The sequence below is a fragment of the Calonectris borealis genome, chromosome 6, assembly GCF_964195595.1.
Source record: "Calonectris borealis chromosome 6, bCalBor7.hap1.2, whole genome shotgun sequence".
Taxonomy (NCBI): domain Eukaryota; kingdom Metazoa; phylum Chordata; class Aves; order Procellariiformes; family Procellariidae; genus Calonectris; species Calonectris borealis.
In genome coordinates, this window is record NC_134317.1 from 42,529,990 (window position 1) to 42,664,591 (window position 134,602).

Below are 134,602 nucleotides of genomic sequence, written 5' to 3' on the forward strand. Positions count from 1 at the left end.
TCTATCTTCCTTACAGTCTCTTCTCTGTTCTTGGCACAATGGAAAACGTTTTCATATCTATGTGAATTTCCATTTCTTAATAATACAAGTGCTTGCTGTGTTTTGATCCCTGCATAGATAATGATACTGGTGGTCTCAATACTGATCCTGAGGATGAGGGCTCTTACTTCATTGATCATAGAAACATAGCTCTTTGGCCAGGATCCATAGTAACGCCTTTTCTGTTGTTCATAAATATTCACTTCTCTTTAGTCCAAAACTGGAGTATATTCTTTCTGTGAATAAGGAAAGACAGCAAATTCTGTGCAGATTCTGTGCAATTCTGGCAAATTCTCACCGAAGTCTCTCTGGTGGAGACAGACCTGATTTTGCTTGAATACAGTAAATAGTAATGTATTTGCTATCACTTGGTATAATTACTGTAGGTTTGGAATATTTACATCTGTATTCTCAGACCAAGAATGCAGGAATGCTGGGAAGTGTGAATTATTGCCAATGGAGGAGCTCTTGTCTATGGAAAACATTGTTCATCTTTGCCCAGGTAGATTAAAAACTTCCTGACACATTCAGAGAGCATCTCTGATTTATGCTTGGGGTGCCCACTCTCTTACTTGAGCTACGGGGGGATTTGCTACACTTGAGAACCATAAAGTGGCCCCCAAAATCTCTCTGCTCTCTGGGTTTGCTATGCGTAATAGGACCAGGCAGAAAGGTTTGTTCCCCAACACTGCAGCTACTTTTTTAAAGGGATGATTGAGCTCCCCATTTATGTACTCATTAGTTTCTCTTCTTCAGAGTTACCAGCCAGACTGTTTTCACAGGTCAGTGACTAAGGGACTTACTGCAGGTATAAACCACAATAAAGATTCATGTTCAGTACTTCAGTAATGTTGATGCACAATCATATTGCTACTGTCTGCCCCTGAAAACTCTGTTCTTGTGAAATATGATGACAGAAAATGTACAGAAGCGATTTAGCTCCTTCTCAGGGTTAGCTGCAAGTCTTTGATATGTTTCTGTACGTTTCTTAGGAGTAGTGGATCACTTGGATGAGTTATGTCTTTGGGCTGAACGCACATGTGGTAGAGGCGGGCAGGATAGTGGTCCCTCCTCACTTAAATAAAAGGTCCCTGGTGTATGCTGTTCTAGGAAGTTTCTTTCATGGATGGTGAGCCCGCATCCTACATTGTTGGGTCTGGGTTGAGTGAGGAAATGAAATAAAACTTTTTGTTTCAGTTTAGCAGTGCACAGCAAATAAAATGCAAACTGCAATAGCCTCCGATGGTTTAAACTCTTAACTGCTTTTTACTATCAGCTTAAGGTAGGCTTCATGTGATAATAGCTCTGACGTGACAAGGGAAGTGGAGAAGCATGTGTATGAAATTACTGGCATTATGGTTTTAGTTAAGACTTAGTTTTGTGTGGTTATTTTGTGATCCTAGTAACATTTAATGTCTAAGGTTCTCCTGTCTATTTGCTACTTATTTTATAGTTGAACCAACCGCATAACCCGGCCAAGAAGGAAAGAAAATGGAGCAATGAAGTGTATGGCAGCTGCCTGTTCGTAAGTCATTAATTGCTAGTGTGCGGTATATATTGTAGGGCAGACACAGAGCCATTAAATCACTAACTGAAAACTCCTGCAAATGCAGATGTGTATATGCCAAGGTAATGTGAGGTTTAAGGTAAATAAAGCCATCTCCATCTCGGAAGGAAAAGATTGCTCTGAGGCCAGGCTGCAGGCTGGAAAAGTCCAGCCCCATTCTCTTTTCTGCCAATGCCTCTTGGCAGAATGACTTGGCCGAGTTGGTTAGCCTCTTCGTGCCGCAGGTCCTTGCAGAGTAGCAGTACCTGCCTCACCACGACTGGGGAGAAAAGTGCATCTGAAACTTCTCACTCCTGCTCTTGCAAAAGCTACAGAAGTACTTTTGCTGAGCTTTTTTGGTAGTTAACCAGTTACATGTCCTAGCCCACTGACTGCATGCTGGGAACAGATTCCTATGTGCATCATTCCCTCCATTTGGTTTCCAAGGGGAGAAAAGCCTGGAGCTGGGTGCGTGGAGGGAGCCTAGTGCATGGCAGCAGGTTCTTCAGTTTGGATGCTCTGGGATCACGCTTCAGAATGCACTTGCACGGTTTAGAGACACCCCTGATTACCAGGAAACAGCACTGTGAGCTTTTGATCATCAACACAAACCCACAACACCTCAGCTTGTTTTTAATGGTTGTGTTTTCAACAGCAGATCTTTAATTACAACACATACTTGTTTCGTCTTGGGTCTTTTGAACAGTATGGCCTTTGTTCTTTCCCTCTGCTGCTCTGGGATTGCTTATGGATTAGAAGCTTCTGCCCTCCAGAGCTGGATGCATTTTCTCATTGTATGCTCATCCACTGCAATGCAAAGTAAAATAGGATTGTGGGGGAGTGCTTGAGCTGGTGGGGTGCCGACATCTGTCCAAAGCGGGTGATTAAAAGGATGTGGAAGCTTCTCCAGCAGCACACTGGATAGCTCTGCTTTCTGCCTGGAGAGAGGACTGGGAACAATCCGGCTCTCCAAGGAGTCACTGTGAATATCACAGCAATAGAAACAACTCTTAGCAAAGTGAATCGCTTTAAGTTGAAGGCAGAAGGAAACCAGATTACTTTACACCAATGAGTGAGTGTCACACAAAAACTTAAGGAATTGAGAGCAAGTCTTCTGCTGGGTGAAAATACCAGCTGTTGTAAAATCCTCTGTGGTACTCACCAGTGTTTCAACGACCTTGTAGTAAATTAGATTAATAGGTGTTGATTTTAGAACTGTGTTTCATTATCTTTTGATACATTAAAATCTAATTATTTATTCTCACAAACATTTTCTTATACTTCTGGCTTTTTAATAGTGCTGTTGATTGCACAAATGTAGCTGCGGTACTGTTATCAGTTTCTGCAGTACATTGGCAGCAGGTGGGACAGAAGCATTGCTGTTCTCTGCCAAATAAGTTGCAACTGTTATTTCCAGTGCCCTGCTGCAATTATGCCTGCCTTCATTACTAATTGGTGAATAATCCTGCCGTCGCTTGCTCCTGTGCATTATCTCTTCCTCCGTGCCCTCCCTTAAAAGGGAAGCGTGACACAGATTAAAAAAGGCGGGGCTTTGCAAGCTGAAGTATATCAAAACCTTCCTCTTTGAGTAATGATTTCAGTAGGATTCCTGGGGCATATTCTGGAGACTTTGGTAAGTGCTCCACACTGGTACGTAACTAGGCGGTGTTTTTTCTCTACTTAGAAGTATATACTTTTAATACGCTGAAATTGAGGTAGCTGTGCATCTGAAGTTTGGCAACATCTTTTTCTTTTGGGAAGCTTTCACATAAAGCCAGTTGCTAGAATTATGTTAATGCAAATAGTGATTAGATTTATCGGAAACCTTTCTGAGAACGGAAGCTGGTCTTGCTTTTTCAGTTGCAGAGAAGTTTTTAAAAGCCTATTTATTAAAGTCTCTTTAGAACTAGTTATTTTTTGTCACTTTTCGTTTTTTATTAGTCACTTACAGGCTGAAGATTTCCTTGGAATATGCTCCTTCAAGTGGTGTGGAAGCCGTAGTAATAGTTTTATATTTAGAAGATTATTCTGGTGTTTATCTAATGGTTATTACTCTCAAAATGTGTTAGTTTAAGAAGGTTATGCTTTAATGCACTAGTCTGTGCTTTAAAAATGTCTTCCTATATATTTAATGGGTTGGAAATGCAATAGAAAATGAACTGCGTTTCCCTGTTATGTAGACTGCAGCTGTGTCACATCTTTTAAAGTATGTACGATTGCTGTGTTGTTTCTAACATTCATGGAGTTAATAAGCTTAGCTCACAAATATCAGCTAAACACTGTGGTATCAATGCAGCTCTTCAAAACTTAAATTTACAAATAAGTCCAAGATTTTCAGGGTTGCTTTCCACTCTCGCTAACTTTTTTCGGTTTGCAGCACGTTCATTCTTATCAATTATTTACAAATGCAGTGAGACAAACTTGAAATCCTTTAGTGTTTTGAATGAATAATTTAATGCCCTTGCTTCCTTTTAGTCTTCTCTCTGTACAGTTACGTCCATAGTGACTTTTCTGATGTTAACTTATTAAACAAATCAACAAGTAAAGTAAAACTCTGCCAATAAGCATGTTGCATAGATCCAGACCAAAATGTATGCCTCCCCATGGAACTTTTATCTTGAATTACAGCTTTAAAAACATCTTTACACCAAACATCAATCGTATGAAATGATAAGAATTGCATACTGGGTTATTAGGAAATGTGTCCCAATGCACAGTTGCCGTTCTTACTCAGTTTAAGTGATGTGGTGAGGGGTGTGTGTGTTTGCTTTGTTTTAAACACTTTGTTTAGTGTTTTTAGGGACAATACTCTCTCAGCCATCATTGTCTTGGTTGTTACCAAAGTTAGCACTTCATAAGGGCAGGATGATTGCTTTGTGGCTGTAGCCTCTAAATTCCTCTGGCAGCCTGTCTTTGTAGAAGAGGAACTGCTAGAGCTTTGATAGCTGCTTCTCTGCTTCTAGCTCATGCCTGGAAACCATCCTTGCACTAGGTAAAATGTGCAAAGCTTGTGTGCTGCCTGGGGAGGGAAGGAGGAATCCTAAAATGTTCGGGGTGCTGAATGAAACCTGTCATAACCCCAACACCAGGGTCAGCTGTCTTCTTGTATCTTGCCCTGTTTGGAAACGCAATGTGAGAGCTACCAGTCTCTTGTTGGTGGACTTCTTGTTTACCAGGCCCTTCTTGATCTGTTCTGAAGTTAGGGTCATGCAGGGAAGGGGGCCGTTACCTGCAGGACCCTGGGCTTGTTTGGTGTTTAGAGGGCTTGTGAAAAGCCAGGCAGGCCTATAGATGGACAACAGATGGTCCCATACTTAGGGAAGGTAAACCAGACTGTGTTTGACCAGACTGTATAGCCAGACTATAAAGCCAGAACCACTATGTTTGGTCTTGCATCTGTCAGTAAATGAGTGATGCTAGCCAAGTCCCTAAATGATTCACAGGTGGTTCCTTGGACCTCACTTCATGGGTGCCCAGCACGAGGTTCCACTGGCCCTGAAATGGTCTCGGGAAAGTAATGAGCAGAAATGGTAGTTTAACTGCTCTTGGCAAGCTTCTAGTGCTTCGTATTCCTTTAATGGAGCCCTTCCCGTTGGGCCAGTGGAGACAGGAGGTCACTAGTGCAGGCACTGACACTCTCGGGGTTCACAGGCACACACGTACTTGCGGATCCCTTGAGCACCGGCACAGCTCCTCTGTCTGCCCAGCACCCCTGCCTGGAGAGTTAAGAAATAATTTCTTAAGAAAATAGGAGAGACTGCAGGGATCAGGTGCAGAGCTCAGCCAGACAAGCCCACCACCAGCCCCGTTTCACATGCAAAGGGCCCCTTTTATACCCCTTTCTGCCTACTCCTCCTCTGTTCCTCCCCGTCCGCCTTCCCCTTATCAGCTGGCAGGGTTCCACCGGCCCCCCTCCAACATCCTTGACCCTCAGCTTTGCATCTTTACCAGCTGCAAAGTCCCAGTTCCCACACAGTTTCTTGATAGAACTATCAACTAGCATGATCGACAAGGTGTGGGGTTTTTTATTGCCTTTGTCTCCATTACATTTGCCTGCCAGGTTTGAGCCTCTGTATATTTTGTGAATGGCCTCCCCCTTTTCCTTAGTATCCCACTTGACAAGCCACCCCATCAGATAACCTCTCTGGAATAAACACTCCACATACCCTTACCAGTTAGTGTGGTTGACTAGGTTTGGGTCTCATCACTCCCTCCCTTACTGTCTGTCAGTCAGGTTTTCCTCTCTATTTGTTCTTGTTTATGGCTTCCTCCTTTTCTTATCCTTTTTTGCATGGCGGAGGCCCTTGAGCAGGTACCCTTAAAGGAACAGATGCTCTCGCCTTCTGCAGACCCTTACAGTTCCTGGGCGAATAAACCCATGCTTCTCATTTGGAGATCTGAAGCAGGGCATGGCCAAACCAGTGGCCTCTTTGGAGGTCAGTTTGTTCTAGTGTTTTGTTGTTATGAGCTGTTTTAGTGAGTTTGCTACAAAGTCTTTTCCTGAATTTGCCGCAAAGCTTGCCAGATATCTACCCTTGCTCTGAAGATGGGAAGTGCTAGAGTTATTAATGCAAGGGAGATTACCAATTTCAAAGCAGGAGCATGCTCTATTTTAACACCTTTCTGCAGTGCTGAAAGAGGGAATAAGTTGGTCTGAGGCAGGATCCACTGTCGGAAACAGTGAACAAGTGTGCGTAGCCTGACATTTATCCGCAGTTGAAAAAAGTTCCCATGTAGAAGGCTTAGGCCAACACAACTGTAGCTCTCAATGGCACATGTTTTGAGAAGTCATTTTTGGATCAGTATTTCGAAGTTGAAATTTCAGGGAAAGATTATGATGAGAGATGGAGAGATGTGAAGAGATTATACACCATTGGGTTTCGAAGGAAAGGGGTGGGTTTTTTTGTTGTTCCTCTGGGCTGAGAATCCCAAATCCCCATGATGGAGGTCTGTGGAAGGTGGTATGGTGCTTAGCAGCTCAGGTGCCTGTAGAGTCCACATGAAATGTAACCAAACTGCTAGACGATGTACCAGGTTTTCAGGTTTGTGCCTGAATTGCGGTATTACATGATTCTCATGTGGCATGTAAGATAGCTCAGTGTTGTCTTGGGAGGCCTGAGATGAGATTGTTTTAACTGTTTGATTTTGTTTTGCAGAGGGTATATAGCCTTCCTTTCTTCTTTTTCTGGAGGCATCCATGCATTTGGAATAGGGTCTTCCCTCTGGAACGATAATGCCAGCCCTGTTTGAAGCACCGTGCTCTCAGCTATTCTTGGAGAGATGGGCATTGCTGTTCCCTCGTTACACCTGTGTGTTCCTCGGAGGTTTTGGTGAACACTGGCTTTCCATAAGTGCTGGTTCTAAGTGGTCAAATTAAAACCTGTGCCTGAATTGACTATGGGTACCTTTTTAGGCATCTTACTTTCATAAAACACTAAATCAGTGCAGAATAAATGAGACTTAACTTCAAAAGTTGGGGACAACTGCTCTATGCCAATTACTCAGGTTGCAATATGATGAAACGCACTTTCCAGCCTTTTGCCTTTTCTTGTGTTTAGATCGTTCCTATTACATGCAGAAGGCGGGAAGGAGGAAGAGGGCTTTTTCTGTGCTCTTCCATCACCTAACAGTGAAAGAGTGATTGAGATCCTAGGCATTGCCGAAGAATTTGCAGGAAGCAGGTCTGGACTTCTACAATGCAGAGTAAACAACACAGTCAATCATGCTCCCCCTCAACACGGAATGTTTTTCAAAATATTTTTAAAATAACTGTGAAGTATAAGTATACATGTTTTTGTGGAAACTTGCCTTTTCTTTCCTGCTTTTGGGGTTGCTCACATCACGCTCCGTCGTTCTATTTACAACTACAGCTTCCCGCTGCCAGTACCATTCCTATTTTCTCTCAAATGCACGGAGTAAATTGTTTTTCACACTTGCTAGTTTTCGGTCCTCAGAATTTATGTTCTTACACAGGAACGCTTCTTCAGAGCTTGAGAATGCATGTTCCCGTATCTGTGAGGGATGCTTTTCGCCATACAGCGGCAGCATCACCTGAGAGGCAAGCTCAGTGGACACAGTGAGAGGAACAGGCAGGAGAGAAAATAGTGTTGAAAAGAGAAGTGGAATTTGAGCTCACCACATTAGCTGGCTGCCAGCCTTCCTTTCAGAAGAACTTTTCCAATATTATCTTGCAAAGTGGGAATTGAAGTATTTGCTGTTAGCATAAATAAAATTTTGTTCTGTGCTTTGGTGCAAATAAGTGATGCTCCTTCAGAGACAGTGAGGTCAATACAGGTATCTGCTCTAGAGGGCAACTGAAGTGTGTTTGCTTCCAAGGGTGACTTGTTAACTTTTGGATCCAATAAACTTTAAATCCACTTACTCTTCAGATTGCACATGTTGACTATCCCGGTTGCAGGAGTGTCGGAGACCTGAGGGATCGGTGTGCAGGTGCTGCATCTACTCTAAGCTCCCGGTGTACTGCCAAACCAACTTCTTTTTACGCTCCAGTTTGTTTTCTCTGTGATTGAAATGTTTCTTCTTAACATTCCGCTTAATTTGTAAATACACTGGATTAGGGACTGCTCATTGTATAGAAACACTGAATAGCTTAACTTCCTCAGTGCGCCCATCAGAGTTGGGAAGGGAAAGAGTTAAGATATGGCAATGAATTGAATGGGATGACATATAAGGGGTGTTCCTTTCTCAAAGCATGTTGACTTAGAGTTCTTTTTGGAGTGGGGAAAGAGTGAAGAAAGTCTTTGTGGTATGAAATAAGAGAAAATATTTTCTCTGAATGTTAGTTTCATATTTTAGGAATCAATACACTTCCTAATTCTTTATGCTGGATTCGAATAACCTCTCCCTTGCCTTCCAAGGGCACTAAGTGTCCTTGCTGTTTTTTATCTACTGAAAGAAATGACAATTGCTCCTTCATTTCCCCCTTCGCCATACTCTTTCAGGTTTCTATGGGCACCATGCGACACCGAAGAAATGGCAATTTTGAGAGTTCCAGACTCCTCTATTCCAGCATGTCTCGCAGCATAGATGTGTCCTGCAGTGATGCCGTGAGTATCCGGTACATCCTTGATAAGCTTGGGTGTTGTCTTGGGTGTGGGCCCCAGGGGTTATGAATTAGGTCGGGTCAGGAGAAGGATGATTGACTTTTCAGTTTTCCCTTTATGGAGAAGTTTTCCTAGGCAGTGACCCTTCGAGCAGTAGCGGTGCTTTGTTGACATGGTGAAAGTCTAAGGATGTATTGTGTTCCTTTTGATCCCTATAACTCTTTATTGTACATTCTTAGTCACTTCTGTTTTTAAACCCTTTTTCACATTTCAGATAGAGACAAATCCTCTGTCTCTATAAAGAAGAACGCCAACCTCTTCATCCAACTTGACGGCAAAGGCAGACAACATATAATTATGTTAAACAACTCTTGAAAAGCCTCAATCACTTGCTGATCACAGGGACTGTCTGGCAGATTTCTTGCTTCTGATGGGCTTGCAAGAGGCCTAATGACTAGCTTTTAGGTCCTTAGCAAGTGGTTCCCCCTCCCTTTTATTTTTTTGGTCTTGCATCATTGTGGCTTTTACTGGCTAATTATGTTCTCTCCCATTTTCTTTCTTCTGGATATTATAGTCCTTTTCAAAGAATGCTTTTCCACTTGGAATAACTTCCTTTAACTGCTGTTTAATTACAAGTGTTCTGTCAAAATGTTAAACTTAACTATTGCTGTATGTCTTCCCTTTTCATCCCAAGCTAAATCTTGGCTTGCAAATCCAAGCTGTGCTTAAACAAAAAACCCAACTCTCTAAACCTTTATCAGCAAGTGAGAAACTTTTTTTGCTTTCCCAGCTTGCAGAGGCAGATTAGGAATGGATTTGCATTTCCCAAGTTTGAAATCTTCCCCTGCACTTGTGGAGTTTCAAGGTTAATATGAGAGTTAATGGTTAAACAAACTGGAGAGACTTTGCATTCCACTGAGCTCACATAAAGCATGACTTTAGTTATTCAGATCTCCTGCTGGGGTCTTTTTGTGTTGAATTAAAATAGCCCCTACCCAAGAAGACGTTAATGTCTTTTTTTTTTTTTTCCTCTTGGGAAGAAGCAGTGTTTGCCATAGTCTTTTAAGCAGTATCTAGACCAGAGTTAATCACTGTTTGAAAAATATTGTCAGTGCTGCAAGTTATTTGGAAACATGGCAACGCATGCAAATAGAAATGCTCTATAGTCTACAGCTAATCATATTATGCCACTGAATTCAAGTAAGATGTTTTCTATGTGGGTCTTTTGGATTAAAAGCTGAAATTAAAATAGGCTCTCCAGCAACTCTTAAGATATCAAATCTGTTTTGTGTTCAAGATTTTTTTTTAGAGGGGGAAGCCATGCCTTTGCCTCTTTAATATATATTGTGCTTGATAGATATAAAAATATTGATGTCACATGTTTTTTGGAATGCCTGCTTGTGATTTTCAGTAGTGATTTGTGTCCTGTCGACTCCCATCAGTACTTTCTAGCTGCCTCCCACCATCCACTTTGAGAAAGGAGACTTACGAATTTGCACCAGTTTTACTTTGTGTTTAAACTGGCTATGCTGTTTCTAAGCTTTCTTCTGTTTTATGAGTTATCAGAAGTGATTTTTTTTTCTTTTCCAAGGATTTGGTCAACTTCATTCAAGAAAACTTTAAGAAGAGAGAATGTGTTTTTTTTACAAAAGACACCAAGTCAATGTAAGCAGACATTTTTCTCCGGTTTTACAGGCGTTGGGGGCTGGGAGCTGAGGGTATTTCTGCCTACTAAGCCAGGGGTTGGGCGGGGAGCGAACTTTTTGGTTTTTTGTTAAGAGTTTGAATCTAGCAGTGCAACCTCACCTCAGTCTCGCTTGTGCAACTCCTTTCGTTGGCGCTGTTTGTTTGGCTTGTTTGCATATGCCTGGGGTATTCTGCAGTCATGGTCAAAAAAGCTGAAGGTCTGATGGTCCGACAGGGCACCCTGGCGTGCTTTTCTCAGCTCTAGACCGGTGCTCTCTGAACTATTTTGATTGCACACCCCATCAGTAAAAAAATTTTGAGCGTACCCCCTAATATATGTTTATTTATAAACTATGTACATCTACTACTGTACTATTATGTACATTATAAAACATACACAAAAATAGCAATTAAAAAAGGATGAGATAAAAATGAAATAAACACTATTTTAAATTTTTTTTTAAAGTTTACTTAATGCGCCCCCCACTTTGGAGATCACTGCTCTAGACTGTCAGGAGTTCGTGTAAAAACTGGAAATATATCAGTTTGAGTTACTCCACAACTAACTTAATGCAAAACTCGGGGCCTGACCCTGTCAGCATGCCTTCCAGCAGCTCTGTTAAAGGGCTTTAATATCAAATTCCCTATTTGAAGCATAATTGTGGCAATATATAAGTGCTTTTAGGGATGCAGTACCAGCACTGGTATTGGTGTATAACAATGTATGGATGTATCAGAGCTTTGTATAATTTAAATTTTCCTTTTAAACCCAAATCACAAATTCCATGAGCAAGCCTTTACAGCAGAGATACAGCCGCTAGGTTTTGCTCTGGCTGATGTTCTCTTAAGATAGGATATTATACTTGCTCCGTATTCAGACACAAGTACTTATGCAATGTAAGTTTGAAGACCATAACATTGCTTCTGGTTTTTTGGGGTTTTTTGTAATCTAGGAGAAAAGTGATCAAACTAATGCAGCTGCAGAAGTCCTAATATAGAGCTCAGTAACTCCGTTCTCCTCTGAAGCTGTGAGGAAAAATGCCTTGGAGAGAGAGAGAGAAGGAGGGAGGGAAATTAGTCTCACTTCAGAAAGTCTTACTTAGGGTCCTCTTCTGCCATCTAAAATGGGATGTCTGGCAAAGGACCAACAAAGGATGGAGAGCTGGTTCTTACCAGCTTCCTACAAGCCCACTGGGAAAGGACTGCAAGTCATACTTTAAACCTGCTGGGTTTTTTTGTCTATCTATTTTTAAGCTAAGCTGGTTTTATTTGCAAGCTACAGCGGAGTAGAAGAAACCGTGTAAGTGTTTTCTCCTTCAGAGAGGCAAGGCATGCTGTGACTTACCTTTACAGCAATATTCACAGGAGAGCATTACTCAATCTCATGTTTGCAGTCTGCAAGCTAACTATAAAGATCACTGTAAGCGCAAATTAATGTCCTCATCTTTAATCCTTTTGGGCCGATGCTTCCTCCCCTCCCCTCCCCCCGTATATTGCCAAATTGCACAGTACTGTTAATAGCATTGTTCCTCTTGCTTTGTCTCCCCATCTACTTTTTTTTGCGCTGTTAACAAAATTAACATTGTGCAGGTGTTTACCTGATGTTACTTGTTAACTTGGACTGTAAGGGCCACACTTGCTCCCTCCTGTTGCTGTTGACAATGCTTACTGTACTTGGCTGACTGCAGTTGTCAGTCAACCCTGTCTTTTCATAAGCAAGGACCCTTTCTCCATGCCCTCTGAGGAAGCAGGGATATAGGCTATGCAGAAGATTTCATGGTCTGTGCTGCAGCTTTTCCTAGGAAAAGAGTTCTCCTAGCCTTCCCAACTAGTCCTGCACAACCAAAGTGCAGATTCTTCCTCCCCTTGATGCAATTTCAGTGTTGGTGAGGAGGGCATTGGCAGCACAAAAAGGGAAAGAAACCATTTGTACATATCAGGTTAGCAGCAGATGAGGTTACTTCTGGTGGTGTCTTATGTCGAGTTCTGGTTCATTTTTTCATTTCTGTGCACAGTTGTAGGGTTTCAAATTAAGCTGCTGATGATCTAACTTGGTATGTGATAATGAAAGAGGTCACACAGGTAAGGCCCATGGAGAAGAGTCAGCTCATCTCTCTCCATTGCCCAGTGCTAGACAGAAGCAGATTATAGGAGCAGGAAGCATGATTAGATGCTGTTCTCAGCTGAGAGTTGGTTCCTCTTAGCTGTTAATTTGCGACATAGCAAATCCAAGTAGAGTCCCATGCACAACTGATTCCGTAGCTCCACCTGCTGCTTGGCTTGTTGTCTTTGTACAACCCTGCTCCCAGACTTTGCACTTGATGTGACTGCTACGGCAGGCACCCTGTGTTCTCCTGGCTCCGGGTTTGCTGCAGAATAACACTTCTTGGAAATGTCCTGACTGAGCAGAAGTTTTGCAGGTGGTTTCAGCTGTGAAAAATTCCTGTCTTTTGTTAATAAACATATCAGAGCTTACTTTTCCGTGCTCAGGATGATAACCATGGGGTTTCGTACCTATTCACTCTTCTTTCAGGGGCAACTTATGTAAATGTGGATACCTTGAAAATCAACACATAGAGGGCACTCAGATTAATACCAATGAAAAATGGAATTATAAGAAGCACACTAAGGAACTTCCTACGGATGCCTTTGGGGACATTCAGTTTGAAAACCTGGGAAAAAGAGGAAAGGTAAGTGATTGTATTAAGGGTATGTGTCAGGCCCCTGTTGGGTGAGCCGTATTCAGAGTCCTGAATCCAACGCCAGTGGAAGCCCCTGCAAAGTAGGGAAGGTGACGCTATAGTCGATTTTATTCTAATGGGAATGGAAGGAGTTAGGCTACAAAGGAGACAAGCTGATTTCTCAAGCCCTGATAATAGGTAACAAAGAATAATTTTTTCTGTGTTGTTTGTTTGGGAGTGAAAAGAGGTTATCTGTTTCCAGGCATGGCAGAAGAATGGGTGAATGAGGATGATGCTCAATTATTTTTCTTTTTTCATGTAGCTAGTTTTATTGTAATTGCCCTGTAATACAGTTCTGAAGGACTTGGGCTAGAAGGAAATCATTTTAAACTAGATCTGTGATGTCTTCTACTGGGAGCCTGTACCCTGACTATATCAGTGTGCAGTTCCCGTGGCCGTTTTCCTGTCTATACTGAACGTCCTGGTGTTGAGGAGCAACTTAGTACTCTTTTACCCATCTTTAGTGGGTAAAGATAAGCTTTAAGATAAGCTTAAGTGCCTGAATGATCAAGCTCCTGATAAAGATGCTTTGTTCCTGACTGTCTGACTTTAACACCAAGACAAGGCTGTTTTTTGGAACACTGCACCTTTCTAGTGTGGACTAATTTATGCGTTAGAAAGAAAATGCCGTGAGGGTGCGCACCAGTGCAACTCATGGGACAGGAGCATGTGTAACATGCTTTGCCTTTGAAGGTGCAGCAGGATCCATGAGGTGATAACCATAGGGATTTCATATCTGTAGGGATGCAAGACCTTTCTTTGGAGGATCTGTACTCTTCAGTGCAGAAGCTCCACATACCTGCTTGCTACTCCATAAAATCATCATTCGTGCTTCGTAATGGCTTTAACATTGCACAGCATGTCATCCAGTGCCTGCCTACAGAGCTTGCTGACCTATATTCCCTTCCTCCCTAGCTGTTCTATGTGCAGATCATTGCAGTCTGCGGATGTACAGTGCTCCTTTCCATACAGTCATATCTTATGCTTTGGACTGGACACTCTGAAGGATGTTGTGGGATGCTGGAATGGGGCTGGTGTGCCCCACGGCCCCATAGAGTAGTTTTGTTTGGAAGGGGTCTCCAGAGTTTTCTAGCCAAAACGCTTGCTCAAAGCATATCCACATAGACCAGCTTGCTCGGGCCCATAACCAATTGAATATTGAGTATTTCCCAGGGTGGAGATCCTACAATGACGGTAAATTCAATGGAGATGTAAGATATCAGTGGAACTTTAGAGGTTTTATTCTGTTTGGTTCCCCCCCCCCCGCCATGTTTTTCCTTGGTGTGGGGACAGTGGAGGGGTGGAAAGAAGAAAATAGCTGGTGTTGCTGTTTCTGATGATTTATACTGATACCGTGTGAGGAGTCACATGTGGCTGAGCTCATCTGCCTCTTCTAAATGACTGATATTTACTGCCAGTGCAGCTTGCTTGAGACAATCAAAATAAATGAGGAAAATCAGAGCATGTTATGTAAATTAATTGGGTTTGTTTTATGCAAAGTAGCAGAAAAAAGAGTCATTTGGGTGGGAAGTAAGACTGAAGGTTTTGACTCATGCTTAAACAGATCCAAGTACTTCACATATTTGTTGATATCCATATTTTAGCTTCATACTACTGTGTTGTAAGCTGCTGTGTACTTTAATGAAATAAGAAATTATTTGCTCTCTTGCAAAATTTCTGAGTTCTCAAAGCTTAAATGTTCTTCCCCCATGTTGTGTCCCGCTTCCCACCCTGGAAATTGGTTTGTGCGCCCAGAGTTGTTTCATGAGGACTCTCAAGGCCACTGTGCATGTTTCAGAGCATACTTTGTTCAAAAGCTGTAAGTCTGCTAATCCATCCCATCAGTTGGCTGGTGTTATGTCTCTATTCCATGTTCTCATTCCCTATATTGCAAGGCACCTGCTGGTCTTAAACATTGCAAAATGTTTTCTCTTGATCATGTGCACAGTGGGGAGAACTTTAAACCCAAGGTAACCTAAGCGCTGCAGACTATTATCAATGAGGGATGGGAAGTTTTATATCCCACATTGTATTTTTTAGGATGGATGAATGAGCAGAAATATTAGATGTGAACAGACCAATAAAATCTCCACATTTAGTAAGTCCTGCTTGCACTCTTACTTTTGCAGTGTTGCTTAGTTCCTGTAACATCCAAGGACATTGCAGTTGCTGTATTTTATGGTCTGGTAGCCCTCAATGTTCAAAAATGCTTCTCTTGAATACCTTTCTCAGTTCAGCTACTGAAACACTTGACATCGCCTGTGTTTGAGGGTTGGATCGGTGATGGTTGGGATGCACCAGCCGGCTGTACCAGGAGATGGCACCGTTGTACCTCGGAGAAAGAAAGTGGCTGAACCGAGGGGTTCACCTGCTTGAGTAGAGCCTGCAAAGGACTCTGGAGGTGGCAAGAGTCCTTTGTTGTATAGTTGCTGGAACCTTGAATGAAACTTAGGTGTAACTGAAGTGTGTTTGCAATTATACACCATGATGATGTATGAGAGAACAAGATAAGCTGTACGGGCAACTCAGCTTCGGTATCTTTTATTTGGTACTTGCTTTATATAGATGAAAATGACTTGTATAGATGAAAACAAGTCATTCAGCTGGAAACCTTAACTGTTGATGGAACAAAGGTAGCATACAGATACAAGGTACTTTGTGTTATCAGTAGGGTTTAGGAGAAATGCCTTCTAATTACAGAGCTAACAAGATTTGCTGTGGGGATGGCTTACTGGCTCTGTGGAGCAGTTAATGTTTCTGGCCGGCGACCCTCTCCCGAAAAACACCCAAGGCTGCATGTGGCTGATGCTTCTGAGAGCAGAAGCTGTGGGAGACCCTTCTCACTGAAGCCTGCTAGGCTTCCTCTGTGATGTGCTGGCCTGAGCCAGATGCAATAACTATTCCTGGGAACCCGTCCTGGAACAGATGAATATGTTCTTTAGTTCAAGTTAAATGCCTCTCAAGAGAGGACATTTCTTCCTCAAACTAACCCCTTGGTTTTGCTCTCCTGCAAATACTGGGCAATCTATACAAAATCCCCTGTGATTCAGATCAAAGTTACTCCTTTTCTTCCCCTGGTATGGGTTGTATAGCCATGACCGTCTTCAAAAGCCCGTCACACTAAACTACTAACAGTGATGAAATTGCAAAGGGGCTCTTAAATAGCATAGCAAAAAAGCCAGAAAGCCTTTTACATAAATGGAGAGATGGTAGGCCCATCTGAAACCAGTTTATCTGTCTGGTGTACTTTATGGCATCCTTGTACAGTGTTAAAGCTTTACTACAAGTTTGATAAAGTTGTGATGTGTTAACTTAAAATGCTCTTATGGGTATATGTTATGATAGGGACACCATGCACATGGAGCCTGGAATTTGTGGCTAGTCAAATTAAGGCTTTAATAGTGTAATCAAAATAAGACTGTAATTATTAGTAGTTCACTTAGAATAATCCACTAATCCATAATCCAAGCTATAAATAGCTTTGTTACAGTTCAAATTGTTATACTGTAAAATTCCTCGGTGTTGTATTCATCCTTCCAATGTTCCTCTGAATCCCAAGGTCAGTGCTCTTGCCTTCCTCTAGTGGAAGGAGGGTTTAGAGGCTTTATGCTAACTCCTGAGGTCTCTGAAGGGACGACTTCAGTACTGATCATGGGGATCCCATCCTCCTTGGTCCCGGTGTGCTTAGAGTCCTTCCTATAGATTTGTCTCAAGACAGTCTGCTTATGCTCTTTCTTTTCTGAATTATACAGTTCTTTTGGTTGTATTTGTTATTTCTAAAAATAGTTTTAACTGACTCACAAGGTTGCACTCAAATAGTGACCATCATTGGCCATTGTGATTTGTTTTTACAGACTGGGACCTCTGTCATTTGGTGTCTGCATTCCATGCCACCTTTTATTCTGGTCGTAAATTGTTCAATCCCCACAGAATAACTATTTGTTACTGTTATAACCTAAAGCAAATCAAATGTAGACAAGAGTTATTACACTGCTAGGCAACTACTGTCACAACTATACTCAGCTCAGGCCAAAGAGATCCTGAGAATCTGCACTCTCAGTTCAGTACAAAGCCTGTGGACTTTGACTAGTAATAGCAAAAATCATATTTCTGGGGCTACACCATTTAGCTTCTGCCAAATTAAAGATGTACGTGGCAGAACGTGGTAGTGCGACCTGAGCACTGACCAGGGTGCTGGAGGTGCAGGTTGCAGTTTTGGGCTGAATCTGGAAATGGTGGAGCTGGGAGATGTTAGGGCCAGCAGTTATCTTCTTCACTATGCTGCTGGTCTGACACTAGCACTTTTGTTCTGCTCGCAGTAAAACTGTGCCTTATCTCCAGACCTGAGCACTGATCAAGAGAGGAGATCACCTTGCAAGTCCTAGTTATGGGTGTCTGGTTGTAGGCGGAGGATAAAGAAAGACACAAAGACTTAAGCTCTGATTCATCATCACTTTACCCTTTGTCTACCGGTTGTTGGAATAAGAATGTATATTAGAGAAGAAAATGCAAGTCCTGGTCTGTTCCCAGCTATCACTATTTATCTCTTGCTTATTTGTTTCTCCTCTTTTCTTTCACCCAAGTACATCCGTTTGTCATGCGACACAGACTCCAAAACACTCTATGATCTCATGACCCAGCACTGGCACCTGAAAACCCCTAACCTTGTCATCTCTGTCACCGGGGGTGCAAAGAACTTTGCACTCAAGCCCCGAATGCGCAAGATATTCAGCAGGCTGATCTACATTGCCCAGTCCAAAGGTAAAGACCTGCATATGTGTCTGTATTAATTTATTGCTGCATAATACTGTTGGAGAGGTAGTGGCTCAGAGAGTCAGCAGGGAAGCAGAGCATTCGTTTGTTTCTGCTCGGGTGGTGCACGTGTGACCTAACAGTTTGGAAGTTACAGGGTTGAGAGCTAGTCATCGGGATGCCCGTGATAACATAAGGTAAGTTGTGTAGCATATCGTTTGTTTTTAATTGAAGAATAAATGCCTCTTTTGAGGTAAGGTCTTGAGAGGGGATTGGGTTGTTGTATCTTAAAAGAAATGCTTTAGGAGGGTGGGTATTCCACTACATTCTCCCAGGTTATTGCATGTTGTCCCCAGGGGCCTGGATTTTCACAGGAGGCACGCATTACGGGCTGATGAAGTACATTGGGGAAGTGGTCAGAGACAACACCATCAGTCGGAGCTCAGAGGAGAACGTGGTAGCCATTGGCATAGCCGCCTGGGGCATGATTTCCAACCGAGAAAGTCTGATTCGCAGTGGTGATAATGACGTAAGAAATGCGTACGGGTTGGTTGGGAAACAAAGAGGAGGCTTGGCTGTCAGTTATACAGATTATGTCCCTGACTGACCGCTGCTCTCAGCAATAACAGTATCTGTGCTAGGCTGTTGCTATCAGCCATGTGGTGACTGACTTGAGCGGTCAGTCAAGCTCTGCTTGTACATTCTGGTAAAGCAGAGCTCAGCAGAATGCTTTCCAGTGCAATGTTAACGTAGAAGCTTAGCCTTATCCACTGTGTCCTAAACAATTCAACCTGGGACCAGCTTTTCCTCAATGTACGTAGCAGTGAGACAAAACATCAGGCGCTCTTCCCAGAACAGGAGGAAACTAAAGTCTTCTCATGTTCGAGGTGGTCGCACATGTCAGGCCTGGCGGGGGGGCCAGCATGTGTTTTCAGCTGTGGGCTTAGCATGTCTGTGTGGAAGTTCAGCTGTGCTGATTTCATATCTGGCAGAGAATTAGGGAATAACCTCTTCTATGGTTATTCTAGCTGCTGAGAAATCCCTACACAGTAGCCTGTAGTGGGGATTCCCATGAGCTAAGATATGTTGTACCTGCTGCTGCTGTTACGGATCTTGCTCATCGATACTGTTGCCCCATCTGGCAGACACCCTTGTCTTTTGTCCACTAGATGTTATAGAACATGTCTAAAAACCATCCTGCCAGATAAAGAAAAGCAGTTTAGTTTACTGAGGACTCTAACAAGGTTTGAGGGTTGAACTAGATGATTGCAAGAGGTCCCTTCCTAAAAAATTCTGTGATTCTGTGAGGTGTTGAAAGCAAGTTTGCCGCAAATTTAATGTTTCTGGTAGCTGAAGGAAGCATGCACTGCTTAACAGGATCTCTGAAAGGACTAAACTATTGCAAATAACTTCCACTGTTCCATTGGCCAAAGTGAAGTTCTGAGAGGATCATCGCAAATCAGGCCGCTCTTGTAAATAAAAATTTGCTCTGCAAATATTTATGCTGTGCTCTTGTATGGGGTTTCTCTCACTGGCATCTGCTGCTGTTGGGACTGCCAGTGAACAGTGTCTTGAGTCAGGAAATCCAGACTCCTAACTAACGAGGAAGAGTTGGTGGCTAGGGGTTCAGCTGTCACTGGCTTGTCCTTGAAGGCTTGTGCATGCTCTGCCCTGGGATCTCTGTTAAACGCTGTGCTTGTGCTTCTAGGGGTACTACTTGGCCCACTACATAATGGATGATCTCAAGAAAGACCCCCTCTATTGCCTGGATAATAATCACACCCATCTCTTACTGGTTGATAATGGCACCCATGGACACCCCACGATAGAGGCAAAAGTACGAACTCAGTTAGAAAAGTACATTTCGGAGCAGGTTATCCCAGGTAGGTGTGGGCGTCAGGTTGCAGACCTCCTTCTCCTTAGTCCTTGCATGCTTTGGGGCTGATGCACAGTGATTTTCTGGGAACAGAAGAGTAGTGGTAGCATCCCTTGGATGCTTGAGCTGGAAGGGACGTGTTAACTGCGTTGCACCTTGAGCACTTTCAGGAACAACCAGGCTTCTTCAGAGCTATACCCCTTCCCTCATCTTCCTTTCCGAATGTGCCAATAGTCCTTTGTGGGACACAGCAAATGATCCGTTTCAGCAATACAGTCCTTCCCTCTCTTCCTGCTGGGCTATCTGTTGGAAGTTGACCCTTCTACGTATTTCCCACCTGGCACTGAATTCCAGGTAGCTGAAGCACAACTGCACAGGAGCTGAAATTAGACTTTTCCCAAAACATTCATTTGTGAGTGTGATTGATCCATCTGCAAGCTGGTCCTAGATAATTTCTTTCAGCCCCTTCTTTGCCAAAATAGAAAAAAAATCAAAAGCCTTGTCAGGAAATTCTGTAAAGCTAAAGTTTGGTGTTTTTTTGTTTTGTTTTTTTTTTTTTTTTTAAACTGTGTATCTCAGCTGAAGCATACTTGTTCTTAGTCACGACGAAGCACCCAGAATCATTATGAAACTTGGTATGTCTCTTGAACACTAGCTCCTAGAGTTATGGAATTCTTAGCTTTCCTTTACAATTGCAAACGTGAAGTCAGAGGTTCTGAATCTTCAGCTTGTGTTAAGAACCTTGCACCTAGACTCAAAATGGTCAAAGCAGTAGGCAAATACAATAAAATCACATGTTTTGGGGACTTTGGAGCTAGTAAAAATGATGATTGTTAGGAGGAAAAAAGTATCTGTTGGAGAAGGGTGTTTGAAGCCAGCTATGCAGAATGTTAGCCAAAACTGAGTTTTCATTAAAAATGGGAAGAGCTGTTAATAGATTTGGCCAAATCAACAGTAAACTATTATTGGAGTGTCTGCATGAACTGCTTGGAAATTCTTCACTGAACTCAGGAAAAATGAGTTGTTCAAACTGCATTAATGGGTTGAATCTTCTTCCCTTTTTCTTTTGGCATGTTTCACAGAATCTAATTATGGTGGGAAGATTCCAATCGTGTGTTTTGCCCAAGGTGGAGGGAAAGAGACTTTGAAAGTAAGTTTATTTCTTTTACGTATTTCCAGGAGCGACAGTAGGGACATTGCTCTAATATTTAAGACGGATTACTCCACAAGCAACATGATAAAGTAGACAGTTCCTGTTATTTACTGAAGCTTGCCCAGCACTTGCTATAGAAAGACCTTGCTTGCAATTGCATTTAAGCTTACGAAGTTTGTTTCAGTTAAAATTTTCTGTGCAAAATTTCTACCTCAGGCTGACATCCTGGAAAGCTTTTGGCTGGGACAAGTTCAGTTGTCTCAGTTTTTCCATAACAAATCCAGCACAAAAATGTTTGTTTCTTGTGTTTATTTGAGTAGCAATCAGAAGAGCCTTTGTCAGCCGTGTAGCTCTTGATCCTTTTTATACAAATTTGCTTCAACTTTGGTTTGGGAAAACTTGGCTTGCCCATGCTCGGTGGAGATCCGTGCTTTCTTGTAATACACAGGGAAGATCAGCTTGTGCTGGAGATACTGCAGCCCAGAGCTTGCTTGAACTGACTTGCCACGGCTGCCCCTGAGAACTGTTTTTTTAAATCTAGACAGCTGAGCAAGGCAGGAGGGCTCTGCTGACTCTGACCCCTCGAAGGGGAGGGAGCAGGCATCCTCTTCAGATAGTTGACAGGTAGGAAGAGGATGAGCAGAGGAGGCAGAAAGAAATTTCTTGAAACAGGATGTCTAAGAAACACGTAGGGAAGGGGGAAAAAGAGAAGACTTCTAGATCTGTCTCAGTGTTAAATAAGGGAATCTTATTTAATACTTCCCCCTTCACCTTGCAAGAGTGACGATGAGTGGCCTGAGCAAGGAGGGTGGGACTGAGGGAGCAAGGGGACCTGGCAGCGGGGAATTCAAAGTGAGGGGCTGTGCGATCAGGCTGCGTGGGAAGGGGACAGCAACAGTGAGGACGAGATGGCTCTACCAGCAAGAAGAACAACTCATGTAGCCTGGGCTGAAGGAGCTGGGAAAGGGGCTGGGTTTTGCAGGAGGGTAGGATACAATGAAGGGGGTATGTCAGTGTTTGAGTCAGCAAAATTGAAGCAGGGTGATATTTATAAATATCTCTCTTGAAGAGGTGATCGTGGTACTACTACCTGTTCTGACCAGAGCTATGCTGTTAATATGGAGGCTAATCAAACTGTCAGGATGACAAACAGTGTGAATTCAAAGCACAGTCTCTGTTACCACTTCACTGCTAACATTAATCAATTAGTCTGAACCACTCCGTGAAATTTCAGATCGTTATCCCAGCCTCCCTGTATGTTTCCTGGGTGTTTTGGTTCCATTCACATGATTAATTTTAGCTTTACCCACAGGTAGATTGTAGATGAATACAGATGCAGAGCTCAGTATGTTAATCAGAGGTCCTAAGATGAAACTAAAGCATCCATTCAAGTTTTAGAGCAAAGCTTTGCTGAAGGTGACATGTTGAATATTCCCGTCTCTCCTTTTAGTTCCAAATTACCAATGTTTAAGAGAGGATTTGGCCATCACTGAAGGAGCTGTTCCTATATGCCATGCAGTGTAGTTACTTAGGCAGCCTTGTGATTACAGGTACATTACGGAGACCTCAAACCCACTGTTCAGAAATGATACATAACACAGACTTACTAGCTATCTAATCAGGATGGATAAAAACCTTGTTAAATCAAATGCATAATTCCTGGGAAGAGGTTCCTCTGAAAAGTAACTGGATGATAGTTCAGTTAAGGGTTCATGCCAGTCTCTTGGCTATTTATTGGTGTTACTAGTACATGGAGACATTCGTGTCTGCCTTCTCGCTCATTTGTAGGTGAAGACATCTTCTCAAGGAGTAAATAGAATCTCTGATCAGCCCAAAGTGACACAGCAGGTTCCATGCTGTCGATGTCTGTTCTTGCCATGCCTTGATCTTAGTGGTGCTGGCCAGGAAAGACTCCCTCTTTCTCAGCTTCTGTGACTTGTGCATGGTGACAGGAATCAGCTTTAGCAGAGGAGAAGTAAAACTTTTTCAAGCTTCTGTTTTAAACTCCCTGTGAGGTAAAACATGCACTTTAGCTGGACCCTTCTTAAGAAAACCACTTTGATCTAGTTGGTGAGAAAAAATACCTTGTTTTTTCACAGACCCGCTATCCAATTGACAGCAGTAACGTGCTCACAGTTTCGATGACTCCAGGTTGATTTTTTTTTTTTTGTTCTCACAAAACTGTCTCTTCAGATAGCTAATAGATGTTATGTCTTTCCAGTGGTTGATGATAACTCGCATTGACTCCTTTTGTACAATTTGCTGGCAGACAGCTTATATTCTGGTGACTGTGTTCTCAATGGTAGTGATGCAAATGAAATAAATGTCTCCTGTTGTGGTCTTTGCAACAGGAGGGCTAATGGTCCTTCCATCATTATTTCAACACTTTTTTTTTTCTTGCTGATAAGCAGTGTACAACATTGCTGTGTGAGAAATCACATAAATAGCTACTTGGAGACATTCAGTATCATTGGAGTTCGATGTTCTCGTGATGCTACAAAGTGATCTCTGTTTAAAAGACTGCTGTTTGCATCTCCAGCAAATAAAGCCCTTGTGCTCAGCTGTGGTGTTACCTGAACAATGCTGTGCCATAAAACAGCAGTGACTGTAGCTAGGCAGTGTTGTAATGTGTCTGAATGCCATTTCCACTTGGCAATTTTCCTGATCTATTAATCAACTCTAAAATTTGGCAGATGGTGATTTCTGTCCCTCAGTTTCTGTGGGGCTCTTCACAGCCCTCTGTCATTAGATGAATGCTGTTTTAAAGAGGTGTCACTGGTAAGGTGTCAGGGGGTAGTGATAAAACCATGGACCATGGTTTTCTGTTTTTTTTCGCCTAAGTCAAACCTACAATCTCTAGGCTTTCTTACTGAATAATAGGCTCTAATAACACAGTCATGCTTCAACTGATCACCTCTCCCTCTTTGGCTTCCTAGTCTATCAATGTGGCCATCAAGAGTAAGATTCCCTGTGTTGTGGTGGAAGGCTCTGGCCGGATTGCTGATGTTATCGCTAGCTTGATGGAGGCAGAAGGCACTCTTGCTTCTTCATGTGTCAAGGAGAGTTTGCTCAGGTATCTGCCTCGCACCATTTCAAGGCTCTCGGAAGAGGAGACTGAAAGCTGGATCAAATGGGTAAGTGTGTGCTACTGCAGGGAGCTAGCGAGGCTGAAAGTGGGAGAAGGGCAGAGGAAACAGGAGGTCAGGAGCAGCCAGAGACTTCCACATCAGGGATGTTGCTGTCTGGTGATACCTATAGGATGTGCGGGCCTCCTTGCCATGACATATCCCTGAGGTGTGCGTTTAACAGGATTTAAAAAAGAAAAATTGCAAACTCTTCTCTTTTATAGGGATTGGAACAAAAGGGGCAGGGAATCACATTATTTTGGAAAGGCAGCGCATGTCTGGGTTTAGGTCTGGACACAGGAGAGCTAAGGCCAGATGTTTTGTAACGGTCTGCTCCCTGGATGCTTGCAATTCCTGCTGGATGTGTCTCTTGGCTGATGTGCTGGTTGGTGTAGCAATTCCCTTGCATGCTTTTTGAAGGTGGAGAAATTAGATATTTGCTGAATCGGGCCTTGCGCTGCTAAATCCTGCTGTATTGCTCAGAGACAAAGGGTTATCACTGCTACCCCATGGACTTTCAAATTTTAGCGAATCTACTTCAGGATTCTCTCATTTGTTCCAAAGTTTTTGCCTGTCTTCCTGCATCCCTTAAGATATCAGGCAGGACAGACTGGGAGCGGGGCCTTTAGGAGTAGGCAGCCTATTGACTATTGCTTAGTCAATATTTCATCACAGCAGCATCCCTACCCCATCTCCATTGGGACACTGTTGCTAAATAAAGCGTTGACTTTCTAGTACTGTGTACATGGGATGCAGTTGAAGGTACAACACTGTACATACACCAGCATCTTCTTTTGCTTTTCTTTGCCTCTTTGACCAGAGATAGAGCCTTCAGGATGTAATCACCATTGTGATCCCATATGTAACTTTATTTCGAGAGTGTTTCCTGGAGACTGGAGAACTAAGGAGAGCATCTGCTATCTCGGGTTGCTTGGGCCAGTCTCAGGAAACTGCTGTAACTCTCTGGTTACCTGAACTTCAGATGGACCTGGTTTTAGATATACTTCTGCTCTCCTTAATAGGAACAGAAGGAAATGGAGCTCCAAAAAAATCTCAATGTTCTGTTATTTTTCCGAAGTCTTAGTTCCAACAACTCCAACTCACTGAACAATCCATTAACTTGAGCTAATTGACTTTCTCAATTAACTGCCCAATGCTTTATCCTGGGGTCTGATTCCGTTTTCCTCTCTTGGTTAATTATCTCCTACCCGCGCTCACAGTGGGGAGCAGGGAGTGGGGAGTGATTGCATATTCAAACCTCAGTCAAAGTTCATAATGGCGGATGGAAAATGTTATATTGCTTCCTGTACACTTAAGGCCCCTTCTCTCAGCTTTCTGCCCCGCCTTTAACATTTTTTTTTAAATTTTTTTTATGAATGTACCATTGCAAGTTGTTTGCAGGCCCTGGAGAGGAATTCAGACACTCAAACTCCTGTGTGTATTTTCTTTGATATAAACCTAAGAAAGCTTCTGCTTCTGCTATTGAAGTTTAAGGAGCTATTGTTTCTGGTAAGGCCTGAGTCAAAACTCTTGGTCAGAGCTTGGCAGAGTGAGTCCATGGAACAACCTGCAAGTTCCACTGGGCAACCTGCGCCACTTGACCCTGTTTTGAGCAGTGGGATCTCCAGAGGTATCTTATAACCTCAACAATTTTCTGCTTCTTTATTAAGAAGCTTACATGAAAAAGGGCAGGAATAGGGCATGGCCTTTTGCAGAGACAGTCCTGCAGAAACCGAGTCTGAACTCACACTTCGAGCCTGGAGGCTGTGGTGTCCAAACCTGAAGAGGAGGAACTGCCCTCTGAGCCTCTGGTTTCCAGAAGGAGCTCTGCACTGCGGAATGCGGAGCTGCTGAAGGCAGTTTTCCCTGTTTGGGAAACAAGGCCACAATCTTCACAACTTCTGCTGAGCTGCCTTGGAGTGTACCTCTTCCTGCAGTCAAGAATGGCTAAGATTTGTTTTCTATGTCCTAGAACGAAAGTAACTTTGTAAGGCTTGGTTATGTGAGAAATGATCTGTTTTTGACAAAGCACAAGGAGGTAGAAACTGTTCTTTAATAAACTGCTAGACATTTGTTGAAACTTGCACTGTCACAATCTTTTTTCTTTTCTTTATGAGTAGTTTCTAATTACTGAGATTATATCTTTTTGGTTATGGTGTTCTGCATAGAGGGAATCACAGTTATTTGCTGTATGTTCAGAGGATAATTAATCTTGTACTTTGGTGACTTTAAAATAAATCTCATTTTCTACTTCTATCTGGACTTGATTAAATTTTAACTGTATGTAGAAATAGGACTGATGAGAAGCAGCTTTGCTGCAATGTGAGGAGAAATTTCCTTTAAAGATGCTCTAGGAGATCAACTACTAAACAGCCTAGATTGCTTTGAAATGAAACTTTTCCTTTTTGTAGATCAAAGAAGTCCTTGAGAACCCTCATTTACTGACAGTTATCAAAATAGAAGAAGCTGGAGATGAAATTGTGAGCAATGCCATTTCTTTTGCTCTGTACAAAGGCAAGTAATTGTTTTTCTTGGGTTTCTTTTTTTGGTTGTTGGTTTTGTTTTGGTGGGTGTGTGGTTTTTTTTTTGTTTTTTTTTTTTTGTTAAAATACATAGAAAAAGATGGCTGTTTATTTTCTAGAACAGACTTCCCTAGAGCAGTGCCATCTCTCTAGAGTTAAGCTCCTGCCACAGTGCGGAGCTTGTCTTCATCTGAAGTGGTGCAGACAGCCTACAGCAGCATTATGAGATCTGTTAGTGTGGGTGAGATCAAAACCCAGTCCAGATAATCGGGAAGGCATTCAGCAGAGCTTTGGGGCTGCTGGGATAGCATCTCTGAGAGTAGCACACAAGTATCCAACACAACAGGGAGTCGGGAAGCCAAGCAAAGGATCTTTTCTGGTTATACTGCAGAAGTGGATTACTCAGCATCCTGCAAAGTAAAATCAAGTATCTTTGGTATATGTGGATTGAAGAGGTTTGACTGGCATTCAGCAGGGAGAGAAGTATCCAATTAATTAACAGTCAATGTGCAGGGCTGCTTCCTAACTCTTTCAAATCCCAGTGACTTGCTACTGTGAGTAATTCAGACCTGGGCTCTCTACTACTCCAGCAGAGCACAACTGGTACTCAGGGAAGGTTGCTGGGCTGACCTCATTTTCCTATCTGTGCACGAAGAAAGCCTATGAACATTGCAGCTTCTTATGACGCTTCTTGTGGAGGGCCCCACTGGGAATCCTGCAGAATTTCTTTTGTGTAGTTGATGCAGGACACTGAGGAGCCTGAAGGAAATGTTGTGCTGATTTTCGTTGATGAGGTGCTCCTAGCAGCTCGTTTGTGGCCTATGTTGGACCATAAATAATGTCTCTAAGCCTCCAGCATCCTCTAAAACCCCATCAGGAAGATGCGCATGAGTCTGGGGAGAGACACTTGATAGGGGTCTTGTCAGGTAGAGTGTGAAAAGCAGAGACAAATAAGTATGCCAAGAAGCTCTTCTGTCTCTGGTCTTTTACCTAGAGGATTGTTCCTCCTCTGCAGCTTTCAGCACCAATGAACATGACAGAGATAACTGGAACGGGCAGCTGAAGCTGCTGCTGGAATGGAACCAGTTGGACCTGGCCAGTGATGAGATCTTCACCAATGACCGAAACTGGGAGGTACAGACCACTTCTGTCTGAGTACAGTGACATGGGGCGGGGGAGCAGTGGGAAGAGAGACACCAAGAGGCAGCCACTATCTCAGCACCCCGACCGCTGTGATAGTAAGAGTGTCTATTCCTCCTTGCACTGACATCACTGATGGCAAAGGTTATCCGCCCATGCCAGAAGTACTCTAGGCCATCCAACGAAGGCAACTGCATGCAGAAAAAAACTGATTCTGATGAAAATGTGGCAGCATGAAGGAAAATGTGTCAGTTAGCCACATGTGTCAGGCCCTTAAGTAAGCTTTACATGTCTCGCATGCTCCCTAATATTTGCTTTTCCATTTCTTCCTAGTCTGCTGACCTACAGGATGTCATGTTCACAGCCCTAGTGAAAGACAGGCCCAAATTTGTCCGTCTCTTCCTGGAAAATGGCTTGAATCTGAGGAAGTTCCTTACCACAGAGGTCCTTAGAGAGCTTTATACGAACAACTTCAGCAGCCTGGTGTTCAAGAACCTGCAGATCGCAAAGAACTCCTATAATGATGCACTCCTCACATTTGCGTGGAAGATGGTTGAAGACTTCCGAAAAGGTCTCAAAAGAGATGACAAAAATAGCAAGGATGAGATGGAGATACATCTTTCAGTAAGTGATGAACAGTTTGATTCCACTGAGCATCCCCTGAAAGGAAAAAAAAAAAACAAAAATTATGTTTTGCTTCTGGTATAGCAGGATTTGCTTTAACGGTCTCAGCCTTGTTTTACATGTAACATACTGCCCCATTTCATAAATGCATGTAAGGGTCATTTAACTACAAGAAAAATGAGTGAGTTTGTTTGGGTGTTGAGTTAAAATATTTTCTATTAGAGCAATCGATGCTCTAGTTATGCTTGTAATTTATACCAATATAAATTCAGAGTCTGGTACAGAAGTGCCAACTGGGTGTGAGGAATTTGGGCTCTTATATTTTGGTACAGACTCTTGTATCTTTAACCTTGCTTGTTGCAAGGGTGTCAAGCACCTTCTGGACTTTATTTCATTGTCGGGTAGAACCAGACTTCTTAGTTATCACAGCACAGTAGGTCCAAACATCAGATCCAAATCTGAGTTTCAAAACTGGAGCTCAGGCATCAGATAGGAAACTTTTGAAATCAATTGTTGACTTCAGAGATGTAATACAACACATATGACATGCGGGGGAAGCTTGGTTTGAAAATGCTGGTTAGGTTTGAGAGTTTCCACCAAAGCTTGTGGTTCTTAAAAGTTTTGTTGCTCAGGAGTCATTTTGTGATGGCTTTGCCATCTCCAGGTGCTAATTGCTCTAATGCAAAGAAGATGACGGTATAGAAATTCCTCTCTGTTTAAGTTTTTGTGAAGTTCAGCGTCCTGCTTAAACACAAAAGGCATATTGGTATAAAGTTAGTATTCCTTTTAGAGGATGTTAATCTGTGTTCTCTAAACACAAGTCAAGCTGTGAATGAGGCTATCTGAACTGCATGGGTTAAAGCACAAAAAAGACTTTGACCCAAATGTCCTTTAATGCCAACTTTAGGAAAAACAGGGAGGCTGATTCTTCCACATCAAATAGGAAAATATAAGGCTTTATATATATATAAATATAAAATATAACCAAACTTACATTAGTGCCAGGCAGCCGACAGAGAGGATCGGTGGGCTGGCTGTCAAAGGAATAAAATATGAAAACAGGAGAGTGGCAGGCTAGGATTTGTTCCAGTTGAAAACAGTTTGGTGAGTTTAGGTCTGAGGAGTTGTTGCTCTTTCTTTCAGGATGAGTGTCCTATCACAAGGCACCCGTTGCAAGCTCTGTTTATTTGGTCAGTTCTTCAGAACAAGAAAGAGTTGTCTAAAGTAATTTGGGAGCAAGTAAGTTGAATTCTCCTTTATTCGTCTTTGCAAACAGTACAGTGGTGTTCTTTGTCCTTGGTTTGTAGGCCTTTGAGCCCTCTTTGAGGGCTCTGGATCCATCTTCAAAGACAAAACCACAAGAGATAATTGCTAGATGACTCTGTATGTAGGTTTAATATTACCCATTTTGTGTTTGGGTGTGGATTTCATACTTTCTTTTCCTAACGTCATGTGTGAGTCAGCAGTCCAAGCTAGCGTTTACCTATGGTTGTATGTTCTCATCTGTGTTCAAGCTTGGATGCTGAGTTCCCACCCTTTCAACAATATGGATGTGTTCTGATCCCAGGTATTTGATTGAAATCCATTTCTAATTTTGATTAGACAGTATATTTAGTGATGATTGTATCAAATACATAATTCGCAGGCTGTACATGTGAGGTTAATGCAAGCAAAGCTAATGGATGCTCCTGCTCACATTGGTCTTTGTGTCTGAAAAAGAGTGCTTCTTCCCTGTACGTGTGGATGCACATTAGTCTGCGTGTCCAAAACAGAGTGCTGCTTCCCTGCATGTATAGATGTTTTGAATGGAGCAGACTAACGTAGTCTGGGCAGTTCTGGGTACACCCAACTGGTCCAGACTGGTGGACGGTGAAAATGGTAGTGTACCTCGTGACAGAGCAGACCCTCTTTTGTGAATCTTCAGCCAGAGATGCAAAGCTGATATTTAACTATTAAACACAAGACCTTTTCAGACTGGTCACAAAGTTGTTATCAAACCAGTACACTGATGGTTACCATTCGTTTTGTGGAACTGGATCTTCATTTGACAGTCTTGACTGGGAACTGAGGAGCTGCAAAAAAAGGGGTATAATTTTTAAAGAATATATCTAATTCCCTTCACAGAGGGCTTTGCATCACTTAACTCTCTCTCCATAGACCAGAGGTTGCACTTTGGCAGCCCTCGGGGCCAGTAAGCTCCTGAAAAGCATGGCGAAGGTGAAGAATGATATAAATGCTGCTGGTGAGTCTGAGGAACTCGCTAATGAGTATGAGACAAGAGCAGTAGGTAAGTGCCTTCTTTAAGTCCTTTAGAAATTTAATAGGAGGGGTCAGAGATCAGGAAATTGTTTCCTTTCTTGGAACATTACTTGTTTTAATGATCTCCAGGTCTGGTGTGTACCAATGATTGCATAGTGATGTTTTTATTTTGTGCAAAGCAAAACTGATAACCCTGCTGGTTTTGTTCAGCAAAATGCAAGGCAAGATAATTCATTCAATTTGCCTGAAATGCAGAAAGCACAGAAATCCAGCCTGAATTTTAAAGAAGATACATGACATCTCAAAAGGAAGTGGAAAGAAAACTTTATTTAGAAAACTAGATATCCAGCATTAAATGCTTCCCTTTAATGTCAAAATGTGTTTTTACTGCTTGGAAATCTCTTCCACACCATCTGTTCCCAGTAGAAGCTGTGTGTCCTGTCTGAACAGCTTGCCTCCAAAAGTGGGTGTTGTGGGGTTTTTTGGGGTAAAGAATCCCTTTCATTGGGAAGAAAAGCTACCTAGCTCTAATGGCAAGGCTGAAGAAGGGTGCCCAGAAATAGGAAGGAGAGCATAGAATACGAGAAGCTTTCTGCATGAGTGCTGGTAATATTCAGGTTGAGAAAAGCCACCCTTCGAATTTGCAGGAGTTCTTTTGGGATGTGAGAATAAATTGCAGGTAAAAAGTGGATTGAATTCCTAAATTCTGAACTGCATAATCATACACCTTCCTTAATCTAGGATGACAAGCAATACTGTCACTTACAGAGAATGCAGATCTAGCTCAGTTATTTTTCTTCCTTTGTATGACCTTCAGTTTCTCCTATTGCAAGGACTGTGAATAATCCAGAATTGAGCGCTGCATCTCATGGGCTGAAGTGACCAATAGTTTCTTGTTTAATGAGGGTAATGGGTGACAGGAGAGTAGAGGGATGTTGTTCTTTTTTAGGACTTCCATTTCCTGAGCAATAATGCTGATGTTTCCTCAGTGTCTAGTTATCCTGCAAATTATTCAGAGAAACATGCAAATGAAAGCCAGCACAGCTGGCAGATACCAGGGCAGGGATTAATTTGTAGCACCCACAACTTACAAATTCCAGCTTACCTGTGGAGCACCCTGTGGAGCAGGACCTCGGTTCCTAGACTTAGAAGGAAATACAATAGTGTTGCCTCTGGGGCCTTATTGCAGGTTATAGCCTTGTTCTCTTGCCTGATGCAGAAAACAGTGGATCTGTAACTGCATTGCTGCCCAGCAATCTGCTGTCATCACCGCAAGTCAGATTAGGTGACAATTAAAATGCAATAGCCCTGCAGGTTGAATAGGGAAACCATAGAAACATTGATGGAAAGGCTTCTGGAGCCTCTAGTCCAATCTTCTCGTTGAGGTGGTGTTACCACCAGGACTAAATCAGTTCAGTCATGGTTTCATTTAGCCAAATCTTGAAAATCTCCACAGATGGATATTGTTTTATTCTCCTAAAAGCAGACCATGTTTGTTCCTTTTCTGGGGCTCATGGAGGCTAGATTGACCTGTGGAACTTCTAGCTTTATTTTTATTTGTGTATATAGCAGAATGAATACAAAGCTATTTCACTATCTACTAAGGAGCGGCACAAAGCCACACTGAAAATATCTTGCTTGTTACCAGAAAGTATCTCCTACTTCACGAGGCGAAAACTGTTTAAACAGACTTTCTTAAAAGTATCTGCATCCCTCAGGCCTGATTATTTAGCACGACATTTAGAAGTGAACAGGTCCCATTGGAGTCTGTCTATCAAGATCTATCTGCATATTGCAGTGTATGCGGCAATACCAGCCAAAAGTGTCGCTGTATTTGTGCATCCTCGCAGTCATGGTGACACAGCCGTTTGTGAAACGCCTGGGAAAATGCACTGTTGGAGAGATGTGAATCTAGTGAAGGCTGGTGTGTTTTCTAAGAGGCTGCATCGTTCTTCAGGGCAGTTGTGCTCTGCCATGGATACACCAACAGAACTGCCTTCGAGTGGGAAATGTCCAGAGCTGGAAAGAGAAATAATTTTTCACTCTATGTCCATTGTTAGGGGCAAAAATCTATGGGCAGAGTAAGATGCTTGTGACTCTTCTAGAAAACAACTATGTTTGCAATGTGTTTCCCAGTGAAAAAGCATCAGATTCTGCCCTTGTTTTGCAACCCTACTGTTGCACTGAGACTGACTATAACTCATTAGATCAGTGCTAAATGAATGAAAAGAAGATGAAACCAGCGGATATACTGAGTCATTTGAGTAGGAGAAGTTCATCTTTTTTTTACCCAATTTTTTGGTGGCAGAACTCAACTTAATGCTATCTCTGTGTGAGCTGATTTAGTATTACAGTTTTCCATCCAGACACGAATTCTGTATGAAAGCTTAATACATGCAAGTGGGGTTGTAAAGCAATGCACACGTCGTTTTACCGTGCTGAAAATGTGGAAAGAGTTCTTGTATCTGCATGCTTTAATATTATAAATGTTATACTTTGGAAGTCACTGAAGACAATTGCATCCAAGTTGGTGGGAAATTGAGCCTGAAGTTGGAGCTCAGTGTGGGGCTGCCTCTTTCCTCCAGAGCTGTTCACCGAGTGTTACAGCAATGATGAAGATCTAGCTGAGCAGCTGCTGACCTACTCCTGTGAAGCCTGGGGAGGGAGCAATTGTCTGGAACTAGCAGTGGAAGCTAAAGACCAGCAGTTCATTGCACAGCCAGGGGTGCAGGTAACGTCAGTGAAAAGAAGGTGCTCAGATTACTGTAATTCTTCCGATCTGGGTAGTTTTAAAAAAAGTGAATATTCTTGCTATGAAAATGCTACGTCCACGTGAACAGTCTGTGAAAGGCCAATGCTCAGACACTGTCCTCGTGGAAGTGAGAGCCTGCGGACAAGGTTTCCCAGCCCTGTGAACACTGAGCTTTGCATGGCGGCAGCGTAGCCGTGTCCCGCAGCATGCTCACGGAACCAGCATCTGCAGTGCTGTGAAATGCATCCCAGAGACCACTGACTGTGGCTAGTGGGGGACAGGGCGTGTGGCTCCTCTTCTTCAAATAGGAGGTGGCTGATTTGCTCACAAATGCCAAGTCAGGAGGGGAAGCCTTGATTTAGAGCTGTAAATCATAATGAGCTAGATGATAAAGACTGCCTGAAGTAACTTCTCCTTGGCACAACTCGCATATATGCACAGTGTGGATACCAGCGTAAAGTGCCTTATAAATCAGGTCAAGTCCTGCTCAGCCTCACTTTGAACTCCTTGTCAGGTAGATTGGAAGATGGCTGGACTAAGGAACCAGCACACTGTTACTGATGCAGAAAGTTTTCTGTACTGTTGAAACAGGAATCCCAGTTATTTTGATTGAAATATCAAAGTTCTTTTTTTCTAAATCAAATGTTCTCTAATAGCATTCCTAGGTTATTTTGTTGCTGCTAGAACAAATGAGGATATGTTTTTCTTCTCTGCAGAATTTCCTTTCCAAGCAGTGGTATGGAGAGATTTCAAGAGATACTAAGAATTGGAAGATTATACTGTGTCTGTTCTTTTTCCCTTTAATAGGCTGTGGTTTCATCTCGTTCAGGTAATCAACTGGCTTCTCATTAGCAGAAGTATGGCAAGTCCATTCAGGTTGGAAGGCACCTCTGGAGATCATCCAGTCCAACCCCCTGCTCTCATAGCAGGGTCAGTTAGAGCAGATTGCCCAGGACTGTTCAGTTGGGTTTTGAGTATCTCCAAGGATGGAGGCTCCACAGCCACTCTGCGAACCTGTTCCAGTGTTCAGTGACTGTCAAATAAAAATATTTAATGGCTGAATGAGCTTTTGACAGATCCCATCCTCACTCCGATCTGGAGTTAAGATGTGCCAATTTACTTGTGTGCCTGAAGTCAGTGGATGCAGAAGGGCATTACCTTTAAAGTGATGTCCTGTGCTAGACTTTGTACCTTTCTAATTTTCTCTTTGACAAATAGCACAAATGTTTCCAGGCATAAAATCTATGCTTTGAGACCTTTTCCCTCTCTTAATTCCTCAGGAAAAAGCCTGTGGAGAAGAGTAAGAAACTCTTCTTGTATTATGTGTCTTTCTTCACCTCCCCCTTTGTGGTCTTCTCCTGGAATGTCATCTTCTACATCGCTTTCCTGTTGCTCTTCGCCTACGTGTTGCTTATGGATTTCCAGAAGGAACCTACCGTCCTGGAGATCATCCTTTACGTGCTGGTCTTCATTCTGCTTTGTGATGAAGTGAGACAAGTAGGCAGCGCTTGCAAACCAAAAATGTTTAGTGCTAGATTAAAAGCCTTGTGGTTTTTCCCCTCCCTGTAGCGTGAGGCAGTACAGGCTGCTTCTAAGTTACAGGAGAACCACATCTTGGTAGATACATTCAGGCAACTGAAGGCACAATGGATATTTTTTAATTTTTCCCCCCTGATGTTTAATTCCTACTTATATCCCAATAGCTGCAGTGTCCATGCACCAACAGGAATGCGTATTGACTTCAAGGCTGTGTGGATAAGCTGATGCCAGTGGAGATATTTCTCCAGAATACTTGGCTTGGATTTCCAAAGCAGTTGAGAATAGGAGGTTAGATTTAACACATTTATCTGGATATATATGTCTAGATATATACGTCAAATGATTCCTGTCTCTCTTCACCATATCCCACCTTTTTTTTTTTTCCCCAGTGAGCAACATATCGTTATGTATTTCTGTTTATCTTTTAATCATAAATACAGTTTTTGCTAGTTTCCCGTAGTCCCAAGGACCAGCGTTGGACTGCCTGCATTGCTTGTGCTGGTGTGGTGTGGGAACAGCATGCGGGACTGCCTTTACAGCCAGCCACATAGTTGATATCCTTCTCACTTCATATGTAAGGGGACATATGAAATATGTTGGTTTTCAGGCAAGCTGGTCTCTACCAGTCAGCGTTCAGAATAGTGGGAAGATGCTGGGGAAATTGGAAGAGAAATGGGCGTGTGGTTTCAGTGCAGTGCTGCTTTCTGTTTGTCCTGTAGGGCATTAGTCTCCACATGAGTGTTTGTGGGTGATCTGCTGGTTGGGCGGGAGTGTTGATCTGCTGGAGGGTAGGAAGGCTCTGCAGAGGGACCTGGACAGGCTGGATCGATGGGCTGAGGCCAATGTATGGGGTTCAACAAGGCCAAGTGCCGGGTCCTGCACTTCGGCCACAACAACCCCAGGCAACGCTACAGGCTTGGGGAAGAGTGGCTGGAAAGCTGCCCGGAGGAAAAGGACCTGGGGGTGCTGGTCGACAGCCGGCTGAACATGAGCCGGCAGTGTGCCCAGGTGGCCAAGAAGGCCAACGGCATCCTGGCCTGTATCAGAAATGGTGTGGCCAGCAGGAGCAGGGAGGTGATCGTGCCCCTGTACTCGGCACTGGTGAGGCCGCACCTCGAATCCTGTGTTCAGTTTTGGGCCCCTCACGACAAGAAGGACATGGAGGTGCTGGAGCGTGTCCAGAGGAGGGCAACGAAGCTGGTGAAGGGCCTGGAGCACAAGTCTGATGGGGAGCGGCTGAGGGAACTGGGACTGTTTAGCCTGGAGAAGAGGAGGCTGAGGGGAGACCTCATCGCGCTCTACAACTACCTGAAGGGAGGTTGTAGCGAGGTGGGTGTTGGTCTCTTCTCCCAAGTAACTAGCGATAGGACGAGAGGAAATGGCCTCAAGTTGTGCCAGGGGAGGTTTAGACTGGACATTAGGAGAAATTTCTTTACTGAAAGAGTGGTCAGGCCTTGGAACAGGCTGCCCAGGGAAGTGGTGGAGTCACCATCCCTGGAGGTATTTAAAAGGCGTGTAGATGTGGTGCTCAGGGACATGGTTTAGCGGTGGACTTGGCAGTGCTAGGTTAACAGTTGGACTCAATGATCTTAAAGGTCTTTTGCAACCTAAACGATTCTATGATTCTATGATCACGCCACTCTGCAATAACATTTCTTACATGAGCTCAAATGACATTGGGTGTTGATGTTACCGTGCTTAACTTGCTGTGTGGTCTCTTTCCTTTTTAATAGTCAAGGTGGTACCCTGTTTAAAGCAACTTTACTTGCTAAGGAAAATGGGGGAAAAGTAAAATTTCATTGCAATGGAAACACTAATGGAGTGTTTGTTTCTGCTGATTTAGGTTCTGGTGTCTCTGGACCTGTCCTTGCAATTCCCGTGTGTACCCAGCAAAAGTCCTGGGGAAAGCCTTAGGGATAGAAAACTTTTTTTCCTACCAATATCACTATTTCTCACTACCCTAAGCAGGTAGAACAGCTTCAGATCCCAGTAATCCCATTAATAGCTGGTGGCCAGACTGTACCAATTTGATTGTGGGAGTGAAGGGGCAGCTAAAACAGAGACTTCATTGAAGATTTAAAGTTATCTTCAGACAGTGTCCTGGCTTCAAACCTATTTTGCCTAAGCAGCAGAACGCAGAGCAGTGTCCCAATCCTCTAAGCTTCTCAGGAAGCTTTCTCTCTGGCTTCCTCCGAGATAGATTGTGTGTGCATGGGTCTAACTCTGCAGTCAAAATAGCATCTGTGTCCTTAATATTTAAAAAAAAAAGAAGAGGGATGTCTCAGATTTTGTTTTCACATCAAAGGAAAAATAAGAGTAATGTCGCCTGGGGTCCCATTGTAGCTGCTGCAGTCAGATAACCAGTTTTGGGGAGAAATCAGCCCTCTGATTAGAGAGTGGTGTGTCTGTGGAAGTGACAGCTACAGACATTGTTCCAAACTGAAAGCAAGCTGTTTCACCATTCAGGAGAACCGAACTGTTTCTGAACCGTAAGCCACTGGGTCAGCCCTGTTTTCACTTCTGATGGTCCTAGAGATTTTTAACTAGCCGGAGCTACTTTTTCATATCCCGTTTAGAGCTGTCATGGCAATAGTGAAATCGGAGATGCCTTTTTCCTGCTATCTTCTTAGCCACATGGATGTAGCCTCCAGCCAGGTGAGTGGGTATACTTGTGGGGTGTGCAGGAAAGCCCCGTTTTCTCAAACGGAGAAGGAATCTGGCTGAACCTCCTTTAACTCTTAGCAGTGGGAACTGCTTGATATTTGAAGGACTGAACTGCAGTGCAGTCTCGGTTGTTCTTACTTGTTTACACGCATCTGCCTCTGTTTTCTCTCTATTTCTGCTTTAGACCAAAACCTATTTCCTTTCCTCCATCCACAATTGTGCCCTTAAAAGAAGAGGCATCAGGTTTAAGCCTGCTGCATTTAATACAGCTGTACTGCAGTGATATGCTTATTGCTTTGTGAAAGACATTTGGACCATATGTGTCTGTCTGTTCACATAAAGCGCCACTTCACTGTCATGTATAGCAAGACAACTTATGTTTGATTTAGGGAGTTACTAGACAGAGACAACCCAGTGTCATGGGTGTCAGACACGCTGTCCCTACTCAGTGCTCAACCTTTGGTACCTTAACTAGTAAGAAAGGTGTGTGGGGCCCAAGATGCTGAAATAGCGTCTGGTAATATCTTGAGCCTGACACCCTCGTAGCTGCCACAACTGTCCATCTTTAGCAATGCATCCCATCACGTGAAGAAAATGCAACAATTGTGCAACTGGAATAGCACAGTGGGGCTCTCTACTCATAGCTTCTGCTGCATTTAGAAGAAAACTCCCCTCGATCTTTGTTTTCCATAAAAGTACTGAGAGCAGGATTGCCTTCCTTGGATATGCCAGTTATAGAGAGATTCACTGATCAGTACTCTACTAAGCTTGGGTTATTTCAATGAAAATTAAAAAGAATTATGATCAGGGACTCAGTCTATTTCTTCAGGCCTGGCGGAGGTTTCTCCTGCTTAAGTTACTTGTCCTAATGAGTCACCTCTGAACTGGATCCAGAAGTTGGTTCTTGCACAAACTTTGGATCCAGGGTACAGTACCAGTCAGTCTGGGAATGGGCAGAGATTCTCACTAGACTTGCAATTCAGAAATAGAGAGCCAGGTAATTAAAAGAATAAATTAAATCTGCATCTTTGATCAAAAGCCTGTGCACATAGCCAGGGACAGATTACTGAATGAGCTCTGTGAAGAAAGAGAAACCAGAATACTTCAACTGCCCCGAAACAGTGACCCTCCTGCCTTCCCCCAGTGTTTCATCTGCTCTTAGGGGTCACACCAAGACTTTGACCCATTTGGCAGCAGTTCTGCTGGAGCATACCGTGACCTACCCTGATGTCCCCTGGCAACATGTGTATAACATGTGAGCACTAAGTAAATCAATCTCTGCTCTCGTCAGGACTGTTCCTTCCTCTCCCCATGCGCAAGCACCTGTGTGGTTGGGTTATGTCCTTTGAGCACAGTAACCCGCACTGTGGTGCAATGTTTGTGTCACCAATGTGCTTAACTGGTCCCAGTGCAAAAGCATCAGCCTAGAACATCTGGACTATAGGAGAAGATATGTTAGGGAGCTTCAAATATAGAGAATCTTGACCCATAGTCCTATTAGAAGTTAATGGTAAAAACAAGTTGCCAGTAATTTCTGGCATTGCTAGATATATTAAAAACCCTCTTTTTGGAGAAATTACAAGCAATCTGAAATCTGGTGTACCTATTATGTGTGACAAAAAAATTGACTAGCCAAGGAAACAATCCTTACTGTTGTAGTGGGTGGAATATTTACCCATGAGGACATCCAGTGGGGAGAGATGAGGGGAGGATGGATGAGCTCCCCATGTCACTGGCCAGTGCTGTGTGGTGGTTACTTTCTACTCTTTTTCCTTTCCAGTGGTACATGAATGGCAGTAAGTATTTCTCAGATCCGTGGAACGTTATGGATACGCTAGCAATCTTCTACTTCATAGCAGGGATTGTGTTCAGGTAAGTAGTACCTTTTCTTGTGGCCGTGTTATGGCTTTGCTTCCTTTCTGGGTTTTGACTACAACCTCTAATGAGGTTTTGGGAAACAACGTGTTCGTGAAACTCCTGTTCTTTGTGAAGGCCCTAAATACTTCCAAGTCTTGACTCTAAATCTGTAAAAGCAAATAAAGAAATAAAATAAAGTGATTGGGGAACATCTACATGCAATATTTTCTCTTTTCTGTTTAATGGAAGTTGAGTCTACCCCTGGAGTCAAAGGTGACTTTCCTAAACTCAGATCTTTCTAGGCCAGCAGGACAGCCCTTCTTAATGCTTAGGTTTGGATGAGCATGTTTAGAAGACGATGATTGAAATAGGCTTAGGTTTCATGATGATGCCTTCAAGACTGGCTATATAGAGCATATCAGACAAAGTTGCAGGGTAAGATGGTTAATATCTCAGAGAGTCAGAAGTTCTTTGGGATTTTCCCTGGCTCCTATTATTGACTATTTAGTATGGTAATCTGGACTCTTTGAGCTTTAGTGTGTTAGGGGACTGTAATTGTACCTACAGTAGTCTAACAGAATGTCATTAGCTCATGTAAGCTGTTTTATATGAATGGGTGAGTTAACAACCATGACAAAGAAACGATGGAAACACATTTTACAGCGTAGTTGTTCAGTCAACTGTAACTTAGTTCTCCTTGCCTCAGTGCAGCACTGAGTGGTCATTGCACTGTGATGTTTTTGGAGGGCTGTGGGAGTAGCTAAAGGTACAAGATTTCTTTGTGTTAATAGCTTTAGAGGAGAAGAGGAATGGCGTAGCTAAGATAGGAAGTGTGTAAACAAGGCATGCATTAACCAGTTCTCCCACCTGTCATCAGGTGGGAGGAGGTATGGGGCCCTGGATAGCTGTGCTCTGTTTTCCGGTTACTCACTTTCCACTCCCCGTTTCAGTGCATTTTCACCTGACTTCCGCATTTACCTAACGCTTCTCTTCATTTTCTTTTACTGTCTCCATCAGGCTTCACTCATCTGATGAGAGCTCTTGGTATTCTGGGAGAGTCATTTTCTGTTTGGACTACATAGTTTTTACTCTGAGGCTGATCCATATTTTCACAGTTAGCAGGAATCTAGGACCCAAAATTATTATGCTGCAGAGGATGGTAAGATTCTGGCAGCTATTCAAGAGAGTTTAAATAAATGATGTGACGCCTTGTTTTTCCTCGAGTGAGAATCACCACCGTTCTGATGATGGTAGCAAGGTCTCTCCTTCTCTTAAATCTGCTAAACACGATTAATTAAGATTTAAATAGGACCTAATTAAGAGCAGGGCCTTTTTCTCTCCTTCCACACAGGGAGAGAATAAAGATCAGGCTGAAGAACAGAAGAGGAAATTTGTTTCCTGGTAGCTTTTGTCTTACATGTGTCAAATGTTTCAGTGGTATATTCCATCACTCTTGTTGCTCACGCGAGCATTCCCCAAACAAGACAATGACGATAAATGGTATAGGAGGAGGATTTCTCTCTTCCACTTCATCCATCACACAAGGAACTGGAGAAGCGGGTGGTGAGGAGCCTCTCATGGAGTGTCTGGGCTGATTCTGTCCGTTGTAGCTGGAGGGCATATTTGCTAGCAGACTGGGAAAGGTAACAGGAAGAGAGTGGAGTTCCACATAATGCAGCTATGGCTTGCTGTCAGCGTGGGAATGAGGAGCATTGGAGAGCTGGAGTATGTCTGCTTGAATCTGTGTGTGTCGCCTGGAGCTGATCTCCCCTCCAGTGATACCTCTGCGTGCACACACACGTATACTCCAAAGAGATTTGAAGTGCACTCAACACGGGGAGTGTTTGAGGAATGGCACTCAAAGGGCACGAGAAGCGAGTATTGCTATAGATGTCCTTAGGAGAGGTTTTCCCTGTCTTTCTGTGTTTCTGCAGTGGTTGGGTTGTTTTGTGCCATAGCAAAGGACTGGCATATATGGAATTTAAAAACCAGCTGTGTGGTGACAATGGGAGTAAGTGCGTGGTCTGCAGTTTACCCAGAAAGCCTTTATTTTGCCTTGTACCACTGCTGCAAAGTTGAAGTCTAGAGATTACCCGGTCCTAGAGTGCCTTATGATATGGAAGCAACAACACAGGGTTGTTTCCTGTACATCTCCCGCTCCCTCAAAAGGGATGAATTTTTGAGTAAATCTAGTAATAAAGATGCTTGGGGCTAGTGGAAGGGCAGACCTCGGTGGAGGTGGCTCTGCAACAAATGGGAAAGCTCAGCTGGATATTATTGGTCTTCAGTTATCTGTATATTGTTAAGAGCCAGAAATTCACGAAACCGTTAGCCAGAGTGTCTCGACTAGAAACGCTGGTTTGAAGCCACCCAGAATGGCATTTGCAGAAGTGGTGGCTGCTTTCACCGGACACTCGGCTGCAGGGTCTGCAGCTACAGTTGTTGCATCAATAGTCTTTATACGTGGATCTGGCTTTTGTGGGTGGAGCCTGTCTGAGGCCAGGGGGATAGCCTATATTCTGAAACGTGCCTTAATTTTATGGTTGCGTAAACATTTTTGAAGTGGGAATGGTCAATTATTTGCGTGTGTTTGTGTGTTGGTGACTCTAAATTTATGGAGTAGTGATCTGACAGCTTGCATTAAAATGGTGCTAACTTGTGTAGGCTTTTCTAATATTTGTTCTCCACCCTAATATCAAACCAGGGAGGAAGGAAAGCCATGTGTGGCTTGCAACAGGCATGCAGTGGGGCACTGACGGGTTTGCTTATTGTCCTTTTTCAGATGATAGATGTCTTCTTCTTCCTCTTCCTCTTTGCTGTGTGGATGGTGGCCTTTGGTGTGGCCAGGCAAGGCATCCTGAGGAAGAATGAGCACCGCTGGGAGTGGATATTTCGATCCGTCATCTACGAGCCGTACCTGGCTATGTTTGGCCAGTACCCTGATGATGTTGACGGTAGCTATCTTCTGTGGGAATCTCTCCTGGGTGGGTGGAAGGCTCTGTCCTTTCAGTGGTTGTCCAGTCCTGTGTTGACTCCTTCCTCCAAGCAGCAACAAGGCAAGGTTCTATGTCTGATGGGGAGGCGGGGAAGGAGGAGGCCACACGTATTGTGGTCAGTGGCAGTACCTGGGGCTGGACCCAGCAGAAAGAGGGGGAGAGGGCTCACTGTTTGCTCTCCACTCTCGCCCTCTGAGGTACCACCTACAACTTTGACCGCTGCACCTTTTCTGGAAATGAGTCCAAGCCCTTGTGCGTGGAGCTGGATGCCAACAACCAACCCCGCTTCCCAGAGTGGATTACCATTCCCCTCGTCTGCATTTACATGCTCTCAACTAACATCCTTCTTGTGAACCTGCTCGTGGCCATGTTCGGGTATGTAATAAGGGAGTGATCACTTGCTTGTGATCTCTGTATCAATATCCCTCTGAGAAAGCGAGTCAAATCCTGGAAAACAACAGGAAGCAGGCCTTGGACTCTGCCTGTGTCTTTTGCACAGGAATTGCTGGGAATAGTCTGGACAGGGTTCCCAGCTTGAAAGAGACCTCTCGAGTGAAGGCTGGTGTGGGAAGGTGAACAAAGACAAGGTTATTCAGCATTTCTCGCAGCAGTCTGATCAGAACTGGTACAATGTCCTGGGGATGGATTGCTACCTGTCCTTTCACTACTTCTCTAAGCATCCTTTGCACAACGGGCTTAGTACAAACCCCAGTGGTTCACACAGGGGGTGATAGCTGGGTCAGTGCTTTACCAAGTATGAGTTGCTGCACGACTGACCTTGCTAGACTGAATAAATGAGTTGTTATCGCAGTCTTTTTGTGACACTATGGTTTTATTAACCAGAACTGCTGTGTGATGATGGGTGTGTTACTGCTCTGCTGGACCTGCTATTTATTGTTCTGACTTATACCATAGGCAATGGGCCGCATCTCCTTGAGACATACAAAAGGACTTTGTCTTGAAAAATGCCATCCCCTCTGTTTTTATGTGGTAATTTATCTGTCTGTGGGCCTACCAGGCAGGAGGCCTATTCTGGCATCTTGTGAGGTGTTACACCATGCAAATAGATCAGACACCTGAAACGTGGTGCTGATAACTGCTGACCTCATCACATAGCCAGCACCAAATTGCCAAATCAAAATGGTGGCTGTTGTGCACATTATCAAATATATATTGATTGCATTGGGACCAGCAAGAGCAGGGGAAGTTTCCTCAGCTTCTTCCAGAAATTTTTGTTGTTTACACTGCAAACTCTGACACAGAGTTGAGTTAATAATGGGAAGTCCTTCATATCAGACTTCGGGAGTGTGTTGCCCTCTTGTCTCACTTCTGACTTGTGAATGCCGTTGGATTGGTGCTGTGGCTCTGTTATCCTTCCCAGCCCTGCTTCTTTTCTGCTTTACACTGCCTTGCAGCATAACAAAAATACTTACAACCCCTGAGCATCGTTCTTGAGGTCCGCTATGTTTATTTTTGTGTGTTTTGATGGTACCTTGGCAGTGAGAGTGGCAGGAATTTGCTTTGGCAACAAGAGTATTTACAGGAACTTCTAAGGACTCTTGGTTTGCCTCAAGAGGATCTCCCTTCCGAACGACAGCGCCAATTTTTCCTGGCCTGAGATGAGATGTATTAGTGTGATGAGTTGAGAACGCCTCAGCTTTGGGATCTGCTCTCCCCTCTGCTCTGAACATTTCTTCCCATGCTGACCTGGACTCCAAAGACAGTCAGAAATGTGATTTTTGGCAAGGTGGCTAGGACTGGTGCGGCTTATCTATTTATTGTATATGTGTTTTCCTAACCTGCACAGGACCTGGGGACAGAAGACAATTGTTATACTCCCTTGAAAGGGTGAAAGCAATTCACATTAATAAAGGAAAATATAGCAGTAAGCCAGCTCTACCCTAGAAGCCTTTAATATTTGTTAAAACACTTATTTTAACAGCATCTAAGGGTAAAAGTTCTGGTTTATACAGTTATGCCAGTAAAAACCTAGTTTTTGTCAGTTCAGCTTATTTTGTGGTAGGACCCAGCGTGAATTCTCTAATGACACTCTTGGAGCTTTGCATAGTTCATTTTAACAGTAGACTGAACAACTTAATCAAGCAGGAGCGCTGGATTGTACTGAACTCAGGAAGCCCGGTGGGCAAACAGCAATCCCAGATGTTTTTTTCTTGATGCAGTTAGAAATGTGTGAATCTGTGACGGCTCCTCCTAAGACCAGTGTGTACATAGTATTTGTCAGTCTTTAATAATGATGATGTCTATTAGACACCAGTCCAATTAATGTCTCTATATGTTGTAATTACAATTATATATTAATTTTAACAATAGAGAATCCAACTTTTTCTTTGCTTCCAGTAGGCATTAGCTGAAAAGGATGAATATTACTTTTTAGATACTTCTGAAATTCAGGATTGTATTTATCTTCGAAAACAATAGATAATTTCCACCAGGTGAAGGTTTTATATTATCTCATGTAAGGGTCCGTTAGGATCTCAACACGGACATTTTGGAAGCATCCATCTGCCATTTAATGTCAGCAATGAAAGGTCAGGCAGTCTGTAAGCTGTTTGTTGTTGCTTTGTTGGGTTCATACAGAGCTTAGTACAGTAGGTTTGATCCATGGAGCATTCTTGATGCCTCTACTAAAAATCTCAGGAGCTTTTCATTTTTTGTAAATGTTCTAATTTTAGGTAGGGTTTTTTTTGTTTAGAAAGAAGTTAGCTGATGAATTAATGAGACACAGTATCTTGCAAAGAAGCATCCTGTTCTCATATGTCTAGGCTGGAAGAAAATTGCCTAGAGCTAAGGTAGTAAAAGTATTTGGAGTATTTTCTCGCTGTTCCTATTTTTTCCAGTTTATTTGTAACTTCAGGGTTTTTTTTTCTACTGCCTTAGTTCCTCCCATTTCCAGATTTCTTTCTAAAAAGGAGGACAAACTCATTAACCTCCTAATCAGTAAAATTACCAGCTCCAGGATGACTTTACAACCTGGTATAATAAAGGGAAATGTTGTGTTACTTGGCTCTGAGGTGAATTTTTTTGGTGAATAACGGTGTATGTATTTTCTCTTTCTTTGCCTGTTAGTTACACTGTTGGATCAGTACAAGAGAACAACGACCAGGTGTGGAAGTTCCAGCGTTACTTCTTGGTCCAAGAATACTGCAGTCGCTTGACTATCCCCTTCCCTTTCGTCATCTTTGCCTACATATTCATGGTGATGAGGAAATGTTTCAAATGCTGCTGTAAGAAAGAAAGTAAAGAGCCATCTATTTGTTGTGAGTAGGATTATTCCTTACTGCCTAGAAGTCAGCTTTGTGGCAGGTGCATTGCAACTCTTCCATGGCATGATGTGCTTAAACAAGGCAGTTACTGTTTTGGGAAGTTTTCAAGGGCAACGTAGACCTTGGAGAAGGTGGTTGTACTGGAAGTGAGAAGCAGCTCATTCATGTTCTCCATCAAATGCAAAACCACTGTGTTGCTGGAAATCTCTTCGACAAGATTCAAATCAAAGCCCCTGGCTTTGATAAGATTCAAATCTCAGCCCTAACCTTCCTTTAGTACTCAAGGTGCATGCCCTCTGGGATATAGGGAATTATATTCCTAACTCCTTATGCTAAAACTCTAATTAAGCATTGTTGTGATCCCCACCCTCCAATAGCTTTGGTTTTGGTCTGGTTAGAGAGCTTTTGTGTTCTACCATGAAACCTGCTCTACTTGAGTACTATGCAGAGTTATCCAGCGCTTTCTTGTCCAAGCCATTTCGAGGCAGAATTACCTCATGTATGTAAATCAGTTAAGTCTTCAAATTAATCCTATCAGTTTAGGGCTGCCTATGCTCCTTCCTAGCTTTGAAAGGTTTTTTGTGTATTAGAGCACTGAATAAATTCATCCAGAGCCTGCAGCAGCTGAAAGTCATCTTCATGGTCTGCATGGAAAATGTCAACCATCCCATTTGTCATGAGCATCTGATAGTTCATCCCTCCTGCACTGCTCCCAAGTGGCAGAGATCCCTGATCTTGCATGCTCTGAATGTTTAGGTGAATTGTGCAAGAGGTAGTCTTGTCTCTGCTTGCCACTCTACCTTCTGGAATTGCATTTTTTTTTTTGTCCTTCCATTACAGTCTCCAGCTAACACAGCTAGGAGCTGCTAGGGCAGCCTAGTAGAGCACAATCCTCTTCAGAGGCTCCTCTGCCTGCTGGTGAGTGACTGAAAGAGAATGCAGAGTCTCCTGGCCCTCTGGGCATGGCCAAATGGGCAACCTGCCTCAAAAATGCAGGAGTGGCTGAGTCGGTCCTCTAGCTATTTCCTCCTTATTTAGTCTGTCAGAGGGCACAAGTATGAATTGTTTTAACAAGCCTTTTTCCCCCCAACAAATGGAGTGTTTTCTCTTTTTTTTTTAAGTGCCATTCAGAAGCAGATGAGAGAGGATAAGTTGAGTTAATTGACAGACTTATTCCCATCCGTCAGCAACTCGACTGTTGCCCTGCAGCACAGGCTGGATTTGTTATTAGTTTAGGAGAAAGATGCCTGCTTTAGACTATAAAATTCCTTAGCACTGACTAAATCGTTTTGGCTTTCCAAATCACTGTTTGGTTTCCTTGCTGGGAAGGTTGTTTAACTGCTGATATTTCTGCCCAAATGATGCACAGTTGATGTTGCAGTTCTAAAAGCAAATGAAAGAGTTAATTAGAGCCAGAATATCATTGTGGTTGAGCTGGTGGCAGGAACAGAGAACTGCATGGAGCAAGCACACTAATGTATTGCCTATTGCAAAATCCTGGCTTCCCCACTTAACTCTTACGGAAATGGTTGGGATTCAGGTGCTTAAATGCCTGTTGGTATCTAGGAGAACAACTGAGGTTGTGTGAGGTCAGAGGAGCACTGAGTGGAGGAAATGGGAGTCATTTGCCAGCTATGGGCTTCTTTTGTCTCGGCTAACTTCTTTTTATTAAAACCCATGTGGTTTGTGCTGTCCTGTTGGAACAGGATAAAATGCAGAAGTATTATCCTGGAGCACTTTGATGCCTCAAAACGGTTTGCTCTGTGTCACTAATTTACAGCATCAACAGGAGGTGCTTTTTAGAGAAGACAATGCTTCCTCATTTTGAAATGTTTTAGTTCAATGATAAGTCATGCAACACGGTTCTTACCACGTGTTACTCTTAATGATCCAATATGGGATAAAGTAGAAACAAATGGAAAGCTTAAACCCAGACAGGAACTTTCTGGAATGTCCTATGCCTGTTGAAGCGGCTGCCATTTCACAAAGCACTCGCGTTAACCAAGACTCAAAAAATTCCAGAAAGACTTCTGGAGCTTGTTGGGGGTTTTTTTTTGTTCATATTTTCTTTTTTTAAGCAACTCTGGTTGCCAGGAGCATACAGTAAAATGCATTAATGTCATGTTTGTCAGAGCTGTGTCACAGGTGGGAAGCGGGGCTGCAAATGCTCTGGATGCAGAAAAGAGAATCATTAGCCTCTGATTGCAAGCACTAACCCAGCCTTTTTGCGTCTTAGCATTGGAAAGACAAAGGAACTGCATCTAGTGTTGCTGTTTTTCTTCACATACATTTTCCAGGCTCAAAAAATGAGGACAACGAAATTCTGGCATGGGAAGCTGTCATGAAGGAAAATTACCTTGTCAAAATCAATACCAAAGCAAATGATTCATCAGAAGAGTACGTCTGCCCTTCTTTGTCTTCACTCTCTTAACTTTCTGTTGATTATTTTTAGTGAAGGCAAGTTTTCAGCAGCTCTAAGTGTTTACCAACTAATGACTAGATAAGTAAACTCAGCATAAATGTGCCTTTTCTTTTTAAGTAAAACGATGAGGTTTTTGTCAGCTGCTGCAGACTGTCTTCAGAAAAAATTGATTGGGCTGGTAAAACGCTAATGGCAATATTGCAAGGGTTATAATGGCATCTTATGCACACAGTACCTGGGTAAATGTATTAAACTCACTTGTTCCAAATGTCTGTCACAGTATTTCTCAAATGGTTTCACCTTTCTGTACTTGAGTCTTTCTATTTTACCACCAGAGAAGAAAATGTTGCCTTCCTATAGTGTTTTCAGGTCTCATCGTGGAAAGCAGTGCTATAGCTGGCTAGTTTTGTAACATTATGCAGTTAGCAGAGAATATTTAGTGTTAGACCTGGAATATCAAGGATTCCCATGGCATCAATCTATACGGAGGTCTGTACTTAATAGTGTTTTCAAACTAATAGTATAAGAGGAAAAAGAAATATAAAGAAAGCTAGAAAACAGCAACAGTAACCTGCTGTGTATGATGGCGTAATTTTGTAGCTAGCTTCCAGCAGCTTGAGTATTTCCCTAAATCAAATGTAAGGGAAGACCTGATAAGAATGGATAGGAAAGACCAGACTCTTCCATGACCCTCTGCCCCTGCTGTGGACATTGCTGTCCACAAGTAAGTGTTTATGTTAAGACTACCCAGAGGCACTCAGCGTTGGAAAAGAAGACAAACAAATACAAAAAAATAGCTTTTATATTGGAAGCAGAAGTGTCTTGACAAGGAAAATGGAATAGCGCAGCACTAATAGTAATTCATACGTCAGTTAATATACTTGTAATAAAAACAATACCAAAGCGGCTGCGGCCCTGCCTTCTTGGAAGGTTGAAGGACTGGTTTTCCCAAGCAGGGGTGTCTGCAGACAATCTGTTTTGTAACTGACCTCTGACTATGTGTAAAGAGGGCAGTCTTCTGACAACTTCAGACTCCGTAGTTGCCTTAGCTCCACTCTTTGGCCAAATATGAGGCCATATTTGGAGTAAGTCTATCTCTTACTCCAGATAGACTTCTGCTGCACAGGTTGGCAAAGAGGGGGTGGTTAGCCAAGGCTTCTCTAATACCTGGACTCAGTCCTCTCTTCTGTGTCCTCTTTCTGTTTTCAGGATGGTGCATCGATTTAGACAACTGGATGCAAAGGTACTTGTGTTTCAGACTGCTCTGGGGGATGTGCTTCCGTCTTGTAAACCAAGTAGTGGTCCACAAGGAAAATGAGCATCACCGAGGGTCATGCAGTCTTTGTTACTATTGCCAGGACCCCATTTTAATTGGGCTTTTTTAATGTGCTCCTTTGCACCTTTGATTCCATATGTAGCTTCACATTGTGCTGGAAATTAAGTAGAAAGATGCTTGCTTAGCATTGAAGAAGTGTTTTTCAGTATTTCTTATTGGGTGGAACAGAAGCAAAAATAACTTCTATCTTATAAAACTGCAATATTCTGCTGTGTAGGAGGCCCATGGAACAATGGGAAGAAGGGGCATTACACACTTAGAGTATGCCCTTCTCAAACACGTCTTCTGTCAAGTTTACCCTCTAGTGCTGAAGGCATGAGGTGATTAATCCTACTTTTTTGTTTGTTTAACCTCTGCTTATAAAATGAAGTGGCAGTTCAGATATATTGTGGAAAGCCTGGTGGTGCTTCAGATAGCACAGGCAACACCTGCTGGGTAAACGAAGGATGCTCCATACATATTGCAGGATAGGAAGACCTTTAATTACAATTAAAATGACCAATTCTCATCTGATTCACACAAACATCCTGTGTTGAACAATATAAAGCTACCAATCTGCTAGAGAGCACATCATTATCAGAACTGTCATACAAGTATACTTTTTATGACTGTGATACTGAGAAGACCTTCATAATGGGTATTTTTTTTGAGGGCTTCACTGAATTATGTATTTTTCCTGTGAAGTGGGGAGTTGCTTTGGTGTGAAGAACAGACTTTTAAAAAGTCTAAGGGTGAAAAGGCCCACATATACTTCAAAATGCTGCTTCTGATTGCTGTCAAATAATTTAGATCACAAAATAATAGCTTGCTGTCAAGACTGAAATGGAAATGGTGAGCAACCAAGTAGGTGTCTAGTGATGCTCCTCTTAAAACTGAAAAGAAATAAGATAACTTTCATTCTCTACTGAAAAGCGATACCCAAATTGTACCTCGTATTCTGTGAGGGAATACCTTACAGCAAGCTGTTTTGTCTATTCATGCCTTCAGCTTTAATGACAGAAATATACTGAGGCCAGTGTTTTGGAGTAGTGCCCTTGAGAGCAAGGTACTCCAGGGATATCTCACTGGCTCTCACTTGAAATGATGTCCTAAAAACAACTCTGAGGATGTAACTGAGTCCTAGGCATGAGCCTTAATCATGGGGTAAAATTTTCTTTAAAGTTGATGCGGCTATCCCGAGGAATATTGGACTTCAGTTATGGCATGGGGAAGGTTTGAAGGCAGCTCCATGCATCAGAATGAATGCTCCACAAAACTCCACTGCTCTTCAACCTCTGCTTTGAAGGAGCACAAGGAGATGGAGTATAGATGGGAGCTTCTAGCTGTCATGATGCCTGCTGTTAACTAGGTGAAATACATATGCATTAGGGCTCACTGCATTAATTGCATTAATGAAAACTGTAATTGGGAGCGTCCTTTCAAGCACTGTTGCATTTGGTATAATATTTGGAGAGGCAATTACTTGTTACTTATATTACTTATTAGCATTGCTTTCCTGTGAAAAGCAATGTTAACACTGCTTCGTTTGCCACCACAGTGTGACTACTGAATACAAAAAGCTGTCAGTTATTGCTTTCGAAGTAGTGGCTGGCATCCATAGGGTAGCCAGGGAGGCAGGAGTTCAGATAAGGGATTTTATGCCTCTTGTTGCTGATGTTGTACGGTATTTTCTAGGGTATGTATGTTCTAGGGTATTTTAAGTACTTATACTACTTGCTTGCTTGTTTTGTTCTTTTCCTTTCCCTTCATCCCAAGCTGCGATCATTTGTTGGAATGAGTTAGATTGACTTTACATAAACAAAGCTTCTTTTTTTCTTTTTTTCTTTTTTTTTTTTTTTAATTTTTAAGCTCTCTGATCTGAAAGGCCTTCTGAAAGAGATTTCCAGCAAAATCAAATGAATGCAGCTGAAATCCAAAAGTAGCTACCTGAGCAGGGTAAGCCCTCTTTAAATCCATTCTCTGACTTGAATAAGTTATCAGCATTCGTGATATTAAATCGGTATGTCTCTGGAAGAGGAGTTAGTATTAATTATTGATGCTTGTATTGATGTTGTCTAATACTGGAAAAGAAATAAGAGCTAAATTGTCTTCCTCATTTGTCTTTTCTGAAAAATATAATTTTCCATCTGGTGTTTCTAACAATTTTTGTCATGGTTTAAAATATCTTGGTTTGCTCCCTTGTCTTTGAAAAACTGAATAATCCAAGGTTATTTTAGTTGTCTTTGTGCTGGAGGCCCTCTGGAAAGTTAGGAGCTGCTGTGCTGGATCCATGACAGTTCATTTTAACTCTGAAGAACATAAAAAACAAATAGAAAAGACAGAATTGTGGGTAGGAATAAGGTTTATTTTCCCACTGTCAAAGTGGGGCATTACGGTGGATCACTATGGCCTTCCTATACGATAAACTGCAGAGTGAAGAGTTGACCCAAAGTCTCCAGAGCTGCAGTTCAGTGTCTGGTCATGAGTCTTGTGTCCTTTTTCATCAAGTTCTGCAGAAGAATTGGGCTGGAGCCACAGGTACACGTAGGATGTGAAAGCCAGGAAGAATATTGATGGATGCAGAGAACTCTTGTCTTCTTTAAAGGCAGCAGGTTAAGAAGTGTAGCTGTTGACAGGGATAACTGGAACGACTTGATCAGCCTGAACGTTAGAGCCTGGCTCCTTCTTCCATAGAGGATTTTTCTGCAAGACAGCTTATACCTCTGCCAAACATTCCTGAATCAGTTGTCTCACCATTTTTTCAGGGATAACTTCGTATTCACTTTACCTGAAGTTCCGTTTAGTTATGAATGACTTGCAACCACCTAATAAAATCCACAAGGATTGCCAGTTACTGGGCATTTTTTTGGATGCAGTAAACTCCAAGTCACCTAGAGAATAGGCTGTAGAATAATGCAATTCTGGAGGTCATCTAGTCTGTCCCTGCTCAAAGCAGCACTGGTAGCTGCAGTTTGGCTGAAAAATAGGTTGCAATTCAGTAAGAACAAATGGAAATTTTACAGTTACCTGGGAATTACTGGCTACAAAGGCACAAAATGGGGGGAAATCTGATGAGACAGCAGTTCTGCAGAAAAGTGTCTGAAATGGAATATTAAATAGCTAGTGTTTTGTTGTCTGTGAGATGTATGAAGTAATCCTCCTGCTGCTTATAGCGCAATGAATCTTCTGTTGGGTACGGCATCCAATGTTAGCACTAAGCTTCAAGGAAGATGATGGAGTGGCTGATGAGTGTTCGGAACAGCGACAAGAGGAACTGCAAGTCTTAACAACATAATGTGTAGAAAGGGGTGAATGAATTATGGTTAGCTAGCCTGGGAAAGAAGATACCTGTTTATGACGGAGCTTGTGGAAATGAACTCTCATTGTATATAATCAGTGCCTTGAAAAAACAGAGTTCCTTTCCAGTTTATGCCTGGTAAACTATCTAGCTGGTATCCCAGTTGTGAACAAACTGTTTTGCATGTGAGCTGTCCTGACTCTGAAGCTGAGCCTTGGCAGTCCACAGTACTAACATCATGAACAGAGAGGTTAGTGTCTCCCAGGAAGCAGATGTGCATATTATGCTATCTCATCTGAAAGGGAGTGCTTGTATCTGCGCTGACCGTCTTCAGTATGAGATGCTGGATTGGCCATTCCAGGTACTTTGCGTGCAGGTGTTTCTTTTGCTTTCACTTCCTGACAACTAGTATCTCTGCTACTCTGCGAAGACACCATGTTCTGGATGGGTGCCGCAAAGAGCTCCTTCATCCCCAGTGTTGCACAAGACATCCAATTTTCTGAGCTGATGTCACGAGGATGAATGCAAAATGTTGAGGTGGGCTAGGGGCTCTACTCTAAAATTTTTTCTTTTGCTCACACAGGTACCAATTAATCAAGAATAATTTCTGTGAGCTGGCAGTAACCACCAAGAAAACGGTAACTGATCCACCAGAGTGTCAATGTCTCAGCAGGAATTATAGGATTTTTTTTGATAAAACAGCCCTTTCTGCTTGTTGCAAGATGACGGTAAAACATTAAGACGACTGTTTATCTCCTGGCAGGACTCCCATGTTACCCAAGCTCTTCTTTTTCCTCATCTCCCCTGATGTTCAATGGCAGCAATTAGTCCTTGTCAGCTGCTGTTAAAAAGCACTCCTAATTCCGAGAGTGCTGCTGCTGCTGCCAGAATCACTTTGCTTTTCAATTTCACTCAAAGGGTCCTGCTCATGGGTTTCCTTTAGCCACTAATTGCTTGTCTTAATGAATCAATCTCCCTTCCCTTTCCTTCGAGTAGTAGCCAGATCTAGCTTGTTACTTGCATGGTCTGTCAGACCTGCTGAGGTCTGTAACGCTGGCATGCCAGAATACAATGTATTTCAGCATCATCCCCTGGAGGAAAAACAGCCTTTGGTCCAACTATGCACCCACATCTCAGAGTCTACATGAACAGTGGACTTCTTCCTGCTCTACCTGGAACTATGCAGCAATGCAGAAGTTCAACTATTGCAACTCTGCATGGGAGAGACTTAATTCATCTAGAAAGTGTTTCCAAAGGCCTCATGTGTAATCCTTGCTTCTTTCTTTAGTGATAATTTGTATACTTGGAGCATTGCGATTCATTTAATTTTTTCAAACATGTTTGCAGATGTTTGCATTTTGAAATGGAGAAGAGATTGTTGGCCAGCTTTAAATATTAAGATGCTTGCTATGGTGAAGTTGCTCTTTCTGCTTTCTGTCTAAAATAACAGCTGAATCTTGTGGCATTTTGTGTGGTATAAGTGGATGCATTACCAACTGAAGGGAAAAAACTACAAATGGCATTTATTTACCTTGCAAAGCATTGTATCCATCTTCATCCCCAGTGTCTAGGAATAATCTCCCGAGATGTTTGATTTTGAAGGTTTAGGTATTTTCCTTTTGCTGGCAATGGCTATCATAGTCCATACACTTTACCATGACTTGCAGCTAGTCTGAGGACTGTCAGGCAGAACATATAGGTGCTTACATGGGTGCCACATGAGGTCTCCAGATGAGTAGTTAGGTACACGGGGAGAGAATTTCTGCTGAAGTGGAAATACAGCCATCTGCTGCCTGGCTAGAAACCAAAGCCTGTGTGCAGGCTTGCCTCTGTGCACAACAGCATGTTCCAGTCCATGTGTGCTGTGAAAACACGTTGGTCCAAGATGGTGAAGACAAGACAAGACCGTTTTGAGCGTTTTAGTGTTTGCTTCAGTACAGGGATATGAAGTGCTGTTGCATGTGGGGATTGTTTCTACTTTAGGATGCAGCTGTTTGAGGTGCAGCTTACTGACTAAGGAGGCCAGCACACGCATGCATCGTTTCCTGGAGTTGCTGCTCTGCTTGTCTTCGTAGCTGAAAATGGAATAGTTTTACAGGGAAAACTGTGATGAGGTGTTATCAGAAAGGTTACTGCTCTTTTCTTTCTGCTTCACAATACCTAACTTTACTGTATGCTGTGCATTACGTGATCCTGGGGGATATAGCGCTACCAATAGTAACGTTACTTGTTTACATATGGAAATAATTGTGTTTTCCTGTTAAAAAGTTTATAAAGGACTCAGGCTTTCATTGACTTCCATGGCAGTTAGCTTGCATCATAAGTTATTGAGATAAGTTTCCTTTCTAGAAATTACTTTTTCCTATGTCATTTGTATGCCTTGAATGTGAAAACTGTACTTTTAGTTCATTCCTTTCATATATAAAACCTGCAGTGTACTTGCCAGCAACTCTAGTGATCTGTGGTCTTGTAAAATAGTGAATGTAGCTTTGAACCATGTTCTGCAAACTCGAAACCCCGGAGTCTGTCCCTGCCCACTGCTGCAGCACATCACCTGCACCCCACACGTGCTCCCTTCCCTTCAGCGTGCGGCCCCGCGGGCTCTTCTCCAGGCTCCCCTCCCTCCCCGAGCCCGGGGGTGCCGCTGCAGCCGAGCTTTGGCAGCAGGCTGGCACCGCAGCTCCCCGGGGAGCACCCAGCCCTCTGCTCCCTCCAAACCCCGGCACCAGCCAGCTGCTGGCTGGGCGTCGTGGGTGTCCCTGGCAGGGGAGGCCAGTCCTGGGGGCAGGGGGAGAGTCGGCACCAACCCTTCCCTCCGTCCCCTTGCGCTCTCTCCAGCTGGCAGAGCACAGCAGCAGAGCAGACGAGTACCTGCACCAGTGCCTGCGGTACCTGCAGAGCCCACAGGAGTCCATGCGAGTGGCGTCCATCAGGATCCTTGGTGAGCCACAACCCCCCAGGGTCCCTCCCTGCCCCACTGCAGCTTGGCCCCAGCCCCGGCTGCTGCACCGGCAGCAGGAATCGGCCCCGTGGCTATGGAGCCCCGACTACCCACGGGGCTCCCTGCTGCCCTCTCCCACCCCGGCCCTTGGGCGTCACGCTCAGGGGAGGCCCCGGGCTCAGCCCTGCCAAGGGGAGGAGGGCGTGTGGCTGGGCTGGTGTGGGGGAGCTGTGCTGCTGAGGCTAGCGGGATCTGTGATGGGCTCTGTGTTCCTAGGGCGCGCTGGGCAGCACATGTGGGGTCAGCAGGAGAAGCTCCAGGTCATCTACGAGGGTGCGTGAGGGCAGCGGGGTGTCAGCGGGGACTGGCGGGGAGGAGGAAAGACCCTGGGCAGGGAGCTGCAGTCCCTGCCCCGGCTGGGGAGGGCTCTGCCCCCTGCGCGGACGAGGGGTGGCATGGGCAGAGCCGAGAGAGATTTCAGGGGCCGATTCGTGGGCGATCCCGTTGGGCCCTGCTCCCTCCTGGCCATGGGAAGAGCTGGGTGGGGTGGCCCTGGCAGGAGGGATTCCTGGGGTCCCTGCAGATCCAGGTTCTGACCTTGGCTCTGTTCCTCTCTCTTCCAGCCCTTCAAGGCATGCAAAATGACATCAGCCTCCCCGTCAGAAGCCTGGCATTTCAAACCGTGTACGTAGTAAGAGCTGCAGAGAAGATCCCTCCCTCCAGGCTGCGGGTGCTGCAAGTCCGACTCCGCAGGGCGTGGAGGAGGCGGCCTTCTCTCCAGGGCAATGGCTGGCTGTGCTGCTGGAGCTCTGTGCAGACGTGATCCCGGGAGCTCCGTGTGCTGGGGCCACCTCAGCCTGTGGGGAAGGCTGGGTGGCTCCTGGCCTCTCCCTGTCCACGGGACAGCTCTTCCCTAAGAGCGCTTTCTTTCACGCCAACGTGGGAATATGAAATCCATGTTATTATACACGGAGGCCCAGGAGCATGAAAGGGAGAGAACAAGTAATGGCTCTTAGCCCTGCGTAACCTCAGCTGTAGCTGCCAACGCTGTGTACAGATGTGGAAACGAACCTCTGGAGGAAAAATAAAAAGAAAAGAAAAAAAACCAGCAAGGAAGTGATCAGATTTCTCGGCTTTTCTGTAGGCTTTATTTCGGTAGCTTGTCCCACAAATTACACGCTTTCCCAGTGCAGGACTTGACCATCCTCTGGGGGTGGCGAGCAGCACATGAATGGCTGTACCTGCAAATCTTGAGCTACTTGAGTTTATCACGTTTGGAAGAAGGGGCAGGCAACTCAAGAAGAGTACAGGGATCTCGTTAGGTCGTGCAGAGAGGAAATTAGACAGGCAAAAGCCCAGCTAGAAGACAACCTGGCCACTGCTGTGAGAGGCAACAAAAAATGCTTTTACAAGTATATTAATGACAAAAGGAGAGCCAAGGACAATCTCCATCCTTTATTGGATGTGGGGGGGAACGTTGCCACCAAGGACGAGGATAAAGCTGAGGTACTAACGCCTTCTTTGCCTCAGTCTTTAATAGTCAGAGCAGTTATCCTCAGGGTACTCGGCCCCCTGAGCTGGAAGACAGGGACCGCGAGCAGGATAAACCCCCCATAATCCAAGAGGAAGCAGTTAACGACCTGCTACGCCACCTGGACACTCACAAGTCTATGGGGCCGGATGGGATCCACCTGAGGGTACTGAGGGAGCTGGCGGAGGAGCTTGCCAAGCCGGTCTCCATCATTTACCAGCAGTCCTGGTTAACTGGGGATGTCCCGGATGACTGGAGGCTTGCCAATGTGACGCCCATCTACAAGAAGGGCTGGACGGAGGATCCGGGGAACTACAGGCCGGTCAGCCTGACCTCGATGCTGGGGAAGATTATGGAGCAGTTCGTTTTGAGGGTGCTCACAAGCCACGTGTGGGACAACCAGGGGATCAGGCCCAGCCAGCACAGGTTCATGGAAGGCAGGTCGTGCTTGACCAACCTGATCTCCTTCTATGACCAGGTGACCCGCCTAGTGGATGAGGGACAGGCTGTGGATGTGGTCTGTCTGGACTTCAGTAAAGCCTTTGACACTGTCTCCCACAGCATTCTCCTAGAGAAGCTGGCGGCTCATGGCCTAGACAGGTGCACTCTTCGCTGGGTAAAAAACTGGCTGGACGGCCGAGCCCAGAGAGTTGTGGTCAATGGAGTTAAATCCAGTTGGCGGCCGGTCACGAGCGGTGTTCCCCAGGGCTCAGTACTGGGGCCGGTCCTGTTCAATATCTTCATCAATGATCTGGACGAGGGGATCGAGTGCTCCCTCAGTAAGTCTGCAGATGACACCAAGCTGGGCGGGAGTGTTGATCTGCTGGAGGGCAGGAAGGCTCTGCAGAGGGACCTGGCCAGGCTGGATCGATGGGCCGAGGCCAACTGTATGGGGTTCAACAAGGCCAAGTGCCGGGTCCTGCACTTCGGCCACAACAACCCCAGGCAACGCTACAGGCTTGGGGAAGAGTGGCTGGAAAGTGCCCGGAGGAAAAGGACCTGGGGGTGCTGGTCGACAGCCGGCTGAACATGAGCCGGCAGTGTGCCCAAGTGGCCAAGAAGGCCAACGGCATCCTGGCCTGTATCAGAAATGGTGTGGCCAGCAGGAGCAGGGAGGTGATCGTGCCCCTGTACTCGGCACTGGTGAGGCCGCACCTCGAATCCTGTGTTCAGTTTTGGGCCCCTCACTACAAGAAGGACATGGAGGTGCTGGAGCGTGTCCAGAGAAGGGCAACGAAGCTGGTGAAGGGCCTGGAGCACAAGTCTGATGGGGAGCGGCTGAGGGAACTGGGACTGTTTAGCCTGGAGAAGAGGAGGCTGAGGGGAGACCTCATCGCGCTCTACAACTACCTGAAAGGAGGTTGTAGTGAGGTGGGGATTGGTCTCTTCTCCCAGGTAAGTCGCGATAGGACAAGAGGAAATGGCCTCAAGTTGTGCCAAGGGAGGTTTAGATTGGACATTAGGAGAAATTTCTTTACTGAAAGAGTGGTCAGACCTTGGAACAGGCTGCCCAGGGAAGTGGTGGAGTCACCATCCCTGGAAGTATTTAAAAGAGGTGTAGATGAGGCGCTTAGGGACATGGTGTAGCGGGCATGGTGGTGTTGGGTTGACGGTTGGACTTGATGATCTTAAAGGTCTTTTCCAACCTTAATGATTCTCTGATTCTCTTCTGCCCAACTTTCTCCAACCAGTGCCTCTTGCTTTGGTCCCTAGTGTCCCCAGGGCATTGGGAAGAGGAGAAAAAGGGTATGTGTGCTCAGCAACAGTTGCCCAGGCGTGCAGCATGCTAGGAAAAGTGGCCAGAAACCCCTTCGCCCTTTGGTTCTTCTGCTGAAGCCTTAACACTTCCAACAAAGCTCGTGGGCAGAGCCCCGAGCTGTGGGGATCCCTGAAAAACTTGTCCTTGGAGATGTCCCCAAGTCCTCTCCCAGCCAGGAACCGCCATTTGTTTCCCGCCCGTGTGTTGCTGGCTGGATTGTTGAGGGGGCCGAGGTGCCTCTTTAGCCGGCACCTACGGAGCTCCTTCCGTGCTGTGCCGCTGGGGCAGGTTTGCCAGGCCGGGGGAGGCCCCAGGGCACGGGCCTGTGGCAGTGTGTCACAGGGCCCTTTGTGACCCGCTGTGAAATGGGCACTGCCACTTGGATGGCATGTGGCAGTGTGTCACAGGGCCCTTTGTGACCTGCCGTGATATGGGCGCTGGTGGCGACGCGGCCACCTCACTGTGCCCAGTGGACACGGCGGGACAGGACGGGACCGAGTGGGGCTGCGAGGAGCCCCTGCGCAGCCACCTCGTTCCCTTCTGACCCACGTCCGCGGCGCTTTTCCGAGGCGTCTCCCATCCCTGCGGCAGGAGCCCTCGAGGCCAGGCCTCAGCAGGATGGCGGAGAGACCCCCCAGCGTGCCCAGGCTGGCCTGGATGGGGGAGGAGGAGGAGGAGAAGGAAGGCGCTGGGGCTGCCCCAGCATGGCAGCCCGATGAGGAGGAGGAGGTCCAGCCGCTGCAGGCGGGTGAGTGGCTGAGCTGCGCCACAGGGCTAGTGGCTGCAGCCAGCTTGGCCCCATCCCATCCCCTGTGGACGTCCCCAGGGAAAGAGGGGAAGAGGGGAGGGGGCTGTTCCCCACAGCCGGGCTCCGGCCGGGCTCCATCCTCTGGGCACCCCCAGCCCCAGCCTGTGGCCAGGGAGGCGGGGGTCAGTGTCCCCACCGGCCCCTGTCCTGGGGCTGGCCCAGCCTGGGGAGCGCGGGGCTCGGCTCTGTTCTCCAGCCTCTCCCGCAGCCTCTCAGCTCTGCCTGTGCTTGGTCTTTGCCAGATCCAGTCTGCGACCTGCCAGAAGTGGAGGAAGAGACCTGCGCCCTCTTCCGCAGCAGAGCACAGGTACCCGCAGCCATCCCCGCCTGCGCTGGGCCTGCTCTCGCTGCTCAGCCGAGCACCGACGTTGGGGCACTCGGTGTGACATCCCTCTCTTCCCTGCCCTTCCTTCTCCTGCAGATGTTTTGGGAATCCCTAGAGCCCACTGAGTATGAAGACGCCACCATTGTGGCCATCGAGGACATGGCAGACTCTGACTCCTATAACGCGGAGGCTTGTGCTGCCATGCTGGATGTGCTTGTTGAAAGTGACATCTCCAATTTGGAGCACGTAAGTTGCCTGTGGCCGGGGCTCGAGCCCCTTGGGGATCGTGTGCCCCCGAACCGGGTCCGCTGGGCACCCAGCAGCCTTTTAGGCACGGTGTGGTGGGAAGGGAGGCCCTTCGTGGGGGAAGCCGGGGAAATGGCTCGCTCTGGCAGCGCTCCAACTCTCAGCCACGTCTCCTCCAGGTGCCGAGCATCGTGAGGTACATCTACCGGTGGCTCACGATCACCACGGATGTGTCAGCTGAGCACAGGCTGGATAAAGCCCTTCTGAAGCTGACCTACGAGCACCCCCATGATGTGGTGGTGACCCTCCTGCACTGTGCCCCATCGTGCGACAGGTACGGGGCCCACCTGCCTTGAGGGCTCAGGGCTCACCAGCCTTTAGAGCCCATCAACCTGTAGAGCCCGTCCCATGTGGGGACAGACGGAGATTTTCAGGACCCTCCGGCCCCTCCATTTCCCAGCCCCAGAGCGGCTGCCATGCTCCCTCCCTGCCCCTCAAGGCACCGTTGCTCGGCCGCCTGCTGCCCGCAGGGGCAGGCCCGCTGGGTGCTGCCGGAGAGGGGCAGTGGGCAGAGGCAGGGCTGGCGGCCAGCCTGGGTCCCCGGGGTTGCCCAGGCCACGGCGCTGTGGCCCAGACCCTGCTGACACAAAGCTCTGGGCCTGCAGAGCTGCCGGGACCATGTGGAGGGCGATGGTCTCCAGGAGCATGACTGCAGACAAGGTGCTGCTGGAGCTGCTCTGCGTGCTGAAGGACTGGCCGCTGCACAGCACCTCCACCTGCGACGGGGACAAAAAGGACGTCTTTGCCCTGGCCGTGAGTTTCTGGACCAGGCCTTTGCTCACCCCCGGGGTCGCCTCTCCGGGCGGCTCTCCATCCTCCCCCGCCACTGCATCTCCCTGCCTCACACGGTGGGCTGGAAACCTGGGTTAGGGGCAGGTTCAGGGGCAGCCAGGCCGGGTGCTCCCCCTGCGTCTCCCGTGGCCCAGGGCAGCACCTGAGCCTCACCCTCCCACGCTCGGGCCCTGCCACGGGGACGTCTCAGCACTGAGCGCGGTCTCTGCGTGTTTTGTTTTCTGCAGGCAACCAGGGCACTGTGGGAGATCCTCCAGCTGCACAGGTGCCTACAGAGGGTGAAGGAGCATTTCCCCCGCTTCTTCCTGGCTCTGCTCTTCCAAATCTTCTTCAGCACAGAGCAGGTGCCAGAGGAGGTCGATACCTTCTGGAGGAGATGCCAGCAGGAAGGCTGCCTTCCCACCAACCCCAACAGGTGCCCCATCCCAGTCCTCTCATCCCTCGCATGGCCCCGGAGCTGGGGCCAGGGTTCCCGGCGTGACCTGGGCTTTGCTCCGCACACAGATTTGCAGCGCTGACTGTGAAAGCACTGCTCTGCCGTCTTGGGTATGAGTTTGTGGTGTTTGATGTCGAACGTAAGCGTGGCTGGGACACACTCCTCAATGCTGAGACCCACCACTACGCAATGGGTCTGCTGGGCAGGTGAGAGCCCCCTTCTCCCCACTCCCCCCGCCACTTCTCCCCTGCAGACGGGGCGCCCCACACAATCCCCTTGGGCGTGGGTGAGAGGGACTTGTCACCGAGGCACGGCCCAGCAGACTGGAAAAGCCTGGGAGAGGTGGGTGCACAGGAGCAGCCACCTCCCAAAGCGCCAGCGTCCCCTCCCGTGGGGCCTGGGCGGATGGCACAGAGCGGGGGGTCTGTCTGCAGGCAGCCCCACCCAGGGCAGCCCACCGGGGCAGGGCAGGATGCACTGAGGGCCAGCGGCAGAGCCTGGGGGACGAGTCCCCTGCGGGCAGGAAAGGGGCCTCCTCAGAAGGGAAGGCTTTGGGGCAGGAAGGGTGTTTTTCCAGTCTCCTCCCCAAAAGGAGCCTGCTCGTGTTGGGCATGGCCTTTCTCCTGGCGAGGGGTGGGTGGTGGGGAAAGACCAGGCCTGTGTGAGTCAGTCCTGGGAGAGGTTTGCTCGCCCTGCTCAGGGTCGACGGTGCCTTCTTCCCCCTGCCAGAGCGATGTGCGGTATCTCAAAAAAATTGCGTTACGCGATGTCACGCTGCCTGGTCGAGCTGCTCAGCAGGAAGGAGCCACGCTGGGAGCTCTCTGCCCTGGCGTTCCTTGTCGAGGTGAGCATGATGGCGAGCACTGCCTCGCTTAGCTACCTCCCACCGCTCTGCCCTCTCGTAGCCGCAGCTGCGGGGGGAGCCCAGTTGTGGAGCTGGGGCAGAGGGTGGGCTCTGCTGCGTGCCCGTGCCCCCTTGCTGCTGGGGTGACACTTGTCCCCACCTGTGTTTCATGCCCCCCCTTGTGCCAGCTCTCGCTCTTCCATCGTGTCTCCTCAAAGGCTGAGGAATCAGAGGCTGCCGAGGGCTGGGAGGCACAGCGGAGCGGGCGATTGACATGTGCCACGTGCCCCACGGCGCAGGGCAGGGAGCCCAGGGGCTCTCTGCAGCCACTGCTGCCTTTGGGCTCAGCTGCCTGGGACGGTGCCCGTGCCCTGTGCCGCTGGCTGGACCCAGCCCTGCGCGATGCTGGGGTCCTGCCGGCCGGGCACCCCTGTCACTGCTCTGTGTGTTTCAGCTCCTCGCCTGCCATGACACGAGGGATTGGGATGAATACATGCTGCTGCTCATCCCAAGGTACCTGCAGAGTGAGCGCAGAGTGATGCATCGCCTGGTGCTCAGAGTCCTCATCGTGCTCTGCAGGAGACCCGTGACGGTGAGAAGGGGGCAGCCGGCTGAAGCCGCGCTGGTGGCTGGGTCTGGGTAAGGGGTGCTGGGTAACACAGTAGCTTGGACTTGGCTGGCTTTCGGGAGCTGTGGCAGCTGCTCCCAGTTCTCCTGCCTCCCGTTCCCCTGGCCGAGTCCTTTGCGGCAGGCCTTTGGCTTCTGGGCCCCGAGGGCAGCAGCGTGGGCTCAAACAGCCGGAGCGGTTTTGGCCGTGCAGCCTTTTATGGCTTCACAACAACACAGCATTGTCTTCCACACAGGTCAGCAGGATGCAATTCCTGCTGCCAAGTCTCATGGAGCTACTGCAGGATGCAGACGGGGAGGTGGTCGAGATGACCCTCTACGTGATCAGCAAGGTGGTCCGGGCCACACCCACCCCAATTGCCAGCTCCGTCGCTCTGCAGCTGGCTGAGAGGCTCCGGCCACTCTTTGACAGTGTAAGGCTTTGTGCCCCCCCCGCCCCATGGGCACTGGGTGCTGCCAGGAAGCTTTGTGCCCTTTGGATTTCCAGACCCGTGCCCAGGTGGGCCTGGAGCAGCCGGTGCTGAGGTCTTGCCCTCTTCCTTGCCACCAGGACATCAACTTCGTGCAACTGCTCTCCATGTACCTCTTCCGATATGCGATGGAGTTAGAGGCAGAGGCAGGAAAAAAGCTGCTGAAGACGCATGTGCACCAGAGCCTGCTCCCACTGCTCTGCCACTCGCATGATGAGAACCAGCGCGTGGCAGAGGTGAGGATTTCTGACCTGCTGGTGTCCCTGTGGGAGGTGGCTCGGCTGCCTCCTGCCCTGGCACCTCGCGGACTGCAGCGCTCCAGCCTCCTCCTGGCCTTGGTACAGAGCGGCAGCTCTGGGGGACCTCTGTCCTGCTGCGCTGGCAGCACCAGGTGCCCCGGATGGGGGTGGCCCCACCCGTCTGCCCGGGCACCGAACCCGCTGACGGACACGTTCCCCAGCTGCTGCGTCTTCCCACCAGGGGCCAGGAAAGGCCCTGAGCCTTGCCCAGCTGCAGGGGACGCAGGTCCTGTGCCCTGGGCAGCGGTGCCATCTCCCAGTCTCTGCTGCTCTGCAGGCCTCTCGGAAAACCCTGCTTGAAGCTACCAAGTTCCTGAAGAAGAGGAAGCTCGAGCAGCTGCTGGAGAGGGAAGAGACATGGGCAGTGGGCGAGTGCCTGGTAAGGATGGCCCCAAAGCCCCAGACCCAGCCTGGACAAGCCCCCTGCCCCCAATGCTCAGTGTGTGGGGCTGGCAGCTGTGCCCCTGCCCACTGCTGCAGCCCATCGCTGCCAGCCTGCACCCCACACGTGCTCCCTTCCCTTCAGCGTGCGGCCCCGCGGGCTCTTCTCCAGGCTCCCCTCCCTCCCCGAGCCCGGGGGTGCCGCTGCAGCCCCGGCCCAGCTGGGCTTTGGCAGCAGGCTGGCACCGCAGCTCCCCGGGGAGCACCCAGCCCTCTGCTCCCTCCAAACCCCGGCACCAGCCAGCTGCTGGCTGGGCGTCGTGGGTGTCCCTGGCAGGGGAGGCCAGTCCTGGGGGCAGGGGGAGAGTCGGCACCAACCCTTCCCTCCGTCCCCTTGCGCTCTCTCCAGCTGGCAGAGCACAGCAGCAGAGCAGACGAGTACCTGTACCAGTGCCTGCGGTACCTGCAGAGCCCACAGGAGTCCATGCGAGTGGCGTCCATCAGGATCCTTGGTGAGCCACAACCCCCCGGGGTCCCTCCCTGCCCCACTGCAGCTTGGCCCCAGCCCCGGCTGCTGCACCGGCAGCAGGAATCGGCCCCGTGGCTATGGAGCCCCGACTACCCACGGGGCTCCCTGCTGCCCTCTCCCACCCCGGCCCTTGGGCGTCACGCTCAGGGGAGGCCCCGGGCTCAGCCCTGCCAAGGGGAGGAGGGCGTGTGGCTGGGCTGGTGTGGGGGAGCTGTGCTGCTGAGGCTAGCGGGATCTGTGATGGGCTCTGTATTCCTAGGGCGCGCTGGGCGGCACATGTGGGGTCAGCAGGAGAAGCTCCAGGTCATCTACGAGGGTGCGTGAGGGCAGCGGGGTGTCAGCGGGGACTGGCGGGGAGGAGGAAAGACCCTGGGCAGGGAGCTGCAGTCCCTGCCCCGGCTGGGGAGGGCTCTGCCCCCTGCGCGGACGAGGGGTGGCATGGGCAGAGCCGAGAGAGATTTCAGGGGCCGATTCGTGGGCGATCCCGTTGGGCCCTGCTCCCTCCTGGCCATGGGAAGAGCTGGGTGGGGTGGCCCTGGCAGGAGGGATTCCTGGGGTCCCTGCAGATCCAGGTTCTGACCTTGGCTCTGTTCCTCTCTCTTCCAGCCCTTCAAGGCATGCAAAATGACATCAGCCTCCCCGTCAGAAGCCTGGCATCTCAAACCCTCCTGCTAGTAAGAACTGCAGAGAGGATCCCTCCCTCCAGGCTGCGGGTGCTGCAAGTCCGACTCCGCAGGGCGTGGAGGAGGCGGCCTTCTCTCCAGGGCAATGGCTGGCTGTGCTGCTGGAGCTCTGTGCAGACGTGATCCCGGGAGCTCCGTGTGCTGGGGCCACCTCAGACTGTGGCTCCTGGTCTCTCCCTGTCCTGCCTGTCCCCTTTGCCTGCTCCCAGGTCATCCCTCCGCTTGGCCTTCCGTGAATAAACAGTCTGGCTTCTTCATCTTCTCTGCATGTCTTTTCTTTGTGGAAACGAAATGGGGGAGAACTTGGGCCCTGAAGCACCCAGGCCCGGGTCCTGCCTTTCTTTTGCCCCATGTGCTGCGTGCAGAGATGGAGAGGAACGAAGGCAGTTCACCGTGGAAAGGACCTCCAGTAAGGTCAGTCCCTGTTCCGAAGGTCCCGTCACCTTCACAGACGCAAGAGGATCTCCATCTGGCCTGGGTCTCGATGCTGCAGAGGAGAAAGCTGGCAACGGATTTTAGGAGAATGGCCTTCTCCACACGGGCAGATGGGTTGGGGTGCTGAGCGAGGAGATGCTGGCCTTGGAGAAGGAAGTCCTGGAGCTTTATTGCTGCTGTTCCCTGCATATTTCCTGATGTTCACTGCCGAGACTAACTGCTATTTCATCTCCTGCCCACCCCTCCACCAGCCGGCTGGGGCCACCATCTCAGATGGCAGCTGGAGCTGCAGAGAGCTGCTGGCTCCTGGCCCGTTCTCAGCCCCTGCCTTGCTGCTGCAGGGCTTGGCAGAGGGCAGGGCAGTCTCACCAAAGGGTGACCAAGGACAATTCTCGGGAGACAGGGCCTCCCCCCGAGCAGCGGCCACCCCAGCTCCCCAGAGCAGCACCACGGAGATGAAACCTCTCCCAATGCAACTTGTACCCATTGCCCCTTGTCTTCTCCATGTGGCTCCTTGTGAAGAGAGGGCCTGCATCTTCTTTGCAGCTAACCCTTAAGTAGGGGGTGATGAGGTGTCCCCCCCGAGCCTTCTTGTCTGCAGGGAGAAGAGACCTAACTCCTTCAGTCTTTCCTCATGGGGCAGGTCCTCCTGCAGGTGCCAACGGACAGCCCAGCTAGCTGGTGGCTTTACAAGCCTACCCGGAAGCTTAAGGTCTCCAGGGAATTAGAAGGGCTTATTAGGCAGTGCTTTAAGTTTGTCGGAAGCATGGTGGTAGAGAGCAGGTGAGGGCTGCGCTCTGCAGCAGACAGGAATCGGCTACCTGGCCAGGGTAGCCTGGGGTTGAGTGGAGGTGGCCACCCAGACAGAGCTTTCTGTCAGGGAAGCTGCTGTCCAGGTGGAGGGCTGCAGAGACTGCACCCTTCCTCCTGGGTGGAGGAGGGTGAAAGCTCCACCTCTGCAAGGTGTGCTCTGGTGGAGTCAGTCAGGCAGTGGGTAGAGGAGCTGCAGGAGGAAATGAGCAGACTCGGCTCTATTAGAGGGGGGTGAACAAGAATCAGAGTATTATTCAAGGCTTTAAAGGGAGAAACACAGGGCCCTTTGGCACTGACCTCCAAGGACCACCAGGCAAAAAACTTCAACAGTGAACAGGCAGCACCTTGGAGAAGGAGGTGCTATGGTCTCTGGTGACCTGTGGGACCAGGCTATCACTTCACTCCTCTTCCTTTGACAGTGTCAAAGGCTTTACTGCAGTCTAGTTAGACCACATCCAGAGCCTTTCCCTCATCCACGAGGCGGGTCACCTGAAGGAGATCAGGTTGGTCAAGCACGACCTGCCTTCCATGAGCCTGTCCTGGCTGGGCCTGATCCCCTGGTTCGTGGCTCGTGAGCACCCTCAAAACGAACTGCTCCATAATCTTCCCTGGCACTGAGGTCAGGCTGACTGGCCTGTAGTTCCCCGGATCCTCCTTCCAGCCCTTCTTGTAGATGGGCGTCACATTGGCAAGCCTCCAGTCGCCCGGGACGTCCCCAGTTAACCAGGACTGCTGGTAAATGATGGAGACCGGCTTGGCAAGCTCCTCCGCCAGCTCCCTCAGTACCCTCGGGTGGATCCCATCTGGCCCCATAGACTTGTGAGCGTCCAGGTGGCGTAGCAGGTTGTTAACTGCTTCCTCTTGGATTATGGGGGGTTTATCCTGCTCGCGGTCCCTGTCTTCCAGCTCAGGGGGCTGAGTACCCTGAGGATAACTGCTCTGACTATTAAAGACTGAGGCAAAGAAGGCGTTAGTACCTCAGCTTTATCCTCGTCCTTGGTGGCAACGTTCCCCCCCACATCCAATAGAGGATGGAGATTGTCCTTGGCTCTCCTTTTGTCATTAATATACTTGTAAAAGCATTTTTTGTTGCCTCTCACAGCAGTGGCCACATTGCATTCTAGCTGGGCTTTTGCCTGTCTAATTTCCTCTCTGCACGACCTAACGAGATCCCTGTACTCTTCTTGAGTTGCCTGCCCCTTCTTCCAAAAGTGGTAAACTCTCCTTTTTTTCCTGAGTCCCAGCCAGAGCTCCCCGTTCAGCCAGGCCGGTCGTCTTCCCCGCCCGCTCTTCTTATGGCACACGGGGACAGCCCGCTCCTGTGCCTTTAAGACTTCCTTCTTGAAGAACGTCCAGCCTTCCTGGACCCCTTTGCCCTTCAGGACTGTCTCCCAAGGGACCCTCTCGACCAGTGTCCTGAGCAGGCCAAAGTCCGCCCTCCGGAAGTCCATGATAGGGATTTTGCTGACCCCCCTCCTTACTTCACCAAGTATTGAGAATTCCATCATTTCATGGTCGCTAAGCCCAAGCCGGCCTCCGACCACCACATCTCCTACCAGTCCTTCTCTGTTTGTGAACAGCAGGTCAAGCGAGGCACCTCCCCTGGTGGTTGAAGTTCCCCCATGAGAACAAGGGCTAGCGACTGTGAGACTTCTGCCAGCCTCTGGTAGAATATTTCGTCTGCCTCCTCGTCCTGGCTAGGTGGTCTATAACAGACCCCCAGCAGGATATCTGCCTTGTTGGCCTTCCCCCTCATCCTTACCCACAAGCACTCGACCTCGTCATCACTACCTTTGAGCTCTAGACAGCCGAAGCACTCCCTAACATACAGGGCTACCCCACCGCCTCTCCTTCCTCGCCTGTCCCTTCTGAAGAGCTTATAGCCGTCCATTGCAGCACTCCAATCGTGAGAGTCATCCCACCATGTTTCCGTGCTAACTAAGACGTAGCTATCCCGCTGCACAGTGGCTTCCAGCTCCTCCTGTTTGCCGCCCATGCTGCGTGCATTGGTGTAGATGCACTTGAGCTGGGCTGCCGATTTCTCCCCCGACATTGGCGTGCCGCCCCTAGGCTCTTCTCTAGTGAGCCTGGTTTTATCCCCTTTCCCCTTCGGACCTAGTTTAAAGCCCTCTCGATGAGCCCCGCCAACTCATACGCGAGAATCCTTTTCCCCCTGTGAGACAGCTGAACTCCGTCCGTCGCCAGCAGGCCCGGTGCCGTGTAAACCTCCCCATGATCAAAGAAGCCAAAATTTCACCGCTGGCACCAGCCCCTGAGCCACGTGCTGATCCGATGAGTTTTCCTGTTCCCTTCAGTATTCCCCCCTGCCACTAAAGGGATCGAGGAAAACACTACCTGTGCTCCCGATCCTCCCACCAGTCACCCCAGTGCCCTGAAGTCCCTTTTGATCCCTTCAGGACTTCTCTCTGCAACCTCCTCACTGCCAGCCTGTATAACCAGTAGCAGGTAGTGATCGGAGGCCTGTACCAGACCGGGGAGCTTCTTAGTAATGTCCTTCACCTGGGCCCCAGGGAGGCAGCAGACTTCCCTGTGGGATGGGTCTGGCCGGCAAATTGGGCCCTCCGTCCCCCTCAGAAGGGAACCACCTACGACAATTACCCTCCTTTTTTCCTTAGCGGAGGCAGTCGTAATGCGTGGGGCTGACTGACTCGCCTCGGGCAACCCCCTGGATGGGCCTTCATCTACATCCTCATTTGTCTGGCCCTCAAGTTCCAGAGCCCCGTATCTGCTGTGTAAGGGCAACTGGGAGGTGAGGGAGGCCGGGTGGGGATTTGCCTGGCGCCCCGAGCAGGGACCTGTGTCCATTCCCCCCCGTCTCCTGGGTCCCCTCCTTCTGCCTGGTGGCAAGAGGGCAGGGGATCCTCCGCTTCCTGTGGAGCCTCCATCTGCTGCCCTTGCCTCAGGGACGGCAGGGTGCGGCTCCACCAATCTATCTCCCTCTCACACTCCCTGACACTCCTTAGCCTCTCCATCTCCTCCTTCAGCTCTGCCACCAGGCTGAGCAGATCATCCACCTGGTCACAGCGCACACAGGCGTCGTCTCTGCTGCCCTCAGGTACAGTGACAGGCTCAGGCACTCCCTGCAGCCGGAGGCCTGGACAGATGTGTGTTTGCGTGGGGGCTCCGTCTGGGTGGCCACATTCCTTCTGGCGATAGCTTCCAGCCGAGTGGAAACCATGGCTAGGTCACCTTCTGGGAGGGCGATGAGGACTAGTGAGCTAGGCTCTGGAGCCTGGAGGGGCGATGCGCCCTGCCCGCCCGCCTTCCCCGCTCGCCCTGCCGGCGCCAACTGCCGTGCTGCGCCACGCCCTGTTCGCCCGCGCTCCAGGTCGCTCGCGCTCCCTGGGGGCTGCTCTTGTAGCTGAGGGGGTTCGGCCGCCGCCCGTCCTGTCCCCGCCCGCGCTGAGTCAGAGCTGCCGCTCGGCAGGAGCTCGCTCCTCCGGCTCGGGGGAGGGCGGGGGGCTGGGGCACCCTCTCGCTCCCTGCGCTGTTGCCTTCGCGGTTTTTGCCGCGGTTTTGCCGCTTCAGGAAGGGTCCCCCGGCGGGATCCTCCGCTGACCTCCAAGGACCACCAGACAAAAAACTTCAAGAGTGAACAGACAGCTCCTTGGAGAAGGAGGTGCCATGGTCTCTGGTGACCTGTGGGACCGGGCTATCACTTCACTCCTCTTCCTCATACCTACCAACCTGCTGCAGGTACAAAGCCTTGGCAGCGGACAAAACCGATGAGCAAGGTTCACAGGGAGAAACGGCACCAGCGGCACATACTGAAAGCTGCAAAAGGAAGCATGGAGTGCTAGTAGTGGGTGACTCTCTGCTGAGAGGCACTGAGGAGCCCGTCTGCTGGCCTGATACACAGTCAAGGGAAGTTTGCTGCTTGCCAGGAGCCAAGATCTGGGATGTCACAGAGAGACTGCCACAACTGGTAAAAAAGCACAGACTACTGTCCCCTACTTCTTTTTCCACGTGGGCCAACAGAACCTGGTCTTCACAGGTGACCTCAGTTACTTGGACATTGGTTGGGAAACAATACAGCTGTGTACAAGCCATCCATCAGGTTCCTGGAATGCATTGAGGACTGTGTCCTGCCACAGATGCTGGACACGCTGACCAGGAACGGCGCATTGCTAGACTGACTGCTCACAAACCAAGACGACTTGCTTGACAACAGAACTACCAATGTTATCCTTGGATACAGCAACCACAACGTTGTGGAGTTTAAGATCTTGCTGAGCACGCCGAAGACCAGTAGTAGGACAAAGACCCTGGATTTTAGAAGAGCCAACTTCAATATGCTCCGAGCCCAGCTCCAGGGGACTCCATGGGAAGCATCCGTGGGAAGCACGGAGGGCAAAGGAGCTTGTGAATGCTGGGAGTTGTTCAAGAACAGCCTCCTGAAAGCACAGGAACAGTCCATCCCCTACAAAGGGTAAGGAAGAAGGCAGAACAAGAGACCACCGTGGCTTAACAATGAGTTTTGGGTGTGCTTAAAAGCAAAAAAAAAGAAGCCTACTGGCTGTGCAAAGGCAGCCAGATAGCCATCAGGGACTACAAGAACCTTGCTAGGGCATGCAGAGATGCAGTCAGGAAGGCTAAGGCTGAGCTAGCAAACTGGCCAAAGATGTCAAGTGCAAGAGAGGGTTCTTCAGATACGTGAGCAGCAAGCAGAAACACAGGAAAGACACAGACCCATCACTAAACATGGCAGAGAAGCTAGTCACTAGTAACGCTGACAAGGCAGACGTTCCCAATACCTTCTTTGCCTCTGTCTTTACCGGCATAGTTGGAGCCCAGATCACAAGGTCAAGTAGCTATGAGAACGCGTGTGTCGACCCAACAGTAGTGGGGGAAGGGCTGGTCTGCGGGCTCTTGCAAGGGCTCAACCCACATAAATCTACGGGCCTGGACGGAATCCACTGCAGGGTGTTAAGAGAAGTGGCTGACATTGTTGCAAGGTCACTATCTATAATATTTGAGAAGTTGTGGAGATCAGGGAAGGTCCCTGATGTCTGGAAGAGGGCAAATGTCATACCCGTCAACAAGAAGGGCCCATTAGTCTTGCTCCAGTCCCTGGGAAAGCAATGATCCCAGGAGCTCTGTGTGCTGGGGCCACCTGAGCCTGTGGCTCCTGGCCTCTCCCAGCCCATGGGACAGCTCTTCCCTAAGAGTGCTTTCTTTCACCCCAACGTGGGAATATGAAATCCATGTTATTATAGACAGAGGCCCAGGAGCATGAAAGGGAGAGAACAAGTAATGGCTCTTAGCCCTGCGTAACCTCAGCTGTAGCTGCCAACGCTGTGTACAGATGTGGAAACGAACCTCTGGAGGAAAAAATAAAAAGAAAAGAAAAAAACCCAGCAAGGAAGTGATCAGATTTCTAGGCTTTTCTGTAGGCTTTATTTCGGTAGCTTGTCCCACAAATTACATGCTTTCCCAGTGCAGGACTTGACCATTCTCTGGGGGTGGCGAGCAGCACATGAATGGCTGTACCTGCAAATCTTGAGCTACTTCTCTTCTGCCCATCTCCAACCAGTGCCTCTTGCTTTGGTCCCTAGTGTCCCCAGGGCATTGGGAAGAGGAGAAAAAGAGTATTTGTGCTCAGCAACAGTTGCCCAGGCGTGCAGCATGCTAGGAAAAGTGGCCAGAAACCCCTTCGCCCTTTGGTTCTTCTGCTGAAGCCTTAACGCTTCCAACAAAGCTCGTGGGCAGAGCCCCGAGCTGTGGGGATCCCTGAGAAACTTGTCCTTGGAGATGTCCCCAAGTCCTCTCCCAGCCAGGAACCGCCATTTGTTTCCCGCCCGTGTGTTGCTGGCTGGATTGTTGAGGGGGCCGAGGTGCCTCTTTAGCCGGCACCTACGGAGCTCCTTCCGTGCTGTGCCGCTGGGGCAGGTTTGCCAGGCTGGGGGAGGCCCCAGGGCACGGGCCTGTGGCAGTGTGTCACAGGGCCCTTTGTGACCCGCTGTGAAATGGGCACTGCCACTTGGATGGCATGTGGCCGTGTGTCACAGGGCCCTTTGTGACCTGCCGTGATATGGGCGCTGGTGGCGACGCGGCCACCTCACTGTGCCCAGTGGACACGGCGGGACAGGACGGGACCGAGTGGGGCTGTGAGGAGCCCCCGCGCAGCCACCTCGTTCCCTTCTGACCCACGTCCGCGGCGCTTTTCCGAGGCGTCTCCCATCCCTGCGGCAGGAGCCCTCGAGGCCAGGCCTCAGCAGGATGGCGGAGAGAGCCCCCAGCGTGCCCAGGCTGGCCTGGATGAGGAAGGAGAAGGAGGAGAAGGAAGGCGCTGGGGCTGCCCCAGCATGGCAGCCCGATGAGGAGGAGGAGGTCCAGCCGCTGCAGGCGGGTGAGTGGCTGAGCTGCGCCACAGGGCTAGTGGCTGCAGCCAGCTTGGCCCCATCCCATCCCCTGTGGACGTCCCCAGGGAAAGAGGGGAAGAGGGGGGGGGGCTGTTCCCCACAGCCGGGCTCCGGCCGGGCTCCATCCTCTGGGCACCCCCAGCCCCAGCCTGTGGCCAGGGAGGCGGGGGTCAGTGTCCCCACCGGCCCCTGTCCTGGGGCTGGCCCAGCCTGGGGAGCGCGGGGCTCGGCTCTGTTCTCCAGCCTCTCCCGCAGCCTCTCAGCTCTGCCTGTGCTTGGTCTTTGCCAGATCCAGTCTGCGACCTGCCAGAAGTGGAGGAAGAGACCTGCGCCCTCTTCCGCAGCAGAGCACAGGTACCCGCAGCCATCCCCGCCTGCGCTGGGCCTGCTCTCGCTGCTCAGCCGAGCACCGACGTTGGGGCACTCGGTGTGACATCCCTCTCTTCCCTGCCCTTCCTTCTCTTGCAGATGTTTTGGGAATCCCTAGAGCCCACTGAGCGTGAAGGCACCACCATTGTGGCTATCGAGGACATGGCAGACTCTGAGTCCTATAACGCGGAGGCTTGTGCTGCCATGCTGGATGTGCTTGTTGAAAGTGACACCTCCAATTTGGAGCACGTAAGTTGCCTGTGGCCGGGGCTCGAGCCCCTTGGGGATCGTGTGCCCCCGAACCGGGTCCGCTGGGCACCCAGCAGCCTTTTAGGCACGGTGTGGTGGGAAGGGAGGCCCTTCGTGGGGGAAGCCGGGGAAATGGCTCGCTCTGGCAGCGCTCCAACTCTCAGCCACGTCTCCTCCAGGTGCCGAGCATCGTGAGGTGCATCTACCGGTGGCTCACGACCAACACGGATGTGTCAGCTGAGCACAGGCTGGATAAAGCCCTTCTGAAGCTGACCCACGAGCACCCCCATGATGTGGTGGTGACCCTCCTGCACTGTGCCCCATCGTGCGACAGGTACGGGGCCCACCTGCCTTGAGGGCTCAGGGCTCACCAGCCTTTAGAGCCCATCAACCTGTAGAGCCCGTCCCATGTGGGGACAGACGGAGATTTTCAGGACCCTCCGGCCCCTCCATTTCCCAGCCCCAGAGCGGCTGCCATGCTCCCTCCCTGCCCCTCAAGGCACCGTTGCTCGGCCGCCTGCTGCCCGCAGGGGCAGGCCCGCTGGGTGCTGCCGGAGAGGGGCAGTGGGCAGAGGCAGGGCTGGTGGCCAGCCTGGGTCCCCGGGGTTGCCCAGGCCACGGCGCTGTGGCCCAGACCCTGCTGACACAGAGCTCTGGGCCTGCAGAGCTGCCGGGACCATGTGGAGGGCGATGGTCTCCAGGAGCATGACTGCAGACAAGGTGCTGCTGGAGCTGCTCTGCGTGCTGAAGGACTGGCCGCTGCACAGCACCTCCACCTGCGACGGGGACAAAAAGGACGTCTTTGCCCTGGCCGTGAGTTTCTGGACCAGGCCTTTGCTCACCCCCGGGGTCGCCTCTCCGGGCGGCTCTCCATCCTCCCCCGCCACTGCATCTCCCTGCCTCACACGGTGGGCTGGAAACCTGGGTTAGGGGCAGGTTCAGGGGCAGCCAGGGCGGGTGCTCCCCCTGCGTCTCCCGTGGCCCAGGGCAGCACCTGAGCCTCACCCTCCCACGCTCGGGCCCTGCCACGGGGACGTCTCGGCACTGAGCGCGGTCTCTGCGTGTTTTGTTTTCTGCAGGCAACCAGGGCACTGTGGGAGATCCTCCAGCTGCGCAGGTGCCTACGGAGGTTGAAGGAGCATTTCCCCCGCTTCTTCCTGGCTCTGCTCTTCCAAATCTTCTTCAGCACAGAGCAGGTGCCAGAGGAGGTCGATACCTTCTGGAGGAGATGCCAGCAGGAAGGCTGCCTTCCCACCAACCCCAACAGGTGCCCCATCCCAGTCCTCCCATCCCTCGCATGGCCCCGGAGCTGGGGCCAGGGTTCCCGGCGTGACCTGGGCTTTGCTCCGCACACAGATTTGCAGCGCTGACTGTGAAAGCACTGCTCTGCCGTCTTGGGTATGACTTTGTGGTGTTTGATGTCGAACGTAAGCGTGGCTGGGACACACTCCTCAACGCTGAGACCCACCACTACGCAATGGGTCTGCTGGGCAGGTGAGAGCCCCCTTCTCCCCACTCCCCCCGCCACTTCTCCCCTGCAGACGGGGCGCCCCACACAATCCCCTTGGGCGTGGGTGAGAGGGACTTGTCACCGAGGCACGGCCCAGCAGACTGGAAAAGCCTGGGAGAGGTGGGTGCACAGGAGCAGCCACCTCCCAAAGCGCCAGCGTCCCCTCCCGTGGGGCCTGGGCGGATGGCACAGAGCGGGGGGTCTGTCTGCAGGCAGCCCCACCCAGGGCAGCCCACCAGGGCAGGGCAGGATGCACTGAGGGCCAGCGGCAGAGCCTGGGGGACGAGTCCCCTGCGGGCAGGAAAGGGGCCTCCTCAGAAGGGAAGGCTTTGGGGCAGGAAGGGTGTTTTTCCAGTCTCCTCCCCAAAAGGAGCCTGCTCGTGTTGGGCATGGCCTTTCTCCTGGCGAGGGGTGGGTGGTGGGGAAAGACCAGGCCTGTGTGAGTCAGTCCTGGGAGAGGTTTGCTCGCCCTGCTCAGGGTCGACGGTGCCTTCTTCCCCCTGCCAGAGCGATGTGCGGTTCCTCACAAAAATTGCGTTACGCGATGTCACGCTGCCTGGTCGAGCTGCTCAGCAGGAAGGAGCCACGCTGGGAGCTCTCTGCCCTGGCGTTCCTTGTCGAGGTGAGCATGATGGCGAGCTCTGGCTCGCTTAGCTACCTCCCACCGCTCTGCCCTCTCGTAGCCGCAGCTGCGGGGGGAGCCCAGTTGTGGAGCTGGGGCAGAGGGTGGGCTCTGCTGCGTGCCCTTGGCCCCTTGCTGCTGGGGTGACACTTGTCCCCACCTGAGCCTTGTGCCAGCTCTCGCTCTTCCATCGTGTCTCCTCAAAGGCCGAGGAATCAGAGGCTGCCGAGGGCTGGGAGGCACAGCGGAGCGGGCGATTGACATGTGCCACGTGCCCCACGGCGCAGGGCAGGGAGCCCAGGGGCTCTCTGCAGCCGCTGCTGCCTTTGGGCTCAGCTGCCTGGGACGGTGCCCGCACCCTGTGCCGCTGGCTGGACCCAGCCCTGCGCGATGCTGGGGTCCTGCCGGCCGGGCACCCCTGTCACTGCTCTGTGTGTTTCAGCTCCTCGCCTGCCATGACACGAGGGATTGGGATGAATACATGCTGCTGCTCATCCCAAGGTACCTGCAGAGTGAGCGCAGAGTGATGCATCGCCTGGTGCTCAGAGTCCTCATCGTGCTCTGCAGGAGACCCGTGACGGTGAGAAGGGGGCAGCCGGCTGAAGCCGCGCTGGTGGCTGGGTCTGGGTAAGGGGTGCTGGGTAACACAGTAGCTTGGACTTGGCTGGCTTTCGGGAGCTGTGGCAGCTGCTCCCAGTTCTCCTGCCTCCCGTTCCCCTGGCCGAGTCCTTTGCGGCAGGCCTTTGGCTTCTGGGTCCCGAGGGCAGCAGCGTGGGCTCAAACAGCCGGAGCGGTTTTGGCCGTGCAGCCTTTTATGGCTTCACAACAACACAGCATTGTCTTCCACACAGGTCAGCAGGATGCAATTCCTGCTGCCAAGTCTCATGGAGGTACTGCAGGATGCAGACGGGGAGGTGGTCGAGATGACCCTCTACATGATCAGCAAGGTGGTCCGGGCCACACCCACCCCAATTGCCAGCTCCGTCGCTCTGCAGCTGGCTGAGAGGCTCCGGCCACTCTTTGACAGTGTAAGGCTTTGTGCCCCCCCCCCGACGGGCACTGGGTGCTGCCAGGAAACTTTGTGCCCTGTGGATTTCCAGACCCGTGCCCAGGTGGGCCTGGAGCAGCCGGTGCTGAGGTCTTGCCCTCTTCCTTGCCACCAGGACATCAACTTTGTGCAACTGCTCTCCATGTACCTCTTCCGAGATGTGATGGAGTTGGTAGCAGAGGCAGGAAAAAAGCTGCTGAAGACGCATGTGCACCAGAGCCTGCTCCCACTGCTCTGCCACTCGCATGATGAGAACCAGCGCGTGGCAGAGGTGAGGATTTCTGACCTGCTGGTGTCCCTGTGGGAGGTGGCTCGGCTGCCTCCTGCCCTGGCACCTCGCGGACTGCAGCGCTCCAGCCTCCTCCTGGCCTTGGTACAGAGCGGCAGCTCTGGGGGACCTCTGTCCTGCTGCGCTGGCAGCACCAGGTGCCCCGGATGGGGGTGGCCCCACCCGTCTGCCCGGGCACCGAACCCGCTGACGGACACGTTCCCCAGCTGCTGCGTCTTCCCACCAGGGGCCAGGAAAGGCCCTGAGCCTTGCCCAGCTGCAGGGGACGCAGGTCCTGTGCCCTGGGCAGCGGTGCCATCTCCCAGTCTCTGCTGCTCTGCAGGCCTCTCGGAAAACCCTGCTTGAAGCTACCAAGTTCCTGAAGAAGAGGAAGCTCGAGCAGCTGCTGGAGAGGGAAGAGACATGGGCAGTGGGCGAGTGCCTGGTAAGGATGGCCCCAAAGCCCCAGACCCAGCCTGGACAAGCCCCCTGCCCCCAATGCTCAGTGTGTGGGGCTGGCAGCTGTGCCCCTGCCCACTGCTGCAGCCCATCGCTGCCAGCCTGCACCCCACACGTGCTCCCTTCCCTTCAGCGTGCGGCCCCGCGGGCTCTTCTCCAGGCTCCCCTCCCTCCCCGAGCCCGGGGGTGCCGCTGCAGCCCCGGCCCAGCTGGGCTTTGGCAGCAGGCTGGCACCGCAGCTCCCCGGGGAGCACCCAGCCCTCTGCTCCCTCCAAACCCCGGCACCAGCCAGCTGCTGGCTGGGCGTCGTGGGTGTCCCTGGCAGGGGAGGCCAGTCCTGGGGGCAGGGGGAGAGTCGGCACCAACCCTTCCCTCCGTCCCCTTGCGCTCTCTCCAGCTGGCAGAGCACAGCAGCAGAGCAGACGAGTACCTGTACCAGTGCCTGCGGTACCTGCAGAGCCCACAGGAGTCCATGCGAGTGGCGTCCATCAGGATCCTTGGTGAGCCACAACCCCCCGGGGTCCCTCCCTGCCCCACTGCAGCTTGGCCCCAGCCCCGGCTGCTGCACCGGCAGCAGGAATCGGCCCCGTGGCTATGGAGCCCCGACTACCCACGGGGCTCCCTGCTGCCCTCTCCCACCCCGGCCCTTGGGCGTCACGCTCAGGGGAGGCCCCGGGCTCAGCCCTGCCAAGGGGAGGAGGGCGTGTGGCTGGGCTGGTGTGGGGGAGCTGTGCTGCTGAGGCTAGCGGGATCTGTGATGGGCTCTGTGTTCCTAGGGCGCGCTGGGCGGCACATGTGGGGTCAGCAGGAGAAGCTCCAGGTCATCTGCGAGGGTGCGTGAGGGCAGCGGGGTGTCAGCGGGGACTGGCGGGGAGGAGGAAAGACCCTGGGCAGGGAGCTGCAGTCCCTGCCCCGGCTGGGGAGGGCTCTGCCCCCTGCGCGGACGAGGGGTGGCATGGGCAGAGCCGAGAGAGATTTCAGGGGCCGATTCGTGGGCGATCCCGTTGGGCCCTGCTCCCTCCTCGCCATGGGAAGAGCTGGGTGGGGTGGCCCTGGCAGGAGGGATTCCTGGGGTCCCTGCAGATCCAGGTTCTGACCTTGGCTCTGTTCCTCTCTCTTCCAGCCCTTCAAGGCATGCAAAATGACATCAGCCTCCCCGTCAGAAGCCTGGCATCTCAAACCCTCCTGCTAGTAAGAACTGCAGAGAGGATCCCTCCCTCCAGGCTGCGGGTGCTGCAAGTCCGACTCCGCAGGGCGTGGAGGAGGCGGCCTTCTCTCCAGGGCAATGGCTGGCTGTGCTGCTGGAGCTCTGTGCAGACGTGATCCCGGGAGCTCCGTGTGCTGGGGCCACCTCAGACTGTGGCTCCTGGTCTCTCCCTGTCCTGCCTGTCCCCTTTGCCTGCTCCCAGGTCATCCCTCCGCTTGGCCTTCCGTGAATAAACAGTCTGGCTTCTTCATCTTCTCTGCATGTCTTTTCTTTGTGGAAACGAAATGGGGGAGAACTTGGGCCCTGAAGCACCCAGGCCCAGGTCCTGCCTTTCTTTTGCCCCATGTGCTGCGTGCAGAGATGGAGAGGAACGAAGGCAGTTCACCGTGGAAAGGACCTCCAGTAAGGTCAGTCCCTGTTCCGAAGGTCCCGTCACCTTCACAGACGCAAGAGGATCTCCATCTGGCCTGGGTCTCGATGCTGCAGAGGAGAAAGCTGGCAACGGATTTTAGGAGAATGGCCTTCTCCACACGGGCAGATGGGTTGGGGTGCTGAGCGAGGAGATGCTGGCCTTGGAGAAGGAAGTCCTGGAGCTTTATTGCTGCTGTTCCCTGCATATTTCCTGATGTTCACTGCCGAGACTAACTGCTATTTCATCTCCTGCCCACCCCTCCACCAGCCGGCTGGGGCCACCATCTCAGATGGCAGCTGGAGCTGCAGAGAGCTGCTGGCTCCTGGCCCGTTCTCAGCCCCTGCCTTGCTGCTGCAGGGCTTGGCAGAGGGCAGGGCAGTCTCACCAAAGGGTGACCAAGGACAATTCTCGGGAGACAGGGCCTCCCCCCGAGCAGCGGCCACCCCAGCTCCCCAGAGCAGCACCACGGAGATGAAACCTCTCCCAATGCAACTTGTACCCATTGCCCCTTGTCTTCTCCATGTGGCTCCTTGTGAAGAGAGGGCCTGCATCTTCTTTGCAGCTACCCCTTAAGTAGGGGGTGATGAGGTGTCCCCCCCAAGCCTTCTTGTCTGCAGGGAGAAGAGACCTAACTCCTTCAGTCTTTCCTCATGGGGCAGGTCCTCCTGCAAGTGCCAGCGGACAGCCCAGCTAGCTGGTGGCTTTACAAGCCTACCCGGAAGCTTAAGGTCTCCAGGGAATTAGAAGGGCTTATTAGGCAGTGCTTTAAGTTTGTCGGAAGCATGGTGGTAGAGAGCAGGTGAGGGCTGCGCTCTGCAGCAGACAGGAATCGGCTACCTGGCCAGGGTAGCCTGGGGTTGAGTGGAGGTGGCCACCCAGACAGAGCTTTCTGTCAGGGAAGCTGCTGTCCAGGTGGAGGGCTGCAGAGACTGCACCCTTCCTCCTGGGTGGAGGAGGGTGAAAGCTCCACCTCTGCAAGGTGTGCTCTGGTGGAGTCAGTCAGGCAGTGGGTAGAGGAGCTGCAGGAGGAAATGAGCAGACTCGGCTCTATTAGAGGGGGGTGAACAAGAATCAGAGTATTATTCAAGGCTTTAAAGGGAGAAACACAGGGCCCTTTGGCACTGACCTCCAAGGACCACCAGGCAAAAAACTTCAACAGTGAACAGACAGCACCTTGGAGAAGGAGGTGCTATGGTCTCTGGTGACCTGTGGGACCAGGCTATCACTTCACTCCTCTTCCTTTGACAGTGTCAAAGGCTTTACTGCAGTCTAGTTAGACCACATCCAGAGCCTTTCCCTCATCCACGAGGCGGGTCACCTGAAGGAGATCAGGTTGGTCAAGCACGACCTGCCTTCCATGAGCCTGTCCTGGCTGGGCCTGATCCCCTGGTTCGTGGCTCGTGAGCACCCTCAAAACGAACTGCTCCATAATCTTCCCTGGCACCGAGGTCAGGCTGACTGGCCTGTAGTTCCCCGGATCCTCCTTCCAGCCCTTCTTGTAGATGGGCGTCACATTGGCAAGCCTCCAGTCGCCCGGGACGTCCCCAGTTAACCAGGACTGCTGGTAAATGATGGAGACCGGCTTGGCAAGCTCCTCTGCCAGCTCCCTCAGTACCCTCGGGTGGATCCCATCTGGCCCCATAGACTTGTGAGTGTCCAGGTGGCGTAGCAGGTTGTTAACTGCTTCCTCTTGGATTATGGGGGGGTTTATCCTGCTTGCGGTCCCTGTCTTCCAGCTCAGGGGGCTGAGTACCCTGAGGATAACTGCTCTGACTATTAAAGACTGAGGCAAAGAAGGCGTTAGTACCTCAGCTTTATCCTCGTCCTTGGTGGCAACGTTCCCCCCCACATCCAATAGAGGATGGAGATTGTCCTTGGCTCTCCTTTTGTCATTAATATACTTGTAAAAGCATTTTTTGTTGCCTCTCACAGCAGTGGCCACATTGCATTCTAGCTGGGCTTTTGCCTGTCTAATTTCCTCTCTGCACGACCTAACGAGATCCCTGTACTCTTCTTGAGTTGCCTGCCCCTTCTTCCAAAAGTGGTAAACTCTCCTTTTTTTCCTGAGTCCCAGCCAGAGCTCCCCGTTCAGCCAGGCCGGTCGTCTTCCCCGCCCACTCTTCTTATGGCACACGGGGACAGCCCGCTCCTGTGCCTTTAAGACTTCCTTCTTGAAGAACGTCCAGCCTTCCTGGACCCCTTTGCCCTTCAGGACTGTCTCCCAAGGGACCCTCTCGACCAGTGTCCTGAGCAGGCCAAAGTCCGCCCTCCGAAAGTCCATGATAGGGATTTTGCTGACCCCCCTCCTTACTTCACCAAGTATTGAGAATTCCATCATTTCATGGTCGCTAAGCCCAAGCCGGCCTCCGACCACCACATCTCCTACCAGTCCTTCTCTGTTTGTGAACAGCAGGTCAAGCGAGGCACCTCCCCAGGTGGTTGAAGCTCCCCCATGAGAACAAGGGCTAGCGACTGTGAGACTTCTGCGAGCCTCTGGTAGAATATTTCGTCTGCCTCCTCGTCCTGGCTAGGTGGTCTATAACAGACTCCCAACAGGATATCTGCCTTGTTGGCCTTCCCCCTCATCCTTACCCACAAGCACTCGACCTCGTCATCACTACCTTTGAGCTCTAGACAGCCGAAGCACTCCCTAACATACAGGGCTACCCCACCGCCTCTCCTTCCTCGCCTGTCCCTTCTGAAGAGCTTATAGCCATCCATTGCAGCACTCCAGTCGTGAGACTCATCCCACCATGTTTCCGTGCTAACTAAGACGTAGCTATCCCGCTGCACAGTGGCTTCCAGCTCCTCCTGTTTGCCGCCCATGCTGCGTGCATTGGTGTAGATGCACTTGAGCTGGGCTGCCGATTTCTCCCCCGACATTGGCGTGCCGCCCCTAGGCTCTTCTCTAGTGAGCCTGGTTTTATCCCCTTTCCCCTTCGGACCTAGTTTAAAGCCCTCTCGATGAGCCCCGCCAACTCATACGCGAGAATCCTTTTCCCCCTGTGAGACAGCTGAACTCCGTCCGTCGCCAGCAGGCCCGGTGCCGTGTAAACCTCCCCATGATCAAAGAAGCCAAAATTTCACCACTGGCACCAGCCCCTGAGCCACGTGCTGATCCGATGAGTTTTCCTGTTCCCTTCAGTATTCCCCCCTGCCACTAAAGGGATCGAGGAAAACACTACCTGTGCTCCCGATCCTCCCACCAGTCACCCCAGTGCCCTGAAGTCCCTTTTGATCCCTTCAGGACTTCTCTCTGCAACCTCCTCACTGCCAGCCTGTATAACCAGTAGCAGGTAGTGATCGGAGGCCTGTACCAGACCGGGGAGCTTCTTAGTAATGTCCTTCACCTGGGCCCCAGGGAGGCAGCAGACTTCCCTGTGGGATGGGTCTGGCCGGCAAATTGGGCCCTCCGTCCCCCTCAGAAGGGAACCACCTACGACAATTACCCTCCTTTTTTCCTTAGCGGAGGCAGTCGTAATGCGTGGGGCTGACTGACTCGCCTCGGGCAACCCCCTGGATGGGCCTTCATCTACATCCTCATTTGTCTGGCCCTCAAGTTCCAGAGCCCCGTATCTGCTGTGTAAGGGCAACTGGGAGGTGAGGGAGGCCGGGTGGGGATTTGCCTGGCGCCCCGAGCAGGGACCTGTGTCCATTCCCCCCCGTCTCCTGGGTCCCCTCCTTCTGCCTGGTGGCAAGAGGGCAGGGGATCCTCCGCTTCCTGTGGAGCCTCCATCTGCTGCCCTTGCCTCAGGGACGGCAGGGTGCGGCTCCACCAATCTATCTCCCTCTCACACTCCCTGACACTCCTTAGCCTCTCCATCTCCTCCTTCAGCTCTGCCACCAGGCTGAGCAGATCATCCACCTGGTCACAGCGCACACAGGCGTCGTCTCTGCTGCCCTCAGGTACAGTGACAGGCTCAGGCACTCCCTGCAGCCGGAGGCCTGGACAGATGTGTGTTTGCGTGGGGGCTCCGTCTGGGTGGCCACATTCCTTCTGGCGATAGCTTCCAGCCGAGTGGAAACCATGGCTAGGTCACCTTCTGGGAGGGCGATGAGGACTAGTGAGCTAGGCTCTGGAGCCTGGAGGGGCGATGCGCCCTGCCCGCCCGCCTTCCCCGCTCGCCCTGCCGGCGCCAACTGCCGTGCTGCGCCACGCCCTGTTCGCCCGCGCTCCAGGTCGCTCGCGCTCCCTGGGGGCTGCTCTTGTAGCTGAGGGGGTTCGGCCGCCGCCCGTCCTGTCCCCGCCCGCGCTGAGTCAGAGCTGCCGCTCGGCAGGAGCTCGCTCCTCCGGCTCGGGGGAGGGCGGGGGGCTGGGGCACCCTCTCGCTCCCTGCGCTGTTGCCTTCGCGGTTTTTGCCGCGGTTTTGCCGCTTCAGGAAGGGTCCCCCGGCGGGATCCTCCACTGACCTCCAAGGACCACCAGACAAAAAACTTCAAGAGTGAACAGACAGCTCCTTGGAGAAGGAGGTGCCATGCTCTCTGGTGACCTGTGGGACCGGGCTATCACTTCACTCCTCTTCCTCATACCTACCAACCTGCTGCAGGTACAAAGCCTTGGCAGCGGACAAAACCGATGAGCAAGGTTCACAGGGAGAAACGGCACCAGCGGCACATACTGAAAGCTGCAAAAGGAAGCATGGAGTGCTAGTAGTGGGTGACTCTCTGCTGAGAGGCACTGAGGAGCCCGTCTGCTGGCCTGATACACAGTCAAGGGAAGTTTGCTGCTTGCCAGGAGCCAAGATCTGGGATGTCACAGAGAGACTGCCACAACTGGTAAAAAAGCACAGACTACTGTCCCCTACTTCTTTTTCCACGTGGGCCAACAGAACCTGGTCTTCACAGGTGACCTCAGTTACTTGGACATTGGTTGGGAAACAATACAGCTGTGTACAAGCCATCCATCAGGTTCCTGGAATGCATTGAGGACTGTGTCCTGCTACAGATGCTGGACACGCTGACCAGGAACGGCGCATTGCTAGACTGACTGCTCACAAACCAAGACGACTTGCTTGACAACAGAACTACCAATGTTATCCTTGGATACAGCAACCACAACGTTGTGGAGTTTAAGATCTTGCTGAGCACGCCGAAGACCAGTAGTAGGACAAAGACCCTGGATTTTAGAAGAGCCAACTTCAATATGCTCCGAGCCCAGCTCCAGGCGACTCCATGGGAAGCATCCGTGGGAAGCACGGAGGGCAAAGGAGCTTGTGAATGCTGGGAGTTGTTCAAGAACAGCCTCCTGAAAGCACAGGAACAGTCCATCCCCTACAAAGGGCAAGGAAGAAGGCAGAACAAGAGACCACCGTGGCTTAACAATGAGTTTTGGGTGTGCTTAAAAGCAAAAAAAAAAGAAGCCTACTGGCTGTGCAAAGGCAGCCAGATAGCCATCAGGGACTACAAGAACCTTGCTAGGGCATGCAGAGATGCCGTCAGGAAGGCTAAGGCTGAGCTAGCAAACTGGCCAAAGATGTCAAGTGCAAGAGAGGGTTCTTCAGATACGTGAGCAGCAAGCAGAAACACAGGAAAGACACAGACCCATCACTAAACATGGCAGAGAAGCTAGTCACTAGTAACGCTGACAAGGCAGACGTTCCCAATACCTTCTTTGCCTCTGTCTTTACCGGCATAGCTGGAGCCCAGATCACAAGGTCAAGTAGCTATGAGAACGCGTGTGTCGACCCAACAGTAGTGGGGGAAGGGCTGGTCTGCAGGCTCTTGCAAGGGCTCAACCCACATAAATCTACGGGCCTGGACGGAATCCACTGCAGGGTGTTAAGAGAAGTGGCTGACATTGTTGCAAGGTCACTATCTATAATATTTGAGAAGTTGTGGAGATCAGGGAAGGTCCCTGATGTCTGGAAGAGGGCAAATGTCATACCCGTCGACAAGTAGGGCCCATTAGTCTTACTCCAGTCCCTGGGAAAGCAATGATCCCAGGAGCTCCGTGTGCTGGGGCCACCTGTGGCTCCTGGCCTCTCCCAGCCCACGGGACAGCTCTTCCCTAAGAGCGCTTCCTTTCACCCCAACGTGGGAATATGAAATCCATGTTATTATAGACAGAGGCCCAGGAGCATGAAAGGGAGAGAACAAGTAATGGCTCTTAGCCCTGCGTAACCTCAGCTGTAGCTGCCAACGCTGTGTACAGATGTGGAAATGAACCTCTGGAGGAAAAAATAAAAAGAAAAGAAAAAAACCCAGCAAGGAAGTGATCAGATTTCTCGGCTGTTCTGTAGGCTTTATTTCGGTAGCTTGTCCCACAAATTACATGCTTTCCCAGTGCAGGACTTGACCATTCTCTGGGGGTGGCGAGCAGCACATGAATGGCTGTACCTGCAAATCTTGAGCTACTTCTCTTCTGCCCAGCTTTCTCCAACCAGTGCCTCTTGCTTTGGTCCCTAGTGTCCCCAGGGCATTGGGAAGAGGAGAAAAAGGGTATGTGTGCTCAGCAACAGTTGCCCAGGCGTGCAGCATGCTAGGAAAAGTGGCCAGAAACCCCTTCGCCCTTTGGTTCTTCTGCTGAAGCCTTAACGCTTCCAACAAAGCTCGTGGGCAGAGCCCCGAGCTGTGGGGATCCCTGAAAAACTTGTCCTTGGAGATGTCCCCAAGTCCTCTCCCAGCCAGGAACCGCCATTTGTTTCCCGCCCGTGTGTTGCTGGCTGGATTGTTGAGGGGGCCGAGGTGCCTCTTTAGCCGGCACCTACGGAGCTCCTTCCGTGCTGTGCCGCTGGGGCAGGTTTGCCAGGCTGGGGGAGGCCCCAGGGCACGGGCCTGTGGCAGTGTGTCACAGGGCCCTTTGTGACCCGCTGTGAAATGGGCACTGCCACTTGGATGGCATGTGGCCGTGTGTCACAGGGCCCTTTGTGACCTGCCGTGATATGGGCGCTGGTGGCGACGCGGCCACCTCACTGTGCCCAGTGGACACGGCGGGACAGGACGGGACCGAGTGGGGCTGTGAGGAGCCCCCGCGCAGCCACCTCGTTCCCTTCTGACCCACGTCCGCGGCGCTTTTCCGAGGCGTCTCCCATCCCTGCGGCAGGAGCCCTCGAGGCCAGGCCTCAGCAGGATGGCGGAGAGACCCCCCAGCGTGCCCAGGCTGGCCTGGATGAGGAAGGAGAAGGAGGAGAAGGAAGGCGCTGGGGCTGCCCCAGCATGGCAGCCCGATGAGGAGGAGGAGGTCCAGCCGCTGCAGGCGGGTGAGTGGCTGAGCTGCGCCACAGGGCTAGTGGCTGCAGCCAGCTTGGCCCCATCCCATCCCCTGTGGACGTCCCCAGGGAAAGAGGGGAAGAGGGGAGGGGGCTGTTCCCCACAGCCGGGCTCCGGCCGGGCTCCATCCTCTGGGCACCCCCAGCCCCAGCCTGTGGCCAGGGAGGCGGGGGTCAGTGTCCCCACCGGCCCCTGTCCTGGGGCTGGCCCAGCCTGGGGAGCGCGGGGCTCGGCTCTGTTCTCCAGCCTCTCCTGCAGCCTCTCAGCTCTGCCTGTGCTTGGTCTTTGCCAGATCCAGTCTGCGACCTGCCAGAAGTGGAGGAAGAGACCTGCGCCCTCTTCCGCAGCAGAGCACAGGTACCCGCAGCCATCCCCGCCCGCGCTGGGCCTGCTCTCGCTGCTCAGCCGAGCACCGACGTTGGGGCACTCGGTGTGACATCCCTCTCTTCCCTGCCCTTCCTTCTCCTGCAGATGTTTTGGGAATCCCTAGAGCCCACTGAGCGTGAAGGCACCACCATTGTGGCCATCGAGGACATGGCAGACTCTGACTCCTATAACGCGGAGGCTTGTGCTGCCATGCTGGATGTGCTTGTTGAAAGTGACACCTCCAATTTGGAGCACGTAAGTTGCCTGTGGCCGGGGCTCGAGCCCCTTGGGGATCGTGTGCCCCCGAACCGGGTCCGCTGGGCACCCAGCAGCCTTTTAGGCACGGTGTGGTGGGAAGGGAGGCCCTTCGTGGGGGAAGCCGGGGAAATGGCTCGCTCTGGCAGCACTCCAACTCTCAGGCACGTCTCCTCCAGGTGCCGAGCATCGTGAGGTGCATCTACCGGTGGCTCACGACCAACACGGATGTGTCAGCTGAGCACAGGCTGGATAAAGCCCTTCTGAAGCTGACCCACGAGCACCCCCATGATGTGGTGGTGACCCTCCTGCACTGTGCCCCATCGTGCGACAGGTACGGGGCCCACCTGCCTTGAGGGCTCAGGGCTCACCAGCCTTTAGAGCCCATCAACCTGTAGAGCCCATCCCATGTGGGGACAGACGGAGATTTTCAGGACCCTCCGGCCCCTCCATTTCCCAGCCCCAGAGCGGCTGCCATGCTCCCTCCCTGCCCCTCAAGGCACCGTTGCTCGGCCGCCTGCTGCCCGCAGGGGCAGGCCCGCTGGGTGCTGCCGGAGAGGGGCAGTGGGCAGAGGCAGGGCTGGCGGCCAGCCTGGGTCCCCGGGGTTGCCCAGGCCACGGCGCTGTGGCCCAGACCCTGCTGACACAGAGCTCTGGGCCTGCAGAGCTGCCGGGACCATGTGGAGGGCGATGGTCTCCAGGAGCATGACTGCAGACAAGGTGCTGCTGGAGCTGCTCTGCGTGCTGAAGGACTGGCCGCTGCACAGCACCTCCACCTGCGACGGGGACAAAAAGGACGTCTTTGCCCTGGCCGTGAGTTTCTGGACCAGGCCTTTGCTCACCCCCGGGGTCGCCTCTCCGGGCGGCTCTCCATCCTCCCCCGCCACTGCATCTCCCTGCCTCACACGGTGGGCTGGAAACCTGGGTTAGGGGCAGGTTCAGGGGCAGCCAGGCCGGGTGCTCCCCCTGCGTCTCCCGTGGCCCAGGGCAGCACCTGAGCCTCACCCTCCCACGCTCGGGCCCTGCCACGGGGACGTCTCGGCACTGAGCGCGGTCTCTGCGTGTTTTGTTTTCTGCAGGCAACCAGGGCACTGTGGGAGATCCTCCAGCTGCGCAGGTGCCTACGGAGGTTGAAGGAGCATTTCCCCCGCTTCTTCCTGGCTCTGCTCTTCCAAATCTTCTTCAGCACAGAGCAGGTGCCAGAGGAGGTCAATACCTTCTGGAGGAGATGCCAGCAGGAAGGCTGCCTTCCCACCAACCCCAACAGGTGCCCCATCCCAGTCCTCCCATCCCTCGCATGGCCCCAGAGCTGGGGCCAGGGTTCCCGGCGTGACCTGAGCTTTGCTCCGCACACAGATTTGCAGCGCTGACTGTGAAAGCACTGCTCTGCCGTCTTGGGTATGACTTTGTGGTGTTTGATGTCGAACGTAAGCGTGGCTGGGACACACTCCTCAACGCTGAGACCCACCACTACGCAATGGGTCTGCTGGGCAGGTGAGAGCCCCCTTCTCCCCACTCCCCCCGCCATTTCTCCCCTGCAGACGGGGCGCCCCACACAATCCCCTTGGGCGTGGGTGAGAGGGACTTGTCACCGAGGCACGGCCCAGCAGACTGGAAAAGCCTGGGAGAGGTGGGTGCACAGGAGCAGCCACCTCCCAAAGCGCCAGCGTCCCCTCCCGTGGGGCCTGGGCGGATGGCACAGAGCAGGGGGTCTGTCTGCAGGCAGCCCCACCCAGGGCAGCCCACCGGGGCAGGGCAGGATGCACTGAGGGCCAGCGGCAGAGCCTGGGGGACGAGTCCCCTGCGGGCAGGAAAGGGGCCTCCTCAGAAGGGAAGGCTTTGGGGCAGGAAGGGTGTTTTTCCAGTCTCCTCCCCAAAGGAGCCTGCTCGTGTTGGGCATGGCCTTTCTCCTGGCGAGGGGTGGGTGGTGGGGAAAGACCAGGCCTGTGTGAGTCAGTCCTGGGAGAGGTTTGCTCGCCCTGCTCAGGGTCGACGGTGCCTTCTTCCCCCTGCCAGAGCGATGTGCGGTTCCTCGCAAAAATTGCGTTACGCGATGTCACGCTGCCTGGTCGAGCTGCTCAGCAGGAAGGAGCCACGCTGGGAGCTCTCTGCCATGGCGTTCCTTGTCGAGGTGAGCATGATGGCGAGCTCTGCCTCGCTTAGCTACCTCCCACCGCTCTGCCCTCTCGTAGCTGCAGCTGCGGGGGGAGCCCAGTCAGTGGAGCTGGGGCAGAGGGTGGGCTCCGCTGCATGCCCTTGGCCCCTTGCTGCTGGGGTGACACTTGTCCCCACCTGTGTTTCGTGCCCCCCTTGTGCCAGCTCTCGCTCTTCCATCGTGGCTCCTCAAAGGCCGAGGAATCAGAGGCTGCCGAGGGCTGGGAGGCACAGCGGAGCGGGCGATTGACATGTGCCACGTGCCCCACGGCGCAGGGCAGGGAGCCCAGGGGCTCTCTGCAGCCGCTGCTGCCTTTGGGCTCAGCTGCCTGGGATGGTGCCCGCGCCCTGTGCCGCTGGCTGGACCCAGCCCTGCGCGATGCTGGGGTCCTGCCGGCCGGGCACCCCTGTCACTGCTCTGTGTGTTTCAGCTCCTCGCCTGCCATGACACGAGGGATTGGGATGAATACATGCTCCTGCTCAGCCTAAGGTACCTGCAGAGTGAGCGCAGAGTGATGCATCGCCTGGTGCTCAGAGTCCTCATCATGCTCTGCAGGAGACCCGTGACGGTGAGAAGGGGGCAGCCGGCTGAAGCCGCGCTGGCGGCTGGGTCTGGGTAAGGGGTGCTGGGTAACACAGTAGCTTGGACTTGGCTGGCTTTCGGGAGCTGTGGCAGCTGCTCCCAGTTCTCCTGCCTCCCGTTCCCCTGGCCGAGTCCTTTGCGGCAGGCCTTTGGCTTCTGGGTCCCGAGGGCAGCAGCGTGGGCTCAAACAGCCGGAGCGGTTTTGGCCGTGCAGCCTTTTATGGCTTCACAACAACACAGCATTGTCTTCCACACAGGTCAACAGGATGCAATTCCTGCTGCCAAGTCTCATGGAGGTACTGCAGGATGCAGACGGGGAGGTGGTCGAGATGACCCTCTACGTGATCAGCAAGGTGGTCCGGGCCACACCCACCCCAATTGCCAGCTCCGTCGCTCTGCAGCTGGCTGAGAGGCTCCGGCCACTCTTTGACAGTGTAAGGCTTTGTGGCCGCCCCCCCCCCCCGCCGGGCACTGGGTGCTGCCAGGAAGCTTTGTGCCCTGTGGATTTCCAGACCCGTGCCCAGGTGGGCCTGGAGCAGCCGGTGCTGAGGTCTTGCCCTCTTCCTTGCCCCCAGGACATCAACTTTGTGCAACTGCTCTCCATGTACCTCTTCCGAGATGTGATGGAGTTTGTAGCAGAGGCAGGAAAAAAGCTGCTGAAGACGCATGTGCACCAGAGCCTGCTCCCACTGCTCTGCCACTCGCATGATGAGAACCAGCGCGTGGCAGAGGTGAGGATTTCTGACCTGCTGGTGTCCCTGTGGGAGGTGGCTCGGCTGCCTCCTGCCCTGGCACCTCGCGGACTGCAGCGCTCCAGTCTCCTCCTGGTCTTGGTACAGAGCGGCAGCTCTGGGGGACCTCTGTCCTGCTGCGCTGGCAGCACCAGGTGCCCCGGATGGGGGTGGCCCCACCCGTCTGCCCGGGCACCGAACCCGCTGACGGACACGTTCCCCAGCTGCTGCGTCTTCCCACCAGGGGCCAGGAAAGGCCCTGAGCCTTGCCCAGCTGCAGGGGACGCAGGTCCTGTGCCCTGGGCAGCGGTGCCATCTCCCAGTCTCTGCTGCTCTGCAGGCCTCTCGGAAAACCCTGCTTGAAGCTACCAAGTTCCTGAAGAAGAGGAAGCTCGAGCAGCTGCTGGAGAGGGAAGAGACATGGGCAGTGGGCGAGTGCCTGGTAAGGATGGCCCCAAAGCCCCAGACCCAGCCTGGACAAGCCCCCTGCCCCCAATGCTCAGTGTGTGGGGCTGGCAGCTGTGCCCCTGCCCACTGCTGCAGCCCATCGCTGCCAGCCTGCACCCCACGTGCTCCCTTCCCTTCAGCGTGCGGCCCCGCGGGCTCTTCTCCAGGCTCCCCTCCCTCCCCGAGCCCGGGGGTGCCGCTGCAGCCCCGGCCCAGCTGGGCTTTGGCAGCAGGCTGGCACCGCAGCTCCCCGGGGAGCACCCAGCCCTCTGCTCCCTCCAAACCCCGGCACCAGCCAGCTGCTGGCTGGGCGTCGTGGGTGTCCCTGGCAGGGGAGGCCAGTCCTGGGGGCAGGGGGAGAGTCGGCACCAACCCTTCCCTCCGTCCCCTTGCGCTCTCTCCAGCTGGCAGAGCACAGCAGCAGAGCAGACGAGTACCTGCACCAGTGCCTGCGGTACCTGCAGAGCCCACAGGAGTCCATGCGAGTGGCGTCCATCAGGATCCTTGGTGAGCCACAACCCCCCAGGGTCCCTCCCTGCCCCACTGCAGCTTGGCCCCAGCCCCGGCTGCTGCACCGGCAGCAGGAATCGGCCCCGTGGCTATGGAGCCCCGACTACCCACGGGGCTCCCTGCTGCCCTCTCCCACCCCGGCCCTTGGGCGTCACGCTCAGGGGAGGCCCCGGGCTCAGCCCTGCCAAGGGGAGGAGGGCGTGTGGCTGGGCTGGTGTGGGGGAGCTGTGCTGCTGAGGCTAGCGGGATCTGTGATGGGCTCTGTGTTCCTAGGGCGCGCTGGGCAGCACATGTGGGGTCAGCAGGAGAAGCTCCAGGTCATCTACGAGGGTGCGTGAGGGCAGCGGGGTGTCAGCGGGGACTGGCGGGGAGGAGGAAAGACCCTGGGCAGGGAGCTGCAGTCCCCGCCCCGGCTGGGGAGGGCTCTGCCCCCTGCGTGGACGAGGGGTGGCATGGGCAGAGCCGAGAGAGATTTCAGGGGCCGATTCGTCGCCGATCCTGTTGGGCCCTGCTCCCTCCTCGCCATAGGAAGAGCTGGGTGGGGTGGCCCTGGCAGGAGGGATTCCTGGGGTCCCTGCAGATCCAGGTTCTGACCTTGGCTCTGTTCCTCTCTCTTCCAGTCCTTCAAGGCATGCAAAATGACATCAGCCTCCCCGTCAGATGCCTGGCATCTCAAACCCTCCTGCTAGTAAGAACTGCAGAGAGGATCCCTCCCTCCAGGCTGCGGGTGCTGCAAGTCCGACTCCGCAGGGCGTGGAGGAGGCGGCCTTCTCTCCAGGGCAATGGCTGGCTGTGCTGCTGGAGCTCTGTGCAGACGTGATCCCGGGAGCTCCGTGTGCTGGGGCCACCTGAGCCTCCAGGGAAGACTGGGTGGCTCCTGGCCTCTCCCTGCCCACGGGACAGCTCCAGCCCTTGGGCCCTGCCTGTCCCCTTTGCCTGCTCCCAGGTCATCCCTCCGCTTGGCCTTCCGTGAATAAACAGTCTGGCTTCTTCATCTTCTCTGCATGTCTTTTCTTTGTGGAAACGAAATGGGGGAGAACTTGGGCCCTGAAGCACCCAGGCCCGGGTCCTGCCTTTCTTTTGCCCCATGTGCTGCGTGCAGAGATGGAGAGGAACGAAGGCAGTTCACCGTGGAAAGGACCTCCAGTAAGGTCAGTCCCTGTTCTGAAGGTCCCGTCACCTTCACAGACGCAAGAGGATCTCCATCTGGCCTGAGTCTCGATGCTGCAGAGGAGAAAGCTGGCAACGGATTTTAGGAGAATGGCCTTCTCCACACGGGCAGATGGGTTGGGGTGCTGAGCGAGGGGATGCTGGCCTTGGAGAAGGAAGTCCTGGAGCTTTATTGCTGCTGTTCCCTGCATATTTCCTGATGTTCACTGCCGAGACTAACTGCTATTTCATCTCCTGCCCACCCCTCCACCAGCCGGCTGGGGCCACCATCTCAGATGGCAGCTGGAGCTGCAGAGAGCTGCTGGCTCCTGGCCCGTTCTCAGCCCCTGCCTTGCTGCTGCAGGGCTTGGCAGAGGGCAGGGCAGTCTCACCAAAGGGTGACCAAGGACAATTCTCGGGAGACAGGGCCTCCCCCCGAGCAGCGGCCACCCCAGCTCCCCAGAGCAGCACCACGGAGATGAAACCTCTCCCAATGCAACTTGTACCCGTTGCCCCTTGTCTTCTCCATGTGGCTCCTTGTGAAGAGAGGGCCTGCATCTTCTTTGCAGCTACCCCTTAAGTAGGGGGTGATGAGGTGTCCCCCCCGAGCCTTCTTGTCTGCAGGGAGAAGAGACCTAACTCCTTCAGTCTTTCCTCATGGGGCAGGTCCTCCTGCAAGTGCCAGCGGACAGCCCAGCTAGCTGGTGGCTTTACAAGCCTACCCGGAAGCTTCAGGTCTCCAGGGAATTAGAAGGGCTTATTAGGCAGTGCTTTAAGTTTGTCGGAAGCATGGTGGTAGAGAGCAGGTGAGGGCTGCGCTCTGCAGCAGACAGGAATCGGCTACCTGGCCAGGGTAGCCTGGGGTTGAGTGGAGGTGGCCACCCAGACAGAGCTTTCTGTCAGGGAAGCTGCTGTCCAGGTGGAGGGCTGCAGAGACTGCACCCTTCCTCCTGGGTGGAGGAGGGTGAAAGCTCCACCTCTGCAAGGTGTGCTCTGGTGGAGTCAGTCAGGCAGTGGGTAGAGGAGCTGCAGGAGGAAATGAGCAGACTCGGCTCTATTAGAGGGGGGTGAACAAGAATCAGAGTATTATTCAAGGCTTTAAAGGGAGAAACACAGGGCCCTTTGGCATTGACCTCCAAGGACCACCAGGCAAAAAACTTCAACAGTGAACAGGCAGCACCTTGGAGAAGGAGGTGCTATGGTCTCTGGTGACCTGTGGGACCAGGCTATCACTTCACTCCTCTTCCTTTGACAGTGTCAAAGGCTTTACTGCAGTCTAGTTAGACCACATCCAGAGCCTTTCCCTCATCCACGAGGCGGGTCACCTGAAGGAGATCAGGTTGGTCAAGCACGACCTGCCTTCCATGAGCCTGTCCTGGCTGGGCCTGATCCCCTGGTTCGTGGCTCGTGAGCACCCTCAAAACGAACTGCTCCATAATCTTCCCTGGCACCGAGGTCAGGCTGACTGGCCTGTAGTTCCCCGAATCCTCCTTCCAGCCCTTCTTGTAGATGGGCGTCACATTGGCAAGCCTCCAGTCGCCCGGGACGTCCCCAGTTAACCAGGACTGCTGGTAAATGATGGAGACCGGCTTGGCAAGCTCCTCTGCCAGCTCCCTCAGTACCCTCGGGTGGATCCCATCTGGCCCCATAGACTTGTGAGTGTCCAGGTGGCGTAGCAGGTTGTTAACTGCTTCCTCTTGGATTATGGGGGGGTTTATCCTGCTTGCGGTCCCTGTCTTCCAGCTCAGGGGGCTGAGTACCCTGAGGATAACTGCTCTGACTATTAAAGACTGAGGCAAAGAAGGCGTTAGTACCTCAGCTTTATCCTCGTCCTTGGTGGCAACGTTCCCCCCCACATCCAATAGAGGATGGAGATTGTCCTTGGCTCTCCTTTTGTCATTAATATACTTGTAAAAGCATTTTTTGTTGCCTCTCACAGCAGTGGCCAGGTTGTCTTCTAGCTGGGCTTTTGCCTGTCTAATTTCCTCTCTGCACGACCTAACGAGATCCCTGTACTCTTCTTGAGTTGCCTGCCCCTTCTTCCAAAAGTGGTAAACTCTCCTTTTTTTCCTGAGTCCCAGCCAGAGCTCCCCGTTCAGCCAGGCCGGTCGTCTTCCCCGCCCGCTCTTCTTATGGCACACGGGGACAGCCCGCTCCTGTGCCTTTAAGACTTCCTTCTTGAAGAACGTCCAGCCTTCCTGGACCCCTTTGCCCTTCAGGACTGTCTCCCAAGGGACCCTCTCGACCAGTGTCCTGAGCAGGCCAAAGTCCGCCCTCCGGAAGTCCATGATAGGGATTTTGCTGACCCCCCTCCTTACTTCACCAAGTATTGAGAATTCCATCATTTCATGGTCGCTAAGCCCAAGCCGGCCTCCGACCACCACATCTCCTACCAGTCCTTCTCTGTTTGTGAACAGCAGGTCAAGCGAGGCACCTCCCCTGGTGGTTGAAGCTCCCCCATGAGAACAAGGGCTAGCGACTGTGAGACTTCTGCGAGCCTCTGGTAGAATATTTCGTCTGCCTCCTCGTCCTGGCTAGGTGGTCTATAACAGACCCCCAGCAGGATATCTGCCTTGTTGGCCTTCCCCCTCATCCTTACCCACAAGCACTCGACCTCGTCATCACTACCTTTGAGCTCTAGACAGCCGAAGCACTCCCTAACATACAGGGCTACCCCACCGCCTCTCCTTCCTCGCCTGTCCCTTCTGAAGAGCTTATAGCCGTCCATTGCAGCACTCCAGTCGTGAGACTCATCCCACCATGTTTCCGTGCTAACTAAGACGTAGCTATCCCGCTGCACAGTGGCTTCCAGCTCCTCCTGTTTGCCGCCCATGCTGCGTGCATTGGTGTAGATGCACTTGAGCTGGGCTGCCGATTTCTCCCCCGACATTGGCGTGCCGCCCCTAGGCTCTTCTCTAGTGAGCCTGGTTTTATCCCCTTTCCCCTTCGGACCTAGTTTAAAGCCCTCTCAATGAGCCCCGCCAACTCATACGCGAGAATCCTTTTCCCCCTGTGAGACAGCTGAACTCCGTCCGTCGCCAGCAGGCCCGGTGCCGTGTAAACCTCCCCATGATCAAAGAAGCCAAAATTTCACCACTGGCACCAGCCCCTGAGCCACGTGCTGATCCGATGAGTTTTCCTGTTCCCTTCAGTATTCCCCCCTGCCACTAAAGGGATCGAGGAAAACACTACCTGTGCTCCCGATCCTCCCACCAGTCACCCCAGTGCCCTGAAGTCCCTTTTGATCCCTTCAGGACTTCTCTCTGCAACCTCCTCACTGCCAGCCTGTATAACCAGTAGCAGGTAGTGATCGGAGGCCTGTACCAGACCGGGGAGCTTCTTAGTAATGTCCTTCACCTGGGCCCCAGGGAGGCAGCAGACTTCCCTGTGGGATGGGTCTGGCTGGCAAATTGGGCCCCTCCGTCCCCCTCAGAAGGGAACCACCTACGACAATTACCCTCCTTTTTTCCTTAGCGGAGGCAGTCGTAATGCGTGGGGCTGACTGACTCGCCTCGGGCAACCCCCTGGATGGGCCTTCATCTACATCCTCATTTGTCTGGCCCTCAAGTTCCAGAGCCCCGTATCTGCTGTGTAAGGGCAACTGGGAGGTGAGGGAGGCCGGGTGGGGATTTGCCTGGCGCCCCGAGCAGGGACCTGTGTCCATTCCCCCCCGTCTCCTGGGTCCCCTCCTTCTGCCTGGTGGCAAGAGGGCAGGGGATCCTCCGCTTCCTGTGGAGCCTCCATCTGCTGCCCTTGCCTCAGGGACGGCAGGGTGTGGCTCCACCAATCTATCTCCCTCTCACACTCCCTGACACTCCTTAGCCTCTCCATCTCCTCCTTCAGCTCTGCCACCAGGCTGAGCAGATCATCCACCTGGTCACAGCGCACACAGGCGTCGTCTCTGCTGCCCTCAGGTACAGTGACAGGCTCAGGCACTCCCTGCAGCCGGAGGCCTGGAACAGATGTGTGTTTGCGTGGTGGCTCCGTCTGGGTGGCCACATTCCTTCTGGCGATAGCTTCCAGCCGAGTGGAAACCATGGCTAGGTCACCTTCTGGGAGGGCGATGAGGACTAGTGAGCTAGCCTCTGGAGCCTGGAGGGGCGATGCGCCCTGCCCGCCCGCCTTCCCCGCTCGCCCTGCCGGCGCCAACTGCCGTGCTGCGCCACGCCCTGTTCGCCCGCGCTCCAGGTCGCTCGCGCTCCCTGGGGGCTGCTCTTGTAGCTGAGGGGGTTCGGCCGCCGCCCGTCCTGTCCCCGCCCGCGCTGAGTCAGAGCTGCCGCTCGGCAGGAGCTCGCTCCTCCGGCTCGGGGGAGGGCGGGGGGCTGGGGCACCCTCTCGCTCCCTGCGCTGTTGCCTTCGCGGTTTTTGCCGCGGTTTTGCCGCTTCAGGAAGGGTCCCCCGGCGGGATCCTCCACTGACCTCCAAGGACCACCAGACAAAAAACTTCAAGAGTGAACAGACAGCTCCTTGGAGAAGGAGGTGCCATGCTCTCTGGTGACCTGTGGGACCGGGCTATCACTTCACTCCTCTTCCTCATACCTACCAACCTGCTGCAGGTACAAAGCCTTGGCAGCGGACAAAACCGATGAGCAAGGTTCACAGGGAGAAACGGCACCAGCAGCACATACTGAAAGCTGCAAAAGGAAGCATGGAGTGCTAGTAGTGGGTGACTCTCTGCTCAGAGGCACTGAGGAGCCCGTCTGCTGGCCTGATACACAGTCAAGGGAAGTTTGCTGCTTGCCAGGAGCCAAGATCTGGGATGTCACAGAGAGACTGCCACAACTGGTAAAAAAGCACAGACTACTGTCCCCTACTTCTTTTTCCACGTGGGCCAACAGAACCTGGTCTTCACAGGTGACCTCAGTTACTTGGACATTGGTTGGGAAACAATACAGCTGTGTACAAGCCATCCATCAGGTTCCTGGAATGCATTGAGGACTGTGTCCTGCTACAGATGCTGGACACGCTGACCAGGAACGGCGCATTGCTAGACTGACTGCTCACAAACCAAGACGACTTGCTTGACAACAGAACTACCAATGTTATCCTTGGATACAGCAACCACAACGTTGTGGAGTTTAAGATCTTGCTGAGCACGCCGAAGACCAGTAGTAGGACAAAGACCCTGGATTTTAGAAGAGCCAACTTCAATATGCTCCGAGCCCAGCTCCAGGGGACTCCATGGGAAGCATCCGTGGGAAGCACGGAGGGCAAAGGAGCTTGTGAATGCTGGGAGTTGTTCAAGAACAGCCTCCTGAAAGCACAGGAACAGTCCATCCCCTACAAAGGGTAAGGAAGAAGGCAGAACAAGAGACCACCGTGGCTTAACAATGAGTTTTGGGTGTGCTTAAAAGCAAAAAAAAAGAAGCCTACTGGCTGTGCAAAGGCAGCCAGATAGCCATCAGGGACTACAAGAACCTTGCTAGGGCATGCAGAGATGCAGTCAGGAAGGCTAAGGCTGAGCTAGCAAACTGGCCAAAGATGTCAAGTGCAAGAGAGGGTTCTTCAGATACGTGAGCAGCAAGCAGAAACACAGGAAAGACACAGACCCATCACTAAACATGGCAGAGAAGCTAGTCACTAGTAACGCTGACAAGGCAGACGTTCCCAATACCTTCTTTGCCTCTGTCTTTACCGGCATAGTTGGAGCCCAGATCACAAGGTCAAGTAGCTATGAGAACGCGTGTGTCGACCCAACAGTAGTGGGGGAAGGGCTGGTCTGCGGGCTCTTGCAAGGGCTCAACCCACATAAATCTACGGGCCTGGACGGAATCCACTGCAGGGTGTTAAGAGAAGTGGCTGACATTGTTGCAAGGTCACTATCTATAATATTTGAGAAGTTGTGGAGATCAGGGAAGGTCCCTGATGTCTGGAAGAGGGCAAATGTCATACCCGTCAACAAGAAGGGCCCATTAGTCTTACTCCAGTCCCTGGGAAAGCAATGATCCCAGGAGCTCTGTGTGCTGGGGCCACCTGAGCCTGTGGCTCCTGGCCTCTCCCAGTCCATGGGACAGCTCTTCCCTAAGAGTGCTTTCTTTCACCCCAACGTGGGAATATGAAATCCATGTTATTATAGACAGAGGCCCAGGAGCATGAAAGGGAGAGAACAAGTAATGGCTCTTAGCCCTGCGTAACCTCAGCTGTAGCTGCCAACGCTGTGTACAGATGTGGAAACGAACCTCTGGAGGAAAAAATAAAAAGAAAAGAAAAAAACCCAGCAAGGAAGTGATCAGATTTCTAGGCTTTTCTGTAGGCTTTATTTCGGTAGCTTGTCCCACAAATTACATGCTTTCCCAGTGCAGGACTTGACCATTCTCTGGGGGTGGCGAGCAGCACATGAATGGCTGTACCTGCAAATCTTGAGCTACTTCTCTTCTGCCCATCTCCAACCAGTGCCTCTTGCTTTGGTCCCTAGTGTCCCCAGGGCATTGGGAAGAGGAGAAAAAGAGTATTTGTGCTCAGCAACAGTTGCCCAGGCGTGCAGCATGCTAGGAAAAGTGGCCAGAAACCCCTTCGCCCTTTGGTTCTTCTGCTGAAGCCTTAACGCTTCCAACAAAGCTCGTGGGCAGAGCCCCGAGCTGTGGGGATCCCTGAGAAACTTGTCCTTGGAGATGTCCCCAAGTCCTCTCCCAGCCAGGAACTGCCATTTGTTTCCCGCCCGTGTGTTGCTGGCTGGATTGTTGAGGGGGCCGAGGTGCCTCTTTAGCCGGCACCTACGGAGCTCCTTCCGTGCTGTGCCGCTGGGGCAGGTTTGCCAGGCTGGGGGAGGCCCCAGGGCACGGGCCTGTGGCAGTGTGTCACAGGGCCCTTTGTGACCCGCTGTGAAATGGGCACTGCCACTTGGATGGCATGTGGCCGTGTGTCACAGGGCCCTTTGTGACCTGCCGTGATATGGGCGCTGGTGGCGACGCGGCCACCTCACTGTGCCCAGTGGACACGGCGGGACAGGACGGGACCGAGTGGGGCTGTGAGGAGCCCCCGCGCAGCCACCTCGTTCCCTTCTGACCCACGTCCGCGGCGCTTTTCCGAGGCGTCTCCCATCCCTGCGGCAGGAGCCCTCGAGGCCAGGCCTCAGCAGGATGGCGGAGAGACCCCCCAGCGTGCCCAGGCTGGCCTGGATGGGGGAGGAGGAGGAGGAGAAGGAAGGCGCTGGGGCTGCCCCAGCATGGCAGCCCGATGAGGAGGAGGAGGTCCAGCCGCTGCAGGCGGGTGAGTGGCTGAGCTGCGCCACAGGGCTAGTGGCTGCAGCCAGCTTGGCCCCATCCCATCCCCTGTGGACGTCCCCAGGGAAAGAGGGGAAGAGGGGAGGGGGCTGTTCCCCACAGCCGGGCTCCGGCCGGGCTCCATCCTCTGGGCACCCCCTGCCCCAGCCTGTGGCCAGGGAGGCGGGGGTCAGTGTCCCCACCGGCCCCTGTCCTGGGGCTGGCCCAGCCTGGGGAGCGCGGGGCTCGGCTCTGTTCTCCAGCCTCTCCCGCAGCCTCTCAGCTCTGCCTGTGCTTGGTCTTTGCCAGATCCAGTCTGCGACCTGCCAGAAGTGGAGGAAGAGACCTGCGCCCTCTTCCGCAGCAGAGCACAGGTACCCGCAGCCATCCCCGCCTGCGCTGGGCCTGCTCTCGCTGCTCAGCCGAGCACCGACGTTGGGGCACTCGGTGTGACATCCCTCTCTTCCCTGCCCTTCCTTCTCCTGCAGATGTTTTGGGAATCCCTAGAGCCCACTGAGCGTGAAGGCACCACCATTGTGGCCATCGAGGACATGGCAGACTCTGACTCCTATAACGCGGAGGCTTGTGCTGCCATGCTGGATGTGCTTGTTGAAAGTGACACCTCCAATTTGGAGCACGTAAGTTGCCTGTGGCTGGGGATCGAGCCCCCCGGAGATCGTGTGCCCCCGAACCGGGTCCGCTGGGCACCCAGCAGCCTTTTAGGCCAGCACGGTGTGGTGGGAAGGCAAGCCCTTCTCGGGGGAAGCCGGGGAAATGGCTCGCTCTGGCAGCACTCCAACTCTCAGGCACGTCTCCTCCAGGTGCCGAGCATCGTGAGGTGCATCTACCGGTGGCTCACGACCAACACGGATGTGTCAGCTGAGCACAGGCTGGATAAAGCCCTTCTGAAGCTGACCCACGAGCACCCCCATGATGTGGTGGTGACCCTCCTGCACTGTGCCCCATCGTGCGACAGGTACGGGGCCCACCTGCCTTGAGGGCTCAGGGCTCACCAGCCTTTAGAGCCCATCAACCTGTAGAGCCCGTCCCATGTGGGGACAGACGGAGATTTTCAGGACCCTCCGGCCCCTCCATTTCCCAGCCCCAGAGCGGCTGCCATGCTCCCTCCCTGCCCCTCAAGGCACCGTTGCTCGGCCGCCTGCTGCCTGCAGGGGCAGGCCCGCTGGGTGCTGCCGGAGAGGGGCAGTGGGCAGAGGCAGGGCTGGCGGCCAGCCTGGGTCCCCGGGGTTGCCCAGGCCACGGCGCTGTGGCCCAGACCCTGCTGACACAGAGCTCTGGGCCTGCAGAGCTGCCGGGACCATGTGGAGGGCGATGGTCTCCAGGAGCATGACTGCAGACAAGGTGCTGCTGGAGCTGCTCTGCGTGCTGAAGGACTGGCCGCTGCACAGCACCTCCACCTGCGACGGGGACAAAAAGGACGTCTTTGCCCTGGCCGTGAGTTTCTGGACCAGGCCTTTGCTCACCCCCGGGGTCGCCTCTCCGGGCGGCTCTCCATCCTCCCCCGCCACTGCATCTCCCTGCCTCACACGGTGGGCTGGAAACCTGGGTTAGGGGCAGGTTCAGGGGCAGCCAGGGCGGGTGCTCCCCCTGCGTCTCCCGTGGCCCAGGGCAGCACCTGAGCCTCACCCTCCCACGCTCGGGCCCTGCCACGGGGACGTCTCGGCACTGAGCGCGGTCTCTGCGTGTTTTGTTTTCTGCAGGCAACCAGGGCACTGTGGGAGATCCTCCAGCTGCGCAGGTGCCTACGGAGGTTGAAGGAGCATTTCCCCCGCTTCTTCCTGGCTCTGCTCTTCCAAATCTTCTTCAGCACAGAGCAGGTGCCAGAGGAGGTCAATACCTTCTGGAGGAGATGCCAGCAGGAAGGCTGCCTTCCCACCAACCCCAACAGGTGCCCCATCCCAGTCCTCCCATCCCTCGCATGGCCCCAGAGCTGGGGCCAGGGTTCCCGGCGTGACCTGGGCTTTGCTCCGCACACAGATTTGCAGCGCTGACTGTGAAAGCACTGCTCTGCCGTCTTGGGTATGACTTTGTGGTGTTTGATGTCGAACGTAAGCGTGGCTGGGACACACTCCTCAACGCTGAGACCCACCACTACGCAATGGGTCTGCTGGGCAGGTGAGAGCCCCCTTCTCCCCACTCCCCCCGCCATTTCTCCCCTGCAGACGGGGCGCCCCACACAATCCCCTTGGGCGTGGGTGAGAGGGACTTGTCACCGAGGCACGGCCCAGCAGACTGGAAAAGCCTGGGAGAGGTGGGTGCACAGGAGCAGCCACCTCCCAAAGCGCCAGCGTCCCCTCCCGTGGGGCCTGGGCGGATGGCACAGAGCAGGGGGTCTGTCTGCAGGCAGCCCCACCCAGGGCAGCCCACCGGGGCAGGGCAGGATGCACTGAGGGCCAGCGGCAGAGCCTGGGGGACGAGTCCCCTGCGGGCAGGAAAGGGGCCTCCTCAGAAGGGAAGGCTTTGGGGCAGGAAGGGTGTTTTTCCAGTCTCCTCCCCAAAGGAGCCTGCTCGTGTTGGGCATGGCCTTTCTCCTGGCGAGGGGTGGGTGGTGGGGAAAGACCAGGCCTGTGTGAGTCAGTCCTGGGAGAGGTTTGCTCGCCCTGCTCAGGGTCGACGGTGCCTTCTTCCCCCTGCCAGAGCGATGTGCGGTTCCTCGCAAAAATTGCGTTACGCGATGTCACGCTGCCTGGTCGAGCTGCTCAGCAGGAAGGAGCCACGCTGGGAGCTCTCTGCCATGGCGTTCCTTGTCGAGGTGAGCATGATGGCGAGCTCTGCCTCGCTTAGCTACCTCCCACCGCTCTGCCCTCTCGTAGCTGCAGCTGCGGGGGGAGCCCAGTCAGTGGAGCTGGGGCAGAGGGTGGGCTCCGCTGCATGCCCTTGGCCCCTTGCTGCTGGGGTGACACTTGTCCCCACCTGTGTTTCGTGCCCCCCTTGTGCCAGCTCTCGCTCTTCCATCGTGGCTCCTCAAAGGCCGAGGAATCAGAGGCTGCCGAGGGCTGGGAGGCACAGCGGAGCGGGCGATTGACATGTGCCACGTGCCCCACGGCGCAGGGCAGGGAGCCCAGGGGCTCTCTGCAGCCGCTGCTGCCTTTGGGCTCAGCTGCCTGGGATGGTGCCCGCGCCCTGTGCCGCTGGCTGGACCCAGCCCTGCGCGATGCTGGGGTCCTGCCGGCCGGGCACCCCTGTCACTGCTCTGTGTGTTTCAGCTCCTCGCCTGCCATGACACGAGGGATTGGGATGAATACATGCTGCTGCTCAGCCTAAGGTACCTGCAGAGTGAGCGCAGAGTGATGCATCGCCTGGTGCTCAGAGTCCTCATCATGCTCTGCAGGAGACCCGTGACGGTGAGAAGGGGGCAGCCGGCTGAAGCCGCGCTGGCAGCTGGGTCTGGGTAAGGGGTGCTGGGTAACACAGTAGCTTGGACTTGGCTGGCTTTCGGGAGCTGTGGCAGCTGCTCCCAGTTCTCCTGCCTCCCGTTCCCCTGGCCGAGTCCTTTGCGGCAGGCCTTTGGCTTCTGGGTCCCGAGGGCAGCAGCGTGGGCTCAAACAGCCGGAGCGGTTTTGGCCGTGCAGCCTTTTATGGCTTCACAACAACACAGCATTGTCTTCCACACAGGTCAACAGGATGCAATTCCTGCTGCCAAGTCTCATGGAGGTACTGCAGGATGCAGACGGGGAGGTGGTCGAGATGACCCTCTACGTGATCAGCAAGGTGGTCCGGGCCACACCCACCCCAATTGCCAGCTCCGTCGCTCTGCAGCTGGCTGAGAGGCTCCGGCCACTCTTTGACAGTGTAAGGCTTTGTGGCCGCCCCCCCCCCCGCCGGGCACTGGGTGCTGCCAGGAAGCTTTGTGCCCTGTGGATTTCCAGACCCGTGCCCAGGTGGGCCTGGAGCAGCCGGTGCTGAGGTCTTGCCCTCTTCCTTGCCACCAGGACATCAACTTTGTGCAACTGCTCTCCATGTACCTCTTCCGAGATGTGATGGAGTTTGTAGCAGAGGCAGGAAAAAAGCTGCTGAAGACGCATGTGCACCAGAGCCTGCTCCCACTGCTCTGCCACTCGCATGATGAGAACCAGCGCGTGGCAGAGGTGAGGATTTCTGACCTGCTGGTGTCCCTGTGGGAGGTGGCTCGGCTGCCTCCTGCCCTGGCACCTCGCGGACTGCAGCGCTCCAGCCTCCTCCTGGCCTTGGTACAGAGCGGCAGCTCTGGGGGACCTCTGTCCTGCTGCGCTGGCAGCACCAGGTGCCCCGGATGGGGGTGGCCCCACCCGTCTGCCCGGGCACCGAACCCGCTGACGGACACGTTCCCCAGCTGCTGCGTCTTCCCACCAGGGGCCAGGAAAGGCCCTGAGCCTTGCCCAGCTGCAGGGGACGCAGGTCCTGTGCCCTGGGCAGCGGTGCCATCTCCCAGTCTCTGCTGCTCTGCAGGCCTCTCGGAAAACCCTGCTTGAAGCTACCAAGTTCCTGAAGAAGAGGAAGCTCGAGCAGCTGCTGGAGAGGGAAGAGACATGGGCAGTGGGCGAGTGCCTGGTAAGGATGGCCCCAAAGCCCCAGACCCAGCCTGGACAAGCCCCCTGCCCCCAATGCTCAGTGTGTGGGGCTGGCAGCTGTGCCCCTGCCCACTGCTGCAGCCCATCGCTGCCAGCCTGCACCCCACGTGCTCCCTTCCCTTCAGCGTGCGGCCCCGCGGGCTCTTCTCCAGGCTCCCCTCCCTCCCCGAGCCCGGGGGTGCCGCTGCAGCCCCGGCCCAGCTGGGCTTTGGCAGCAGGCTGGCACCGCAGCTCCCCGGGGAGCACCCAGCCCTCTGCTCCCTCCAAACCCCGGCACCAGCCAGCTGCTGGCTGGGCGTCGTGGGTGTCCCTGGCAGGGGAGGCCAGTCCTGGGGGCAGGGGGAGAGTCGGCACCAACCCTTCCCTCCGTCCCCTTGCGCTCTCTCCAGCTGGCAGAGCACAGCAGCAGAGCAGACGAGTACCTGCACCAGTGCCTGCGGTACCTGCAGAGCCCACAGGAGTCCATGCGAGTGGCGTCCATCAGGATCCTTGGTGAGCCACAACCCCCCAGGGTCCCTCCCTGCCCCACTGCAGCTTGGCCCCAGCCCCGGCTGCTGCACCGGCAGCAGGAATCGGCCCCGTGGCTATGGAGCCCCGACTACCCACGGGGCTCCCTGCTGCCCTCTCCCACCCCGGCCCTTGGGCGTCACGCTCAGGGGAGGCCCCGGGCTCAGCCCTGCCAAGGGGAGGAGGGCGTGTGGCTGGGCTGGTGTGGGGGAGCTGTGCTGCTGAGGCTAGCGGGATCTGTGATGGGCTCTGTGTTCCTAGGGCGCGCTGGGCAGCACATGTGGGGTCAGCAGGAGAAGCTCCAGGTCATCTACGAGGGTGCGTGAGGGCAGCGGGGTGTCAGCGGGGACTGGCGGGGAGGAGGAAAGACCCTGGGCAGGGAGCTGCAGTCCCCGCCCCGGCTGGGGAGGGCTCTGCCCCCTGCGTGGACGAGGGGTGGCATGGGCAGAGCCGAGAGAGATTTCAGGGGCCGATTCGTGGGCGATCCCGTTGGGCCCTGCTCCCTCCTGGCCATGGGAAGAGCTGGGTGGGGTGGCCCTGGCAGGAGGGATTCCTGGGGTCCCTGCAGATCCAGGTTCTGACCTTGGCTCTGTTCCTCTCTCTTCCAGTCCTTCAAGGCATGCAAAATGACATCAGCCTCCCCGTCAGATGCCTGGCATCTCAAACCCTCCTGCTAGTAAGAACTGCAGAGAGGATCCCTCCCTCCAGGCTGCGGGTGCTGCAAGTCCGACTCCGCAGGGCGTGGAGGAGGCGGCCTTCTCTCCAGGGCAATGGCTGGCTGTGCTGCTGGAGCTCTGTGCAGACGTGATCCCGGGAGCTCCGTGTGCTGGGGCCACCTGAGCCTCCAGGGAAGACTGGGTGGCTCCTGGCCTCTCCCTGCCCACGGGACAGCTCCAGCCCTTGGGCCCTGCCTGTCCCCTTTGCCTGCTCCCAGGTCATCCCTCCGCTTGGCCTTCCGTGAATAAACAGTCTGGCTTCTTCATCTTCTCTGCATGTCTTTTCTTTGTGGAAACGAAATGGGGGAGAACTTGGGCCCTGAAGCACCCAGGCCCGGGTCCTGCCTTTCTTTTGCCCCATGTGCTGCGTGCAGAGATGGAGAGGAACGAAGGCAGTTCACCGTGGAAAGGACCTCCAGTAAGGTCAGTCCCTGTTCTGAAGGTCCCGTCACCTTCACAGACGCAAGAGGATCTCCATCTGGCCTGAGTCTCGATGCTGCAGAGGAGAAAGCTGGCAACGGATTTTAGGAGAATGGCCTTCTCCACACGGGCAGATGGGTTGGGGTGCTGAGCGAGGGGATGCTGGCCTTGGAGAAGGAAGTCCTGGAGCTTTATTGCTGCTGTTCCCTGCATATTTCCTGATGTTCACTGCCGAGACTAACTGCTATTTCATCTCCTGCCCACCCCTCCACCAGCCGGCTGGGGCCACCATCTCAGATGGCAGCTGGAGCTGCAGAGAGCTGCTGGCTCCTGGCCCGTTCTCAGCCCCTGCCTTGCTGCTGCAGGGCTTGGCAGAGGGCAGGGCAGTCTCACCAAAGGGTGACCAAGGACAATTCTCGGGAGACAGGGCCTCCCCCCGAGCAGCGGCCACCCCAGCTCCCCAGAGCAGCACCACGGAGATGAAACCTCTCCCAATGCAACTTGTACCCGTTGCCCCTTGTCTTCTCCATGTGGCTCCTTGTGAAGAGAGGGCCTGCATCTTCTTTGCAGCTACCCCTTAAGTAGGGGGTGATGAGGTGTCCCCCCCGAGCCTTCTTGTCTGCAGGGAGAAGAGACCTAACTCCTTCAGTCTTTCCTCATGGGGCAGGTCCTCCTGCAAGTGCCAGCGGACAGCCCAGCTAGCTGGTGGCTTTACAAGCCTACCCGGAAGCTTCAGGTCTCCAGGGAATTAGAAGGGCTTATTAGGCAGTGCTTTAAGTTTGTCGGAAGCATGGTGGTAGAGAGCAGGTGAGGGCTGCGCTCTGCAGCAGACAGGAATCGGCTACCTGGCCAGGGTAGCCTGGGGTTGAGTGGAGGTGGCCACCCAGACAGAGCTTTCTGTCAGGGAAGCTGCTGTCCAGGTGGAGGACTGCAGAGACTGCACCCTTCCTCCTGGGTGGAGGAGGGTGAAAGCTCCACCTCTGCAAGGTGTGCTCTGGTGGAGTCAGTCAGGCAGTGGGTAGAGGAGCTGCAGGAGGAAATGAGCAGACTCGGCTCTATTAGAGGGGGGTGAACAAGAATCAGAGTATTATTCAAGGCTTTAAAGGGAGAAACACAGGGCCCTTTGGCACTGACCTCCAAGGACCACCAGGCAAAAAACTTCAACAGTGAACAGACAGCACCTTGGAGAAGGAGGTGCTATGGTCTCTGGTGACCTGTGGGACCAGGCTATCACTTCACTCCTCTTCCTTTGACAGTGTCAAGGCTTTACTGCAGTCTAGTTAGACCACATCCAGAGCCTTTCCCTCATCCACGAGGCGGGTCACCTGAAGGAGATCAGGTTGGTCAAGCACGACCTGCCTTCCATGAGCCTGTCCTGGCTGGGCCTGATCCCCTGGTTCGTGGCTCGTGAGCACCCTCAAAACGAACTGCTCCATAATCTTCCCTGGCACCGAGGTCAGGCTGACTGGCCTGTAGTTCCCCGAATCCTCCTTCCAGCCCTTCTTGTAGATGGGCGTCACATTGGCAAGCCTCCAGTCGCCCGGGACGTCCCCAGTTAACCAGGACTGCTGGTAAATGATGGAGTCCGGCTTGGCAAGCTCCTCTGCCAGCTCCCTCAGTACCCTCGGGTGGATCCCATCTGGCCTCATAGACTTGTGAGTGTCCAGGTGGCGTAGCAGGTCGTTAACTGCTTCCTCTTGGATTATGGGGGGTTTATCCTGCTCGCGGTCCCTGTCTTCCAGCTCAGGGGGCTGAGTACCCTGAGGATAACTGCTCTGACTATTAAAGACTGAGGCAAAGAAGGCGTTAGTACCTCAGCTTTATCCTTGTCCTTGGTGGCAACGTTCCCCCCCGCATCCAATAGAGGATGGAGATTCTCCTTGGCTCTCCTTTAGTCATTAATATACTTGTAAAAGCATTTTTTGTTGCCTCTCACAGCAGTGGCCACATTGCATTCTAGCTGGGCTTTTGCCTGTCTAATTTCCTCTCTGCACGACCTAACGAGATCCCTGTACTCTTCTTGAGTTGCCTGCCCCTTCTTCCAAAAGTGGTAAACTCTCCTTTTTTTCCTGAGTCCCAGCCAGAGCTCCCCGTTCAGCCAGGCCGGTCGTCTTCCCCGCCCGCTCTTCTTATGGCACACGGGGACAGCCCGCTCCTGTGCCTTTAAGACTTCCTTCTTGAAGAACGTCCAGCCTTCCTGGACCCCTTTGCCCTTCAGGACTGTCTCCCAAGGGACCCTCTCGACCAGTGTCCTGAGCAGGCCAAAGTCCGCCCTCCGAAAGTCCATGATAGGGATTTTGCTGACCCCCCTCCTTACTTCACCAAGTATTGAGAATTCCATCATTTCATGGTCGCTAAGCCCAAGCCGGCCTCCGACCACCACATCTCCTACCAGTCCTTCTCTGTTTGTGAACAGCAGGTCAAGCGAGGCACCTCCCCTGGTGGTTGAAGCTCCCCCATGAGAACAAGGGCTAGCGACTGTGAGACTTCTGCGAGCCTCTGGTAGAATATTTCGTCTGCCTCCTCGTCCTGGCTAGGTGGTCTATAACAGACCCCCAGCAGGATATCTGCCTTGTTGGCCTTCCCCCTCATCCTTACCCACAAGCACTCGACCTCGTCATCACTACCTTTGAGCTCTAGACAGCCGAAGCACTCCCTAACATACAGGGCTACCCCACCGCCTCTCCTTCCTCGCCTGTCCCTTCTGAAGAGCTTATAGCCGTCCATTGCAGCACTCCAATCGTGAGAGTCATCCCACCATGTTTCCGTGCTAACTAAGACGTAGCTATCCCGCTGCACAGTGGCTTCCAGCTCCTCCTGTTTGCCGCCCATGCTGCGTGCATTGGTGTAGATGCACTTGAGCTGGGCTGCCGATTTCTCCCCCGACATTGGCGTGCCGCCCCTAGGCTCTTCTCTAGTGAGCCTGGTTTTATCCCCTTTCCCCTTCGGACCTAGTTTAAAGCCCTCTCGATGAGCCCCGCCAACTCATACGCGAGAATCCTTTTCCCCCTGTGAGACAGCTGAACTCCGTCCGTCGCCAGCAGGCCCGGTGCCGTGTAAACCTCCCCATGATCAAAGAAGCCAAAATTTCACCACTGGCACCAGCCCCTGAGCCACGTGCTGATCCGATGAGTTTTCCTGTTCCCTTCAGTATTCCCCCCTGCCACTAAAGGGATCGAGGAAAACACTACCTGTGCTCCCGATCCTCCCACCAGTCACCCCAGTGCCCTGAAGTCCCTTTTGATCCCTTCAGGACTTCTCTCTGCAACCTCCTCGCTGCCAGCCTGTATAACCAGTAGCAGGTAGTGATCGGAGGCCTGTACCAGACCGGGGAGCTTCTTAGTAATGTCCTTCACCTGGGCCCCAGGGAGGCAGCAGACTTCCCTGTGGGATGGGTCTGGCCGGCAAATTGGGCCCTCCGTCCCCCTCAGAAGGGAACCACCTACGACAATTACCCTCCTTTTTTCCTTAGCGGAGGCAGTCGTAATGCGTGGGGCTGACTGACTCGCCTCGGGCAACCCCCTGGATGGGCCTTCATCTACATCCTCATTTGTCTGGCCCTCAAGTTCCAGAGCCCCGTATCTGCTGTGTAAGGGCAACTGGGAGGTGAGGGAGGCCGGGTGGGGATTTGCCTGGCGCCCCGAGCAGGGACCTGTGTCCATTCCCCCCCGTCTCCTGGGTCCCCTCCTTCTGCCTGGTGGCAAGAGGGCAGGGGATCCTCCGATTCCTGTGGAGCCTCCATCTGCTGCCCTTGCCTCAGGGACGGCAGGGTGCGGCTCCACCAATCTATCTCCCTCTCACACTCCCTGACACTCCTTAGCCTCTCCATCTCCTCCTTCAGCTCTGCCACCAGGCTGAGCAGATCATCCACCTGGTCACAGCGCACACAGGCGTCGTCTCTGCTGCCCTCAGGTACAGTGACAGGCTCAGGCACTCCCTGCAGCCGGAGGCCTGGACAGATGTGTGTTTGCGTGGGGGCTCCGTCTGGGTGGCCACATTCCTTCTGGCGATAGCTTCCAGCCGAGTGGAAACCATGGCTAGGTCACCTTCTGGGAGGGCGATGAGGACCAGTGAGCTAGCCTCTGGAGCCTGGAGGGGCGATGCGCCCTGCCCGCCCGCCTTCCCCGCTCGCCCTGCCGGCGCCAACTGCCGTGCTGCGCCACGCCCTGTTCGCCCGCGCTCCAGGTCGCTCGCGCTCCCTGGGGGCTGCTCTTGTAGCTGAGGGGGTTCGGCCGCCGCCCGTCCTGTCCCCGCCCGCGCTGAGTCAGAGCTGCCGCTCGGCAGGAGCTCGCTCCTCCGGCTCGGGGGAGGGCGGGGGGCTGGGGCACCCTCTCGCTCCCTGCGCTGTTGCCTTCGCGGTTTTTGCCGCGGTTTTGCCGCTTCAGGAAGGGTCCCCCGGCGGGATCCTCCGCTGACCTCCAAGGACCACCAGACAAAAAACTTCAAGAGTGAACAGACAGCTCCTTGGAGAAGGAGGTGCCATGCTCTCTGGTGACCTGTGGGACCGGGCTATCACTTCACTCCTCTTCCTCATACCTACCAACCTGCTGCAGGTACAAAGCCTTGGCAGCGGACAAAACCGATGAGCAAGGTTCACAGGGAGAAACGGCACCAGCAGCACATACTGAAAGCTGCAAAAGGAAGCATGGAGTGCTAGTAGTGGGTGACTCTCTGCTGAGAGGCACTGAGGAGCCCGTCTGCTGGCCTGATACACAGTCAAGGGAAGTTTGCTGCTTGCCAGGAGCCAAGATCTGGGATGTCACAGAGAGACTGCCACAACTGGTAAAAAAGCACAGACTACTGTCCCCTACTTCTTTTTCCACGTGGGCCAACAGAACCTGGTCTTCACAGGTGACCTCAGTTACTTGGACATTGGTTGGGAAACAATACAGCTGTGTACAAGCCATCCATCAGGTTCCTGGAATGCATTGAGGACTGTGTCCTGCTACAGATGCTGGACACGCTGACCAGGAACGGCGCATTGCTAGACTGACTGCTCACAAACCAAGACGACTTGCTTGACAACAGAACTACCAATGTTATCCTTGGATACAGCAACCACAACGTTGTGGAGTTTAAGATCTTGCTGAGCACGCCGAAGACCAGTAGTAGGACAAAGACCCTGGATTTTAGAAGAGCCAACTTCAATATGCTCCGAGCCCAGCTCCAGGGGACTCCATGGGAAGCACGGAGGGCAAAGGAGCTTGTGAATGCTGGGAGTTGTTCAAGAACAGCCTCCTGAAAGCACAGGAACAGTCCATCCTCTACAAAGGGCAAGGAAGAAGGCAGAACAAGAGACCACCGTGGCTTAACAATGAGTTTTGGGTGTGCTTAAAAGCAAAAAAAAAAAAGCCTACTGGCTGTGCAAAGGCAGCCAGATAGCCATCAGGGACTACAAGAACCTTGCTAGGGCATGCAGAGATGCAGTCAGGAAGGCTAAGGCTGAGCTAGCAAACTGGCCAAAGATGTCAAGTGCAAGAGAGGGTTCTTCAGATACGTGAGCAGCAAGCAGAAACACAGGAAAGACACAGACCCATCACTAAACATGGCAGAGAAGCTAGTCACTAGTAACGCTGACAAGGCAGACGTTCCCAATACCTTCTTTGCCTCTGTCTTTACCGGCATAGTTGGAGCCCAGATCACAAGGTCAAGTAGCTATGAGAACGCGTGTGTCGACCCAACAGTAGTGGGGGAAGGGCTGGTCTGCGGGCTCTTGCAAGGGCTCAACCCACATAAATCTACGGGCCTGGACGGAATCCACTGCAGGGTGTTAAGAGAAGTGGCTGACATTGTTGCAAGGTCACTATCTATAATATTTGAGAAGTTGTGGAGATCAGGGAAGGTCCCTGATGTCTGGAAGAGGGCAAATGTCATACCCGTCAACAAGAAGGGCCCATTACTCTTACTCCAGTCCCTGGGAAAGCAATGATCCCAGGAGCTCCGTGTGCTGGGGCCACCTGAGCCTGTGGCTCCTGGCCTCTCCCAGCCCATGGGACAGCTCTTCCCTAAGAGTGCTTTCTTTCACCCCAACGTGGGAATATGAAATCCATGTTATTATAGACAGAGGCCCAGGAGCATGAAAGGGAGAGAACAAGTAATGGCTCTTAGCCCTGCGTAACCTCAGCTGTAGCTGCCAACGCTGTGTACAGATGTGGAAACGAACCTCTGGAGGAAAAAATAAAAAGAAAAGAAAAAAACCCAGCAAGGAAGTGATCAGATTTCTCGGCTGTTCTGTAGGCTTTATTTCGGTAGCTTGTCCCACAAATTACATGCTTTCCCAGTGCAGGACTTGACCATCCTCTGGGGGTGGCGAGCAGCACATGAATGGCTGTACCTGCAAATCTTGAGCTACTTCTCTTCTGCCCAGCTTTCTCCAACCAGTGCCTCTTGCTTTGGTCCCTAGTGTCCCCAGGGCATTGGGAAGAGGAGAAAAAGGGTATGTGTGCTCAGCAACAGTTGCCCAGGCGTGCAGCATGCTAGGAAAAGTGGCCAGAAACCCCTTCGCCCTTTGGTTCTTCTGCTGAAGCATTAACGCTTCCAACAAAGCTCATGGGCAGAGCCCCGAGCTGTGGGGATCCCTGAAAAACTTGTCCTTGGAGATGTCCCCAAGTCCTCTCCCAGCCAGGAACCGCCATTTGTTTCCCGCCCGTGTGTTGCTGGCTGGATTGTTGAGGGGGCCGAGGTGCCTCTTTAGCCGGCACCTACGGAGCTCCTTCCGTGCTGTGCCGCTGGGGCAGGTTTGCCAGGCCGGGGGAGGCCCCAGGGCACGGGCCTGTGGCAGTGTGTCACAGGGCCCTTTGTGACCCGCTGTGAAATGGGCACTGCCACTTGGATGGCATGTGGCAGTGTGTCACAGGGCCCTTTGTGACCTGCCGTGATATGGGCGCTGGTGGCGACGCGGCCACCTCACTGTGCCCAGTGGACACGGCGGGACAGGACGGGACCGAGTGGGGCTGTGAGGAGCCCCCGCGCAGCCACCTTGTTCCCTTCTGACCCACGTCCGCGGCGCTTTTCCGAGGCGTCTCCCATCCCTGCGGCAGGAGCCCTCGAGGCCAGGCCTCAGCAGGATGGCGGAGAGACCCCCCAGCGTGCCCAGGCTGGCCTGGATGAGGAAGGAGAAGGAGGAGAAGGAAGGCGCTGGGGCTGCCCCAGCATGGCAGCCCGATGAGGAGGAGGAGGTCCAGCCGCTGCAGGCGGGTGAGTGGCTGAGCTGCGCCACAGGGCTAGTGGCTGCAGCCAGCTTGGCCCCATCCCATCCCCTGTGGACGTCCCCAGGGAAAGAGGGGAAGAGGGGAGGGGGCTGTTCCCCACAGCCGGGCTCCGGCCGGGCTCCATCCTCTGGGCACCCCCAGCCCCAGCCTGTGGCCAGGGAGGCGGGGGTCAGTGTCCCCACCGGCCCCTGTCCTGGGGCTGGCCCAGCCTGGGGAGCGCGGGGCTCGGCTCTGTTCTCCAGCCTCTCCCGCAGCCTCTCAGCTCTGCCTGTGCTTGGTCTTTGCCAGATCCAGTCTGCGACCTGCCAGAAGTGGAGGAAGAGACCTGCGCCCTCTTCCGCAGCAGAGCACAGGTACCCGCAGCCATCCCTGCCCGCGCTGGGCCTGCTCTCGCTGCTCAGCCGAGCACCGACGTTGGGGCACTCGGTGTGACATCCCTCTCTTCCCTGCCCTTCCTTCTCCTGCAGATGTTTTGGGAATCCCTAGAGCCCACTGAGCGTGAAGGCACCACCATCGTGGCCATCGAGGACATGGCAGACTCTGACTCCTATAACGCGGAGGCTTGTGCTGCCATGCTGGATGTGCTTGTTGAAAGTGACACCTCCAATTTGGAGCACGTAAGTTGCCTGTGGCCGGGGCTCGAGCCCCTTGGGGATCGTGTGCCCCCGAACCGGGTCCGCTGGGCACCCAGCAGCCTTTTAGGCACGGTGTGGTGGGAAGGGAGGCCCTTCGTGGGGGAAGCCGGGGAAATGGCTCGCTCTGGCAGCACTCCAACTCTCAGCCACGTCTCCTCCAGGTGCCGAGCATCGTGAGGTGCATCTACCGGTGGCTCACGACCAACACGGATGTGTCAGCTGAGCACAGGCTGGATAAAGCCCTTCTGAAGCTGACCCACGAGCACCCCCATGATGTGGTGGTGACCCTCCTGCACTGTGCCCCATCGTGCGACAGGTACGGGGCCCACCTGCCTTGAGGGCTCAGGGCTCACCAGCCTTTAGAGCCCATCAACCTGTAGAGCCCGTCCCATGTGGGGACAGACGGAGATTTTCAGGACCCTCCGGCCCCTCCATTTCCCAGCCCCAGAGCGGCTGCCATGCTCCCTCCCTGCCCCTCAAGGCACCGTTGCTCGGCCGCCTGCTGCCCGCAGGGGCAGGCCCGCTGGGTGCTGCCGGAGAGGGGCAGTGGGCAGAGGCAGGGCTGGCGGCCAGCCTGGGTCCCCGGGGTTGCCCAGGCCACGGCGCTGTGGCCCAGACCCTGCTGACACAGAGCTCTGGGCCTGCAGAGCTGCCGGGACCATGTGGAGGGCGATGGTCTCCAGGAGCATGACTGCAGACAAGGTGCTGCTGGAGCTGCTCTGCGTGCTGAAGGACTGGCCGCTGCACAGCACCTCCACCTGCGACGGGGACAAAAAGGACGTCTTTGCCCTGGCCGTGAGTTTCTGGACCAGGCCTTTGCTCACCCCCGGGGTCGCCTCTCCGGGCGGCTCTCCATCCTCCCCCGCCACTGCATCTCCCTGCCTCACACGGTGGGCTGGAAACCTGGGTTAGGGGCAGGTTCAGGGGCAGCCAGGCCGGGTGCTCCCCCTGCGTCTCCCGTGGCCCAGGGCAGCACCTGAGCCTCACCCTCCCACGCTCGGGCCCTGCCACGGGGACGACTCGGCACTGAGCGCGGTCTCTGCGTGTTTTGTTTTCTGCAGGCAACCAGGGCACTGTGGGAGATCCTCCAGCTGCGCAGGTGCCTACGGAGGTTGAAGGAGCATTTCCCCCACTTCTTCCTGGCTCTGCTCTTCCAAATCTTCTTCAGCACAGAGCAGGTGCCAGAGGAGGTCGATACCTTCTGGAGGAGATGCCAGCAGGAAGGCTGCCTTCCCACCAACCCCAACAGGTGCCCCATCCCAGTCCTCCCATCCCTCGCATGGCCCCAGAGCTGGGGCCAGGGTTCCCGGCGTGACCTGGGCTTTGCTCCGCACACAGATTTGCAGCGCTGACTGTGAAAGCACTGCTCTGCCGTCTTGGGTATGACTTTGTGGTGTTTGATGTCGAACGTAAGCGTGGCTGGGACACACTCCTCAACGCTGAGACCCACCACTACGCAATGGGTCTGCTGGGCAGGTGAGAGCCCCCTTCTCCCCACTCCCCCCGCCATTTCTCCCCTGCAGACGGGGCGCCCCACACAATCCCCTTGGGCGTGGGTGAGAGGGACTTGTCACCGAGGCACGGCCCAGCAGACTGGAAAAGCCTGGGAGAGGTGGGTGCACAGGAGCAGCCACCTCCCAAAGCGCCAGCGTCCCCTCCCGTGGGGCCTGGGCGGATGGCACAGAGCAGGGGGTCTGTCTGCAGGCAGCCCCACCCAGGGCAGCCCACCGGGGCAGGGCAGGATGCACTGAGGGCCAGCGGCAGAGCCTGGGGGACGAGTCCCCTGCGGGCAGGAAAGGGGCCTCCTCAGAAGGGAAGGCTTTGGGGCAGGAAGGGTGTTTTTCCAGTCTCCTCCCCAAAAGGAGCCTGCTCGTGTTGGGCATGGCCTTTCTCCTGGCGAGGGGTGGGTGGTGGGGAAAGACCAGGCCTGTGTGAGTCAGTCCTGGGAGAGGTTTGCTCGCCCTGCTCAGGGTCGACGGTGCCTTCTTCCCCCTGCCAGAGCGATGTGCGGTTCCTCGCAAAAATTGCGTTACGCGATGTCACGCTGCCTGGTCGAGCTGCTCAGCAGGAAGGAGCCACGCTGGGAGCTCTCTGCCATGGCGTTCCTTGTCGAGGTGAGCATGATGGCGAGCTCTGCCTCGCTTAGCTACCTCCCACCGCTCTGCCCTCTCGTAGCTGCAGCTGCGGGGGGAGCCCAGTCAGTGGAGCTGGGGCAGAGGGTGGGCTCTGCTGCGTGCCCGTGGCCCCTTGCTGCTGGGGTGACACTTGTCCCCACCTGTGTTTCGTGCCCCCCCTTGTGCCAGCTCTCGCTCTTCCATCGTGGCTCCTCAAAGGCCGAGGAATCAGAGGCTGCCGAGGGCTGGGAGGCACAGCGGAGCGGGCGATTGACATGTGCCACGTGCCCCACGGCGCAGGGCAGGGAGCCCAGGGGCTCTCTGCAGCCGCTGCTGCCTTTGGGCTCAGCTGCCTGGGACGGTGCCCGCGCCCTGTGCCGCTGGCTGGACCCAGCCCTGCGCGATGCTGGGGTCCTGCCGGCCGGGCACCCCTGTCACTGCTCTGTGTGTTTCAGCTCCTCGCCTGCCATGACACGAGGGATTGGGATGAATACATGCTGCTGCTCAGCCTAAGGTACCTGCAGAGTGAGCGCAGAGTGATGCATCGCCTGGTGCTCAGAGTCCTCATCATGCTCTGCAGGAGACCCGTGACGGTGAGAAGGGGGCAGCCGGCTGAAGCCGCGCTGGCGGCTGGGTCTGGGTAAGGGGTGCTGGGTAACACAGTAGCTTGGACTTGGCTGGCTTTCGGGAGCTGTGGCAGCTGCTCCCAGTTCTCCTGCCTCCCGTTCCCCTGGCCGAGTCCTTTGCGGCAGGCCTTTGGCTTCTGGGTCCCGAGGGCAGCAGCGTGGGCTCAAACAGCCGGAGCGGTTTTGGCCGTGCAGCCTTTTATGGCTTCACAACAACACAGCATTGTCTTCCACACAGGTCAACAGGATGCAATTCCTGCTGCCAAGTCTCATGGAGGTACTGCAGGATGCAGACGGGGAGGTGGTCGAGATGACCCTCTACGTGATCAGCAAGGTGGTCCGGGCCACACCCACCCCAATTGCCAGCTCCGTCGCTCTGCAGCTGGCTGAGAGGCTCCGGCCACTCTTTGACAGTGTAAGGCTTTGTGGCCGCCCCCCCCCCCGACGGGCACTGGGTGCTGCCAGGAAGCTTTGTGCCCTGTGGATTTCCAGACCCGTGCCCAGGTGGGCCTGGAGCAGCCGGTGCTGAGGTCTTGCCCTCTTCCTTGCCCCCAGGACATCAACTTTGTGCAACTGCTCTCCATGTACCTCTTCCGAGATGTGATGGAGTTTGTAGCAGAGGCAGGAAAAAAGCTGCTGAAGACGCATGTGCACCAGAGCCTGCTCCCACTGCTCTGCCACTCGCATGATGAGAACCAGCGCGTGGCAGAGGTGAGGATTTCTGACCTGCTGGTGTCCCTGTGGGAGGTGGCTCGGCTGCCTCCTGCCCTGGCACCTCGCGGACTGCAGCGCGCCAGCCTCCTCCTGGCCTTGGTACAGAGCGGCAGCTCTGGGGGACCTCTGTCCTGCTGCGCTGGCAGCACCAGGTGCCCCGGATGGGGGTGGCCCCACCCGTCTGCCCGGGCACCGAACCCGCTGACGGACACGTTCCCCAGCTGCTGCGTCTTCCCACCAGGGGCCAGGAAAGGCCCTGAGCCTTGCCCAGCTGCAGGGGACGCAGGTCCTGTGCCCTGGGCAGCGGTGCCATCTCCCAGTCTCTGCTGCTCTGCAGGCCTCTCGGAAAACCCTGCTTGAAGCTACCAAGTTCCTGAAGAAGAGGAAGCTCGAGCAGCTGCTGGAGAGGGAAGAGACATGGGCAGTGGGCGAGTGCCTGGTAAGGATGGCCCCAAAGCCCCAGACCCAGCCTGGACAAGCCCCCTGCCCCCAATGCTCAGTGTGTGGGGCTGGCAGCTGTGCCCCTGCCCACTGCTGCAGCCCATCGCTGCCAGCCTGCACCCCACGTGCTCCCTTCCCTTCAGCGTGCGGCCCCGCGGGCTCTTCTCCAGGCTCCCCTCCCTCCCCGAGCCCGGGGGTGCCGCTGCAGCCCCGGCCCAGCTGGGCTTTGGCAGCAGGCTGGCACCGCAGCTCCCCGGGGAGCACCCAGCCCTCTGCTCCCTCCAAACCCCGGCACCAGCCAGCTGCTGGCTGGGCGTCGTGGGTGTCCCTGGCAGGGGAGGCCAGTCCTGGGGGCAGGGGGAGAGTCGGCACCAACCCTTCCCTCCGTCCCCTTGCGCTCTCTCCAGCTGGCAGAGCACAGCAGCAGAGCAGACGAGTACCTGCACCAGTGCCTGCGGTACCTGCAGAGCCCACAGGAGTCCATGCGAGTGGCGTCCATCAGGATCCTTGGTGAGCCACAACCCCCCAGGGTCCCTCCCTGCCCCACTGCAGCTTGGCCCCAGCCCCGGCTGCTGCACCGGCAGCAGGAATCGGCCCCGTGGCTATGGAGCCCCGACTACCCACGGGGCTCCCTGCTGCCCTCTCCCACCCCGGCCCTTGGGCGTCACGCTCAGGGGAGGCCCCGGGCTCAGCCCTGCCAAGGGGAGGAGGGCGTGTGGCTGGGCTGGTGTGGGGGAGCTGTGCTGCTGAGGCTAGCGGGATCTGTGATGGGCTCTGTGTTCCTAGGGCGCGCTGGGCAGCACATGTGGGGTCAGCAGGAGAAGCTCCAGGTCATCTACGAGGGTGCGTGAGGGCAGCGGGGTGTCAGCGGGGACTGGCGGGGAGGAGGAAAGACCCTGGGCAGGGAGCTGCAGTCCCCGCCCCGGCTGGGGAGGGCTCTGCCCCCTGCGTGGACGAGGGGTGGCATGGGCAGAGCCGAGAGAGATTTCAGGGGCCGATTCGTCGCCGATCCTGTTGGGCCCTGCTCCCTCCTCGCCATAGGAAGAGCTGGGTGGGGTGGCCCTGGCAGGAGGGATTCCTGGGGTCCCTGCAGATCCAGGTTCTGACCTTGGCTCTGTTCCTCTCTCTTCCAGTCCTTCAAGGCATGCAAAATGACATCAGCCTCCCCGTCAGATGCCTGGCATCTCAAACCCTCCTGCTAGTAAGAACTGCAGAGAGGATCCCTCCCTCCAGGCTGCGGGTGCTGCAAGTCCGACTCCGCAGGGCGTGGAGGAGGCGGCCTTCTCTCCAGGGCAATGGCTGGCTGTGCTGCTGGAGCTCTGTGCAGACGTGATCCCGGGAGCTCCGTGTGCTGGGGCCACCTGAGCCTCCAGGGAAGACTGGGTGGCTCCTGGCCTCTCCCTGCCCACGGGACAGCTCCAGCCCTTGGGCCCTGCCTGTCCCCTTTGCCTGCTCCCAGGTCATCCCTCCGCTTGGCCTTCCGTGAATAAACAGTCTGGCTTCTTCATCTTCTCTGCATGTCTTTTCTTTGTGGAAACGAAATGGGGGAGAACTTGGGCCCTGAAGCACCCAGGCCCGGGTCCTGCCTTTCTTTTGCCCCATGTGCTGCGTGCAGAGATGGAGAGGAACGAAGGCAGTTCACCGTGGAAAGGACCTCCAGTAAGGTCAGTCCCTGTTCTGAAGGTCCCGTCACCTTCACAGACGCAAGAGGATCTCCATCTGGCCTGAGTCTCGATGCTGCAGAGGAGAAAGCTGGCAACGGATTTTAGGAGAATGGCCTTCTCCACACGGGCAGATGGGTTGGGGTGCTGAGCGAGGGGATGCTGGCCTTGGAGAAGGAAGTCCTGGAGCTTTATTGCTGCTGTTCCCTGCATATTTCCTGATGTTCACTGCCGAGACTAACTGCTATTTCATCTCCTGCCCACCCCTCCACCAGCCGGCTGGGGCCACCATCTCAGATGGCAGCTGGAGCTGCAGAGAGCTGCTGGCTCCTGGCCCGTTCTCAGCCCCTGCCTTGCTGCTGCAGGGCTTGGCAGAGGGCAGGGCAGTCTCACCAAAGGGTGACCAAGGACAATTCTCGGGAGACAGGGCCTCCCCCCGAGCAGCGGCCACCCCAGCTCCCCAGAGCAGCACCACGGAGATGAAACCTCTCCCAATGCAACTTGTACCCGTTGCCCCTTGTCTTCTCCATGTGGCTCCTTGTGAAGAGAGGGCCTGCATCTTCTTTGCAGCTACCCCTTAAGTAGGGGGTGATGAGGTGTCCCCCCCGAGCCTTCTTGTCTGCAGGGAGAAGAGACCTAACTCCTTCAGTCTTTCCTCATGGGGCAGGTCCTCCTGCAAGTGCCAGCGGACAGCCCAGCTAGCTGGTGGCTTTACAAGCCTACCCGGAAGCTTCAGGTCTCCAGGGAATTAGAAGGGCTTATTAGGCAGTGCTTTAAGTTTGTCGGAAGCATGGTGGTAGAGAGCAGGTGAGGGCTGCGCTCTGCAGCAGACAGGAATCGGCTACCTGGCCAGGGTAGCCTGGGGTTGAGTGGAGGTGGCCACCCAGACAGAGCTTTCTGTCAGGGAAGCTGCTGTCCAGGTGGAGGGCTGCAGAGACTGCACCCTTCCTCCTGGGTGGAGGAGGGTGAAAGCTCCACCTCTGCAAGGTGTGCTCTGGTGGAGTCAGTCAGGCAGTGGGTAGAGGAGCTGCAGGAGGAAATGAGCAGACTCGGCTCTATTAGAGGGGGGTGAACAAGAATCAGAGTATTATTCAAGGCTTTAAAGGGAGAAACACAGGGCCCTCTGGCACTGACCTCCAAGGACCACCAGGCAAAAAACTTCAACAGTGAACAGGCAGCACCTTGGAGAAGGAGGTGCTATGGTCTCTGGTGACCTGTGGGACCAGGCTATCACTTCACTCCTCTTCCTTTGACAGTGTCAAGGCTTTACTGCAGTCTAGTTAGACCACATCCAGAGCCTTTCCCTCATCCACGAGGCGGGTCACCTGAAGGAGATCAGGTTGGTCAAGCACGACCTGCCTTCCATGAACCTGTCCTGGCTGGGCCTGATCCCCTGGTTCGTGGCTCGTGAGCACCCTCAAAACGAACTGCTCCATAATCTTCCCTGGCACCGAGGTCAGGCTGACTGGCCTGTAGTTCCCCGAATCCTCCTTCCAGCCCTTCTTGTAGATGGGCGTCACATTGGCAAGCCTCCAGTCGCCCGGGACGTCCCCAGTTAACCAGGACTGCTGGTAAATGATGGAGAGCAGCTTGGCAAGCTCCTCTGCCAGCTCCCTCAGTACCCTCGGGTGGATCCCATCTGGCCTCATAGACTTGTGAGTGTCCAGGTGGCGTAGCAGGTCGTTAACTGCTTCCTCTTGGATTATGGGGGGTTTATCCTGCTCGCGGTCCCTGTCTTCCAGCTCAGGGGGCTGAGTACCCTGAGGATAACTGCTCTGACTATTAAAGACTGAGGCAAAGAAGGCGTTAGTACCTCAGCTTTATCCTTGTCCTTGGTGGCAACGTTCCCCCCCGCATCCAATAGAGGATGGAGATTCTCCTTGGCTCTCCTTTAGTCATTAATATACTTGTAAAAGCATTTTTTGTTGCCTCTCACAGCAGTGGCCACATTGCATTCTAGCTGGGCTTTTGCCTGTCTAATTTCCTCTCTGCACGACCTAACGAGATCCCTGTACTCTTCTTGAGTTGCCTGCCCCTTCTTCCAAAAGTGGTAAACTCTCCTTTTTTTCCTGAGTCCCAGCCAGAGCTCCCCGTTCAGCCAGGCCGGTCGTCTTCCCCGCCCGCTCTTCTTATGGCACACGGGGACAGCCCGCTCCTGTGCCTTTAAGACTTCCTTCTTGAAGAACGTCCAGCCTTCCTGGACCCCTTTGCCCTTCAGGACTGTCTCCCAAGGGACCCTCTCGACCAGTGTCCTGAGCAGGCCAAAGTCCGCCCTCCGAAAGTCCATGATAGGGATTTTGCTGACCCCCCTCCTTACTTCACCAAGTATTGAGAATTCCATCATTTCATGGTCGCTAAGCCCAAGCCGGCCTCCGACCACCACATCTCCTACCAGTCCTTCTCTGTTTGTGAACAGCAGGTCAAGCGAGGCACCTCCCCTGGTGGTTGAAGCTCCCCCATGAGAACAAGGGCTAGCGACTGTGAGACTTCTGCGAGCCTCTGGTAGAATATTTCGTCTGCCTCCTCGTCCTGGCTAGGTGGTCTATAACAGACTCCCAGCAGGATATCTGCCTTGTTGGCCTTCCCCCTCATCCTTACCCACAAGCACTCGACCTCGTCATCACTACCTTTGAGCTCTAGACAGCCGAAGCACTCCCTAACATACAGGGCTACCCCACCGCCTCTCCTTCCTCGCCTGTCCCTTCTGAAGAGCTTATAGCCATCCATTGCAGCACTCCAATCGTGAGAGTCATCCCACCATGTTTCCGTGCTAACTAAGACGTAGCTATCCCGCTGCACAGTGGCTTCCAGCTCCTCCTGTTTGCCGCCCATGCTGCGTGCATTGGTGTAGATGCACTTGAGCTGGGCTGCCGATTTCTCCCCCGACATTGGCGTGCCGCCCCTAGGCTCTTCTCTAGTGAGCCTGGTTTTATCCCCTTTCCCCTTCGGACCTAGTTTAAAGCCCTCTCAATGAGCCCCGCCAACTCACACGCGAGAATCCTTTTCCCCCTGTGAGACAGCTGAACTCCGTCCGTCGCCAGCAGGCCCGGTGCCGTGTGAACCTCCCCATGATCAAAGAAGCCAAAATTTCACCACTGGCACCAGCCCCTGAGCCACGTGCTGATCCGATGAGTTTTCCTGTTCCCTTCAGTATTCCCCCCTGCCACTGAAGGGATACAGGAAGACACCACCTGTGCTCCCGATCCTCCCACCAGTCACCCCAGCGCCCTGAACTCCCTTTTGATCCCTTCAGGACTTCTCTCTGCAACCTCCTCACTGCCAGCCTGTATAACCAGTAGCAGGTAGTGATCGGAGGCCTGTACTAGACCGGGGAGCTTCTTAGTAATGTCCTTCACCTGGGCCCCAGGGAGGCAGCAGACTTCCCTGTGGGATGGGTCTGGCCGGCAAATTGGGCCCTCCGTCCCCCTCAGAAGGGAACCACCTACGACAATTACCCTCCTTTTTTCCTTAGCGGAGGCAGTCGTAATGCGTGGGGCTGACTGACTCGCCTCGGGCAACCCCCTGGATGGGCCTTCATCTACATCCTCATTTGTCTGGCCCTCAAGTTCCAGAGCCCCGTATCTGCTGTGTAAGGGCAACTGGGAGGTGAGGGAGGCCGGGTGGGGATTTGCCTGGCGCCCCGAGCAGGGACCTGTGTCCATTCCCCCCCGTCTCCTGGGTCCCCTCCTTCTGCCTGGTGGCAAGAGGGCAGGGGATCCTCCGCTTCCTGTGGAGCCTCCATCTGCTGCCCTTGCCTCAGGGACGGCAGGGTGCGGCTCCACCAATCTATCTCCCTCTCACACTCCCTGACACTCCTTAGCCTCTCCATCTCCTCCTTCAGCTCTGCCACCAGGCTGAGCAGATCATCCACCTGGTCACAGCGCACACAGGCGTCGTCTCTGCTGCCCTCAGGTACAGTGACAGGCTCAGGCACTCCCTGCAGCCGGAGGCCTGGACAGATGTGTGTTTGCGTGGTGGCTCCGTCTGGGTGGCCACATTCCTTCTGGCGATAGCTTCCAGCCGAGTGGAAACCATGGCTAGGTCACCTTCTGGGAGGGCGATGAGGACTAGTGAGCTAGCCTCTGGAGCCTGGAGGGGCGATGCGCCCTGCCCGCCCGCCTTCCCCGCTCGCCCTGCCGGCGCCAACTGCCGTGCTGCGCCACGCCCTGTTCGCCCGCGCTCCAGGTCGCTCGCGCTCCCTGGGGGCTGCTCTTGTAGCTGAGGGGGTTCGGCCGCCGCCCGTCCTGTCCCCGCCCGCGCTGAGTCAGAGCTGCCGCTCGGCAGGAGCTCGCTCCTCCGGCTCGGGGGAGGGCGGGGGGCTGGGGCACCCTCTCGCTCCCTGCGCTGTTGCCTTCGCGGTTTTTGCCGCGGTTTTGCCGCTTCAGGAAGGGTCCCCCGGCGGGATCCTCCACTGACCTCCAAGGACCACCAGACAAAAAACTTCAAGAGTGAACAGACAGCTCCTTGGAGAAGGAGGTGCCATGGTCTCTGGTGACCTGTGGGACCGGGCTATCACTTCACTCCTCTTCCTCATACCTACCAACCTGCTGCAGGTACAAAGCCTTGGCAGCGGACAAAACCGATGAGCAAGGTTCACAGGGAGAACCGGCACCAGCAGCACATACTGAAAGCTGCAAAAGGAAGCATGGAGTGCTAGTAGTGGGTGACTCTCTGCTGAGAGGCACTGAGGAGCCCGTCTGCTGGCCTGATACACAGTCAAGGGAAGTTTGCTGCTTGCCAGGAGCCAAGATCTGGGATGTCACAGAGAGACTGCCACAACTGGTAAAAAAGCACAGACTACTGTCCCCTACTTCTTTTTCCACGTGGGCCAACAGAACCTGGTCTTCACAGGTGACCTCAGTTACTTGGACATTGGTTGGGAAACAATACAGCTGTGTACAAGCCATCCATCAGGTTCCTGGAATGCATTGAGGACTGTGTCCTGCTACAGATGCTGGACACGCTGACCAGGAACGGCGCATTGCTAGACTGACTGCTCACAAACCAAGACGACTTGCTTGACAACAGAACTACCAATGTTATCCTTGGATACAGCAACCACAACGTTGTGGAGTTTAAGATCTTGCTGAGCACGCCGAAGACCAGTAGTAGGACAAAGACCCTGGATTTTAGAAGAGCCAACTTCAATATGCTCCGAGCCCAGCTCCAGGGGACTCCATGGGAAGCATCCGTGGGAAGCACGGAGGGCAAAGGAGCTTGTGAATGCTGGGAGTTGTTCAAGAATAGCCTCCTGAAAGCACAGGAACAGTCCATCCCCTACAAAGGGCAAGGAAGGAGGCAGAACAAGAGACCACCGTGGCTTAACAATGAGTTTTGGGTGTGCTTAAAAGCAAAAAAAAAGAAGCCTACTGGCTGTGCAAAGGCAGCCAGATAGCCATCAGGGACTACAAGAACCTTGCTAGGGCATGCAGAGATGCAGTCAGGAAGGCTAAGGCTGAGCTAGCAAACTGGCCAAAGATGTCAAGTGCAAGAGAGGGTTCTTCAGATACGTGAGCAGCAAGCAGAAACACAGGAAAGACACAGACCCATCACTAAACATGGCAGAGAAGCGTAACGCTGACAAGGCAGACGTTCCCAATACCTTCTTTGCCTCTGTCTTTACCGGCATAGTTGGAGCCCAGATCACAAGGTCAAGTAGCTATGAGAACGCGTGTGTCGACCCAACAGTAGTGGGGGAAGGGCTGGTCTGCGGGCTCTTGCAAGGGCTCAACCCACATAAATCTACGGGCCTGGACGGAATCCACTGCAGGGTGTTAAGAGAAGTGGCTGACATTGTTAAGGTCACTATCTATAATATTTGAGAAGTTGTGGAGATCAGGGAAGGTCCCTGATGTCTGGAAGAGGGCAAATGTCATACCCGTCAACAAGAAGGGCCCATTAGTCTTACTCCAGTCCCTGGGAAAGCAATGATCCCAGGAGCTCTGTGTGCTGGGGCCACCTGAGCCTGTGGCTCCTGGCCTCTCCCAGTCCATGGGACAGCTCTTCCCTAAGAGTGCTTTCTTTCACCCCAACGTGGGAATATGAAATCCATGTTATTATAGACAGAGGCCCAGGAGCATGAAAGGGAGAGAACAAGTAATGGCTCTTAGCCCTGCGTAACCTCAGCTGTAGCTGCCAACGCTGTGTACAGATGTGGAAACGAACCTCTGGAGGAAAAAATAAAAAGAAAAGAAAAAAACCCAGCAAGGAAGTGATCAGATTTCTAGGCTTTTCTGTAGGCTTTATTTCGGTAGCTTGTCCCACAAATTACATGCTTTCCCAGTGCAGGACTTGACCATTCTCTGGGGGTGGCGAGCAGCACATGAATGGCTGTACCTGCAAATCTTGAGCTACTTCTCTTCTGCCCATCTCCAACCAGTGCCTCTTGCTTTGGTCCCTAGTGTCCCCAGGGCATTGGGAAGAGGAGAAAAAGAGTATTTGTGCTCAGCAACAGTTGCCCAGGCGTGCAGCATGCTAGGAAAAGTGGCCAGAAACCCCTTCGCCCTTTGGTTCTTCTGCTGAAGCCTTAACGCTTCCAACAAAGCTCGTGGGCAGAGCCCCGAGCTGTGGGGATCCCTGAGAAACTTGTCCTTGGAGATGTCCCCAAGTCCTCTCCCAGCCAGGAACCGCCATTTGTTTCCCGCCCGTGTGTTGCTGGCTGGATTGTTGAGGGGGCCGAGGTGCCTCTTTAGCCAGCACCTACGGAGCTCCTTCCGTGCTGTGCCGCTGGGGCAGGTTTGCCAGGCTGGGGGAGGCCCCAGGGCACGGGCCTGTGGCAGTGTGTCACAGGGCCCTTTGTGACCCGCTGTGAAATGGGCACTGCCACTTGGATGGCATGTGGCAGTGTGTCACAGGGCCCTTTGTGACCTGCCGTGATATGGGCGCTGGTGGCGACGCGGCCACCTCACTGTGCCCAGTGGACACGACGGGACAGGACGGGACCGAGTGGGGCTGTGAGGAGCCCCCGCGCAGCCACCTCGTTCCCTTCTGACCCACGTCCGCGGCGCTTTTCCGAGGCGTCTCCCATCCCTGCGGCAGGAGCCCTCGAGGCCAGGCCTCAGCAGGATGGCGGAGAGACCCCCCAGCGTGCCCAGGCTGGCCTGGATGGGGGAGGAGGAGGAGGAGAAGGAAGGCGCTGGGGCTGCCCCAGCATGGCAGCCCGATGAGGAGGAGGAGGTCCAGCCGCTGCAGGCGGGTGAGTGGCTGAGCTGCGCCACAGGGCTAGTGGCTGCAGCCAGCTTGGCCCCATCCCATCCCCTGTGGACGTCCCCAGGGAAAGAGGGGAAGAGGGGAGGGGGCTGTTCCCCACAGCCGGGCTCCGGCCGGGCTCCATCCTCTGGGCACCCCCTGCCCCAGCCTGTGGCCAGGGAGGCGGGGGTCAGTGTCCCCACCGGCCCCTGTCCTGGGGCTGGCCCAGCCTGGGGAGCGCGGGGCTCGGCTCTGTTCTCCAGCCTCTCCCGCAGCCTCTCAGCTCTGCCTGTGCTTGGTCTTTGCCAGATCCAGTCTGCGACCTGCCAGAAGTGGAGGAAGAGACCTGCGCCCTCTTCCGCAGCAGAGCACAGGTACCCGCAGCCATCCCCGCCTGCGCTGGGCCTGCTCTCGCTGCTCAGCCGAGCACCGACGTTGGGGCACTCGGTGTGACATCCCTCTCTTCCCTGCCCTTCCTTCTCCTGCAGATGTTTTGGGAATCCCTAGAGCCCACTGAGCGTGAAGGCACCACCATTGTGGCCATCGAGGACATGGCAGACTCTGACTCCTATAACGCGGAGGCTTGTGCTGCCATGCTGGATGTGCTTGTTGAAAGTGACACCTCCAATTTGGAGCACGTAAGTTGCCTGTGGCTGGGGATCGAGCCCCCCGGAGATCGTGTGCCCCCGAACCGGGTCCGCTGGGCACCCAGCAGCCTTTTAGGCCAGCACGGTGTGGTGGGAAGGCAAGCCCTTCTCGGGGGAAGCCGGGGAAATGGCTCGCTCTGGCAGCACTCCAACTCTCAGGCACGTCTCCTCCAGGTGCCGAGCATCGTGAGGTGCATCTACCGGTGGCTCACGACCAACACGGATGTGTCAGCTGAGCACAGGCTGGATAAAGCCCTTCTGAAGCTGACCCACGAGCACCCCCATGATGTGGTGGTGACCCTCCTGCACTGTGCCCCATCGTGCGACAGGTACGGGGCCCACCTGCCTTGAGGGCTCAGGGCTCACCAGCCTTTAGAGCCCATCAACCTGTAGAGCCCGTCCCATGTGGGGACAGACGGAGATTTTCAGGACCCTCCGGCCCCTCCATTTCCCAGCCCCAGAGCGGCTGCCATGCTCCCTCCCTGCCCCTCAAGGCACCGTTGCTCGGCCGCCTGCTGCCTGCAGGGGCAGGCCCGCTGGGTGCTGCCGGAGAGGGGCAGTGGGCAGAGGCAGGGCTGGCGGCCAGCCTGGGTCCCCGGGGTTGCCCAGGCCACGGCGCTGTGGCCCAGACCCTGCTGACACAGAGCTCTGGGCCTGCAGAGCTGCCGGGACCATGTGGAGGGCGATGGTCTCCAGGAGCATGACTGCAGACAAGGTGCTGCTGGAGCTGCTCTGCGTGCTGAAGGACTGGCCGCTGCACAGCACCTCCACCTGCGACGGGGACAAAAAGGACGTCTTTGCCCTGGCCGTGAGTTTCTGGACCAGGCCTTTGCTCACCCCCGGGGTCGCCTCTCCGGGCGGCTCTCCATCCTCCCCCGCCACTGCATCTCCCTGCCTCACACGGTGGGCTGGAAACCTGGGTTAGGGGCAGGTTCAGGGGCAGCCAGGCCGGGTGCTCCCCCTGCGTCTCCCGTGGCCCAGGGCAGCACCTGAGCCTCACCCTCCCACGCTCGGGCCCTGCCACGGGGACGTCTCAGCACTGAGCGCGGTCTCTGCGTGTTTTGTTTTCTGCAGGCAACCAGGGCACTGTGGGAGATCCTCCAGCTGCGCAGGTGCCTACGGAAGTTGAAGGAGCATTTCCCCCGCTTCTTCCTGGCTCTGCTCTTCCAAATCTTCTTCAGCACAGAGCAGGTGCCAGAGGAGGTCGATACCTTCTGGAGGAGATGCCAGCAGGAAGGCTGCCTTCCCACCAACCCCAACAGGTGCCCCATCCCAGTCCTCCCATCCCTCGCATGGCCCCAGAGCTGGGGCCAGGGTTCCCGGCGTGACCTGAGCTTTGCTCTGCACACAGTTTTGCAGCGCTGACTGTGAAAGCACTGCTCTGCCGTCTTGGGTATGACTTTGTGGTGTTTGTTGTCGAACGTAAGCATGGCTGGGACACACTCCTCAACGCTGAGACCTACCACTACGCAATGGGTCTGCTGGCCAGGTGAGAGCCCCCTTCTACCCACTCCCCGCGCCATTTCCCCCCTGCAGACGGGGCGCCCCACACAATCCCCTTGGGCATGGGTGAGAGGGACTTGTCACCGAGGCACGGCCCAGCAGACTGGAAAAGCCTGGGAGAGGTGGGTGCACAGGAGCAGCCACCTCCCAAAGCGCCAGCATCCCCTCCCGTGGGGCCTGGGCGGATGGCACAGAGCGGGGGGTCTGTCTGCAGGCAGCCCCACCCAGGGCAGCCCACCGGGGCAGGGCAGGATGCACTGAGGGCCAGCGGCAGAGCCTGGGGGACGAGTCCCCTGCGGGCAGGAAAGGGGCCTCCTCAGAAGGGAAGGCTTTGGGGCAGGAAGGGTGTTTTTCCAGTCTCCTCCCCAAAAGGAGCCTGCTCGTGTTGGGCATGGCCTTTCTCCTGGCGAGGGGTGGGTGGTGGGGAAAGACCAGGCCTGTGTGAGTCAGTCCTGGGAGAGGTTTGCTCGCCCTGCTCAGGGTCGACGGTGCCCTCTTCCCCCTGCCAGAGTGATGTGCGGTATCTCAAAAAAATTGCGTTACGCGATGTCACGCTGCCTGGTTGAGTTGCTCAGTGGGAAGGAGCCATGCTGGGAGATCTCTGCCCTGGCGATCCTTGTCGAGGTGAGCGTGATGGCGAGCACTGCCTTGCTGAGTTACCTCCCACCGCTCTGCCCTCTCGTAGCCGCAGCTGCGGGGGGAGCCCAGTCGGTGGAGCTGGGGCAGAGGGTGGGCTCTGCTGCGTGCCCGTGGCCCCTTGCTGCTGGGGTGACACTTGTCCCCACCTGTGTTTCGTGCCCCCCCTTGTGCCAGCTCTCGCTCTTCCATCGTGTCTCCTCAAAGGCCGAGGAATCAGAGGCTGCCGAGGGCTGGGAGGCACAGCGGAGCGGGCGATTGACATGTGCCACGTGCCCCACGGCGCAGGGCAGGGAGCCCAGGGGCTCTCTGCAGCCGCTGCTGCCTTTGGGCTCAGCTGCCTGGGATGGTGCCCGCGCCCTGTGCCGCTGGCTGGACCCAGCCCTGCGCGATGCTGGGGTCCTGCCGGCCGGGCACCCCTGTCACTGCTCTGTGTGTTTCAGCTCCTGGCCTACCGTGGCCTGAGGAATTTGGTTGACCGCATGCTGCAGCTCATCCCAAGGTACCTGCAGAGTGAGTGCAGAGTGATGCGTCGCCTGGTGCTCAGAGGCCTCGTCCTGCTCAGCAAGAGACCCGTGACGGTGAGAAGGGGGCAGCCGGCTGAAGCCGCGCTGGCAGCTGGGTCTGGGTAAGGGGTGCTGGGTAACACAGTAGCTTGGACTTGGCTGGCTTTCGGGAGCTGTGGCAGCTGCTCCCAGTTCTCCTGCCTCCCGTTCCCCTGGCCGAGTCCTTTGCGGCAGGCCTTTGGCTTCTGGGCCCCGAGGGCAGCAGCGTGGGCTCAAACAGCCGGAGCGGTTTTGGCCGTGCAGCCTTTTATGGCTTCACAACAACACAGCATTGTCTTCCACACAGGTCAAGAGAATGCAATTCCTGCTGCCAAGTCTCATGGAGCTACTGCAGGATGCAGACGGGGAGGTGGTCAAGATGACCCTCTCTGTGATCAGCAAGGTGGTCCGGGCCATAGGCATCCCAATTGACAGCTCCGTCGCTCTGCAGCTGGCTGAGAGGCTCTGGCCACTCTTTGACAGTGTAAGGTTTTGTGCCCCCCCCGCCCCATGGGCACTGGGTGCTGCCAGGAAGCTTTGTGCCCTGTGGATTTCCAGACCCATGCCCAGGTGGGCCTGGAGCAGCCGGTGCTGAGGTCTTGCCCTCTTCCTTGCCACCAGGACATCAACTTCGTGCAACTGCTCTCCATTTACCTCTTCCGAGATGTGATGGAGTTTGTAGCGGAACCGGGAAAAAAGGCGCTGAAGACGCATGTGCACCAGAGCCTGCTCCCACTGCTCTGCCACTCGCATGATGAGAACCAGCGCGTGGCAGAGGTGAGGATTTCTGACCTGCTGGTGTCCCTGTGGGAGGTGGCTCGGCTGCCTCCTGCCCTGGCACCTCGCGGACTGCAGCGCTCCAGCCTCCTCCTGGCCTTGGTACAGAGCGGCAGCTCTGGGGGACCTCTGTCCTGCTGCGCTGGCAGCACCAGGTGCCCCGGATGGGGGTGGCCCCACCCGTCTGCCCGGGCACCGAACCCGCTGACGGACACGTTCCCCAGCTGCTGCATCTTCCCACCAGGGGCCAGGAAAGGCCCTGAGCCTTGCCCAGCTGCAGGGGACGCAGGTCCTGTGCCCTGGGCAGCGGTGCCATCTCCCAGTCTCTGCTGCTCTGCAGGCCTCTCGGAAAACCCTGCTTGAAGCTACCAAGTTCCTGAAGAAGAGGAAGCTCGAGCAGCTGCTGGAGAGGGAAGAGACATGGGCAGTGGGCGAGTGCCTGGTAAGGATGGCCCCAAAGCCCCAGACCCAGCCTGGACAAGCCCCCTGCCCCCAATGCTCAGTGTGTGGGGCTGGCAGCTGTGCCCCTGCCCACTGCTGCAGCCCATCGCTGCCAGCCTGCACCCCACGTGCTCCCTTCCCTTCAGCGTGCGGCCCCGCGGGCTCTTCTCCAGGCTCCCCTCCCTCCCCGAGCCCGGGGGTGCCGCTGCAGCCCCGGCCCAGCTGGGCTTTGGCAGCAGGCTGGCACCGCAGCTCCCCGGGGAGCACCCAGCCCTCTGCTCCCTCCAAACCCCGGCACCAGCCAGCTGCTGGCTGGGCGTCGTGGGTGTCCCTGGCAGGGGAGGCCAGTCCTGGGGGCAGGGGGAGAGTCGGCACCAACCCTTCCCTCCGTCCCCTTGCGCTCTCTCCAGCTGGCAGAGCACAGCAGCAGAGCAGACGAGTACCTGCACCAGTGCCTGCGGTACCTGCAGAGCCCACAGGAGTCCATGCGAGTGGCGTCCATCAGGATCCTTGGTGAGCCACAACCCCCCAGGGTCCCTCCCTGCCCCACTGCAGCTTGGCCCCAGCCCCGGCTGCTGCACCGGCAGCAGGAATCGGCCCCGTGGCTATGGAGCCCCGACTACCCACGGGGCTCCCTGCTGCCCTCTCCCACCCCGGCCCTTGGGCGTCACGCTCAGGGGAGGCCCCGGGCTCAGCCCTGCCAAGGGGAGGAGGGCGTGTGGCTGGGCTGGTGTGGGGGAGCTGTGCTGCTGAGGCTAGCGGGATCTGTGATGGGCTCTGTGTTCCTAGGGCGCGCTGGGCAGCACATGTGGGGTCAGCAGGAGAAGCTCCAGGTCATCTACGAGGGTGCGTGAGGGCAGCGGGGTGTCAGCGGGGACTGGCGGGGAGGAGGAAAGACCCTGGGCAGGGAGCTGCAGTCCCTGCCCCGGCTGGGGAGGGCTCTGCCCCCTGCGCGGACGAGGGGTGGCATGGGCAGAGCCGAGAGAGATTTCAGGGGCCGATTCGTGGGCGATCCCGTTGGGCCCTGCTCCCTCCTGGCCATAGGAAGGTGGGGTGGCCCTGGCAGGAGGGATTCCTGGGGTCCCTGCAGATCCAGGTTCTGACCTTGGCTCTGTTCCTCTCTCTTCCAGCCCTTCAAGGCATGCAAAATGACATCAGCCTCCCCGTCAGAAGCCTGGCATCTCAAATCCTCTTCGTAGTAAGAGCTGCAGAGATTAATCCTCCCTCCAGGCTGCGGGTGCTGCAAGTCCTACTCCGCAGGGCGTGGAGGAGGCGGCCTTCTCTCCAGGGCAATGGCTGGCTGTGCTGCTGGAGCTCTGTGCAGACGTGATCCCGGGAGCTCCGTGTGCTGGGGCCACCTGAGCCTCCAGGGAAGACTGGGTGGCTCCTGGCCTCTCCCTGCCCCTTGGGACAGCTCCAGCCCTTGGGCCCTGCCTGTCCCCTTTGCCTGCTCCCAGGTCATCCCTCCGCTTGGCCTTCCGTGAATAAACAGTCTGGCTTCTTCATCTTCTCTGCATGTCTTTTCTTTGTGGAAACGAAATGGGGGAGAACTTGGGCCCTGAAGCACCCAGGCCCGGGTCCTGCCTTTCTTTTGCCCCATGTGCTGCGTGCAGAGATGGAGAGGAACGAAGGCAGTTCACCGTGGAAAGGACCTCCAGTAAGGTCAGTCCCTGTTCCGAAGGTCCCGTCACCTTCACAGACGCAAGAGGATCTCCATCTGGCCTGGGTCTCGATGCTGCAGAGGAGAAAGCTGGCAACGGATTTTAGGAGAATGGCCTTCTCCACACGGGCAGATGGGTTGGGGTGCTGAGCGAGGAGATGCTGGCCTTGGAGAAGGAAGTCCTGGAGCTTTATTGCTGCTGTTCCCTGCATATTTCCTGATGTTCACTGCCGAGACTAACTGCTATTTCATCTCCTGCCCACCCCTCCACCAGCCGGCTGGGGCCACCATCTCAGATGGCAGCTGGAGCTGCAGAGAGCTGCTGGCTCCTGGCCCGTTCTCAGCCCCTGCCTTGCTGCTGCAGGGCTTGGCAGAGGGCAGGGCAGTCTCACCAAAGGGTGACCAAGGACAATTCTCGGGAGACAGGGCCTCCCCCCGAGCAGCGGCCACCTCAGCTCCCCAGAGCAGCACCACGGAGATGAAACCTCTCCCAATGCAACTTGTACCCGTTGCCCCTTGTCTTCTCCATGTGGCTCCTTGTGAAGAGAGGGCCTGCATCTTCTTTGCAGCTACCCCTTAAGTAGGGGGTGATGAGGTGTCCCCCCCGAGCCTTCTTGTCTGCAGGGAGAAGAGACCTAACTCCTTCAGTCTTTCCTCATGGGGCAGGTCCTCCTGCAAGTGCCAACGGACAGCCCAGCCAGCTGGTGGCTTTACAAGCCTACCCGGAAGCTTAAGGTCTCCAGGGAATTAGAAGGGCTTATTAGGCAGTGCTTTAAGTTTGTCGGAAGCATGGTGGTAGAGAGCAGGTGAGGGCTGTGCTCTGCAGCAGACAGGAATCGGCTACCTGGCCAGGGTAGCCTGGGGTTGAGTGGAGGTGGCCACCCAGACAGAGCTTTCTGTCAGGGAAGCTGCTGTCCAGGTGGAGGGCTGCAGAGACTGCACCCTTCCTCCTGGGTGGAGGAGGGTGAAAGCTCCACCTCTGCAAGGTGTGCTCTGGTGGAGTCAGTCAGGCAGTGGGTAGAGGAGCTGCAGGAGGAAATGAGCAGACTCGGCTCTATTAGAGGGGGGTGAACAAGAATCAGAGTATTATTCAAGGCTTTAAAGGGAGAAACACAGGGCCCTCTGGCACTGACCTCCAAGGACCACCAGGCAAAAAACTTCAACAGTGAACAGGCAGCACCTTGGAGAAGGAGGTGCTATGGTCTCTGGTGACCTGTGGGACCAGGCTATCACTTCACTCCTCTTCCTTTGACAGTGTCAAAGGCTTTACTGCAGTCTAGTTAGACCACATCCAGAGCCTTTCCCTCATCCACGAGGCGGGTCACCTGAAGGAGATCAGGTTGGTCAAGCACGACCTGCCTTCCATGAGCCTGTCCTGGCTGGGCCTGATCCCCTGGTTCGTGGCTCGTGAGCACCCTCAAAACGAACTGCTCCATAATCTTCCCCGGCACCGAGGTCAGGCTGACCGGCCTGTAGTTCCCCGGATCCTCCTTCCAGCCCTTCTTGTAGATGGGCGTCACATTGGCAAGCCTCCAGTCGCCCGGGACGTCCCCAGTTAACCAAGACTGCTGGTAAATGATGGAGAGCAGCTTGGCAAGCTCCTCTGCCAGCTCCCTCAGTACCCTCGGGTGGATCCCATCTGGCCTTATAGACTTGTGAGTGTCCAGGTGGCGTAGCAGGTCATTAACTGCTTCCTCTTGGATTATGGGGGGTTTATCCTGCTTGCGGTCCCTGTCTTCCAGCTCAGGGGGCTGAGTACCCTGAGGATAACTGCTCTGACTATTAAAGACTGAGGCAAAGAAGGCGTTAGTACCTCAGCTTTA

At 53.5% G+C, this 134,602-nt stretch overlaps 3 protein-coding genes and 1 long non-coding RNA gene across 6 annotated transcripts; all 4 read left to right on the forward strand.

Moving 5' to 3' along the window:
• The first annotated feature begins 3,176 nt into the window (after positions 1–3,176).
• TRPM8 (transient receptor potential cation channel subfamily M member 8) lies at positions 3,177–53,292 on the forward strand. Of its 3 annotated transcripts, XM_075153789.1 has the most exons (26): positions 3,177–3,218; positions 8,548–8,652; positions 10,241–10,314; positions 12,869–13,025; positions 17,660–17,837; positions 18,185–18,357; positions 19,537–19,711; positions 20,787–20,854; positions 23,794–23,991; positions 26,394–26,496; positions 27,520–27,638; positions 27,978–28,268; positions 29,412–29,507; positions 30,426–30,555; positions 33,113–33,258; positions 33,996–34,108; positions 34,560–34,776; positions 39,263–39,354; positions 40,357–40,498; positions 42,122–42,293; positions 42,533–42,710; positions 45,423–45,613; positions 47,917–48,016; positions 49,251–49,284; positions 51,226–51,312; positions 53,238–53,292. In XM_075153789.1, exons 1-25 carry the CDS (start codon positions 3,177–3,179, stop codon positions 51,274–51,276), a joined length of 3,345 nt encoding a protein of 1,114 aa, XP_075009890.1. In that variant the 3' UTR covers positions 51,277–51,312; positions 53,238–53,292. The 3 variants fall into 3 exon arrangements, with proteins under 3 accessions (XP_075009890.1, XP_075009889.1, XP_075009891.1); XM_075153788.1 differs by lacking the exon at positions 53,238–53,292 and having other exon boundaries at positions 51,226–52,013; XM_075153790.1 differs by lacking the exons at positions 3,177–3,218; positions 53,238–53,292 and having other exon boundaries at positions 8,563–8,652; positions 29,418–29,507; positions 51,226–52,013.
• Positions 53,293–53,376: 84 nt separating this feature from the next.
• Positions 53,377–64,931, forward strand: LOC142083860 (uncharacterized). Its single transcript, XM_075153905.1, is given in 21 exon segments — positions 53,377–53,382; positions 55,493–55,595; positions 55,872–55,928; positions 56,219–56,286; positions 56,877–57,102; positions 57,105–58,109; positions 58,112–58,368; positions 58,818–58,872; positions 59,936–60,000; positions 60,115–60,264; positions 60,444–60,598; positions 60,930–61,077; positions 61,344–61,531; positions 61,621–61,758; positions 62,282–62,396; positions 62,851–62,988; positions 63,260–63,436; positions 63,574–63,729; positions 64,070–64,171; positions 64,583–64,685; positions 64,927–64,931. Coding segments are annotated over 21 exon segments (3,417 nt in total).
• A 12,058-nt stretch (positions 64,932–76,989) lies between these two features.
• LOC142083952 (uncharacterized) lies at positions 76,990–78,041 on the forward strand. Its single transcript, XR_012674194.1, has 3 exons — positions 76,990–77,085; positions 77,426–77,527; positions 77,939–78,041. It is a non-coding gene; the product is annotated as an uncharacterized LOC142083952 (long non-coding RNA).
• Positions 78,042–102,461: 24,420 nt separating this feature from the next.
• Positions 102,462–105,652, forward strand: LOC142083861 (maestro heat-like repeat-containing protein family member 7). The gene is made up of 7 exons (XM_075153906.1): positions 102,462–102,539; positions 102,994–103,131; positions 103,403–103,579; positions 103,720–103,875; positions 104,216–104,317; positions 104,727–104,829; positions 105,453–105,652. The coding sequence occupies exons 1-7, from the start codon at positions 102,462–102,464 to the stop codon at positions 105,650–105,652; spliced, it is 954 nt and encodes a 317-aa protein (XP_075010007.1).
• Positions 105,653–134,602: the final 28,950 nt, after the last annotated feature.

What these genes read in the sequence shown, in the direction of transcription:
- TRPM8 (XM_075153789.1), top strand. Translation starts at nt 3,177, where the DNA reads ATGATTTCAGTAGGATTCCTGGGGCATATTCTGGAGACTTTG. An exon ending in ACCTGGGAAAAAGAGGAAAG is followed by an intron (nt 13,026 to 17,659) that starts GTAAGTGATTGT and finishes CTTTCACCCAAG; the next exon opens with TACATCCGTTTGTCATGCGA. An exon ending in CTACATTGCCCAGTCCAAAG is followed by an intron (nt 17,838 to 18,184) that starts GTAAAGACCTGC and finishes TGTTGTCCCCAG; the next exon opens with GGGCCTGGATTTTCACAGGA.
- LOC142083861 (XM_075153906.1), top strand. Translation starts at nt 102,462, where the DNA reads ATGTCACGCTGCCTGGTCGAGCTGCTCAGCAGGAAGGAGCCACGCTGG. An exon ending in CCATGGCGTTCCTTGTCGAG is followed by an intron (nt 102,540 to 102,993) that starts GTGAGCATGATG and finishes TGTGTGTTTCAG; the next exon opens with CTCCTCGCCTGCCATGACAC. An exon ending in AGAACCAGCGCGTGGCAGAG is followed by an intron (nt 103,876 to 104,215) that starts GTGAGGATTTCT and finishes GCTGCTCTGCAG; the next exon opens with GCCTCTCGGAAAACCCTGCT.